Source organism: Oryzias latipes, chromosome 13 (assembly GCF_002234675.1).
Source record: "Oryzias latipes chromosome 13, ASM223467v1".
NCBI lineage: Eukaryota > Metazoa > Chordata > Actinopteri > Beloniformes > Adrianichthyidae > Oryzias > Oryzias latipes.
The window spans coordinates 28,035,296-28,162,611 of NC_019871.2; the positions used below are offsets into that span (position 1 = coordinate 28,035,296).

General features: G+C 41.6%; 8 protein-coding genes and 1 long non-coding RNA gene across 14 annotated transcripts; all 9 read right to left on the reverse strand.

Annotated features, from left to right (window-relative positions):
• Nucleotides 1-10,227: 10,227 nt before the first annotated feature.
• On the reverse strand, nucleotides 10,228-20,150 carry LOC105355511 (zinc finger protein 121-like). Its single transcript, XM_011482935.3, has 2 exons — nucleotides 19,725-20,150; nucleotides 10,228-12,608 (listed from the first exon to the last, which is right to left on the reverse strand). The coding sequence occupies exons 1-2, from the start codon at nucleotides 19,894-19,896 to the stop codon at nucleotides 11,128-11,130; spliced, it is 1,653 nt and encodes a 550-aa protein (XP_011481237.2). The 5' UTR covers nucleotides 19,897-20,150; the 3' UTR covers nucleotides 10,228-11,127.
• Nucleotides 20,151-27,888: 7,738 nt separating this feature from the next.
• LOC111948512 (oocyte zinc finger protein XlCOF22-like) lies at nucleotides 27,889-33,422 on the reverse strand. The gene is made up of 2 exons (XM_023962080.1): nucleotides 32,998-33,422; nucleotides 27,889-29,853 (listed from the first exon to the last, which is right to left on the reverse strand). The coding sequence occupies exons 1-2, from the start codon at nucleotides 33,167-33,169 to the stop codon at nucleotides 28,448-28,450; spliced, it is 1,578 nt and encodes a 525-aa protein (XP_023817848.1). The 5' UTR covers nucleotides 33,170-33,422; the 3' UTR covers nucleotides 27,889-28,447.
• A 9,216-nt stretch (nucleotides 33,423-42,638) lies between these two features.
• On the reverse strand, nucleotides 42,639-61,763 carry LOC105355516 (von Willebrand factor A domain-containing protein 5A-like). Its single transcript, XM_023962081.1, has 17 exons — nucleotides 61,709-61,763; nucleotides 58,180-58,382; nucleotides 57,875-58,097; nucleotides 56,962-57,128; nucleotides 56,347-56,461; nucleotides 56,078-56,253; nucleotides 55,905-55,993; nucleotides 55,578-55,722; nucleotides 55,247-55,326; nucleotides 55,049-55,163; nucleotides 54,804-54,962; nucleotides 54,617-54,717; nucleotides 53,733-53,953; nucleotides 44,952-45,017; nucleotides 43,964-44,112; nucleotides 43,692-43,815; nucleotides 42,639-43,564 (listed from the first exon to the last, which is right to left on the reverse strand). The coding sequence occupies exons 1-17, from the start codon at nucleotides 61,746-61,748 to the stop codon at nucleotides 43,485-43,487; spliced, it is 2,253 nt and encodes a 750-aa protein (XP_023817849.1). The 5' UTR covers nucleotides 61,749-61,763; the 3' UTR covers nucleotides 42,639-43,484.
• A 4,659-nt stretch (nucleotides 61,764-66,422) lies between these two features.
• LOC110016260 lies at nucleotides 66,423-67,234 on the reverse strand. Its single transcript, XR_002291577.2, has 2 exons — nucleotides 66,777-67,234; nucleotides 66,423-66,679 (listed from the first exon to the last, which is right to left on the reverse strand). It is a non-coding gene; the product is annotated as an uncharacterized LOC110016260 (long non-coding RNA).
• An 11,456-nt stretch (nucleotides 67,235-78,690) lies between these two features.
• LOC101162061 (G2/mitotic-specific cyclin-B2) lies at nucleotides 78,691-84,374 on the reverse strand. 2 transcript variants are annotated; one of them, XM_020708472.2, is made up of 9 exons: nucleotides 84,165-84,374; nucleotides 83,685-83,810; nucleotides 83,419-83,506; nucleotides 82,164-82,333; nucleotides 80,149-80,241; nucleotides 79,853-80,008; nucleotides 79,588-79,746; nucleotides 79,336-79,514; nucleotides 78,691-79,232 (listed from the first exon to the last, which is right to left on the reverse strand). In XM_020708472.2, the coding sequence occupies exons 1-9, from the start codon at nucleotides 84,216-84,218 to the stop codon at nucleotides 79,028-79,030; spliced, it is 1,230 nt and encodes a 409-aa protein (XP_020564131.1). In that variant the 5' UTR covers nucleotides 84,219-84,374; the 3' UTR covers nucleotides 78,691-79,027. The 2 variants fall into 2 exon arrangements, with proteins under 2 accessions (XP_020564131.1, XP_004075918.1); XM_004075870.4 differs by having other exon boundaries at nucleotides 80,143-80,241; nucleotides 84,165-84,370.
• A 1,974-nt stretch (nucleotides 84,375-86,348) lies between these two features.
• On the reverse strand, nucleotides 86,349-100,741 carry LOC101155451 (RAC-beta serine/threonine-protein kinase). Of its 2 annotated transcripts, none has more exons than XM_011482936.2 (14): nucleotides 100,236-100,741; nucleotides 98,705-98,795; nucleotides 98,401-98,532; nucleotides 98,171-98,282; nucleotides 97,030-97,183; nucleotides 95,297-95,428; nucleotides 95,156-95,221; nucleotides 94,989-95,057; nucleotides 94,617-94,739; nucleotides 92,531-92,659; nucleotides 91,298-91,512; nucleotides 88,361-88,448; nucleotides 88,180-88,282; nucleotides 86,349-88,096 (listed from the first exon to the last, which is right to left on the reverse strand). In XM_011482936.2, the coding sequence occupies exons 2-14, from the start codon at nucleotides 98,748-98,750 to the stop codon at nucleotides 88,017-88,019; spliced, it is 1,449 nt and encodes a 482-aa protein (XP_011481238.1). In that variant the 5' UTR covers nucleotides 98,751-98,795; nucleotides 100,236-100,741; the 3' UTR covers nucleotides 86,349-88,016. The 2 variants fall into 2 exon arrangements, with proteins under 2 accessions (XP_011481238.1, XP_023817052.1); XM_023961284.1 differs by having other exon boundaries at nucleotides 98,705-98,898.
• Nucleotides 100,742-100,846: 105 nt separating this feature from the next.
• On the reverse strand, nucleotides 100,847-109,201 carry dhx40 (DEAH-box helicase 40). 2 transcript variants are annotated; one of them, XM_023961283.1, is made up of 17 exons: nucleotides 108,766-109,187; nucleotides 106,622-106,767; nucleotides 106,414-106,533; nucleotides 106,097-106,333; nucleotides 105,895-105,961; nucleotides 105,679-105,810; nucleotides 104,462-104,561; nucleotides 104,269-104,355; nucleotides 103,768-103,950; nucleotides 103,598-103,678; nucleotides 103,357-103,514; nucleotides 103,124-103,238; nucleotides 102,932-103,040; nucleotides 102,718-102,812; nucleotides 102,558-102,627; nucleotides 102,249-102,477; nucleotides 100,847-101,042 (listed from the first exon to the last, which is right to left on the reverse strand). In XM_023961283.1, exons 1-17 carry the CDS (start codon nucleotides 108,902-108,904, stop codon nucleotides 100,921-100,923), a joined length of 2,190 nt encoding a protein of 729 aa, XP_023817051.1. In that variant the 5' UTR covers nucleotides 108,905-109,187; the 3' UTR covers nucleotides 100,847-100,920. The 2 variants fall into 2 exon arrangements, 1 of the variants encoding a protein (XP_023817051.1); XR_002874400.1 differs by having other exon boundaries at nucleotides 101,004-101,042; nucleotides 102,936-103,040; nucleotides 108,766-109,201.
• A 100-nt stretch (nucleotides 109,202-109,301) lies between these two features.
• On the reverse strand, nucleotides 109,302-112,648 carry LOC101157350 (zona pellucida sperm-binding protein 4). Of its 3 annotated transcripts, XM_023961285.1 has the most exons (13): nucleotides 112,530-112,648; nucleotides 112,401-112,457; nucleotides 112,099-112,222; nucleotides 111,465-111,997; nucleotides 111,273-111,394; nucleotides 111,072-111,174; nucleotides 110,754-110,962; nucleotides 110,603-110,691; nucleotides 110,389-110,522; nucleotides 110,084-110,270; nucleotides 109,868-110,003; nucleotides 109,729-109,792; nucleotides 109,302-109,597 (listed from the first exon to the last, which is right to left on the reverse strand). In XM_023961285.1, exons 4-13 carry the CDS (start codon nucleotides 111,676-111,678, stop codon nucleotides 109,506-109,508), a joined length of 1,350 nt encoding a protein of 449 aa, XP_023817053.1. In that variant the 5' UTR covers nucleotides 111,679-111,997; nucleotides 112,099-112,222; nucleotides 112,401-112,457; nucleotides 112,530-112,648; the 3' UTR covers nucleotides 109,302-109,505. The 3 variants fall into 3 exon arrangements, with proteins under 3 accessions (XP_023817053.1, XP_023817054.1, XP_023817055.1); XM_023961286.1 differs by lacking the exons at nucleotides 112,099-112,222; nucleotides 112,401-112,457; nucleotides 112,530-112,648 and having other exon boundaries at nucleotides 111,471-111,970; XM_023961287.1 differs by lacking the exons at nucleotides 109,302-109,597; nucleotides 109,729-109,792; nucleotides 109,868-110,003; ... (1 more) ...; nucleotides 112,401-112,457; nucleotides 112,530-112,648 and having other exon boundaries at nucleotides 110,010-110,270; nucleotides 110,400-110,522; nucleotides 111,465-111,977.
• A 7,763-nt stretch (nucleotides 112,649-120,411) lies between these two features.
• On the reverse strand, nucleotides 120,412-124,919 carry LOC105357314. The gene is made up of 9 exons (XM_011492230.3): nucleotides 124,633-124,919; nucleotides 122,751-123,092; nucleotides 122,514-122,609; nucleotides 122,335-122,394; nucleotides 122,033-122,059; nucleotides 121,090-121,272; nucleotides 120,963-121,010; nucleotides 120,831-120,890; nucleotides 120,412-120,654 (listed from the first exon to the last, which is right to left on the reverse strand). The coding sequence occupies exons 1-9, from the start codon at nucleotides 124,724-124,726 to the stop codon at nucleotides 120,596-120,598; spliced, it is 969 nt and encodes a 322-aa protein (XP_011490532.2). The 5' UTR covers nucleotides 124,727-124,919; the 3' UTR covers nucleotides 120,412-120,595.
• Between the last annotated feature and the right edge of the window lie 2,397 nt (nucleotides 124,920-127,316).

Below are 127,316 nucleotides of genomic sequence, written 5' to 3' on the forward strand. Positions count from 1 at the left end.
TGGCTATGCGTGCATGGCAATCACACATGTGTATTTACACTTTAGGCTTCACATGGCTAGTAACTGGTATCAACCAAAAATTTCTATCAGTTGTGGCAAAATTATGAGTGTTAAATAACAAAGCTTGATGTGTTTCTGTCAAAAAATATTCCATGTTGGTTCTAGATCAGATAAGCATTGTTCATCGCATCAAATATTTACATATTTATTGCATTATACTATATTCATATATGTATTACTTTTATTATCTAAATGATCCTTTTTGATTTATGAAAATATTAAAATGACACACTGAAAAATAGGGTTTACATGCTTACATGCCAACTGTGGCCGAGCCTGGTCGGGCCATATTTACAACACCCCTTGTGGGCCCTCTTTTTTCCCCGGGGTTCCCCCCTTCTGGGCGGGGGCGGCGGGCCCCTGCCTCGCTCCTCCCTGGACCAACCGTGGGCCGGGCGGATGGCTGCCTGGAGTGCGAAGTGGGTCTCCCTTGGGGGGTCCTGGCTTGTACCTGGGGTTGGGGCGGGGGGATGCCCGGAACTCCTGGGTGGTGGTGGGGTGCTCGTCTGGGGCTGTGGGCGTCCTTCTCCGGTGGGGCCCTGCGTTGGGTTCTCCCGGCGCGGCGGGGGGGCTGCTCTCCTGGTTGGGCTGGCGCCCTCTTTCCCTCCGTGCCTCCCTGCTCTCTGGCTCTGGGGGCCTTGCGGCGGCCCTGCTGGCCCTGGCCTGGGTGGCGGGCTTGGTCGCCCGGGCGGCGGTTGTTCCCTGCCGGTTCCCGTGTGGCGTTGGGGGGATTCCGGCTGCCGCTGCTGGTGCGGTGGGGGTCTTGGGGTGGGGATGGCTGGGCACTCTCCCTCCTTCTTTTCACATTCCACCATTCATTTTAGAAGAACATAAACACTCACCTGAGCACAGGTGTTAGCTCAACAGACTGAATGACTGAAATATTTCACACTAGTTGGTTTTAAGGCATAAGTATGCGTGTGAACACTATCTGTTTTGTGTACATGTCGACAGGTGGACATTTTTGCAACTAACAGGTGTGTTTATAACATTTGAGTGTGTGTGTGGACAGGCTCCGCCCTTTTTTTGTTTTTGTTTTTTTTTACATTTGAACCTTACCATAATGATTAACAACCAGTAAACTTGTTGCTTTATGCTGGTTCATGGTCTTATCCCCCTTCCCCTCCTATTATCACCCCCTACCCCCCCTCTCTCTAACGTCCCTCTCTCTTCTTCCCCTCTTTCCTTTTCCGTCCGGTCCAACACCAAAGATTTTCAGACATGTTTGAAATTAATAAAGTTTGGCCTCAATTACAAAAGGGGTTTATTCAGACATACCTTTGGTTTGTCTGAAGATTAATAACCCCTCTTGTTAAAGTAAAATATGTCCAACCCAAGAGGCCCTCAGCTCTCATCTGTCTGCCTAGCTGTTGGACAGGACAATCTGAATAAAAAAAATAAATAAATAATAAAAAATAAAAAAATAAAATAAATAAATAAATAAATAATTTAAAACAAAATCAGTTCAAAGAAGCTCCTTTATTTTCTTATTTTATGTTTTCTTTTGCCTTTCCATTTAATCCTATCATAAGATGATCACACAATTCATATAAAAACAATCAGATGTGCGCCCTCGCACGTGTCTGCGCAAGAGAGAACTCCAGCACGTTCGATTGGGTTCTCTGTACAAGACCTGAGGGAGGGAGGAGCGGCTGCAGCGCCCAATCAGTTACGATGTGCTTCTGTTACTGATTGTGGCGACCCGGGGGTTAGCCCCGCCTTCGGTCCCTAGGGCTCATGGGAAGTGGCAAGTTTTAGGGTGAAACCTTGAGTCAGAGGGATGTGAACTGAGGTGACTTTATTGCTCAAAAGGAGACATTGCCTTTCTTCTTGATTATACCTTCCTGAGACTGTCTGGGTTAAGTGGTGTATGGGGCACAGACAGCTCTCCTATGAAGCCTCTACATGAACAGTTTCGCTTTTGCTACCCTTTTAAAGTGACGTTCCGGTTGGGTCGCTACAATATTGTGTAAATATGTGCACAAACAGTTGTGACAAAAAAAAAATATGGACTATAAATAATTTTCACAACTCTGGTTTGGCGGCCCCTTTGGCCGGCGCCACTATGCAACGCATAAACTGCATACCTACTTTTTGCGCCACTGCTTGGAGTGTTTTTCTGTCTCTTCTTTCTAAACTGGATGCTGATGTTTCCTTTGATCTTTTGTCCATTTCCCACAACCTTGAATAGACTTTTCTGTCCATTAGAAACAGAGTTAAGATGAGTGAGATGATGGAAACAAATTCAAATATGGAGAACAAATTTCACACATCTGGATAAGTAACAGCTGGTGAGACTTTAAACTTATGTTCTCTTCTCTTCTGGTTCTTCTCTCCTCCTGGACAGTGATCTAGATCAGTGAGAAGGGTTTTCTTCAACATCAACTGGTCCTCCCAGTGACTGTATCAGAAACCTGGACTGAGTAACTCATTTCCCTCTGCGTTCCAAACAGAAAGTACCTGCTCAAATCAAATCCAATCAAATCAAATTTTATTTATAAAGCACTTTCCATATAAAAATATAACACAAGGAACACAACAAAATATAAAAACAAGCACTGACGATTTAAAAATAAATAAATAGGGCTCCCCTCCCCGTACCTAGCCCCCCACTCTTTTCACACCTCCCACCCCCTAACTGATGGCAAAGGACACTGAGAGATAGGCTGAGCACAAAAACAGGATGCAGGAAACGCTGATAATTGGAACCTCCCCCTCCGTGAACAGCCGCATAGACAGCCAAATGCAGCATCACAGGCGGGGACCGCTCCACCACAGCGAAGTAGTAATGCACTGATGGTTAGATGGTCCCCATCTAGAGCTGCAGTGGCTGAACAGCAGCCGACCCAGAGGGAGAGGATCCAGCCTAGGAAGCACCGGAAATAAAAATGAGAATAAAAAAGTAAACGTATTGATAAAAACAATAAAACATTAAAATAAGGTTAATTAAAATAACGCGTTAAAAATTAGGTTCAAGTTCATAAAACAAGATAAAATGGATAGATAAATAAATTTAAAAAAAAAAGTACATATAAATAAATAACTGAATAAATAAAAAAATAAAAGTATTAAAAAATTAGCTAAAAGCCAGGTTAAAAAGATGGGTCTTGAGCCTTTTCTTAAAAGCGTTACTGCTCTCTCAGCTCTCAGGTCCTCTGGCAGACTGTTCCATAAACGGGGGCCATAGTGTTAAAACGCAGCTTCTCCATAGGTTTTGGTTTTTACAAACTGAATGGTTAACAGACCAGTGCCAGAGGATCTCAGGGTCCGCGAGGGTTCATACTTTACTAAAAGATCTGATAAATAAGAAGGCGAAAGACCGTTAAGACATTTAAAAACGAGTAAAAGTATCTTAAAATCAATCCTGAAGCATATGGGGATCCAATGCAGGGATTTTAAAATTAGGGTGATATGAGCCCGCCTCCTGGTCTTTGTAAGAACTCGTGCAGCAGAGTTCTGGAGAAGCTGAAGGTTCTTAATGTTGGTTTTTGGAAGACCAGCAAGCAGGGCGTTACAATAATCAACTTTACTCATGATGAAAGCATGCATTAGCATCTCCATATTAGCAAGAGAGAGTAGTGGGCGTAGTAGTGGGAAATCTAGCCAGATTTCTAAGATGATAAAAAACAGTTTTAACCACCTGTTTTATATGTGGGATAAAAGTTAGCTTAGAGTCGAAAATAACACCCAGGTTTCTGATTGTTTCTGAATGACTTAATGAAAGTTCCTGTAGCTTCAGAAACTGTTTCTCTCTCTTGGCTTCAGGACCGATAACTAAAATTTCTGTTTTTTCCTGGTTGAGCTGCAGAAAATTATTTGCCATCCATAATTTCACATCTAAAATACACTTAAAAAGTGCTTCTATTGGCTTTGTGTCATCAGGAGACATAGCTATGTACAGCTGGGTATCATCAGCATAGCTATGAAAACTGATGTTGTGGCTCCTGATGACATTCCCCAGAGGAAGCATGTTAATGTTAAAAAGCAAGGGGCCAAGGACGGAACATTGTGGGACACCACAATTAATTTCATGGACCCCAGAAAAGTGTGTGTCCATGCTTACCATAGAGTTTCTCTCCATGAGATAAGATTCGAACCACTTGAGAACAGTCCCTGAAAGGCCAAGACTTTTAAGTCTGTTTACAAGGATCAGGTGATCAACAAAATCAAAAGCTGCACTTAGATATAGTAGAACTAGTACTGAGATCTGACCTGAATCCAAGGCACATCTGACATCATTAACGATTTTTAACAAGGCTGTCTCAGTACTGTGGTTCGTTCTAAAACCAGACTGGTTTATCTCAAAAATGTGGTTTTGAGAGAGAAACTCATTCAGCTGAATAAAAACAAGTTTTTCTAAAACCTTACTTAAAAATGGCAAGTTGGACACAGGTCTGTAGTTATTAAAAACTGAAGGGTCTGAATTAGTTTTCTTGAGTAACGGTTTCACCACTGCTGTTTTAAAGGCAGCAGGAAAAATACCCGTCTGTAGAGAGGAGTTCATGATATTTAAAATCTCACTCTCAAAAGACCCGTAAAATGATTTAAAAAGTGATGTAGGGATGGGGTCCAAAAAACAAGTTGTTGGATTAACTTGAGAGAAAACTCGACCAAGTGTTGCAGCTTCAACCAGGTCAAAACTGTCCAGTGCTTCCTCAGGTAAAATCAATACATCATTACCAATAGAGACGCTTTTCTGTCCTTTTATGATGTTAGATCTGACAGAATCAATCTTGCTCCTGAAGTGGTCTGCAAAGTCCTCACACAATGTGGCGGAGGCTGGCATTGTGTTTTTGTTCGCATTTGAGTTGATCAAGGACTCAATTGTGGTGAAGAGGACTCTGGGGTTATTTTTATTTATGGAAATGATGTTAGCAAAATATGAATTTCTGGTCTGTTTTACGGTTTGATTATATAGTTTTAGTTGATTTTGGTATAGTTGATAGTTTATTTCAAGTTTGTGTTTTCTCCAAAGTCTTTCGTCTCTTCAATTGTTTAATTTCCTCAGTTCTCCAAGGGGGTGTGGCTTTGGTTCTTATCTTTTTAGATTTTAGAGGAGCAACTGAGTCGAGACTGGATTTTAATTTACTGTTAAAATTTTCAATGAGTAGATCACAGGGGGCCGGCAAGACAGGTGGAGAGTGGGAGCGAACAGATGTAATAAATTTTCCGACCACTTCAGGAGTCAAGTAGCGTTTCTTCACCGTTCTCACAGAGGTCTCTTGCTTTATAAAACCAGTGATGTTAAAAAGCACACAGTCTTCTTTCTCTTTCGGCTTTTCCCATCAGGGGTCGCCACAGCGAATCATCCTTTTCCACCTCACTCTATCATGGACATCTTCTACCCTAACATTAGCCAACTTCATGTCCTCTGTTAAGACATCCATGTATCTCCTCTTTGGCCGTCCTCTTGCCCTCCTGCCAGGCAGCTCCATCTCCAACATCCTTCTACCAATATATCCACTATCCCTCCTCTGAACATGTCCAAACCATCTCAGTCTGGCTTCTCTGACTTTGTCGCTAACACAGGCAACATGAGCCGTCCCTCTGATGTACTCGTTCCTTATCCTGTCTAACCTGGTCACTCCTAAGGAGAACCTCAACATCTTCATCTCCGCTACCTCCAAATCAGCCTCTTGTCTCTGTCTCACTGCTACCGTCTCTAACCCATAGAGCAGAGCTGGTCTCACCACTGTCTTGTACACCTTTCCTTTGAGTCTTGCTGGCACTCTTCTGTCACACAACACTCCTGACACTTTCCTCCAACCGCTCCAACCTGCCTGCACTCGCCTCTTCACCTCTTTTCCACACTCCCCATCACACTGAACTGTTGACCCCAAGTACTTAAACTCCTGCACCTTCTTCACCTCAGTCCCCTGTAACCTACCGCTTCTACCTTGATCCCTCTCGTTCAGACACAAGTATTCTGTCTTACTACGACTGACCTTCATGCCTCTTCTTTCCAGAGCAAACCTCCACCTCTCTAGCTGTTCCTCCACCTGCTCTCTACTCTCACTGCAAATTACAATGTCATCCGCGAACATCATTGTCCAGGGAGATTCCTGTCTTACCTCGTCTGTCAGCCTGTCCATCAGCATAGCAAACAAAAAAGGACTCAAAGCTGATCCTTGGTGTAGTCCCACCTCCACCTTGAACTCCTCTGTATGACCTACAGCACATCTCACCACCGTCATACTTCTTTCATACATGTCCTGAACTACTCTGACATACTTCTCTGCCACTCCAGACGACCTCATACAGTACCACAGCTCCTCCCTCGGCACCCTGTCATACGCCTTCTCTAAATCTACGAACACACAATGCAGCTCCTTCTGACCTTCTCTGTACTTTTCCATCAACATTCTCAAAGCAAAAATGGCTTCAGTGGTGCTCTTACGGGGCATGAAACCATACTGCTGCTCACAAATCTCCACCTTCTTCCTAAGCCTGGCTTCCACTACTCTTTCCCACAGCTTCATTGTGTGGCTCATCAACTTTATTCCTCTATAGTTGCTGCAGTTCTGCGTGTCACCCTTGTTCTTAAAGATCGGAACCAGAACGCTTCTCCTCCATTCCTCAGGCATCTTCTCACTCTCTAAAATCCTATTGAACAACCTCGTTAGAAATTCCTCTGCTGTCTCTCCTAAGCACTTCCATACCTCCACAGGTAGGTCATCAGGACCAACGGCCTTTCCGCTCTTCATCCTTTTCAGAGCCTTCCTAACCTCATCCTTTCCAATCTCTGCTACTTCCTGCTCCACAACAACCACATCTTCCTCCCTTCTTTCCCTGTCATTCTCCACGTTCATCAGCTCCTCAAAATACTCTTTCCATCTTTTCTGTACACTCTCCTGAGTTGTTAGCACCTTTCCATCTCTGTCCTTAATCACCCTTATCTGTTGCACGTCCTTCCCATCTCTGTCTCTCTGTCTGGCTAGCCTGTACAAGTCCTTCTCTCCTTCCTTTGTGTCTAACCTGTCATATAGCTCATCGTAAGCTTTCTGTTTGGCCTTTGCCACCTCTCTTTTCACTCTACGCTGCGCTTCCTTGTACTCCTGTCTACCTTCCTCAGTCCTTTCTACATCCCACTTCCTTTTAGCCAACCTCTTCCTCTGGACGCAGTCCTGTACTTCCTCATTCCACCACCAAGTGTCTTTACCGTATTTCCTCTTTCCAGATGACACACCTAGCACCTTCCTACCTGTTTCCCTGATAGTTTCTGCTGTAGTTTCCCAGTCATCTGGAAGCTCATCCTGACCACCCAGGACCTGTCTCAACTTCTGCCTAAATTCCTCACAAGTTTCTTCATTCTGTAGCTTCCACCACTTGGTCTTCTTTTCTGTTTTCCCTCTCTTCTTCTTCCTGACCTCCAGAGTCATCTTACACACCACCATGCGGTGCTGTCTGGCTACACTCTCTCCTACCACCACTTTGCAGTCAATAACCTCTCTCAAATGACCTCGTCTGCATAGGAAGTAGTCCACCTGAGTACTCCTACCTCCACTTCTGTATGTCACTCTATGTTCCTCTCTCTTCTGGAAGTAAGTGTTGACTACAGCCATTTCCATCCTCTTCGCAAAGTCCACCACCATCTGTCCCTCCAGATTCCTTTCCTTCACACCAAACCTGCCCATCACCTCCTCATCACCTCTGTTGCCCTCACCAACATGTCCATTAAAGTCTGCTCCAATAACAACTCTCTCTCCTCTGGGGATACTCTCTATGACCTCATCCAACTCATTCCAGAATCTCTCCTTCACTTCTAACTCACAGCCAACCTGTGGCGCATACCCACTGACTACATTCACCATCACCCCTTCGATTTCTAACTTTAGGCTCATCATCCTGTCTGAGACTCTTTTCACCTCTAGAACACTGTTTACAAACTCCCCCTTCAGAATCACACCTACCCCGTTTCTCTTCCTATCAACACCATGATAGAACAGTTTGTATCCTCCTCCAATACTACGTGCCTTGCTGCCCTTCCACCTTGTCTCCTGCACACACAGTACATCTACCTTCCTTCTCTCCATCATGTCTGCCAGCTCTCTGCCTTTCCCTGTCATTGTGCCAACGTTAAGAGTCCCTATTCTCAAACCTATGTTCCTGCCTTTTCCCTTCTCTCTCTGGCCACGGACCCTTCTGCCTCCCCTCTTTCTTCGACCAACAGTAGTCAAATTTCCACCGACACCCTGTAGGTTAACAGCATCGGTGGCGGTCGTTGTTAACCCGGGCCTCGACCGATCCGGTATGTCTAAAGTGTTGTGGATGATTCGCATGGTTATTTTGGCAATTTTTACGCCGGATGCCCTTCCTGACGCAACCCTCTCTATTTATCCGGGCTTGGGACCGGCACAGAGGCAACTTTATAAAACCAGTGATGTTAAAAAGCACACAGTAATGGTCAGATACAGCCAGATCCACAACAGTGGACACACTGGTAGGTAAGACCATGACTGATGACGAGGTCAAGAGTGTGCCCCCTGTTGTGAGTCGGCTGCATGACGTGTTGTTTAAAATCAAGAGAGGAGAGCAAGTCCAAGAACTGAGAGGTGCAATAGTCTGACTTCCTGTCTATATGCAGGTTAAAATCACCTGTTATTAAAATCATGTTAAAGGAAGTGTGGACAGATGCTAAAAACTCAGAAAACTCCTCAATAAAAACAGAGCTTGGTTTGGGTGGTCTGTATACTGTGATGCATAAAATTGGAGGGCTGTTAAAAACAAAGGCATGATGTTCAAAGCTGGGGTACTCATCTAATGACATCTGCTTTACTGCAAAGGAGTTGGACATTATAGATGCAGTACCCCCACCCTTTTTGCCCTCCCTGGTTGAAAAAACAAAGCTAAAATTTGGTGGAGAGGCCTCTGTGAGAACAGTAGATGCATCCGTGCTCAGCCATGTTTCAGTTAAAAAGAGTCCATCAATTTTATAATCATGGATAAAATCATTTATGATAAATGTTTTCTTGGACAACGACCGAATATTCAAAAGTGCCATATTAAAAGAGGGGGGTGAAGTGGTTGTGGATGCTGCTTCCTCAGGTTTTGGTGCTTCCTTTAGTGGACGAAGCCAGTTAGTGTTTGCTTTTCTCCCAGCACTTCCCCTCATGGAAGACCTGTCTGTAATAATGGTCTTAATGGGATAGACTGGGGGGGCAGCAGGTTGTGGCAACGAATCACTATCGATTGAAGCAGTTTCTTGGGGAATGTGGGGGGGTGATACCACATCCAGTCAGTCACTTCCACAGACTGATGTCTGCACAGATGACGAGGAGGTCTGGACTGGTGTGGGCATGATGGGGACCGGTGATGTCTGGACAGAGTGTCTGATGTTTGCAGCTAAAATATTGCTGCCCAGTGGACTGGGGTGAATCCCATCAGTTTTATAAAATGATGTTCTGTTCCAGAAAAGATTAAAATTGTCAATAAAAACAAATCTGTTAGGCTGGCAACAGACTGGAGCCAGGTGCTCAGACTCAGCAGCCTGCTGAAACGGCCCTGGCCGCGGGAGAGGGAGGGTCCTAAAAGCCAAAATTACATAGACATGACTTGGATTAAACATTAACTGTCTCGTCTGGCTTCATAACTATCCTTCAGAGAAATGGCGACTGAATTGACATTAAGACATTTCTAATGGTGAGGTCACACTGGGTCAGTCCAATTCTATTATGCAGTCAATGGGTTCTCCTTTGGGGGTCTCTTTGACTGCATCTGAGCAAACTTCCTCTAGAGGTCTGAACTAGACGAAAACAAGTGATGGCAGAACATAAACACTATAAAACAACAAACCAATCTCTCAGCAGAAAAGAAAAAATTGTGGTTTAAGTGAGTGGACAACATCATCACACTAATGCTTCCATTGGTTTTAGTTTCTTTGGAACAGTTGGACGTTGCTTCATGAAGATCTACAAGAAAAACTTCTCTGCTGCAGAAACTGGTGTTTGGTAGAGTTGGAGATACTTCAGAGCTGAAACAGGCAGATTTAAGAAAGACAAAACAGTCAATATGACCTATAAACCAATCAAATGATTGGATGGAGCTCTGTGATCTCACATCAGTCCTGAGTTCAGCAGTCAGAACTGGACCTGAGGAGTCCAGCTTTAGAACCAGCAAACAACAAACAGACAGCAGAAACCCACACAGTGGGAAAGACACCCCACTTCTGACTGATGTTCAAGTCCACTTTATTCTTCGCATTAAAAATTGGAACAGAACACTGAGAACCAAACAGAACAGAAGAACAGTTCTAATGTCTACTAGAAAACATGAATCACAAGAACACCAGACACAAATACCAGTCTGGTTCTTTATCCGCCTCTTCCTGCATACATTTTTACTAAATCCTTTTTCTCACTAAACTGTGATTGACATGACTCAACAAAGTATAAACTGCAATTATTTTATTTTTAAAACTATTTTGGTATGTTCACAAATCACATTTAAAGTGTTAGATTAAGATATGTTTAAAAATAATTATAGTGTTGGCATGGTAATACACAAACTTAGACAACATTGTTTAGCTTATACCATGGTCAGAGTGAATACTACAAAATCATAAAAGTACAAAAATCTACTGAGAAAAATCAACCAACAAAAATTGAACATTATCAAAATCAAAACATACCCTCATAATTCAAAACAACACATTTCTATTTAAAAGTACATCTAAAAGAATGAATTTGATAAAGTTAAACAGCTTAAAAAGTGAAACTCATGATGTTTAAAATTATTACACAATCCCTGAAGAATTTTTTCAGGACTCATATCAGATTTCAGAAATCTGTTCACTTCAATGCATTCAATAATCACTTCTGTCTCATCAGTACTGAATAACTGCATCAATGTGGTATGGAGGCCATCAGCCTGTGTACATTTAATTAAAGATCAGGCTGCTTTGATAGCTGACCTCAGGTCAGTTTCCCTTCTGTGTGAGTTCTCATACGTGTTTTATGAAAACTTGCGTTTAAATGTCAAATACATCACTAAAACTTTTATCGCATTTATATCACACACAAAAAAGGGCTTTTGAGACTAGATAAATCACTAAAACTTGTTTTATATTCTTTACAAGCAAGGTTTCCCTTCTGTATGAGTTCTCAAGTGTCTTCTGAGATTATATAAATCCTTGAAACTTTTATCACATTCTTTACACAAAAAAGGCTTCTCTCCTGTGTGAGTTCTCAAGTGTCTTTTGAGATGAGATGAACAACTAAAACTTTTATCACATTCTTTACAAGAAAAAGGCTTCTTTCCTGTGTGAGTTCTCAAGTGTCTTTTGAAATGAGATGAACAACTAAAACTTTTATCACATTCTTTACAAGAATAAGGCCTCTCTCCTGTGTGAGTTCTAATGTGTCTTTTGAGATCAGTTAAACATCTAAAACTTTTATCACACCCTTTACACAAAAAAGGCTTCTCTCCTGTATGAGTTCTAATGTGTCTTTTGAGATGATATGAACTACTAAAACTTTTATCACACCCTTTACACAAAAAAGGCTTCTCTCCTGTATGAGTTCTAATGTGCGTTTTGAGATTAGATAAACATTTAAAACTTTTATCACATTCTTTACAAGAAAAAGGCTTTTCTCCTCCATGAGTTCTCATGTGTCTCTTGAGATTAGATACACTTCTAAAACTTTTATCACATTCCTTACACAAAAAAGGCTTCTCTCCTGTATGAATTCTAATGTGCGTTTTGAGATGGGATACACAAGTAAAACTTTTATCACATTCTTTACACAAAAAAGGCTTCTCTCCTGTATGAGTTCTAATGTGCGTTTTGAGATGGGATACACAAGTAAAACTTTTACCACATTCTTTACAAGAATGTGGCTTCACTCCTGAGTGGGTTCTCGTGTATGTTCTAAACTTAAAACCAAAACTTTTACCACTTTCTGAACAGATATGATGTCTGTCTTTTTGTGTGGAGCCAAATACATTATTAACAATTCTTGAGCTTTCAACAGACGTTACAGAAGAAAGTCTCTTTTCGCTTGGTGTTTGTTTACGTTTCTTAACCAAAGTTGAGTTTGTGAAGTTTATTCTAACATCAGAGTGGCACAGACTTTCTGACATGTGAGAAGTGTCCACACTTTGGACATGACTTCTGTGTCGTCTCTTCCTCTGATCTGTGTTCTGTGGGTCAGTCTCTTCATCTGTAGTTGACGTTGATTCTTCAAGTTGGTTTCTTTCTTCATCCCGACTGTCAGTTACATTAAAGCTCTGCTGATTGTTAAGATCTGCTTCACTGTTCTCATCTTCCTCATAAATAGGAATCTCCATCAAGGTATCAGTCTCCTGCTTCAGATCAAGCTGCCCTTCAAACTGACTGATGTAGAGTTCCTCTTGCTCCACTTTTATCAATAGAGATTCTGGTTCTAGTTTCTGTATAATCAGTGTAGGTTCTTGTTCCTCTTTAATGTGTTGAGGCTCTGGTTCTTCATGTTCCTCTTTAATTTGTGGAGAATCTGGTTCCTCTTGTTTCATTCTCAAATTCCTCTGTTGGTTGCAAAAATCCTCTTCACTCACATAATGCTGAGGGAGGACTGCAGGGACAAAAAGACAAAAAAAGAGACCTTTTATACCTTTAAAGGTCTTTGTGTATTATCAAGAAAAATCTAAATCCCCTTTTTTCAGTAGCACTGGACTTAAATAAACAACAGAATGTAACACAGCTATGACAGTTAGAGTTGATGTCAGTCTTTCAGTCTTCATTAGGTCAAACACCAAATTAAAACTCGTAAGTTTTTCAAAAAAGGTTAGACACTATTAGTAATAAGGTTGTGGTCATTGATGATGTATCTAGTCAGGATTATCAGCTGCACTGGTGTACCTGTTTTCCCCAGGTGCACCACCACGAAACTTTGGTGCATATCCTTAGACATGTAGGGCCCTTGGTAGGGGGGGGGGGGGGGTGCTTGGACATCACTGCCAGCAAGCAGCAGATGCCCTCCTAGCACCCTACCCGCCAATTTTAACTGCACCTTAGACATTTAGGGCCCCTTGATGGGGAGGGTGATGGGACATCACTGTGAGTAATCAGGAGATGTCTCCTCAGTGCCCTACCCGCCAATTTTAACTGCACCCCCTTTGTACATACCCCTTCCCCCTAAAAAAACATTCCAACATTAGGACACACACGTGAACATACACACCCTCACTAACACACACGCACGTAGTCATTTCGCAAGGAAGGTGGGACCTTGGACCATCTGTCCCCTACCCCATCCCTGGTGGGGCATGCGGGGCCCTTGGCAATGGCGGCTGTGTCCCCCGGGTGCCGGTTTCCTGGGGTGCTCTCCCCACGCAGGGAGAGGGATCCCTGAGCTTTCTGGCAAGGCCAGAAGCCTGGGATCATATCACACCTGAGCCGGGGGTGTCTGTGTCCCTGTGGGGTGGGTTCTGGTCCCTGCCGCCGGGTGCTGGGCCTCGCCAATTTCCATCTGTGGCTGAGCCTGGTCGGGCCATGTCTACAAAAGCCCTTGTGGGCCCCCTTCTCCCTGGGGTGCCCCCCTCCTGGGCGGGGGCGGCTGGCCCCCGTCTTGCACCTTTCTTGACCAACCGTGGGCCTGGTGGGTGGCTATCTGGAGTGCGGAGCGGGTCTCCCTTGAGGGGTCTTGGCTCGTACCTGGGGTTGGGGCGGGGGGATGCCCAGACCCCCTGGGTGGTGATTGTCTGGGGCTGTGGGCACCCCTCTCGGTTGGGGCCCGGCGTTGGGCCCTCCTAGCGCTGCTGGGGGCTGCTCTCCTGGTTGGGCTGGGGCGGCACTCTCTTTCCCCCCATGCATCCCTGCTGTCTGGCTCTGGGGGCCTCGTGGCGGTCCTGCTGGCACTGGCCTGGGTGGTGGACGTGGTCACCTGGGGGGCGGTTGTTCTCTGCCTGCTGCTGCGTGGCGTTGGGGGTTTCTGGCTACCGCGGCTGATGCGGCGGGGGTCTTGGTGTGGGGGTGGCTGGTCACTCCCCCTACTTCTTTTCATTTTCCATCATCCATTTTAGAAGAACATAAACACTCAACTGAGCACAGGTGTTAGCTCACCTTTGCACTAATAATTTGCGTGATCGAATGAAATATCTCACACTAGTTGGCTTGAAGGCATAAGTATGCATGTGCGAACAATATCGGTATTGTGTATATGTTGACGTTTGGACATTTTTGCAGTTAACAGGTGTGTTTATAACATTTGAGTGTGTGTGTGGACAGGCCCGCCCCTTTGAGATTTGTATTCTATCTGAACCTTACCGTAATGATAAACATCCAGTAGCTTGTTGCTTTATGCTACTTCATGGTTTTACCCCCCTCCTATGATCACCCTCCTATCCCCCCCCCAACATCCCTCTCTCTTCTTCCCTTCTTTCCATTTCCGTCCGGTCCAACAAAAGGTTTTTCAAATATGATTAAAATGAATAAAGTTTGGCCTTGATTACAAAAGGGGTTTATTCAGACATACCTCTGGTATGTCAGAAGATTCATAACCCCTGTTGTAAAAGTAAAATATGTCCAACACAAGAGGCCTTTAGCTGTCATCTGTCTGTCCAGCTGTTGGACAGGACAAGTTTAAAAAAAAACTTTGGTGCACAGACCTTCTCAACCACATTGCATTTGTAAAAACGTCAACCAAAGTCTCCCTACTCTATTCCATTCTGATGCATCCACTGACAAATAGATCCATGTACGCCCTTGTTTTCCTCGTTTGAGCTGGGTTGGTAGGGACTTGCGGGAGAGAGTGTAAACCAATGTTTTATGAGATTTTTAACGGGTTACTTCCATGCCAACAGTCCCTCCACAACTCAGATGAGCAATTCTAATAAATTCCTTCTGCTTTGCATAGACCAGGGGTCGGCAACCCAAAATGTTGAAAGAGCCAAATTGGACGAAAAAAACAAATAACAAATATGTCTGGAGCCGCAAAATATTAAAAGCCCTATTTAAGCCTTATAATGATGGCAACACATGCAATATGTATCTATATTAGCTATATTAACCTATTATCAAAATGACTGAGTTGCTACAAATACAAAATGAGCATTAACGATTAAATGTTCAGTGACGTGCAGTCAGGAGAGGCAGGTGAGGCTGTGCCTCACCTGTCATATGGGAAGAAAAGAGAAAAAATAAATTCAATTATTATATTTAATCAGTAATTTGTGCTTTGCAGTAATTTTCCATTTAAATGTACCATTTTTGGGTGTTTTTTCTTTTCAAAATCGCTGAATTTGCCGTTCAGATACTAAGAAGTGACGTGCGATGAGGCACCAGCCCGCTGAGCCTCACCTTGGATTGCTGAAAGAAACAGGAAACGGGATTGATAAGGCGCATTTAAAAGTCATACATTTTCTTCCGCCAGCAGGGGGCGGCCTATGAGCCGGTGCCTCAAATGTGTAGTTGTGGGTCATAGAAGAAGATGGAGTGAGGGAGGGAGAGAGACGTGAAGGCCAAGTGGAACTTAACTATGAGGGGCCGTATAAGACATTATTTATTCTGAACCATTCACATTCATACATTCTTGCTCTCACATTCATATATACTCTCTTACGCATACATATATTCTCACTTGCACATCCATATATTCTCACTTGAACCTACATGTATTCTCACTTGCGCATCCATAAATTCTCATGTGAATGGTTCAGAATAAATAATGTCTTATACGGCCCCTCATACTTAACTGCATTGCAAGTATCTACATTTTAAAACCTTCTATGCTCCTTCTACCTCTTCATTCATTCATCTTCTTGACCGTTTATTCCCTTTCGGGGTCACGGGGTTGCCGGAGCCTATCCCGGCCACTTGGGCGCAGGCAAGGGATACCCTGGACTGGTCGCCAGTCTGGTAGAATGTCTTCAATCACACATCCATTCACTCTCACACTCACACCTATGGACATTTTAGAGTTGCCAATTAACCTATGTAGCATGTTTTTGGACAGTGGGAGGAAGCCGGAGATCCCGGAGAAAACATGCACGGATGCATGCACGGGGAGAACATGCAAACTCCACACAGAAAGGTCCCGCGTTGATGTAGTTTATCATGTCCCCCAGCCGGGACTTGAACCAGGGCCTTCTTGCTGTGAGGCAAGAGCGCTAACCACTGCGCCACCGTGCAGTCCTTCTACCTCATAACCCTCAAACATTTCAGTATGGGAGGAGTAAGCAGAAAAGCAGCTTGCCCACTGCTTTAAACTGGTGTTTTCACATAGGAGGAGAAATGCAGAGACAGTCTGGCGCAAGCCTGTGTGTGTATGTATGTGCTGAAAGCAGCAGCATTTTTCTAGGGCATATGTAGAAAGGAAGAAAGGAGATGGCACACCTATGGAAGCGATTCTGTAGCATAAATAAAAAGCAAAGTCAGAACCAGAAAATGCTTTTTCATTTTCAAAATGCAGCTGCATTTTTTGACTCAAAATTAAAATGAAAAAGCAATACTTCAAAATGCTTTTTCATTTCCTTCCTCAACACAGCTTATTCTGTCACTTAATTAAAATGCTAATGAAAATGGTATTTGACATTTCATTTTCAAGATGTTCTCTGGTAAATGTGTAGCATGATTCATTTAGAAATGTCTAATTTGACAATTAAAATGGATTAACAGAAATGCTTTTTAATTTTCAAAATGAAGCTGCACCAAATGACTCAAAATTCAAATGAAAAAGCAATATTTCAAAATGCTTTTTCATTTTATACTTAAAAACCTCTTTTTCCGTGTCATAATTAAAACGAAAATGCAAAGAGGGGATTGCATTTGCATTTTCACACCCACCCTGTGAAATTTGTAGCAAAATTCTTTCTCAGTGAGCATTAGCAGAGGGGAGGCGGGGCGATTACGTCACTGCTTAATCCGTGTGTCCTGCAGCTGAAGTTGGCTTGCGATTCACAGCTTCTGATTCGCGAGGCCACTAAAGGAGCATTCAACTGCATTTCTCGCATTAAGATCCAGGAATCCAGGTTTGAGCAGTCCAGGTCTAGCAGTTTGTGAACAGGACCCGGTTTTAGGTGATCTTAATGCGAAAAATGCAGTGGAATGTTCCTGTTCACAACCAACACAAAGCCGTCTTCTCTGCCCAGAAAGCTCCACTGCTCCTAGTCTGTCTCGGTCTGTCAGCGGCCGGACACACGGAGAAAGCAGTGACGTCATCGCCCTGCCTCTCCTCTACTAATGCTCACTGAGAAAGTGAGTCAAATACCATTTTCATTAGCATCTTAATTAAGTGACAGAAATATAAAGTATATAAAGAAGTATAAAATGAAAAAGCATTTTGGTTGCTTTTTCATTTTAATTTTGAGTCAAAAAATGCAGCTTCAATTTGAAAGTGAAAAAGCATTTCTATTAATCCATTTTAAATGTCAAATTATACATTTCTAAATGAATTTTGCTACACATTTACCAGAGAACGTCTTGAAAATGAAATCTCAAATACCATCTTAATTTTAATTAAGTGAAGGAATAAGCTGTGTTGAGGAAAGAAATGAAAAAGCATTTTGGTGGATTGCTTTTTCATTTTAAGTTTGAGTCAAAAAATGCAGCTTCATTTTGAAAATGAAAAAGCATTTCTGGTTTTGACTTTTTATTTATGCCACAGAATCGCTTCCATACACCTCTGTGTGTCTGCTGTGTGTCTTTAGCGCTTGTGTAGGATAAAGGAGGAAGGGAGACAAGAGCGCTCAAGTAAGTGACTATTCAGTTTGTGTTATTCAGTTAGGGAGAACAGTGAAAAAAAAGTTTATTCTAAAGAACAGAGACTGGATGTTTTATTAACCCTCTCTAGAAGCGCTGAGGGTCTGAACAGGGCGTTATCGTGCCTGCGCCTTAACACCTTTTATACTGTAAAAACGTTTACATTTTTTCAATTATATTTATAACAGTTTTTAGGACGCGTGGGATGTTAGAGAGAGAGGGGGGTATTAGTATAAAAGAAATGGGGGAAAGGTGGGTTTAAAAATAGATGATTCTGCATGTTAACCTGAATAGTCCAATGAGCTCAGTCGTTTTATAATCACAGAACTCAAAAGTAACAAGCAAGTCGAGTCAGCTTAAAACCTATAAGCCGATTCAACTTTGACTACAGTTATATCTTTATTGGACTAAAACAATTTGAGTAAATGAAACCTTGGTGTCAAAACTTATCAGTAAAGAGACCTAATTACGTCATAACGTACGCCCATAAACGTAAACTCAGCAACATACTCAGAAGTCTTCAAGGTGGCGGAGGTCTGAAGCGAGTCGCAGTGAGCCCAAGTTAGGTACGTCTAGGTAAGTCGTATTAAGTTATTTTTTATTTTTTGACTTTCGCCTCTGTATTATATATGTGTTGCTTCTTTTGATGTTCCTTTTAGCATATCCTTTGTATTCATGGCGTCTTCCACGAGTTTCTACCTTCGAATATTGTTCTGAATTAAACAATGATGTATGTAAAGTCTTTCATCTTAATTTGTTGAGCTGTTTTGCAGGATCATGTCATCGGAGAATTAATGCGTGTGGTAAAAAGAAGTTGTTGTAGCAAAGTTTTAAGTCTTACGTTTAGTTGCCGCACATTTTAAATCAGCTAACCGTTACTACTATTTAACCGCTAGCTCATTATTACTTTTCACCACGGGCTCTGTGATTTGGTAATGGTAATGTTTTCGCGTAGCTTGTATTTCATGTAGTAACCTTATAAATGCAAATGTGGGCTAAGTTAGCTTCCCTAAGCTAACGTGTTCTGGTATCTTATTTTAGTAAAACGATGCGTTTGAAAAATAAGAATTTTCGCAAAGAGCTGATGTAAGTTTTAATTGTAATTAACAACACGGTTGCAATATTTAAGACACGTGAGCAGCTCCCAGACCAATGAATCTTTCGGCTATGGAGAAATTTTGATCTTATTGACACAGTGCAACGTCAAGCCCAGCCAGATGCACTAATGACTTGTAGTCATCAGTAAAGCATTAAAGCATCTCCATCCCCTCCGGAGACTCAGGAAGGCTGGAATTCAGACACCTCACCTTATCACCTTCTACAAGGGCACCACTGATAACATCCTGACACAGAGCTTCACATCCTGGTCTGGCAGCTGCAAACAAGCTCACCAGGATTGTCAGGACCTCTCCTGATCCTGGAGGAGTTATACGAGCACCGCTGCCTACGCAGAGCAACCTCCGTCATCAGGGACCCCAGCACCCCTCTCATGGACTGTTCTCCCTCATGCCAACTGAGAGGAGGTTCAGGAGCATCAGCTGCAGATCGAGCAGGATGTTTAAAAGCTTCTTCTCACAGGCTGTGAGGCTGCTGAACGGACTGTCCTCCTGCAGTCATGCTCTCACAAACTCCACTCTGGAATAAGACCCAAATGATGACCCCCCTCAAAAGACACAATACATGGATATAGACTCTAACACCCTCCCTCCCCATACAAAAAGGCTTCTGCACATAGTCACTTAAATGAAACAAGACTGTTTATACTGAAAGCTGGTCTCTATTTCATTTTATTTCATTGTTATTTTTATTGTTCTTACTTGATGCTATTTTATTGCTTGCTCTTTTGCACTGTTGTTATTGTCGTTAATAGTGAGAAACAACATCTGGTCTGTCCTGTATTTCTGTGCAAATCCTGTGTGAAATGGCAATAAAACCGATGTTGAATCTTGAATGAAAGGGCTTCTCTCTTCCTTTGATGAAGGTAACATACCTATTTGGTGGATCTGAAGCTGTGGTTTCCAGAGGACATCCAGCAGTCTGCGCTGACGACAGAGCTCCTGCTCGTACTGGACGATGGTTCCTTCACAGAGTCTGCAGATTTCTTCAGTAGCAGCAGCTAGTCGCTCGCTGATCAACTCTCTCAGAGACTGAAGGGAAGACATGGTTCCTGCTCCGATCTTCAGCTCCAACTGCCACAAACACCGCCGTCCTCTTCACTACAGCTTTGATCCTCTGCCAGTCTCACAATCACAGGAAACTTTTCTCCTGTTTGGAGATTTTCCTGAAAGTCCCTGTGATTCTGCAGCAGTCAGTTCTGCTCAGCCTGCAGAGCAAACAGAAAAGACTCTGGAAGCTTCCACATGTGAAACTTCAAGACAAAGAATCCAAACAACAACATCTGATTGGTTCACTTTTGGAGGGAAAGCTGCAACAGTCTTCTGTGATTGGTTCAGCCGTCCCTGCTCCCACTAGTCCACTGCACAGGGGTCAACATTCCAGGGGGGGTTGGTAATCCCATCCTCAGAGTCACCTTCTATTTTTTCTACCCCACTGGCTCTTTCAGAATAAAGGCTTGTTGTAGCAGAAACCTGAATGGAACATCAGAATGGACTCAAACTGCTGCTGATTTCAAAGCCTCGTTCTCAACTTCCCGCTGAACTCTTCATGAGTTTGAGCGTCTGTGACAAACTCTACAGTTGAACAACAGCAGTGAAAATCTCCATGGATGTCAACTGTTAGAGAATCAACATGAGAATTCCAAGAGTTTCTGCAGGAACTAATCACAAAGTCAGGAGCTGCAAGGCCTGATGGGAGATCTGTGATCCTATTTGGACACGAAGGAAACTCCTTCAAACAGGAAAGATTTCATCCGACACAATCACTTTGATGTTGACATGAAGATGGATCCCAGTGATTCAGGTGAAAAACATCCCATAATACTGTTCTAGAGGGTTCTAGAGTGGTGTGGAGATTTCTAGTCTTTTCTGCGGTGAGAAAGCCAGATGTTTTTTAGATTCAAAGCCGTTCCTGCTTCCAGAAACTCCCAGCTGTCAGGGAGAAAACAGGGATTTGGTTTATCCAGAGATGCTTCCCAGCCCAGAACCTGAACCTGGTTCTGAACATGAAGCCGGTCTTCAGGGACAGCGGGACTGATGAGTTAGTTTATCTTCTCAGATGGAGTTCAGACCCCTTAGAGCTGAAACAGTCACTTTTCTCTAGGAATCAGGTTCTTGTTGTCTACATACTGCTGCAGTCAGGGGAACAAACAAGAAACACACACACAAAGACACACAAAGAGGGAGGAGCTTAGCTGAGGCATTGAAGTCATGGTTGAACTCTTCTAGGACTGATTTTAGACACAGATACCACTCGTGTTGTAATCAATAACATGCTTGGTCAGCTTTACCATAAATGTAAACATCACATGGTCTTTCATTAAAGCCCATACCTACAGAAATAAGAACTGACCAGAAGAAATGAATCAATGGATATTAATAAACATTTAGATTATTTCACTAGTCTGATTGTAATCACTCTATTCAATAAGAAACCAGCAAGAAAATATAGATTTGCCCTCATGACCCTCATTATTCATGTGAATTTATAAGATGTAACCAATAATTCAGAAAAATTTACCCAGTAATTCCAAAATTATCCTCACAGAGATGTTGTGTAAGGACCCCGTTTTCCTTTAGATGATCCAGCTCTTGGTCCACTGAACCTCCAGCTCTTGGTCCACTGAACCTACAACCTTCTTCCATTTGTTCAGCTGCTGGACAGAACAAATCAAAACAAACAGATGTTTTTGCTGAGTCAGTAAAATGCCTGTTGGAGCATTATTGTTGACGGTGTTCCTCCTCTGTCTGCTCTGCTGACGTCGTCATTTTCAGTTTCCTGATCATACAAACTAAACTCTTTTACAGGTTTGAATCATCAGAAAAAGAAAAAAACTTCAACCTTTGTGCCACATGCTCAGAGAATCCACTTCCAGAACAGCAGAGATTCCCGCCACATGTGACAGAGCATCCAACTCCCACACAGAGTAAAGCTGTAACATCATCAGGCAACAAAAAAAAAGCAAGAACGATTTCCTCAAATTAAAAAACAAAACATATGATTGACTCTAATCAACTGGCTCTCCATCCAATTGATCAGAATTGCATCCCCTATTAGGGTGAGGGGGGTCGGGCTGAAATCCACCTTTGGGGGAGGAGGTACTTGGCAGTGGCCCCCCTTCCCTTCTGTTGCCGCATGGAACGTGCCCCCTCCCCTCTCTGTTTTAATTTCACTTTAGACATCTAAGACCTCTAGGGGGTGCTTGGACATCACTGTTTGCAAGCAGAAGATGTCCTCTCAGTGCCTTACCTGCCAATTTTAACCACACCCTTTAGTACACACACTCCCTTTACATCACAAAATACACACTCCAACACACACACCCATACACGCACACACACACGCTCACTAACACACATACATCACACATATTTTCCATTTTGGGGACCCTCGCTCCTCTTGGGTGCCCCCCACGCCTTGCTCTCTCCTGGACTAACTATGTCCTGGGGGGGCTGCCTGGAGCATGGGGGCGGGTCTTCCCTGGGGGGTCCTGATTCGTGCCTGGGGCTGGAGGATGCTCAGAACTCCTGGGTGATGGTGGGCCGCCTGTCTGGGGTTTGGGGTGCCCCCCTGGGGCGGGGCCCCTCTTTGGGCCCCCTGGGCGCGGTGGGGAGGCTGCTCTTCGGGTCGAGCTGGGGCTTGCACTCTCTACCCACTGCGCCCCCTGATCTCTGGCTTTGGGGGCCGCTGTGGCAGTCACGCTGGCCCTGCCCGGAGTGGCAGATTTGGTTGCCCGGCGGGCGGTCTTTCTTTCTCTATCTGTTGTACTGTGCGGGTGTTGGGGGGGGGGGTCATGGCTGCCGCTGCTGTGGGGGCCTTGGTGGGGGTGGGGTGGGGGGGGGGGCAGCTGGGTTCTGTCCCTCTTTTTACATTCCATCATTCACCCCAGAAGAACATAAACACTCACTCGAGCACAGGTGCTATCTCATCTTTGCACAAGCGGTTTGTGTGACTGAATGCATAAGTAGCCGTGTGTGAATCTTATTTGTAGTATTTCCATGGAGACTTGTTTGTGTTGAACAGATCTGGAGCCAACAGGTGTGTTTGTAACGTTTGAGTGTGTGTGTGGGCCCCGCTCATATTACATTTTTCATGCATCTTAACCTGTCAGTTGTGATTATAAAGCTCCAGCAACTTGTTGCTTTCTGACGCTTCATGGTCTTACCCTCGCTACCATAATCACCCCCCCTTATCTGTCATCCCTCTCTCTTCTTTCCTCCTTTTCTTTCTTTCTTTCTTTTAAAAAAAGGGTTTATTTAACTATAAATCTGGTGTATCATAAGATACACAACCCCTGTTGTAAAAGTAAAAATGTCCAACACAAAAGGATTTCAGCTCTCATTACTTTGCTTAGCTGTTGGACAGTTCAAGTTAAAAAAGAAAGAAAGAACTGCATCCCATTCAGGTCCATCAAAGATGTCGATTTGATCCAGAAAGAGAACATTGGTCCATAGTTTTTAAATCCCATATAAGCTCCGCCTCCAGTTCACACATGTAGGTGGTTCTTTCAGAGGAGCTGATGTTGGATGGAAGAACAAGTCTCTCAGGTGATGGAAGCAGCAGATATTGGAGAAGATTTCATCTGAGAATACGGTCAACTCCAAGACCAAAGCTGCTCCTGTTTCCAACAGTCTGGAACGGTTTTTCCTGCAGCCTAAAGGCCCGTACACACCGGGACGAATTTCACGCGTGATATTCGCCGACGTTTAACGCCTCGTGACTAAACAAAGGGCACCAAATTCAAAAACTGTACGACCAATGAGAATGGCGCTTTTGCACACGTGTCTGGAGCTTCTGAAGTTACAGTAAAGCATAACTTGGGGGCGCTCAAACACAAAACTGTCTTGCTGAGCACACATACCAGCGAAGAAGATAGACGCCAAGTAGCGTCTACACTGCCGTGAAGAAATAAGACGAAGAAGATGCACTCACTGACGGACATTCTAAAATATCCCCGAAAAAGCTCATGATACATTTTCAGCTCTTGTACCAGTCGATAAAACTCCCCATGTTCTTCTCTTCTCGTAACTATGGGATGTACCCAAAATCGGCGTCTTTTCCGGCGTCTTTCATCATTCAACAGAACAATAATTTCCTCATCGCTGGAACTGGAGCTAGAGCTACTGGTGCTGGAAATATTCATGTTTTCTTTGTTTGATTCTGACAAGTGCGTGAATACTTGTGACTTTAAGAAGCGTAACGTTGCGCAGCGCCACCTTGTGTACAGGAGTATTTCTGTTTTACATTAAGCGCCATTTAATGTCAGGGAATGAAATTGCATGTTCGCTCGGCTCATCGTCAGCGAAAATTGCCTGGGTGTGAACGCAAAAACGTGTTGAAAAACGCTGGCAAATATTCGTCCCGGTGTGTACGGGCCTTAAGAATGAACCCGTTCATCTTCTAGATACTTTTGGTCCTTCTAAGTCAGAAAGGCTTTGAACCCAAAACTTTCCCACATCTGCACCACCTGCAGCCTTTAAAGGACGAAAGATTTAACTTTCATCTGCGTAAAATGTGCAAAATTTGGTAAAAAATGGCTGGATATCGATATGTTCTTAGATCGAGTAGTTGTTCTAGTGAAACAATAAAAGCAGCGTCTTCCCCATTAAAGTTTTTTACATTGAATTCTGGGCCATCAAAATCTTAGGGTTAAAAAACATTCAGAATGAAAATTCAAAGGTTAATATTCAGAATGAAAATTCAAGGGTTAAAAATATTCAGAATCTGATGGAACAGAAAAACTTCCATATTTAGCTTGCATGTCTGTCTATTCCATAATAAACTACTAGAAAATAACGTGTTTTGTCTAAAATATTATCAATCAGATAGATTCTAAAAGTGAGCGTTAACATTGACAAGAGTGTTTTGCGTGTTGTTGAGCATGACATGGAATGGTATCAAACAGAAATGAAGATACTCCATGCAAAAGGGCACATCTGGTCATGTTATGTTACAAACACAGCTGTTGGCTCCAATGTCATGTTCGTTTTACAATTAAATTAAGGTAGCAATTACTGAGGTCCAGTTTTCCACGCACGTCAAACTGTTTTGTGAAAATGTGCAGGTTATAAGTTCTGAATTTTAAAAAGAAAAGTTATGAAAAAGGTCTGGGAAGACTTGGTTTTGAGCTGAAGGTGTCTTTCCTCTTATCCAAGATGATTTCTGGAAAAAACTGGTAAGAAAGCAGTTTGACTGGATCAGAGAAATGGTTTGAGCGAGTGTGACGTCACCCCTTTACTTCCGGATCCATCAAAACAAAGTCAATTCTGTCGTTGTTTTTCTGTGATACAGACGTCACCACGTTGGAGCCAGTCGACATTGATTGGTCTGAGTCAACATTTCTATGGCAACTACTGTCGCCAATCAGGAGTAACCTTGTTGGGAGTCCACACTGCTTCCACTGAAGGCGGGCTGGTGGAATTTGTCAAACAAACATTCAAGGTGGGGGCCAGCAGGCCCAACATGCGTTTACTGAGGCATCTGTTGGTCAGTCTATAACTTGAATAACTTGTGATAAAGAAATACTTTTGTAAAACAAATAACTGGGATTAGCAAAAACATGTTTTAAAAGGTATCACAGCAAGAATGGTTAATCTGACCCATTGAATGACTGAGTAACAACTGTTTCTCTGTAGAAGTCAATAGGATTTTGGCTACCTGGAGCCAGCAGGTACTTCCTGTTTGGAACGTGAGGGGGAGGAGTTACTCAGTTCAGGTCTTTGATACAGAGAATGTTTTCTGGAGACTGTAGTAAAATATACAAAACCAAGTCCAGATGATCGTTTTTACAAGATTTTTTAATTTAAATTTCGAGAAAAACCCTAAATGGTCAATCATAACTCTTTAACATATCAGTAAATTACTGTTCCTTTTTTGCCGGGAAACCGGCGGTGGCGCGAGCGTTGCCATTACCTAAACGCGATTCACACAAACCTCCCTTCCTCTGCTCCACCAAAACAGCTATACAGTCGAAACAAATAATTAATACATTTTTCTGTAGTAATCTCCAGTCGTGTTACTTTCAGTATGTCGATGGAGGCTGTACTTCAGCACCGCTCTCCCGTCACAATATTTACAATAAAAAACCAACAGCTGCATTCATCTGCAAGTATTTTCATTACTCTCTCGTCATCCACCATAAGGCCAGCCTGTTTCTTTCCTCTAACTGTCCTGATTCTTTCTCTCCATCTTCACAGCTGCTTGTTGTAATAGAATAGATTTCTTCATTGTTGCAAACATCTCCAAATCTAAATTAAAATCCAAAGTGTTCTTCAGCCAAAGTGATATCAAAAGCAAAAGGCTGTGAACTAAATAGTCACTCACATAAAATAATTATCCAAACTTTCACCAATATAAAAAGACACAAAAACACCATCTAACCCACCATCACACATTCTTCTCCCTTCTGCTCATAGGAGCAGCTTTTATCATTATTTAGTGCTGTTTCATCAAAGAATAAAAACTTTTTCAGTGTTACAGCAAAATCAGTTCAAAGAAGCTCCTTTATTTTCTTATTTTATTTTTTCTTTTGCCTTTCCATTTAATCATGCCATCAGATGATCACACAATTCATATAAAAACAATCTGAGGTGCGCCCTCGCACGTGTCTGCGCGACAGAGAACTCCATCACGTTCGATTGGGTTCTCTGTAAGACCTGAGGGAGGGAGGAGCGGCTGCGGTGCTCAATCAGTCATGATGTGCTTCTGTTACTGATCATTTTATGTAAATATATGTGCACAAAAAGTTCACATATATTATCGTTATAAATACGGACTATAAATAATTTTCACAACTTTGGTTTGGCGGTCCCTTTGGCCGGCGCCACTATGCGACGCATAAACTGCATACGTACTTTTTGCGCCACTGCTTGGAATGTTTTTCGGTCTCTTCTTCTTCTAAACTGGACGCTGATGTTTCCATTGATCTTTTGTCCATTTTCCACAACCTTGAATAGACTTTTCTGTCCATCAAAAATGCAGAGTTAAGATGAGTGAGATGATGGAAACAAATTCACTTATGGAAACTTGTTTCTTTTTTTTCTTTAACTTTCCATAAAATCCAGTAAACCCCATTAAATTACATTAATTTTATGGATGACAACTATTTTTTCTTATGAAGCAGCTGGTAGTCCTCCTCCTGCCCGCTCACACTACCCAACAATGTTGAAGGCACCACGACAATTGTAGAACATGATAGTTATTTTACAAAACCATAGAGTGCCACAGCACAAGGATGAAAGAGCCACATGTGGCTTCGGAGCCGTGGGTTGCCAACCCCTGGTCAAGTCAAACCAAAGACTTGAAAAATGGGACCAAAGCCTCCCTGCTGGGTTCTCAACTTAAAGGAGTTGCATTCAAACCCCCCCTGAGGGCGGGTGTGTCTGCAGCTCACCGCTCCCACAAGGGATGGATCAAATGTGGAAAACAAATTTAACACATCTGGATAAGTAACAGCTGGTGAGACTTTAAACATATGTTCTCTTCTCCTCTGGTTATTCTCTCCTCCTGGACAGTGATCTAGATCAGTGAGAAGGTAAGGGTTTTTTTCACCATCAGCAGGTCCTCCCAGTGACTGTATCAGACACCTGGACTGAGTAACTCATTTCCCTCTGCGTTCCAAACAGAAAGTGCCTGCTGGGTCCTAAAAGCCAAAATTACATAGATAATTACTTCTATAGAGGAAAAAAACTTGGACTTGGATCAAACATTAACTGTCTCGTCTGACTTTATTCTTCGCATTAAAAATGGAATGGAATCCATGGACACCAGTGAGGTTCAAAAATCATTGAAGAAAAAGGGTTCAGCGTACTGTGTAGTGGGTCTAGATGACCCACCTCCCAATGTATCCTGTGCCTAGGATAGCACAGAGATTATCTTATTGTGACAATCAGCATATTTATTGCTTTCCTTTGCCACTAGAGTCAAAGTCAGTGCTGGCTCCGCCGTTGAGATATGTTACTGTGACACGTGACAAATAGTCCGCTTTTTGTGAAAAACGTGATTTAGATCCCAAAAATAACAAACATTAAAGTACTAAAAACTGATTGAATATTTATTTCTTTTGTAAGTGACCATGGTATAAGTGGGTTATTGGCCTTCAAAGGGTGAATCATCAGAAATTAACGCACTTCGCAGAAGCAAGAGATCAAACATCCACGGCATAGAATAATGTACACTTCATCTGCCAGTGTCCCTTATACAGACAACAACAGTTAACCCAAAAACTTTAAACAAAATCATAGAAGTACAAAAATCTAAGAAAAATCAACCAACAAAAATTGAACATTATCAAATTTAAAACATACCCTCATAATTCAAAACAACACATTTCTATTTAGAAGTACATCTGATATAATGAATTTAATAAAGTTAAATTGTTTAAAAAGTGAAACTCATGATGTTTAAAATTATTATACAATCCCTTATTTGGGATGAAAAAAAATTTGAGGACTCATATCAAATTTCAAAATCTGTTCACTTCAATGCATTCAATAGTCACTTCTGTCTCATCATTACTGAATAACTGCTTCAATGTGGTATGGAGGACATCAGCCTGTGTACATTTAATTAAAGATCAGGCTGCTTTGATAGCTGACCTCAGGTCAGTTTCCCTTCTGTATGAGTTCTCAAGTGTCTTCTGAGATGAGATAAATACATAAAACTTTTATCACATTCTTTACACAAAAAAGGCTTTTCACCTGTGTGAGTTCTCATATGTCTTTTGAGATCAAATACACGACTAAAACATTTACTACATTCTTTACAAGAAAAAGGCCTCTCTCCTGTGTGAGTTCCCAAGTGTCTTTTGAGATGAGATATACAACTAAAACTTTTATCACATTCTTTACAAGAAAAAGGCCTCTCTCCTGTGTGCGTTCTCATGTGTCTTTTGAGATTAGATAGACAATTAAAACCTTTATCACATTCTTTACAAGAAAAAGGCTTTTCTCCTCCATGAGTTCCCACGTGTCTTTTGAGATGAGATAAACAACTAAAACTTTTATCACAGCCTTGACACGAAAAAGGCTTCTCTCCTGTATGAGTTCTAATGTGCGTTTTGAGATTGGATAAACATTTAAAACTTTTATTACATTCTTTACAAGAAAAAGGCTTTTCTCCTCCATGAGTTCTAATGTGTCTTTTGAGATTAGATACACAACTAAAACTTTTATCACATTCTTTACACAAAAAAGGCTTCTCTCCTGTATGAGTTCTAATGTGCGTTTTAAGATGGGATACACAACTAAAACTTTTATCACATTCTTTACAAGAATGAGGCTTCACTCCTGAGTGGGTTCTCGTGTATGTTCTAAACTTAAAACCAAAACTTTTCCCACTTTCTGAACAGATATGATGTCTGTCATCAGACTCTTTTTTTGTGGAGCCCAAGAGATTTCTAACAATTCTTGAGCTTTTAACAGACTTTACAGAAGAAAGTCTCTTTTCGCTTGAATATTGTTTACGTTTCTTAACCAAAGTTGAGTTTGTGAAGTTTATTCTAACATCAGAGTGGCACAGACTTTCTGACATGTGCGAAGTGTCCACACTTTGGACATGACTTCTGTGTCGTCTCTTCCTCTGATCTGTGTTCTGTGGGTCAGTCTCTTCATCTGTAGTTGACGTTGATTCTTCAAGTTGGTTTCTTTCTTCATCCTGACTGTCAGTTACATTAAAGCTCTGCTGATTGTTTAGATCTGCTTCACTGTTCTCATCTTCCTCATAAGTAGGAATCTCCATCAAGGTATCAGTCTCCTCCTTCAGATCAAGCTGCCCTTCAAACTGACTGATGTAGAGTTCCTCTTGCTCCACTTTTCTCAATGGAAATTCTGGTTCTTCTAATTTCTCTTTAATCTGTGTCGGTTCTTGTTCCTCTTTAATGTGTCGAGGCTCTGGTTCTTCTTGTTCCTCTTTAATTTGTGGAGAATCTGGTTCCTCTTGTTCCACTCTCAAATTCCTCTGTTGGTTGCAAAAATCCTCTTCACTCACATAATGCTGAGGGAGGACTGCAGGGACAAAAAGACAAAAAAGGAGACCTTTTATACCTTTAAAGGTCTTTGTGTATTGTCAAGAAAGATCTAAATCCCCTTTTTTCAGTAGCACTGGACTTTATATAAACAACACAATGTAACGTCTTATTTCTGTTTCACAGTCATGACCGTTAGGGTTATGTGATGTTAGGTGATGTCAGTCTTTCAGTTTTCATTAGGTCAAACACCAAATAAAAAAACTCATAAGTTTTCAAAAAAGTTTCAAAAAAGGTTAGACACTATTAGTAATAAGGTGGTGGTCATTGATGATGTATCTAGTCAGGGTTATCAGCTGCACTGGGGGGTATTCCAGAAAGCAGGTTATGCTAGCTCCCACGGTAAGTTTGAGGCTAAGGAAGTTGATAACCTCAACTTTCGGTTCCAGAAATGGAGGTATGTTTCAGGGTATGTCAAGTTGCCATGTCAACTCATGCTCTGAACATAACCTGGTCTGGAGCAGGTTTAGTTGAATGTTAGTTTGTTTTCAGACCATTTGAATATAATTTAGTGGATGAAGAACCTCAAATACTTTTTCCACCGTCAGAGGATGATAAGACCACATATGGATGTTGGAAAAATAATTTTTTTTACTTTGATCTAACTTAATTATTTGCTTCAGTTAAGATAAATCTTTTTTTTTGTTAAGTCAGTTTAAAAATAACACGTAGTTTTCAGACATTTATTTTGCTTTCATTCAAATTAATTCAATTAAGTAGTTGTAACTTTGGTGCTGCTGTTAGATCGGCTCCGCAAGGGATTGTGGGATACCATTCCCTTTGCCTGTCTGGATTTGGGTTAAGGTGTGGGTTTTTGACCAAATGTGTTTAGTTGTTTAGCTGTTTTACTGTGTTTTGCCAAGTTAATTTGTCCTGCTTTACATAAGTCTCTACACCATGAATGAGAGGGAGGGAGAGGATGATGATTTTATATAGCACCACTACGGTATGAAAGTGTAATGACAATGCTGGGAAATTCCTAAATGAACGTATAAACCTGTTGCATATTGTTTCGCCATTTTTATAGTTATAAAAATGAGAATATCTGCTGGCTCAAACTTAGACATATGAGAGTTCAAGAATTATAATTCATTAAGATAGAAAAAAAAAATTAATGAAATTGGAGTAATATGACATTTAGTTAAATAAATATGTAAATTTGAGTTGTATAAACAATTATTGAGTTTTATAGACGTAAGAAATTAGGTTGAATAAATTTAACTCAATTACTTGTTACCAAAAGTAGTAATCAATTTAAAGTGGCAAAATTGGATAAGTTATATATATATAAAACTTATCCAATTTATATATATATATATATATATATATATATATGTATATATGCGTCACAAGGAAAATGGAAATAAGATCATAAACTTGTGCGTTTACTTTTTCTGTTCTTCTATTACAAGCAGAAACTCTTTCTTTTGCTGATGACGCAGCCGTGTTACTTTTTTGATGGTCTTATAATCTTCATACGCCGTCATTAATCTCCGACTCCGTCTCACTGAAGTGTAGCGCTCTCTTTTTTTCACTATGCGTTTCCATGGTGACTCCGGAAATAGGCGATCCATTGAGAATGTCTATATGTACTTGACGTGCACGTGCATTAACCCAGGGTTACCAAGTCGAGCGTAATTTCGCTAACTCATATCCGGTCTTTTGGAACCCACATGCCCAGAGTAAGCAAGTTCAGGAGAAAAAAAGAGAGCGCTATACTTCAGTGAGATGGAGTCTGAGATTTTAATGACGGCGTATGAAGATTATACGCGCAACAAAAAAGTAATACGGCTGCATCATCAGCAAAAGAAATAGTTTTTGCTTGGAGAAAAAGAACGGACAAAATAAACGCACAATTTTCTGATCTTATTTCCATTTTCCTTGTGACGCATATATATACATATACATATATATAACTTATCCAATTTTGCCAACTTAAATGAATTACTTCTATTGGTAACAAGTAATTGAGTTAAATTTATTCAACCTAATTTCTTACGTCTATAAAACTCAATAATTGTTTATACAACTCAAATTTACATATTTATCGTACTAAATGTCATAGTACTCTAATTGAAGTAATCTTTTTTCCATCGTAATAAATTATAATTCTTGAACTCTCATATGTCTAAGTTTGAGCCGGCAGATATTCTCATTTTTATAACAATAAAAAGAAAGAAACAATGTTCACTGTAGATTCACATTCATTTACCAGTTTTCCAACATTAACACTACAACAGTAGATAGTAGTGGTGCTACATAAACTCATCATCCTCTCCCTCCCTCTCACTCATGGTGCAGACACTTATGCAAAGCAGGACAAAATAACTCGGTAAAACACAGTAAAACCGCTAAACAACTAAACACATTTGGTCTAAAAACAAAGATTTATCTTAACTGAAGCAAATAATTAAGTTAGTTCAAAGTAAAAAAGTTTATCCTTAAACATCAATACGTGGTATTATCACCCTCTCGTGGTGGAAAACAAACTAACCTTCAACTAAACCTGCTCCACACCAGGTTCAGAGCATGAGTTGCTTTGGCAACTTGACATACCCTGAAACATACCTCTGTTTCTGGAACCGAAAGCTGAGGTTATCAACTTCCTTAGCCTCAAACTTACTGTGGGAGCTAGCATAACCTGCTTTCTGGAATACCCCCCAGGAATACCAGCTGCAGATCGAGCAGGATGTTTAAAAGCTTCTTCTCACAGGCTGTGAGGCTGCTGAACGGACTGTCCTGCAGTCATGCTCTCACAAACTCCACTCTGGAATAAGACTCAAAGGATGACCCCCCCCCAACCCCCCAAACGACACAATACATGGACATAGACTCTACCACCCTCCCTCCCCATACAAAAAGGCTTCTGCACATAGTCACTTAAATGAAACAAGACTGTTTATACTGAAAGCTGGTCTCTATTTCATTTAATTTTATTGGTATTTTTCTATTCTATTTACTTGATGCTATATTATTGCTTGCTCTTTTGCACTGTTGTTAATAGTGAGAAACAACATCTGGTCTGTCCTGTATTTCTGTGCAAATCCTGTGTGAAATGGCAATAAAACCGATGTTGAATCTTGAATCAAAGGGCTTCTCTCTTCCTTTGATGAAGGTAACATACCTATTTGGTGGATCTGAAGCTGTGGTTTCCAGAGGACATCCAGCAGTCTGCGCTGACGACAGAGCTCCTGCTCGTACTGGACGATGGTTCCTTCACAGAGTCTGCAGATTTCTTCAGTAGCAGCAGCTAGTCGCTCGCTGATCAACTCTCTCAGAGACTGAAGGGAAGACATGGTTCCTGCTCCGATCTTCAGCTCCAACTGCCACAAACACCGCCGTCCTCTTCACTACAGCTTTGATCCTCTGCCAGTCTCACAATCACAGGAAACTTTTCTCCTGTTTGGAGATTTTCCTGAAAGTCCCTGTGATTCTGCAGCAGTCAGTTCTGCTCAGCCTGCAGAGCAAACAGAAAAGACTCTGGAAGCTTCCACATGTGAAACTTCAAGACAAAGAATCCAAACAACAACATCTGATTGGTTCAATTTTGGAGGGAAAGCTGCAGCAGTCTTCTGTGATTGGTTCAGCCGTCCCTGCTCCCACTAGTCCACTGCACAGGGGTCAACATTCCAGGGGGGGTTGGTAATCCCATCCTCAGAGTCACCTTCTATTTTTTCTACCCCACTGGCTCTTTCAAAATAAAGGCTTGTTGTAGCAGAAACCTGAATGGAACATCAGAATGGACTCAAACTGCTGCTGATTTCAAAGCCTCGTACTCAACTTCCCGCTGAACTCTTCATGAGTTTGAGCGTCTGTGACAAACTCTACAGTTGAACAACCTATTTGGACATGAAGGAAACTCCTACAAATAGGAAAGATTTCATCTGACACAATCACTTTGGTGTTAACATGAAGATGGATCCTAGTGATTCAGCTGAAAAACATCCCATAAAACTGTTCTAGATGGTTCTAGAGTGGTGTGGAGATTTCTAGTCTTTTCTGCGCTGAGAAGGCCAGATGTTTTTTAGATGCAAAGCCGTTCCTGCTTCCAGAAACTCCTCCCAGCTGTCAGGGAGAAAACAGGGATTTGTTTTATCCAGAGATGCTTCACATCAGAAACTAGAAGTCTAATCTGAGAGCAGAAGCTGCAAACTGAGTATGTGAGGCAGACCTTCCACCAGCACATCCTCCTCATCTGCTGCTGAGATGGAATGATGAAGCTCAGCTGAGGAACAGCAGGTTTCCTCTCCCGGAGGAAACCTGCTGTTCCTCCGGGAGTGGGGGGGGATCTACTGCTTGGCAGCGGTGGGGCACGCCACACTGGAGACCTCCTATTTTACCTGCAGCACACACACAGCACACCAACACCACCATACATTGGTGGGGTCGGGGAGGGGCGGTCGGTCTTCACCAGCCTGGTCCTCTCAGGGCGGACAGGCTTGTGGGTCTCCTGTCAACTGCAGTGGTGGTCGGGCGTGCGGCGCTGGAGGTTTTGGATCGGCCGGAAGGGGTGACTATGTGATCTGTGTGATCCCATCGCGGAGTGGGGAGGGAACTAGGGAGGGTATGGGAGGTGGGGTAGGATAATGTGGCAGGTGAGGAGGGTTGCAGAGGGTAGAGTAGTGGGGGGTGTTGAGCTGTGGGTGCGCGGTGATTTCTGGGCTGCTTGGGTCGGGTGACGGGGCTGGCTTGCAGATGGGGCCCCGGCTGGGCGGTGGGCGGTTCATGGGTTCTCCGGGCCCTGGCTTCTGCCTTGGGCCGTGTCTCGTTGTCCGGTGCCCGGTGGCCCCATGGCTGATGCCTGTCCTGTGGCCTGGGGCCTCCGATGCAGGGTTTGCCTATGCCTCTCGGCGCTGGGGGGGCCCCTGTCCCCTCCCCTCCTGGGCTGCTTGGGTCCTGTTGCCAGGGGTACTCCTGGCCTGGGGTCTCTCCCCCCCTCTCCTGGTCTGGCTGGTCGGGCTGGGTAGGATCTGGTTCCCCTCATGAACACATGGTTCACTCTGGCAGCATGCATGTATCTCCACCCTCACATGCACGTGCACACTGCCACACTGCTCCCTGTCTGCTTCATCTCTCCTCCTAACCCACAGTGTATTGATGGACAGATATCTTCCGCTCATCTTCGTGTCAGAATTTCACCTTTGATGTAATATTTGTCTTTCCAGCAGATCTGGGATAATTGTTACAGCTTAAAATAATAACTTATTCAAATCAGCGCTTGTATCACCCAACTTTCTCCAACTCACACAAACACACATGCAAAGACACACAAAGAGGGAGGAGCTTAGCTCAGGCATTGAGTCATGGTTGAACTCTTCTGGGACTGATTTTAGACACAGAAACCGCTCGTGTTGTAATCAATAACATGATTAGTCTGCTTTACCATAAATGTAAACATCACATGGTCTTTCATTAAAGTCCATAGTTACAGAAATAAGAACTGATTAGAAGAAATGAATCAATGGATATTAATAAACGCAAGAATTAGCTCGTTTTTTAATCCACTTTCTTTATAAATTTGGGTTCTCTGATTCACCACCAGAGGGCGACAGAGAACTTTTGATATTATGAAGAGACCAATAAAATAAATCAACATTTAGCACATAGTAACAAACTGAAGTCACGTTGCTAACGTTCTAATTTTGTGGTAAAAGCCTTTTTTTTTATTTTTCAGAATTTTGGCTCAAAAGACCAATGACAAAATAAACTCCCATAAAGTGGCTTCATAATGAGGAAATGAAATGTTATTTTTTATTGAATTATCAAATGCATTTTTAACGACTGAATTCCATCTTAACTTTACAGTTTTAAAATGCTTTGTCATTTGAATTATGGAACCAATTTGATTTTGTTTTGATTTAAAACACCACTCCTTGTTCACTTTTCTTCCTCTCATCTGGGCCGGGTCGTGAAGACAGCAGTCTAAGCAAAGATGACCAGAACTTCCCTCTCCCTGCCCACTTAATCCAGCTCCTCTGGGGAAACTTTGATGCATTCCCAGGCCGGAGGGGAGACAGTAGCTGCGTTTACTTTGAAAAAAGTAATTAAAAAAAAGTGTCATGAACACGTCGTTTTGAACGCTCTGCCCAGATCAGTATGGAAGCGATTCTGTAGCATAAATAAAAAGAAAAGTCAAAACCAGTAATGCTTTTTCATTTTCAAAATGAAGCTGCATTTTTTGACTCAAAAATAAAATTAAAAAGCAATCCACCAAAATGCTTTTTCATTTCCTTCCTCAACACAGCTTATTCTGTCACTTAATTAAAATTAAAATGAAAATGGTATTTGACATTTCATTTTCAAAAAGTTTTCTGGTAAATGTGTAGCAAAATTCATTTAGAAATGTCTAATTTGACATTTAAAATGGATTAATAGAAATGCTTTTTAATTTTCAAATTGAAGCTGCATCAAATGACTCAAAATTAAAATGAAAAAGCAATATTTCAAAATGCTTTTTCATTTTATACTTAAAACCGCTTATTGTGTGTCATAATTAAAACCAAAATGCAAAGAGGGGATTGCATTTGCATTTTCAAGTCCACCCTGTGAATCTTGTCTCAATATTCATTTAGAAAAAGCATTTACAGCGAGGAGGCGGGGCGATGATGTCACTGCTTTCTCCATGTGTCCGACCGCTGAAGTTGGCTTGCGATTCACAGCTTCTGATTCGCGAGGGCACTAAAGGAACATTCTACTGCATTTGTCGCATTAAGATCCAGGAATCCAGGTTTGAGCAGTCCAGGTCCAGCGGTTTGTGAACAGGACTGAGTGCTTGTTCGTCCAACCACCAAACGTTTAGCATGGTGAAATCTGCTATCTGTTGATGGGGCTCAAGCTGTCTTCAAACAGCAAATTCAGCACGAAGCTGCAAATAAATTTGTAAATATGTGGGAATTACATCAGTCTTTATTTTTGTTCTGGACACCACTGGAAACACAAATTCATATGATGGTTTCTCAGATCGTAGCAGCATTTCCACCTTCAGCGATCATCGGGAGCTTCGCGCTCCGCCATGCGAAGGCAGCTGCCGGTCCGAAGAACAAAAGCTTGTCCGCGATGCGTCAGGAGGAGGACCGCAGAAGGCGGACATGCTGCTATGTAGTCCTGAGAAGCTGTGTAAACTCATCAGAAGTTCACAACCAACTCAAAGCTGTCTTCTCTGCCGCTAACACAGTCTGCTCCTGGTGTGTCTGTGTCTGTCAGCGGCCGGACACACGGAGAAAGCAGTGACGTCATCGCCCTGCCTCCTCGCTGGAAATGCTTTTTCTAAATGAATATTAAGACAAGGTTCCCAGGGTGGATGTGAAAATGCAAATGCAATCCCCTCTTTGCATTTTCCTTTTTAATTATGACACAGAATATGCGGTTTTAAGTATAAAATGAAAAAGCATTTTGAAGTATTGCTTTTTCAATGCTTTTCAAAGCATTTCTGTTAATCCATTTTAATTGTCAAATTAGACATTTCTAAATGATTTTTGCTAGACATTTACCAGGGACCTTTTTAAAATGAAATGTCAAATACCATTTTCTTTATAATTTTAATTAAGTGACAGAATAAGCAGTGTTGAGGAAGGAAATGAAAAGCATTTTGGTGGATTGCTTTTTCAATTTAATTTTGAGTCAAAAAATGCTTTTTCATTTTGAAAATGGAAAAGCATTTCTGGTTTTGACTTTTCTTTTTATTTATGCTACACAATCGCTTCCATAGAACAGACTCGTTCGGATCCAAATTTCTTTCCGATTGAGATAGGTGGGTTATGCCGATTGTTCAGCCCAAAATTTCAACTGAAAATGTAATGTCACTCATTAGGACCGGTCCCACCTGACTGCACTTACCAAGTTCCCAGAGCTACGGCTGCCACCACTTCTTCTGAACACACTTTTCTTTCTGCTTTCAGGTTGAAAAGATGCAGTTTGTCAGACATCAGCTGTGAAGCTCTGGGCTCAGCTCTGAAGAAAAACCCGTCCAATCTGACAGAACTGCACCAGAATGAGAACAACCTGCAAGATTCAGGAGTTCTTCATCTGTGTGGTTTTCTGGAGAGTCCAGACTGCAGACTCTGTTGTTAGATACCACTTTTCCATTGTGTTCAGATCAATGTGATGATGACCAAGTTGTGTTGACACTAAACTGCAGACATGAGGTGCATGGTGACAATCTTAATGTTCTGAAGGCTGTTTTGCTCTTCTAAACTTTAGTCCATTCACTGTGGCAGAAAATCTCTTGTTTGAATGTTTCTTACAATCATCTTCATTTCATTTTCATGTCAGCTTCCTTCAGGACTGATCTTTTCTTTGCAGACATTTCCGTTTCTTCATCCTTTTCCCTGCAGATCTGAAGAAAGCTCCTTGCTGATTAAACTATAAAACTTGCCTGTTCAACAATGATCTGGTAAATCAGTGATTCAAACCCAATTTTGGGCCAGAAATATAATTGTCCATATCAGACAGTGTTTTTAAGGACTGGTCTACTCAGGCTTGAAGTTGGCGTCTGATGACATTTAGGATCCTAATATGTAAAATCTATTTTCACCCTACAATGGTTCTGATCATTCTTTAGGGCCAAACTTGTAAACACAGTTTTTTTTTTTTTTATCTTGGCCAATATGCACTTCTGCCATGAATTTTGAAAGTGCATTTTGTAATTATTAATGATGATAAATGACATTTCAGGTGCCCTTCATCTTAAAGTCATCTCAGATCTATTGCGTTTTAATTTGCAATCATGCTTTTGTGTTAAAATCCAAAGGGAATTGCTATACAGTGCCATGCCCCCTGCCAAAAAAAGCTCATCACATTTTTGTTTAAATAAAAAATGCAATCTGTCTCTCATCAGGGCAGGTCTTACCTGACTGTATTTACCAAGTTTCTGGACATCTAGCTGTCATCAATGGTTCTGAACACACTTTTCTGTCTGATTGCAGGCTGATGAGCTGCAGTTTGTCAGAGATGAGCTGTGAAGCTCTGGTCTCAGCTCTGAAGAAAAACCCATCCAATCTGACAGAACTGGACCTGAGCGTGAACCAGAACCTGCAGGATTCAGGAATTCTTCATCTGTGTGGTTTTCTGGAGAGTCCAAACTGCAGACTGCAGACTATGAGGTCAGACTCCATGTTTCAGTTGTGTTTAGCTCAATATTCAGCACAACTCAGAGTCATGTAGAAATTCTCTGATGAGTCTGTGGTTGTGGGGTGTATAAACAGTGGATGGGAGGAAGAATACAGGAGGCTGGTGGACGGATTTGTGGAGTGGGCTGGAGAGAATAACCTGCCGCTCAACGTGGACAAGACCAGGGAGATGGTGATCAACTTCCGGAGGAAAGGGACAGTCTTACAGTCTCTCTGCATCCCGGGCAAGGACGTGGAAGTGGTGGAGGAGTGCGGCTGAGTAGCTCAGTTGGTAAGGTGAGAGGCTACCATGCAGGAATCCAGGGTTAGATTCCTGCATGAGAAGAAACAATGGTACTGGGGACAATTACCATATCAATGGCGAGCAGTTAACATCACTCATTGAGGGTCCTTAGGCAAGACGCTACCGCCTCCCAAGCGCAGTTCAGCTGCAGCTCACTGCTCCCCCAGGGGAAGGGTCAAATGCGGAGAAGAATTTCCCCATTGTGGGATCAATAAAGTGTATTAAATACCTGGGTGTGACTATCAATAGCAGACTGAGCTGGAGGAGCCACAGTACCGCTGTGTAGAAGAAGGCCTGCAGCAGACTACTTCCTAAGGAAGCTGAGGTCCTTCAATGTGTCAGCACCTTGCTCTCCTCTGTGGTCTGTTGGGGAAGCAGCATTGCAGTCAGTGACACCAAGAGACCGAACAAGGTGATCAGGAAGGTGTATTCTGTCATTGGCTGCAAACAGGAAACATTTGAAGCAGTGATGGAGAGGAGGTCACTGAACAGACTCCTTTCAATCATGGACAACACAGACCATCCTCTCCTCCCTGTTCTGGACAAACAGCGGAGCTACTTCTCTAAGAGGCTCAGACAGTTCCACTCCAAAACTGCCCGGTACCAGAAATCCTTCATACCCAATACAATAACCCTGTACAACAACTCACAATGCAACAGATAACCTTTGCACATTTTTTTTTCTATTTTGCACATTTCTTTTGCACATCTTTTTACCTGCACTGTTCTGTAAATATCTGCACTTCCTCTTCTCATTCTAAAGGGCCTTACACACCGGGACAAATATTGGCGCACGTTATTCGCCAGGGTTATTCACCACGTTTTTTGTGTTCACACCCAGGCGATTTTCGCTGACGATGAGCCGAGTGAACATGCAAATTCATTCCCTGACATTAGATGGCGCTTAATGTAAAACAGAAATACCCCTGTACACACGGTGGCGCTGCGCAACTTTACGCTTCTTAAAGTCGCTTTTCACTTAGAAGAAGAGAGCAAGTATTTACGCGCTTGTCATAATCATACAAAGAAAACATGAATATTTCAAGCACCAGTAGCTCTAGCTCCAGTTCCAGCGATGAAGAAATTATTGTTCTGTTGAATAAAGAAAGACGACGGCAGTGTAGACGCTACTTGGCGTCTATCTTCTTCGCTGGTATGTGTGCTCAGCAAGACAGTTTTGTGTTTGAACGCCCCCAAGTTGTGTTTTACTGTAACTTCAGAAGCTCCAGACACGTGTCCAAAAGCGCCATTTTCATTGGTCGTACAGTTTTTGACGCGGTGCGTCAAACCAAAAAAACGAACCCGAGGCGTTTTTTAAAAAGTGACGCTTTTACGCGTGGCGTTTTTCGCGTCGGTGTGCACACTCACATTGGTGCCCTTTGTTTAGTCACGAGGTGTTAAACGTCGGCAAATATCACACGCGAAATTCGTCCCGGTGTGAATGGGCCTTAACTTGGAGTGTTGATCTGAAACATGGTGTGGTGGTTTAACTTTGAAGTCATCCACATCCCTGGCAAAGAAAACATCGTTGCTGACTATCTTTCCCGCTGCCATCGGGAAAGTCCGGAGGAGGGGGAGTGTGTGGTGGTTGAACCTCAAACCACCTGATAGGTGTTAGTATTTCTTTATTTTTCTTTAAATTAAAACATTCATTTTTACTTTTTTTACTTAGATTAACAATGGGTGCACACATTTGATTGATTTGTTTTAAGTGACAAAAAGTAGTTTATTCACTTTTGTTTGTCTTCTGAGTTTCCATCCCAGGTGAGCCATCCATAGAAATCAGCAGAGGAGATTGGGAAATTCCACTGGGGAACTCCAGGGGTTGCTAACTCTCCTCATGGACTTTATTTTGGTCATTTAAAGGAAATGATTTAGTCTACTTTTTGTTGAAGACTACTTTTGTATTATATGAATTTTGTTTGGTTTCTGTTTCTCTGTTTTGTAATCAGATTAATTAGTTTGAATGTTTGATTAGTTAGTTTCCTCTCCCTCATGTGTCCAGTATGGGTTTTCCCTGTCTATAAAGCTTTCCCAGTGTGTCAGTGTAATGGCTAAGTCTGGTCAGGCCTGTTCAGTTTAGTCCCACTTGTTTTGTTTCATTTAGTTATTTTTTCAGTTGGGCCCAAATTACTCTAGTTTTGAAACTATTCTGTTAACTATAACTTTTTATTTTATATTCTTTCATAATTATCCGGTTCTTAACTTCTGATCAGTTATTTATATTTATATTAATAAAATCAAAATGACAAACAATAAGTACATACCATGTAAAAAGGCATAACATTAATTCAGAAATCATTACATATTACGGATTAAGTAATAAAATTGTGTACATGATGTTCAAGAATTATTGCATTATTTGAGAAATTATAACTTGTATAAATTGTAATAATCCATCTCATTATTGAGTATTTAAATAAAATGGTTTGACTTACTAAAAAGTGAGCATCTGTGGAAGTGCGGTCTCGCTAGCCGTCACTAACTTTTTGCATGCACGTTTACATTATAGTTTACGGTACATGCCCAACACCAGGATCATGGCGTGCCTTTAGATGACTCAGCTCATGCTAATAATGTCATTCTTTATTAACTATTGTAGACATTTTGATGACGTGTCTTTATTTTCCATTAATGTATTCTTTGTTTGTCTGTTGTTTAGTTGGTGTCAGTATTTGATATAAAGACAGCAGGTAATGCAGGAAAACAGCTGCTCTTTATGAGATCATAAATAAACAATCCATCATGTAGGAAAAAATCTGCACAATGTTTTTTACCTATTTTTTCAGGATAAAAACGTTAAATATTTTGGTGCTGCTGTGCTAATTTTTCAGATCAATTTACATTTAATATTATTTATTGATTGAATTATTATTCTCAGCATCAAATGGTTCAGTTGGTCATAAGGTTTCTAGTTTAAATAAGGAATGACATATTTTTTTTATTTTAGGCACTTTCAGCTTCTTTTCTGTTTTAGACTAGAACAGAGTTTCTGTGGCTAAATAAAGTTATTATTTATTGAAAGTGGATTTATATTGCTTTTTTTCTTTTGTTAATGTTAAAAGATACAACTTTAGGTATACTTCCACAATTTTTATAGATAACCTAATATATTGTCACTGCGTGTGTGTGTGTGGGGGGGGGGGGGGGGGGGGGCACGAAACATTTTTTTCTTTCTAGGGGGGGCCTGGCAAAAAATAATTAAGAAGCACTGCTTTAAAGCAAAGCTTTTTTAACTTTTTAAAAGAAACATGCTCACGTCCCCCTTATCTTGACCATAATCTGGTTATCGCCAGTAAACAGATTCAATTTGAAACTGTAAATCAGCCCAAAAAAAGAGAGATGTATAACAGATGGTATTTCTCTGCTTTGATTTATTTCAGTCTTTATTCACTTAACGGTTACAGACTTACATTCTCAAATCCCAATAACTGCTTTGTGATAGAAAAACATTCAATTTCAACAGACTTCACCCAAAGTATCCACCCTGTTTTCCCCCAAAAAACATAACATTGATTTTAACTTCAATTTAGAATGTCATTAATAACCATATTAGTTAGTATGATAAATAAAACACCTCAGAAAAATCTTTTGACATTACAAAAAAAAAATCTGTCATAATATCTGGAAAAGCACAAGTATTAAATGCTACTTTAGCTATTATGGTGTTGCCATGTGATCGCTCAAGTGGATCAATTTTCTCTTGGAACAAAAAAAAATCAAAAAACAAACCTCCACATCTTAAGCCTCTTTTAAAGCATCAAACTTTCTAACCAGTACTTTCAGTATAACATATTACCCATATATAGTTTTAATGCTACACCTTCTGTTTAACAATAAAAGAAAGAAAGAAAGAAAGAAAGAAAGAAAGAAAGAAAGAAAGAAAGAAAGAAAGAAAGAAAGAAAGAAAGAAAGAAAGAAAGAAAGAAAGAAACGGGCTTTCCTCCCTTGAAAGAGAGCCTCCAAAGGTCTCATTGAGCAGCCCTGCCCTCTAATGGCCGCTATAGTAACTACATCCTTCAAACATTAAATTGTGCAATACAATGCCCCCCCCCCCCCCCCCAGACATTGTGTCAAAACAAAGGCTATATAATGATATGAGAAAGCTATACGAGGTTATAAACTGTTGCATAAACATTACTATTGCAGATGTTGCAAAACATAACATGAGTTTAAAATATAAAATCTTCAGTTTCTACTTCAGAGCCCCAGGGCTTCTTTGTGCACTCTGCAACCCAGCAGTGCATTTGAAGCATCAACACAGTCCTTCACACATGGAGCTGAAAGAGAAGAAAAGTAAAAAAAAAACAATGTGATTCCTAAACAGTAAATTATGTTTATCATTATACACCTAAAAATCAGTCCAGATATTCAACTAAAAGTACTTTGACATTCTAGACATATTACCATTCTGAGCTTGGACCCATGAAGCAGCCTTCACAGCCAGAAGCTCCCATTCATCCTTTGCATCCATCTTGAATCCATGAAGCCAGATCAGAGCCAGAATGGTGGCCCACACCTCACTGCTGACCTTTTCAACCAAATCAAGTCAAATGTGAAACACAAAGAAAACATGAGAAAAAACACTCTAGCTAACATTTTAAAGTGTTAAGACTTTCAATGATTTCAGTTCTTTTATTCTCCTAAAACAGCTTGATTTTTTTCTAACAGTGACCCACCTCTGCAGGCTTTGACTTCTCCACCTCCTCACTTGTTTTTCCCAGAACTGAGGCCAGAGCTGTATCAAGCAGCCAGCAGCCGGACGCCTTCTGGAGGGAAACCAGCTGCAGCAGAGGGTCTCTGCGGGGCTGCTCAGGCACAGCGGCTTCTAAAAATTATATCAAATAACATTATGTAGGATAGTGCACTTTTGTGGTTCTGTTAAAACATTAAAACCTTTCTAATTGTTAACAACCTCAGTGTATTTAAGCATTTAATTAATTAATTATATTGTATGCTACCGCCCTCCTTCGGCTATAATATGGAGGTATGAGGAAACACCGACAAAACAACTTTACAGCCACCGTGGATATTTCAAGAACAAACCATAAGATTATTTTATAAAGTGGGATTGGATCAAGCCTGCAATTTATTCTATGAATCAAAATTAATAAAAGTTACAGATATAATAGGACATAATACAATGCAAACAATTTATAAAAAACAAATTCCACAGAACATACAAAAACAGCTTAAGGAGAAAAAAAGGAGAATATTTACTAAGAAAAAAAAAACACGCAACAACTTGTGAAAGAACCACCCAAAAAAATGTGCGCATTTTTGTATGTGGGGTGAGGTTGTGGTATAACATGAAAGTAACTATAAAAATGTGTCAGAATGTCCCATTATAAAGAAAAAGAGAAACAAATTTTCTTGGAAAGGTATAAATGAGAAAATAAGAGGCCTAATGTGAAAATGTATGGACAATCATGACTATTACATTTAATAACTATTAAATTTTCAACATGTAAAAATGTATGTATGAAATATCATAAGACTGGATTGTAATTAATGTAACTTTTTTTTTACCCGCTCCTTTTTCAAGCACTTTATCACTTTTTGATTAAATCTTGTTCATCGTATTTAATAATGGTTTTAATTGCAGACCAAACCCTTTGAAGAGTTTATCTGTTTGATTCAAACCTGCTTCTTCATTATTTTACTTACCTAGATAAAACACTCTAGCAGGAGAGCGCCGAGGCATACAACACATCCTCCTGGAACTGGATTTACCTGCAGAAGAAAAAGTAATCACACAAAATGAAAGCAAATGAAAGCAAATCAGCAAAACACAAAAGTATAAAGTTTGGACCAAACTTTGTGCCCTTTTTTTCATTCCTTTCAGCCACCCATAAAGGGAGGGCATACGCAAAAACTCACTCCCAATTTTTTTATTAGAAAGGATTTGAGCAGTAGAAACAAATGTTGGGGAGCATGTGACATTTTGGAAAATGAATTCCCTTCAACAATTAAGATAAAAACAAATAAACAAACAAAATCTGGTCCAGAGAGCTCCAAACACATTTCCTGAGCAATCCAAAAAAGAATAAACACCAACTTCTATACAAATACTATAATTCATATGGTGACATATGATACGTTTTCCACAGTTTATAACAACAAGACAGTAGAAAAGACATAAGTGATGTTTTAGTTTCATTTAACGTGAATACAAATTTGATCATTTTGAAGACTGGGATGCAGCAGAGGAGAAATCGAGAAGAGAACTATACAAGAAGGAAATGAGACATGAGAAGGTAAAACCGCGGAGGAATCTAACTATTTAGATTTTAGCTTTTGTTTCTTTAAAACAAACTTTTGCTTCATCATCTGGACAACACAAGTGCTGAGGTAAACCTTTCCTCTGAAATGATGCTTTTACTTCTCATAACTGTAGATGCGTGATGTCTGTCACTGTGGACCGGGGTGCTCATTACGTTGATCGCGATCGACCGGTAGATCTTCAAGGACATGAGGGGGGATCACAGGCCAGCAAAGATAAATGCCCCAAAATATAAAAAAAAAGTACTTCTATAAAATCCGTCAGCGAATTAAAATCCTCACTTAGAAGTACGCGACTTGATTGACATGCAGAACGGCCAATCGGAAATCCTCTGATACATATGTCACTGAACATGCCTGTTTAAATTCACTGAGCGAAAATTCTGTCTATCATTAGAAAGTCTGTTTCTGCTCCGCGGCACGTCAAGTCCCCGGCAGAAAACCACTCCGGCCACTGGAGTGCTTATCAAGGCCCCGGCCCACGTTCCTCTTCCTGCAACCGGCTTTGGAGTTTCCGACCGCTAAATACGACCTCACTAAGGAAGCGGTGTATTCCATGATACGGGCTTCGTACGGAGCCAGCAGCGCCTTTGAAATGCCATGGTCCCTGCATTGCACGGTTTACAGCAGAGCATGACATACGATAGTCGCTGGTTTCAGTTTTTGCAACAAAACACCTAATCTGTTAATCTAAAAGAATCCTTGCATAATCATACTGTGTAGTTTTTAATTATCAGTAAATAAACAACAATGTACAAATAAACATATAACTAACAAACATGTACTAATAGTCGATCTATCTATCTATCTATCTATCTATCTATCTATCTATCTATCTATCTATCTATCTATCTATCTATCTATCTATGCACACACACAGGTAGATCTTCAAGACATTGTTGTCTCAAAAGTAGCTCACATGCCAAAAAAGTGTGAGCACCCCTATTGTAGACAGTCTTTGTATGAATGTGTTTGATTACGTTATTCAAGTTCAGAGTAACATGTCTTCTGTCTCTATTATTTGAGAGCTGAGCAGCTAACTCGGTTGTGTGTAACAGGGATGTCTTTAACGGCTGACGCGATGGGAGAGACAACCGCTGCAAGAGAACCGACAATAACGATTACTTTTCTCAGAGAGGAAAAGTGATCATACGCACTCCATCCTGTTGCAAAAGTCGCTTTATGCCGCTACTTCTGTGTCTCTGTGAACCACATTCGTTCAAGAGGGGAAAAAGAAAAAACAAGAATGATCGATTTATTATTGTTTCGATAAAAATAACAAAAATATCGTAAGATTTAGGATGCCCAAGGTTGCTGCTTCGCCATACTGGACATAGCTCCTAGGAGCTCCGGCCCGCCGCAGAGCTCTTTTGCTTGTCATGCCGGCATTCAAGGAGCTGGCTGGCCGGTAGACTGACAGCCAGCAGAAATTGTAGTATAGGGTCGAATAGGAATAATTATATTCTGGATTTGTATATTATTAACATTCTCTTTAGCAGTCACTTTACATCCGAAAGCTAGTAGGCTACAAGCTATGTAGCCTATCATTTATCCTGCTGTATTTGAATAGACCACAGTTGCAGGGAAATGGTGATTGGTGGAGATGCATTATGGGATATGTGTGATGCATGATGGGATACGTAGCATGTAGGCTACTAGCCTTTGGATGTAAAATGACTGCTTACGAGTATCATGCTTTTGTGGAGTTTTTTTAATAACAGAGTTTTTTTAAATAAATAAATCTGCTCTTTAAAAATCATCAGTGTCTTCCATTCAATGTAATGAGACACACAGACAGAAATGAGAAGTTATCTGCTGTAAATCCAAATATTGCTCAAAGCCATGTCTATGAATGACTTATGACGTGAATAATTATTTCGTTTGCACAAATTAATTAATGCGAGGGAACGGAATATTATTTTGTGTGAAAAAGATATTATTTTGTTCGCACAATTTAATTATTGTGGGGGAATGAAATATTAATTTGTGAGAACAAAATAACAATTTGTGGGAACGAGATATTTATTATTTTACCCATGTAAGGTCACGGGCTCCGTAAGAACACAGTTTTTATTAGTATGAGTTATTTTCACAGCTCATTTTCCTACTCGATAGTGAGACGACTCGATTTCTTAGGCTCCGGCTTTCCCTCCCTGTGGGTGCCGCCCATTTCATGACGTCACACTAGAGTCAAACTCAAAGGGTGTCTGTATTTCGCTCACAAAAACCAACAACATCCAAACTTTTGCAAAGATGGATATGCATAATGTGCATATGAAACAAAAGCGTTTCTCCACAAAGAAAGTGGGTGAGTGTGTTAGACTGGGGACGGTGCTAGCAGCTCAAGCTCTTCCTGGAAGGGGCTGTTGTCACTTTATGATGTCACAATGTGAGACCCAACTTGTTGTCGTGGATTGGGTTTTTAGAGGAATGATCATTGCATAATGGATCAAACTACTGCTTTAAGGTTGTTTTTGTGAGGAATTAACATTAAAATACACTTAAAAGCACAAAAAAATGGTTTTGCATGAATTTGGCCCTTTAATATCTTTTTTGTAAGTGACCATGTTATAAGCATGATAACGTCCTTTCAGGTTGATTATTATCAGACATAAAAGGACTTAAACTGAAGTGTGCGCCACGAAAATGAGAGTAACACAATAAAAAAAATAACATGCTTAAAGTCTCAAATTAATTAATTACAATTAACGAGATCATTTACACCCCTTGTTTTGATGATTGTCAGTACATGTTAAGGGAGGTCAAATAATAGTGTTAGAAACACAAAACAACAAAAACATAAAAACCTTTTACATTATAAAATCGACATTTTTTTCTCCCTTCTGCGAACCAACACATTAACATGTTGAAGGAGTTTGAGAGCTCAAGTTATCCCAGGAGCTAAGGTGTCTACGGCTTTTGCCACTGCTATTGTCTCCCATGTCACACAGGTCCTGGGTGACAAGCCAGACAAAGAGTGTTTCAGAACCCCCTTGATGAGAAATACAAAGAAAGATTCCACTACATTGCCCGAATTGGTGTCACCGGGGCACCACTTTGGAGCCAGGCCTGGGATTGGCTCCTCCCACAGGCCCTGATTAGGTCCAGCCCAAAGGAACATTGTGGGATCACTTTCTCATGGGGCCACCACCTGTAGGGGCAGGTGCAATGTGATTTACGTGGCACTTAAAGGCTGGTGCCTCTGTACCCCAATTACCAGTCATAGAACTTGGAATGTTAACTCTCGTTGAAGGAAGGACCCTGACCTTGAGCTGGAGGGTGAGAGGTACCTGCTAGATATGGTTGGGCTCACCTCCACCTCCATCCACAGCCTGGACTCTGAAACTCTGTCCATCAGGAGGCAATGAACTCTCTACCATTTTAGAGTTGCACATGGTGCCCACCCTGACATGAGCACAAGTGGTGTTTCGTTGTTAGACTTCTGTGTTTATTACAGTTTGTCCATAACAAACACCATAAGAGTGTCCATCAATACACGTGGCAACAGGACACCCTAAGCAAAAGATCAATGATCGACTTTTTTTCAGGCAACCTTAAACCGTGTGTATTGGACACTCAGGTATAGAGAGGGGCAGAGCTGTCCACTGATCACAACCTGGTGATGGATTGGAATTGGTGGTAGGGAGGGAGGCTGGAAAGACTTGACAGACCCAAACGTAAGACGAGGATCTGCTGGGAACATCTGGCTCTGGGAGGTCTTTAACTCCCACTGCGGGGATATGTACCTGCTTCAATCAGGCACCGATGGAGGCTTGGGAGAGTGATTCCACGTGGCCCTTGTTTTCCACCTCTATTGTCTCTGCTGGTGTTCGAAGCTGTGGTAGCAAGGTCTCTGTTGCCTGTCCGGGTGGCAATCCCCAAACCTGGTGGTGGACACTTGACGTAAATGATGCTGTCAAGCTGAAGAAGGAGTCCTACTTTGACTTGTTGGATAGAGGAAAGCAGTTTTCTGCAGACACCGTTTTTAGGTGCACGTGGGGGAACTGTTGACTTTGACTGGGGACATTGTCAGGAGGTAAAAGGAATGCTTCAAGGATCTCCTTAATCCTTCTGACATGCCTCCTCTTGAGGAAACAGAGGCTGAGGACTTTGGTGTTGGGCTGTCCATCACCCAATCTGAAGTCACTGAGGTACTCAATGAGCCCCTTGGTAGCAAGCGCCAGGAGTTGATGAAGTCTGCCCAGAGTACCTTAAGTCTCTGTATGCTGTGGCAGTGTCTTAGCTGATACGTCTCTGCAGCATCCCGTACCACTGAACATACTCCTCAGCCTCCCTGGGCAAGTCTTTCCCAGGATACTGGAGAGAAAAGCTTGTTGTATAGTCGAACCTCAGATTCAGGAACAATATGGCGGTTTCTGGCCTGATTGTGGATCAGTGGACTAGCTCTACCTCCTCCTTAGGGTGCTGGTTGGCTTGTGGGAGTTTGCTCATCCTGTGTGTTCTTTGAATTTGGAGAGTGCCTTCGGCAGTGTTCTTTGTGGTGTCATCTGGAGGGTGTTCTAAGAGTATGGGCTTTGGGGAGCCTTACTGAGGACTGTTCAGTCTCTATGTAACAGGAGGAGGAGCATTGGGGCAGTTTACAGACAAGTGTGAAGCAGCTGGGATGAGGCCATGGTTCTTGACCGGGGAAAAGTAGTTTGCCCTCTCTGGGTGGGTGGGGTGCTCCTGCCCCAGAAGGAGGATTTAAATTATCTTTAATTATCTTGTTTACAGAGCATGAGATTGACAGGTTTTTGGCACGGCGTCCACTGTTAAGTGATTGCTGTACTGGTCCATTGTGGTAAAGAGAGATAGAGGAGCGAGAAAGCAAAGCTCTCAATTTACCGGTCGATCTTCGTTCCAACACTCACCTATGGTCATGAGCTCTGGATCATGATCGATAGAATGAGGTCCTGAATACAAGCGGGTGAAATGAGCTTCCTCCGTAGGGTGGCTTGGCACTCCCTTAGCGATAGGATGAGAAGTTGGTCACCCAGAGAGCTAGGAATTGAGCCGCTGCTCCCCCACATCGAGAGGAACCAGTTGAGGTGGTTTGGGCATCTAGTCTGGACGACTCCTAGATGCCTTCATGGGGAGGTGTTCCGGGTATGTTGAACTGGACAGAGCCCCCGAGGAAGACACAGGACACGATGGAGAGACTACATCTCTCAGCTGGCCCAGGAATGCCTCAGTCTCCCCCATAGCTGGGGAGATGGAAGTCTGGGCATACTAGCTCAGACTGCATCCCCCACGACCCGGGTCCCGAATTGATTAATGAAAGGATGGATGGATAGATATAGATCATTCCAATTTTAACATTTTCTATGCTCATAAAATATTATATTTAAAATGTATACCTGCATAAGTACAAGTACAAATGTATAAAATGTAACCACTGAATCAAAGTAAGCAACATTGTGTACAAAAATAAGGTTTTTGTCACACCAAAGACTAGCATTTTTAGATTTGAATTATTAATAAAACGTAGTTTTGATATTTTTTCAATGAAATAAATATAAAATAAACCCAAAACTTGGGAAATATTCCATCATTATTTTACTAACATGAAAGACTTGCTCCTGATGGCTGAAGAAGGAGCCTTACAAGAAGACATAATCACACAACATGGAACAAAATCAACAAATACAAAAATTATACAAAGTTTTGTCTAAATCATTTAGTCTTTTAAGCCCTGCTGCCCCCCACCGTCACCTCACTGGGTCAAGCGGAGCTGTCTCATGGCCTGTAAACCCTCGATCTTGTGTTTTTCTCATTCATTTCTTACAGCCACCCAAAAGGGGAGGGCCAACACAATAACTCCCTCCCATTTTTTCCAATATTAAATAAAGTTTGAAGCAGCAGAACCAAATGTTGATGGCAGATGTGACATTTTTAAAATACGACAGAGTTTTAGGGCCAGTTTACAAACGTGATAACTGTTAAATCACGAGAATAAAGTCATAAATTTACGACTTTGAAACTTAAAAAAATTTAAGAAAAAAAGTAATATACATCTACGAGAAAAAATACCAAAGTTGTGTGTTTACTTGAACCTAGCTTGAAGATAAAAGATGCAGAGCATTTTGTGAAGCTTTATTTCCAGACAAGTTTTAAGAAACAAAGATATTCTAAACCTAATTGTTGGTGTAGCCTGCTTTCCGGGGTTCAGTGTTGTTAATGTGCTTTCATATTATTTGTCGTACAAAGGATGATGTCGCATTACTTTTTCCTGCCTTTAACCTGTCTGATTCTGAGCTTGCTGTCTGTCACAAAGTCATATATCTTGGTCATATCGTCAACGATAAGCTTACAGATGACGATGATATCCAACGGTTTTATATGCTCAGGAAAACACGCTTGCATGCAGGTTTTATTCATACAATTTTAAAATTCTATTTTTCAAAACTTACTGCACACCTTTGTATACTGACAAATTATAGGGCATCCAGCATCAGGAAGCTACAGATTGCCTATAATGATGCCCTAAGGATTTTATTGAAACAGCCTCGGTGGTGCAGTGGAAGCAGTTTGTTTGTTGGTGCTAGAGTTAATACTCTCCAAGCTTTATTAGGACAATTTATCTATGGTTTTATCTATCGTCTTAATGCTTCAAATAATGAAATAATTTTGACTCTCACCAATGTAAAGCACAGCACTTTTAGATACCAATCCCCTATTTGGAGGTTTTGGTACAGTCGCCTTTTTTAAACTTTCAAGTTTTTTATTTTTTTCCCCAGCAGTTTTAGTCTTTTAATTAAGTTCATAATACTTGGTTATTTTACAGTTCTAATACTTTTTATGTCATTGTTCTGATACTTGTTTGAGTGTTTTCTTTTTTATCCTTAAGTCTTTTATATGTTTTGTAGCAAATGGACCTTGAGTCTGTAATCAAGCTTATGATTATGATTATTATTATTATTACATGTAAAATAAGGAGCTCAGAGACACATTTGGGTATAAAGGACCGATTCTTTATTCTGCCTTTTTGAATTCGCAAAACCAGACGTTCTTTTGTAATCTTACTTTATGTAACTGTAAAGAAAACTAAAGAGGAACAAAAATAGTGTTGCACACTGTAAGGATTCTGTGGTTTAGTTTGGTTTTATTGTTCTTTTTGCTCATGTTTTTGGTTTCCTTTTTTAAGTCAGACCAGTTTCGGGTTCATGATCCACAGCTGCCTTCAGTTCAGTTAATTGCCCTCAGCCTTTTTAAGTGTCTTGGTTTTTGTTCATCCTTGTCATGTCATCTGCTCTTTTCACCTTTTTGTTTCTCCCCATAGTTACGTTATGTTTCAGTTTGTTTGAATGTTTTATTTTCTGTCACCAAGCCTGGTCTCCTGCATTTTGTGTCCTTCACCACCAGTTTCTGAGACATATGTGCCTTCCTCCAGATGAATCTGTCGTAAAATGTCTGAAATTCTGAGTGGCTGTGGCTCCTCCTGGAGGCCTCCTCCTCTCTGAGGTCTCCTGTGAGAGTCACAGCTGCATGCAATCCTCATTAGCTCCCTATTTAAGGTGTGGCTTTTCTGTGCTCTGTGCCTGAGCTTCTTTGTACCTGACCTGGTAGTTTTTGATTTGTCCTCTCGAGACATTAAACCTTGGCTATTTTGTGGATCTGCATTGGTCCTCTCTGCTCCTGGGTTTCTCGTTTCAACATAAAACAAAGAGGAATCAAAAAAGTGTTGCATACGTCCCCTTCTCCAAATGAAGCCTCTTGTTTTAACAACAAACCATAAAGGAGCTTTCAAACATTTATAATGTTATCAACAATCAGCTTACCTGTTCAATTGAGGTTGTTGGGTCTGCTTTGCTGCTTCACCGCTTTCACTCGCTGCACTGTAGGCTCATTTTGACTTTAATCTTGTAAATTTACGAGAAAAAATCGTAAATTTACAACTTTAAATCTCATAAAATTCTTCTTTTTCTGGAGGCCCTAAAACTCCATCGCAGGAAAATGACTTCACTTTAAAAGAAAAAAATTTTCCTTAGACCGAAGATGTGCGGAGGTTTTGAAAGTGTGTCAATGCATGTCGAGTGGGTCAAGTATGACCTGATAGTGTTGGAAACACGGAAAACCAAAAGATAAAAACCTTTGCAAATACAATCTTGACCTTCCCCCACCCTCTGTCCACAGGTCTGGACTACAGTTTAATGGTAAAAGACTCACCAGGGGTTGGAACATTTCTGCACACCAGGGGTCCTTGAACAGCATCACCATTGTCTTTGTTGACAGCAATGAAGGCAGTGTGATGACTGCTCACTCCTGATTGGACACTGAGCTCCACCACCTTCCTCTTCATGTCTTCATTTGACTTTCCTCTGTTCTTTCTTTCCTCAGACTCCAGAGAACGAATCAAAATACGAGCAGCTAACCTGTGGACTGTAAACCTACAAACAGAAGAGAAGGAAAAAGGGAGGTGAAGATGAAAAAATGAAACCATTTGTAGTCTTTTGTTTTTGTCTGACTGAATAGTGAGGGATGACTTTTCTGTTTTATGACGGTTTTTATGGTGTTTGTCAGAAAAGTCTAGTATGTTGTATTGTAATGTATTGTTGAAATACAGAAGTTTAACGTTTGGAAAACACTTGGAAAAAGTTGCAGGAAAAAGAGTAACCCTTGGAACAACTAAAGGAAGAAACCAAAAAGTTAACAGAAAAACTTAAAATGATTCTTCAGACCCAAACATTAGGGCTGAGATGGAAAAATCAATACTTTTCAGTTCTCCCTTTTTGTTTTTCAAATATAATAATAGACAATCTGAGTAAACTGTGTCAGTCCTGACTCATAAGAGAACGTGCCTGTAATGTTTAGGACCTAAATTATAGCTGCCAAATAAGAACTAGAGAACTAACTAGTGTTGGTTAAAAACTAGCTTTACAGTGAACATTGGTTCTGCAATCTACAATGATCTAATATGGGTTATAAAGGCAGTGTTTTCTTTATTGCTCATAAGTATATACATTATGTCTTTGGCCTTTTTCAGGAAAAATCGTAGAGAAAGAAAAACACATAAAAAAATAATGGCACTTAAGATAATGATTTTTTATTACCCAGTGTCCTTTGCAGGATTCAGGTTAAACAGTTTTTTGCTCTCATAGGGATGATCTCCCAGAGTGTAATTCACCGTCACACTGCAGTCTGTTTGGGAACTCTGACAAAACAAAATACAGTTTAGAGACCAGTGCGTGCACAAAGACACAACTTCTACACAAAACCTAAAGGAGATCTCACCAGTACCTTTCCACAGAGTTGGGCATAAACCAGTGACCTCTGACCCTGGAAAATTGTTGTGATTGGTGGAGAGAGGACAGTGGCAGACACTCCCTTTGGTAAATCCCATGTGACAGAGATGTCTTTGACAACAAGCTGTAGTGCAAATTTCAGAGACTGCATCACCTGATGGTTAGGAAACAGTGAATAACATAAATGTTTATTTTGCTCAATAAAGGTGTATTATTGAAGTTAGTTGTTTGCTATTTTACTTTTGCCTGCATCCTGTCACTTCCTGTGATGAACTGAGCGTGACCTCTGCCCTCCTGAGCCAACCCATTGATGAGAGCAGAGCTGGCTCCTTCTCCAATCCCAAAAGAGAAACACCTGCAAACAACACACTGGTGTTAAACACACATAACACACAAACACAGGACACATGCAGTGAATCTGTGTTTTAGTGCTTTCACCTGTGGGAACCTGCATTCTTCCTAACTAGATCTAGAACTTCCTTGGTGTTCCCCACCTCTCCATCAGTGAAGACAAACAACTGAGAGGAAATACAGAAGTCACACAAAAGCACACAGAAAAACCTGTTACTGTGAAACAAGTTTACAACTTGAAATGCAAGTTTTATGACAATAAACATGTACAGAGATTTCAAAACGCAAATGAGAAGGGTTACATTTGAGTTACACTTCCAGGTGAATAGAAATTGCCAAAACATTTCTGAAGAAATAAATGATTTTGTAGCATGAACTTTAGACATACAGTATTTTACCACATAGAAATAAGAAATACCTGTCTAGGCTGGTTGGAGATGCAGGGCTGACTGTAAATGTGTTGGAGGGGCTGAAGAATCTCTGTTCCTCCCAGATCAGCCTGCATCACCTCAACTTTCTTCAGAGCCTCCTCCATGCTCTTCTCACTGTATTCCACACTCTGCCTGCCATCAGAAACACACAAAGGTCAAAGGGAAGACTGCACCATGACACATCATTTACCAAGATTACACACAATTTTAACTTATTTTTAAAGCAAGCCACATTTTTAACAAGAAACCGCAGAATTCTTCATTATTTCATAGAAGATAAAACATAAATAATAATATTGAACTCAATCACTGACGGGAAAATATGATCATAACTGGATCCAAAACCATAGATATTGAAGTAGCAGCCCATTGGTAAACTCTTCAAGAGGAGCAGCAGAGTATCCTGAGAGAGAATAGAAGCTGATGAAGACCATGATCTCACACACATAGAAAGGTTTTCATGACTGACTGAACACTGGATGAATACCCTTGCACTGCTGATGCGAGTCTCTTGCTGGTTCCTGTTATTGGTCGGACACTGCATGCTTCCAGATCGATCCAACAAGAACACAAACTCTCCACATGAGGCGCGTTTGGACATCACAGACTCTGGGAACTCTGGGTACAGACTAACCATCACCACAGGATCACCCATCAGAGTGCCTGAAACACAACAGGAACCACAAAGATTTACATTTGTTGATTCTAGTTTGCACTAATCCCATAATCTAGACACAAAAACAAGTTTTCTCTCACCAGGCTGAGCAGAGTCCTGTCCTGCCTCCACCACAGCAGAGGGCTGGTGAGCATCTTTGTAATAAATCAGCAGCTCTACATCTCTGTCAAACTTGTGTCCTGCAGCCAGCTTCACCTGCACACCAACAACACAAAGATGAAGAAACCTTTGTATCTTCTTTTCAGCAACAACTACTTCTCACTAGGCCTGCACAATATACCGCAAATTTATCGTTATTGCGACATTAAGCTGTGCAATTTGCATACCGCAAAAGACGGCAAAAATCGCAATAAATGGTTACCTTAAATGTGCTAAAACAATCTCATGGCTGCTTGAAATATTGAACAAATGGAATAAATCCCTTTATGCATTTAACCAATCGGAAGGACCCGTTTACGTTGTTGATCAATCAGATGAGCCCTTTTATGTTTGATGTTTGCCTCCCATGTCGACGAGGGTCAGTTGGAGTATAACGTTTAAACCGTTGCAGTGAAATGGAAATGATGTTTTTGGTTGTTTTGCTATTTGTTTATATACCGCGAGTTATATCGTTATCGCAATATTAATCACCAATATCGCATATCGCGAGTTTTCCTCATATCTTGCAGCCCTACTTCTCACAGCTGTTTACTTACAGCAGCCTCTGTGTGATCAGTGTTCAGGTAGTGAAGAGGCTCCAGAGAACAGCTGGACTCTACTTTGGAAACTGGACGAGGAGAGGACACTCGTGCAGAAAAGGACAGACTGTAGGGAATCTCAGAGGCTGGAACTGAGCTGACCGGGACTCCAGGACCTTCACTACCTGCAAACACCACAACAAACGACCAGGAGTCACTGAAGAACACAATCATGAACAATCTGTGTTCATTTTTAAGGAAAACTAAGAACAAATATGTGTTTATCATTTTGTACACTTTACCAATTATAGAAAATATTCTTTAGTGTTTTTTTCTGTTCAAAGGTGATGTTAAATTAGGAGTCTGTGAGTAAATGGTACATTGGAATTAGTGACATTTGGTGTCAAGGGGTTACTGTTGTTTCACCCACAAAAGCATTTTTGTATGTTGTCATTCGCATGAAGGAAAGATTGTTTGTACTAAGAAACTAAACATGTATTATTTAAAAACTGAAACTGAAACAAATCAGAAAAACTATCAAATTTGTGAATACAATGCCAACTCACTTAGTATTTTTAAAAAGAAATTTCACATTGATAGAGAAAAAAAATCATATTTTGAATAAGAGCAAGGTAAAAGAAAAACAAGATAAAAGTGCATACTTTAGCATTCAAGCTAAAAAATCAACAGATTTCAAATCATGGGTCATTTGTATTTAGACACAAGGAACTTATGAAAGGTTTAAAAACATTTTCAACAGACTTAAATGATTCTGTATTAAAGAATTCAGTTTTATCTAGTTTAACTCTTTCAAAGCATCAGATATTTTCTAAAAAAAAATTAAACCATACAACCAACTAACAAAGGCTTGTTTGAAATATTAGTTAAGTTTTAGAACTTGTTAAAAAAAAAAATCTTGAGGTTTTCATACCTTGAGGGTGGTAGCGAGGGTTGAGCACAGCAGGCAGACAGAACCTCAGCGCCCCATCAGCCTCCACAGCCAGCTCAATGACATACTGCAGCATGATGGAGGCGCTCTCCCCTGGAGGCAGACTGCCCACACTCAGAGAGAAGATATCAGGACTCTGCTCACTCTCCTCCAACAGGAAGGCCTGCTGCCCTGAGCTCAGTGCATCGTCATACTCCTCACGAGCCTGCAGCAAACGTCAAACATGTCAGAGATGTTCACTGATCTGCAGCTGCTTTACAGAGACGGAAGCTTTCTGTCCACATCACCTGCTGCTTCTCCTTCAGCTCAGCTACAATGTGTGTCTGTCCAATGTCAGCACTGAAATGACACACAGCAGCATCTCCAGGCAGAGGGAAGACAAAAAGCGCCTCTATAGGTTTGTCCTCCTTGTTCTGGTAGTTCAGAGTGGAGATGACTGTAGCCACATGGTCCTTCACCTGCAGCTCCACCTCCACGCTCTTCAGAGGAACTGAGACGGCACATCAACAGACACAGACACAGAGAGAGCAGAGATATTGCACCGTTTTCTTCCATCTCTCCATCCATCCATCCATCATCTATCCATCTTCTTTCACTCATCCGGGACCGGGTCACTGGGACAGCAGTCTATGCAAAGATGCTCACACTTCCTTATCCCCGCCCACTCCTTCCAGCTCCTCTGCATGGACCCTGAAGCGTTTCCAGGCCAGACCAGAGATGGAGTATCTCCAACATGTCCTGAGTCTTCCCCGGGGCTAATCTCAAGCTACAATCTTCTCTTACTTGTGAACAAGACCCCATGATGCTAAAACTCCTCAACTGGGGGTACGATCACTCTACCCACCCAGAGAGGACAAAATGCCTTTCTCTGGTCAAGAACCATAGCCTCAGACTTAGCAGTGCTGACCCTCATCCCAGCTGCTTCCCACTCAGCTGCAAACCACCCCAATGCATGCTGGAAGTCCTGACTCGATGAAGCCAAAAGGACAACATCATCTGCAAAGAGCAGCAAGGAAATCCTGTGATCCTCAAATCAGACCCCTCCTTGCCAGAGTCAAACATGCACAGGTCTGATTTACTGACAGCTATGCAAATCAACCTCCTGCTCCAGTCATAGAGAGACCGGACAGCTGCACTGAAAATGGTGCCTGCACAAAACTGCTTTCCCCTTCTGTGTTGCTAGATGGTTTGCCAAAATCTCTTTAAGGTCAACCGATAGTCCTTCTCTGTGGCCTCACCAAACTCCTCTGAGGACCAAGCTTTTGCCTCCGCAACAGCCAGGGACGCAGCTGGCTTGGACTGTCAGTACCTGTCAGCTGCCTCTGGAGTCCCACAAGCCAACCAGGCGTGGTAGGACTCCTTTATCAGGGTGAACTCCAACAATTGGTGGTATAAGTATTTGGCCCCCCTGAACTTCTCAACCTTTTGCCCCATTTCAGGCTTCAAACATAAAGATATAAAACTGTAATTTTTTGTGAAGAATCAACATCAAGTGGGACACAATTATGGAGTGGAACGAAATTTATTGTACATTTCAAACTTGTTTAACAAATAAAAAACAGAGATATTGGGCTGGCAAAATTGTTCAGCTCATTGACTTTCAATGCACTAAACTCTCTCCAGATGTTTAGTGAGGATCTCTGAATGATTCAATGTTGACCTAAATGACTAATGATGATAAATAGAATCCATGTGTATGTAATTAAGTCTCCGCATAAATGCACATGCTCTGTGATAGTCTCAGAGGTCCGTTTAAGGCGCAGAGAGCATTATGAAGAAATAGGGACACACCAGAAAGGTCCGACATACTGTTGTGGAGACGTTTAAAGCTGGATTTGGATACAAAAAGTTTTCCCAAGCTTTAAACATCCCAAGGAACACTGTGCAAGCGATAATATTGAAATGGAGGGAGTATCAGACCACTGCAGATCTACAAAGACCCGGCCGTCCGTCTAAACTTTCAGCTCAAACAAGGAGAAGACTGATCAGAGATGAAGCCAAGAGGTCCACGATCACTCTGGATGAACTGCAGAGATCTACAGCTGAGGTGGAGAGTCTGTCCATAGGACAACAATCAGTCGTATACTGCACAAATATGGCCTTTATGGAAGATTGTATAAGGAAGAGAAGATATCCATAAAAAGTGTTGTTTAAAGTTTGCCACGAGCCACCTGGGAGACACAACAAACATGTGGAAGAAGATGCTCTGGTCAGATGAAACCAAAATAGAACTTTTTGACAACAATGCAAAATGCTATGTCCGGTGCTAAAGAGACACAGCTCATCACCCTGAACACACCATCCCCACTGTCAAACATGGTGGTGGCAGCATCAGGGTTTGGGCCTGCTTCTCTTCAGCAGGTACAGGGAGGATGGTTAGAACTGATAGGAAGATGGATGGAGCCAAATACAGAACCATTCTGGAAGAAAACCTGTTGGAGTATGAAAAAAACCTGAGACTGGGACGGAGGTTTGTCTTCCAACAAGACAATGATCCAAAACATAAAGAACATCTACAGTGGAATGCTTCACAAATAAACATAAACAAGTGTTAGAATGGCACGCGTTCACGTTCCATCTACAGACACGCGCTCATATCAGCCCACCTGTAATCTCACTGGCAACAGTTTCCAAGACAAGAATTTTTACAATGTTTTCCTTTGATAAAACTGTGTTGTATAGTGCACATTAATTTAAATTGCCCGTTCAAGAAGGCTGATGCGGAAAAGCTGCAGACCACAGCGCTGTGTGATTGGACCCTTTCCTTATGATGCTATAGTGGAAAAAAAGATCATTGTGAGGAAATATTGTCACTCAAACCCAATTTTGTTTTTTTATTGTTGTCGCACCCCCACGTGCCACTGTCTATTCCTCTGCGTGCCAACTGTGGTGCACGTACTACAGGTTGCCGACCCCCGGCCTATAACATGCTTCTCTTAAGCCTTTCAGAATAAACTATACATGTATGATAATATGTAAATTTTTGGTACACAAAATAAAGATATTTTAATGAAATATGAATTGTTTTCGCAGCTAATTTTCCTACATGGAAGTTAGATGACTCTATCTCTGAGGCACCACCTTTCACCCATTTCATGGCACCAACCTAGAGACAGCCTCGGCAGCATGTCTGCGTTTTCCCATGAAAACAAACAACAGATCTTTCGCAAAAATGTATATGCATATTGCGCATATAAGATAAAAGCGTTTTTGCTGATCAGTGCTAGCTCCACAGCTCCACAGAGAAAGTGTGGGGGGGGGGGCAATGCTGGCAGCACAGACTCTTCCTGGAAAGGGCTTTTTCTCACTTTGTAAGGACCCACTTATTTTTGTGGATTGGGAGGGGCTGGTGCTCAGAGCGCAGGGTTTTAGAGGAATACTCAGAAATGCGCGAATGGAGCAAAATACTACTTTGGGGTTGTGTTTAGGGAGGTATTAACATTACAAAACACTTAAAAGCCCAAAAAATGGATTTGTATGATATAGGCCATTTAAAGAGATAGATTCTAGCACATACATATTTTTAATTATTATTAATCTTTATTATGGAGGAATCCCAAATCAATATTTCAGGTTGTAAAGTAATAAATGAAATGTGTCTTTACTTATGTAATTTGCCACATGTCAATCTTTTCTGTAGCTCTATTTATTCTTACTTCAAATAAATAAAGGTTTTCTAAACCTTAATTTACCAGACATAAAATTGTTTTTTGTGCCTAAAAGGAGGTTTTTAATTTTTTTAATTTTAAAGAACCAAACTGCAGAAAGGTTTCAGAAAAAAATGGTAAATGAGTCTATGATCTAACAGGTCTGTACCTGGGTTCTTCTTGGCAGTAAGCAGACCACAGCCGACCATCTTTGTATTTCTTTAGAGGGACAATAGACAAAAAGGGAAAAAAAAGAAACACTTGCTTACTGTTAATAAGAGACTAATTTCAAACAAAGTAATAACATTTTACTTTGGTTTTCAATCAACTTTCTGTAATATAAACTGTTGTCTACATCTACTAAAAATAAAAATGGTAAAAACTACTCCAATGCTTATGTTTTTCACAAGGATTTTGAAAAGCTTTACTGATAGATATAAAAAGGAACAACATAAAGTGTTTACCTGTGAAATCTTCCTGCAGCCAATGATCAAACAGGAAATGTTTTCAGTCAGAGAAAAAGGCTTCCAACAGGTTTGCTTGTTTTCGTCACCACGCAGCATGGAGGGGGTGGCGTTTAGAATATCAAGAGATACACATGGATGAATGCACACAAATGTAACCTGTTCCTGTATGTTTTTCTTTCTGCCAGTCTGGAATACTCAGCATTGATGAGGAAAATCAGCTGAATAAAAATTCTTTGGAACCAGGAAGAGGCCGCTCTTCCTGATGGTTTGACATGATACTTAAACAAATGAGACCTTGTTGTTTTAAACACAACTTATTTAGAGAAGTAAATGCAAACTTTTTTTTAGTGCCTCATGCAACTTCTGTACATTGTAATGCTCTTTAGTATTCACATAAAAACACAACATTTTTAAAACATTTTCCCAAATCCTCTTTTGGATCATTCCGATTCTCGATAGCAAACGTCAATTGGGCCTGATAGTGTACTGGCTTAAGCTGGTGGACACGTCTGGCTTAAGCTGGGGGACACGTCTGGCTTAAGTTGGGGGACACGTCTGGCTTAAGCTGGTGGACACGTCTGGCTTAAGCTGGGGGACACGTCTGGCTTAAGTTGGGGGACACGTCTGGCTTAAGTTGGGGGACACGTCTGGCTTAAATTGGGGGACACGTCTGGCTCAAGCTGGGGGACACGAGTGGCTAACAGTTGACAGATGAATTTTGTAAAAAGCACTTTGAACGCATCCATTCACTTTGCAGCCATCTAAGCTCCACTAAGAGCAGCTAAGATGATGTACTTGAAACTGTAAATGTGGGACCCTGAGGCATAGTGTGTTACTGATGGTAGCCTTTGTTACCATGGTGTGGTTCTGGGATTTTTGCTCACTGTTATGGTGATCATTTTGGCCTCACCAGTGCCTTAAGTGGGCCGGTCTCTCACCGTTACTAAGAACCAGCACTCCTGGTACTCCAAAGAGCTTAAATTGCTTTTTAGAGTACAAAGGTTTTCACGGTCCTCCAAGCCTGGTGCAGGTCAACAATTTTATGTCCAGTGACCTTTACAGATCTTTGGTCTTTGCCATAGTGGAGTTTGGAGATTGACTGTTTGAGGTTGTAGACAGGTGTCTTTTATTCTGGTGACAAATGGATGGATGGATAGATGGATGGATGGGTAGCAGCTGGATGGCTCAAGTAGCTGTGTGTAGGACCGGCTCACGGGAAACCAGGCTCCATATCCCAGGAGCGAACTGAGCTTAATCCAGTGCCCCTACACGCTACTGCTTAACAATAAAGCCACAAGGGGGCTCAAGTCTGGGTTCCCCCTGTGCCGGTCCTTAGCCCAGATAAAATAAAGGGTTGTGTCAGGAAGGGCATCCCGCATAAAAATCTCTGGCAAACCACTTGTGCAAAAGCTGATTTGCTGTGATGACTCCTGACATCATATGCCAAAAAGGTGAACAAAAACAAGTTTAAACAGGTGCCATTAATACAGGCAACAAGTGGAGGAAAGAGGGGCCTCTTAAGCCTTTGTACCAGAAATGTCAATGGTGACATGAAATATAACACACACTAAAAACTGCTATAACTCTTCAATTGCAATATGTTTGTTTTTCCGTAGATTCTGAAGTTGTGTGTGCACAGTGTGCAAAACTTCACTAAAACTTTACGAGGCACATCAGAATCATGTGGTTTATGTTAATTCTGTAAGCTGTTTACTACTGTAAAGTGTTGCATAAATGAACAAAGCCGTCTTCTCTGCTGCTTCAGAATCTGCCGAGATTATGTTCATTGCATAAACATTTGAAGACTTTCAGTGATTCAAAGAACATCAACACAGGAGCAGAAGCTCTGGTGTTAAAGGGTTAGATAAGAAGTTTCAGGTCTGGGAGAGCCCAAAATCTAGCTTCTTTGTAGTTGACTACATACTGATTGTCACCTCCCCCTCCCCTCTCTGCTCTGCTCCTGAGGATTCCCAGCTATGATCACTCAACTCATCAACTCTTCAGCCTTCACAAAGAGATCCAGCCCCAGCATTCATCGCCAGTTCGTTGTTCCTCTATGGTGCTTACTTTGGTTGCTCATGTTCTTGCTCATGAAGTTTTGCCTCTAGCAAATATTTCCTTACGCCTCGCCTACAGGACAAATTCACCACGAGTGTTCAACTGGGATTCGCCTCCAGAGCTATCCGTTCAACTCAATCACACCACGACTCCTGTTCACACCAACCCTCCAGCTCAGCCACTGCAGAAAACCTCCAGTCAAGCCACGACTCCAAGTGAAGATTCCTGTTCCACATCTTACTACTCATCTGCTGCCTTCAGCCGCCATCTTTGTCATTGGATCTGCATCCTGGAAAATAAATCATCTAACTTACCTTTCACTCTCCTGTGTTTCCTTCCGGGTTCTAGCATCTGGGTCTGTCTCGGTTCTTTGAAGTCATGACACTGATTTTACTTAAGAATTTACCAATTATTATTATGTAATTTCCTGGATTCTTTCCCCCAATCGTGTCTCTCATAGATGAACCTAAACTGAAAATTAAAGGCCTCTCTACTCTTTTTAAGTGGGAGAATCTGCACAATTGGTGGCTTACTAAATACTTCTTTGCCCTTCTGGATTATTCTCCACTGACAACATTCAACTTAACATCTTAAACCTCAGGATTCAGACACACCCCTGTATCTGACACTCTCTTCATTTCCAGCACATTCTTAGCTAACTCCTCCTTCAGGATCGCTTAAATGACATAGCTTGAACCTGCTCCCAATCTATAAATCTAGCTCTTTTTTTCATCTGGTCACTCGAACACACAGGATAATTGTCGGCATTGGTTGTGGAGCAGAGGTAGAACAGTTGACCTCTGTCCAAAAGGTCACAGATTCTTTTCTTGCCTAACCTGTGCGTGTGTCAAAGAGTCCTGAATCGCACAAGCTCCTTGCATGGCATCCTTGTCACCATCAGTGTGTGAATGTGTGTGAATGGGACTTGTGACAATAAAGCACTTTGGGCCTTAATCAAGTCAGAAAAATACCATGTAGGTATTTGCCATTTACACCTTTCTTCTTCCCTTCATGTCAACCAATTCTCTGGTTTTCCCAGAGTACCTACAGTAAATTGAAAGTTTCTACTCAAAGTCCTACACTACTATCTTTCTGTGTTATTATCTCTGCATGGGTCTTGCATGTTTCTCCTCTAGTTTTTCTTTTTGACAGATGTACGTTGACAGATTGAAAACTCTGCTTGTGTTTTCGGCAGTTTAGCAGTGTTCTGCAGATGTCTCCAAGCTGATTTTTCTGTCTTATTTTAAATCATTTGATCATTTTTAACCTGTAAAATAGATGAAGCTGGAAGTAACATGCTTCCTTAACACTGGCCTTGCACTTTCGGGCGACCACTGCCAATGTAAAGTCTATATAAACGGGTTGCTACACAAGCTTTTAGGTTCATTTTCGACCTCTACGTACAAAACGCGTAGCCATTAAGCGTGCATTGAAAGTTAAACCAGGTTGAACTTTGACCAATCAGAGATTCGGGTTTGATAGTGACATAGAGATGACGTCCCCTTTAATTAATGGAAGTAACAACCGTTTCAAAATTAATCATGGAGGAGAAATTAATAATTAAATTAATAGTTTGTCAGGCCTGAATTCTATGACACCAAGTCTTTCCTACATCGGAATGAAGCTGTGAAAGAAAACGCCTGGAGTATGATTCTCCAGAATGTGTAAGGCACCAGCACTCTTCCAACAGTAGGTGGCAGACGTGCGCTGGTAAACAGTAGAAGAAGAAGAACAAGAAAAATCCCCTTCTTTGCTTATGATAAAAGCACTTAGCGTGTTCTTGAACCTGCAACACATTCTGGGAGTAAAAGTACCGTAGCATCAGTCTGATTTGACAACTGTAGCACAGAAATACTAGCAGCCTACAAAGACCATTTAACAACAAAGCAAACGCAGAATCAGCAGTTGAATTCCCTAAAGAACATTTCAGGAGTTAAAGTAAATATCAGAGAAATGTGTTTTCATTTCTACAGGGGATTGCCCATGCAGGAAGCAGAATAATGTAAGCATTGTCCGTATTCAAAATCTTCCCGAGTTAATCAACATGTTCCCAAAAAAACTAAGAGGATGTAAGTGAAAAGAATTCACAATAGGGCTGCACGACTTTAATTTTAGAGTTGCCTTCAAATAATTTAAGCGCTGCTCTGTGGCAGCAGCAATAGTACATCCTTCCAACAGAAATGTCTGCACAGAATTGTTTTCAGTATCAGACCTTGAAAAAAAACATTAATTGTGAACACAAAGAAGGGTCACAAATATCTGCAGTTTCAAACAGTCTTTATACACTGACCTTTTGTGTAACACATTTTAAATGTGCCAAAATGTATTTTTTAGCCATGAAAAAAGAGATTTGATGTGACACGTGCTCTGTCACGGTGTGAGGGCTAAATAAAGTGGATTTCTTTCTGATAGCGTCATTGGGTGTACACACTGTCCAGCTGTAAGGTTCCAACGGTTATTGCAATTCACTTCGATTGGTTTCTACTTTTTGGTTTTTCTCAGTGTTTTATTTGTTTACTTCCTGGTTTCTTAGGAGCACTTCTTGTATCCAGGAGGTCAAGTGGACGGGAGGCTAGCCAAGATGGCGTCTGCTTAGGTACTTCCCTTCTGAGCTTCTGCAAAAGTTATCAGATATAATACCCGTTTCATTCAAAAGACAAGGAAAATATCTCAAACTCATTTTGAAAGAAGAAGGATCTTTTTATTTTTTACCTTAATGTCCAGTCGCGGGAGAAAAAGCTACCGTATTGAGGACCGCCACGTGTCATGACTATGCTAAGTCGTCACCAACTTTGGACATGGAAGCCTTTCTTCCTCCTCAAAGCAAGCCCCCAGCTGCAAAAAAAGCTCTATTGGCAGCTGGACAAAGCTCATCAGATTCAAATGAAGTCAAATGAATTGTTGCCAAATCACTACAAAGAAAACAGGATGGATCGGACTGAAACATTAACCTACCGATGCCCACATGGAAAACACACAAGTCCAAATTTTATTGATATAGGCTTAGTTCAATTTTTCCTCTTTTGGAAATGTCTCGAATACCTTCAGTATTCACAAAATATTGTTGAGCTATTATGTTTAACAACACTTATCGATGTGCAGGTTAAGCTCAGAAAATACGTTTTTCATAGTCTTTGAGAGTATTTTTTCATACGGCTACAACTTGAACACAGAGAATAAACAATTGTTTTCTTAAAATTGAGAATAGGTTGAAAAAGTGGCTTTGAGAAGTATCCAAACTCTGCAATCATTATGGGGGGCGATTTTAATATTACTTGAAACTCTCAAATTGATCGGCGGGCCCCCTCACATGATAATCGCAAAAACATATTTATCAAATCTTTTATGGAAAAGTTTAAGTTGGTCGATATCTGGAGACTCAAACATCCAAATATACCATCTTTCACATGGAGTAATAAATCTAGATTTCTTGATTAGACTTTTGGTTAATTTCCAGTGATTTACAAGATAAGGATATTTCAGTGAACATCGTACCGTGTCCACTAAGTGACCATCAAGCTGTTCGTATAGATATTGTTTTATGTCCCTCACAAAATGTCAGTAAATCTCATTATTGCAAATCGAAAAACGTGTTGCTCAAAATTACATAAGTGCAAATAAAAATTAACCATCTTCTATCAAAATTCTTCAATAAAGCCAAATTGGACAATTCTTTCACCGTTAACTGGAAGATGTTCAAATACGAATCAGCCGAGTTTTTAAGAACATTTGGTGGCAATTTAGCCAAACGAAGAAAGCAACAAGAACATGATCTCATCACAGGCACCTCGATAATTTCGCAAAAACCTCTGGACAGCAAATTAGATGAAACTATAAAATGATCAAACTACAGGAAGACTTGGATCAGATTTATAAAAGAAAAGCAGAAGGAGCTTTCATTAGATACAGAAAACAATGGCTTGAGCAGGGAGAGCAAAACTCTTCATATTTCTTTAAAATGGAGAAGCATCAAGTACAAATAAACACAATTACTGAGCTAGAGATCAATTACATAAATTGTAGAAATGCTAAAATAATCTCCAACTATTGCTCATCCTTTAACAAGAATCTGGACTCTTCACAATATTCTGAAAGAGAGGCTGAAATCTTTCTTAACGCTTTAAAAAATACCTGAACAATTAAAGATTCTGAAAGAGAAATTTGTGATAATCCAGTAAATCCTGAAGAAGTCTGTGACTGCATCAAACAAAACAACTCTCCAGGAACAGATGGGTTGACATCTGAATTGTATACATTATTCTCCCAGCAGATTGCGCTGTTTTTCCTGGAAGTTTACATTGAAAGTATTTCCAATGATACCTTACCCTTGAGCATGACCCCAGGACTGATTTCTCTTATCCCAAAACCTCACAAAGATTTACTCTATATTGTTAATTGGAGACCCATCTGTCTTCGTAACCCTTGTGCTATCTTAGATGACCCCCCCCTTACATTGACATGTTCTCCCTACCATGACAAAGGTGGATAAAGGTGGAAAGATTTCATGTAATCCGTGGACACCAGTGAAGATCACAAATCATTGATGAAAAAAGGTTCAGAGCTCTGTCTAGTGGGTCTGGATCAGAGTTGCTTAACCTTTTTGACACTGGGGCCCAATTTTCCCCGTACAACGTGATTCAAGGCCCATTCAAATAACATGTTAATGTAAATTGATCTACATCTCATTCGATTTTTGTTTAATGATTACATCAAGTCATTTTATGGTTTATTAAAGTAAAATCTTGTGGGAAAAAATGCTACAATATGATCATCTCAAAGACATTTAATTTCACCCTGAACAGCTGTCATGCTTAGCACAAATTAGAATTCCAAAAACATTTATAAGGGATTTTGATAAATAAAATTGTGTGGTAATAAAGCAAGCACACTTGAAAATAATTTTGAAATTAAATAAACTGTAATTGACACTTAAATAAAGTTCCAATTAAAATATTACCTTACAAAATGCTGATGAACTTGACAAATTAGTGGTCTTAACTTTTGTACCATATGTTTCTCTCCAAATCTGTGACAAATTAACAACAGCCACAACAGTCTGTTTTTTAACATGCTATAAATCACATTTCATGTTAACCTCTTAATGCGAGACTTGGGCCTGTCTCTTAGACCTGATCAAGTCCAGTCTGGGTGGAATGGGGGAAAGGCTCACTCTAAGGGTAGCCTCCAGTGATGCTCTGAGTCTGCTGCGAGCCTTGGTCTTAGTTGTGGCTACAGTTGAGAATCCTGATTCACACAGGTATGTGGTTGTGAAAGGAAGAAGGACTTTAACAGCCCTCAGTGCTAGAAGTGGGTACTCCTTTGAGACCACAATCCAGAAGGAACCTAGGTCCAGTTTGCCCCACTGCCCTTTTAAAGTGCTGTCAGTGGAAACTTCCAGAAGCTGTGATTCCAGATGTGAGGGCAAAGCAACATCATTTTCAGTGGGATCAACTGAAAATGGGTCCACAACCCACATGTGTCCCTCCCTGGGATCCTCAGGAAAGTATTCAGCAAATTTCTCTGCCAGTTGTGAGAGATGCTGAGAGACTGAATGACTGATCTTCACCTGAGGTGAGCTTTCCAAAATGTCAGACAAAAGTGGAAACATGTCCAGTCTCTCTTCATGGGCCCTCTTACTCCACAAAGAAAGTTTTCTCTGGAAAGCTTGAACTTTGTCTGCAACAAAAAATATGTTGCTATTTCTCCCTTGAAGTGAGATGTTCAGCTGGTTCAGAAGTGAAAAAATGTCAGAGAGGTAGGCAAGTTTAGCTATGAATGTGGCGTTGGTGTAATGATGTGCAAGAGGAGATTTCTTATCAGTGAGAAAGGAGAAAACTTCCTTCCTAAGCTCAAAGATCCGTGTGAGAACAAGCCCTCTTGAGAGCCATCTCACCTCACTATGGTAGAGCAGCTTGACATGATCTGCTTCCATGCCCTCACAAAGTTGAGCAAAACATCTGGAGTTCACAGCATTACTTTTAATGAAGTTGATGGTTTTCACAGTGACATCCATCACCTCATGGAACTCCGGAGACATTTTTTTTGCTGCAAGGTTTTCACGGTGGAGAAAACAATGGGTCCATTTAGCTTCTGGCGCAAGATCAAGTATCTGCTTGATGACACCGCGATGCCTGCCAGTCATTGACGCTGCGCCATCACTGCACACTCCAACACAGTTCTGCCAGTCAAGGCCATTCTCAGTGAGGTAGTGATCCATGCAGCGGAAACATTCCTCAGCTGTAGCTCGAGTTGGAAGTTCTCCACAAAACAGAATGTCTTCTTGCAAAGAGCTATCCCACCGGTAGCGAACAAAAACCAACAGCAGCGCAGCTTTTTTGACGTCAGTTGACTCGTCCAGCTGCAAAGAGAAAAAGGGGCTCTTTCTTATTCTCCCCAGAAGCTGCTGCTCAATGTCTGAGGCCATGTCAGCAATACGGTGACTCACAATGTCATTCGACAGCGGGATGGTCTTGAGCTTCTTTGCTGCAGCCTCACCAATCATCTCACGGCACATGTCCACAGCGGCAGCAGAACCAGTTCCTCCGCTATGGTGAACGCTTTCTTACTCTGCGCCACACGTCTGGCTACGAAGTAGCAGGCCTTTAACGCACACTTAGCGTCGCCAGTCAGTGACACGATGGACCTCCTCTGCATCTGAAGCCCATCATCCTTTCTTTTGAAATAATCTACTGGCTTTCCAATGAGCTTCGGATGTTTGGTTTCCAGATGGCGCTTTAATTTTGACGGTTTTAGTGCTTCATTGGATAATGTTAGCCCACACTCAACACACTGGGCTCTGGGCTCTGCCTCACTGCCTCCGTTCACAAAGCCAAACTTTATAAAATCAGGGTTGTATTTTCGTATAAATTTCGCCTTTGAAGAGGGACTGGCATAACTTTGTACTTCATTTTTTCGTTTTAAAAACTTCTCCATGTTTTCTGCAACTGTTTTCTTTACTCTTGTAATCAGGATCTCCCGTTTATTCTATAAAAAGTAGCATCAGAGAACAATTACCACACTAGAATGTCAACGGCACTGTGCTGCGAGTCAGAGGACAGAAAATAAAAATCTTCGACAGTTTTAACACAAATAAAATGGACATTGTGCCATCAGTCTGCGGTAAGACTCCAAGACAAGTTGGAGTCCAAGAAAGAACATAGTCTTGCAGCTGTCCAAAGCAGTGACGTGCGGTGAGGTTGATGACTGGTGAGGCACTGACTCCTCTGGAGTCAGATTTACAATGAAAGAGCTAAATATTTAACCATTAATCCAACAACAGCTAAAATCTTATAAAATACACAAAATCATATTTGTCCTACAGAGAACACTTCTTTTATAGATGGATGGAACACTCTCCTTGGTTAAAATTTAGTCATATGCACTTTAAGAATAAAGATGTGTTCAGCACGCATTTGACCCTCAGTAACGATTTCTGGTATTTTTCCATCTTCAAATTCTGGAGCTTTAATAAGTTATCAAATATTGTCTGTGAAAATTATCATAAAAATAAAATAAATGATTTTACTTACATTTTTATCCACTTTTACTCCCATGTTATTTTTTTTAAAAGCAAACATTTAAAAACATATTTGTCTTCACTTTTTGCGTCTGTCTGCCGATCCTTCTTCACAAAAACTCTGTGATCTGTTGAAAAATTCTTCCTTATTTTCCTTTATTTTATGAGTTTCTCATCCTCTGTCTGTTTCTACGGAACTAGTGTAGCTACAAAGCAGCTGTCAGCTCACGTCTGCCCCCTGCTGGTGAGGCATACCTCACCTGAAGCCGTTTCTGCAGGCCTAAAGCAGCGCGTCCACGGCACGTCTCAGTATTGAGTCTGGCCGTCAGACATGAGGCACAGCGCTCCCGAGCCTCACCCGGAGATTCACATATTCAGCTCCGTCTGTGATCGCGGAACGCTCAAATTCGGCGATTTTAACCTCAGAAACCTTGGAAAATGTGTTAAGTTGACTGAAAATGTATATTTAACACAGATCAGTGGAAAATAATGTTTACTTAATTTACCTTTTTCTATTTTATCACGATTATAACAGGTGAGGCTCCGCCTCACTTGCCTCACCTGACCGCACGTCACTGGTCCAAAGGCTCTTTTTTAAACTGTGTATTAGGCCCGATCTTACCGCTAGTCCAGTATGGAAGCGATTTTGTAGCATTAATAAAAAGCAAAGTCAAAACCAGAAATGCTTTTTCATTTTCAAAATGAAGCTGCATTTTTTGACTAAAAAAGAAAATGAAAAAGCAATCCACCAAAATGCTTTTTCTTTTCCTTCCTCAACACAGCTTATTCTGTCACTTAATTAAAATTAAAATTAAAATGGTATTTGACATTTCATTTTCAAGACGTTCCATGGTAAATGTGTAGCATAATTCATTTAGAAATGTTTAATTTGACATTCAAAATGGATTAATAGAAATGCTTTTTAATTTTCAAAATGAAGCTGCATTTTTTGACTCAAAATTAAAAAGAAAAAGCAATACTTCAAAATGCTTTATCATTTCCTTCCTCAACACAGCTTTTTCTGTCACCTAATTAAAATGATAAAGAAAATGGTATTTGACATTTCATTTTAAGAAAGGTCCATGGTAAATGTGTAGCAAAATTCATTTAGAAATGTCTTATTTGACATTTAAAATGGATTAACAGAAATGCTTTTTAATTTTCACAATGAAGCTGCATCAAATGCCTCAAAATTCAAATGAAAAAGCAATATTTCAAAATGCTTTTTCATTTTATACTTAAAACCGCTTATTCTGTGTCATAATTAAAACGAAAATGCAAAGAGGGGATTGCATTTGCAATTTCAAATCCACCCTGCAAAACTTGGAGCAATATTCATTTAGAAAAAGCATTAGCAGAGGGGAGGCGGGGCGATGACGTCACTGCTTTCTCCGTGTGGACACTACTGGAAACACAAATTCATTTGATGGTTTCTCAGATCGCAGCAGCATTTCCGCCTTCAGCGATCATCGGGAGCTTCGCGCTCCGCTAGGCGAAGGCAGCTGGCGGTCCGAAGAACAAAAGCTTGTCCGCGGTGCGTCAGGAGGAGGACCGCAGAAGGCGGACATGCTGCTATGTAGTCCTGAGAAGCTGTGGAAACTCATCAGAAGTTCACAACCAACTCAAAGCTGTCTTCTCTGCCGCTAACACAGTCTGCTCCTGGTGCGTGTGTGTGTGTGTCAGCGGCCGCATTTCGTTTTAATTATGACACAGAATAAGCGGTTTTAAGTATAAAATGAAAAAGCATTTTGAAATATTGCTTTTTCATTTGAATTTTGAGGCATTTGATGCAGCTTCATTGTGAAAATTAAAAAGCATTTCTGTTAATCCATTTTAATTGTCAAATAAGACATTTCTAAATGAATTTTGCTACACATTTACCATGGACCTTTCTTAAAATGAAATGTCAAATACCATTTTCTTTATCATTTTAATTAAGTGACAGAATAAGCAGTGTTGAGGAAGGAAATGAAAAAGCATTTTGAAGTATTGCTTTTTCTTTTTAATTTTGAGTCAAAAAATGCAGCTTCATTTTGAAAATTAAAAAGCATTTCTATTAATCCATTTTAAATGTCAAATTAAACATTTCTAAATGAATTATGCTACACATTTACCATGGAACGTCTTGAAAATGAAATGTCAAATACCATTTTAATTTTAATTTTAATTAAGTGACAGAATAAGCTGTGTTGAGGAAGGAAAAGAAAAAGCATTTTGGTGGATTGCTTTTTCATTTTATTTTTGAGTCAAAAAATGCAGCTTCATTTTGAAAATGAAAAAGCATTTCTGGTTTTGACTTTGCTTTTTATTAATGCTACAGAATTGCTTCCATAGTCCAGCAACTGAAAGAACGAGAGGGACGCAGACCACCTACAGTTTTGATTTAATTCAGGGTTGTTATAATTTGTTTAAGTTACTCTTTCATTAAGTTTTGACCGAAATCGATCGTTATAAAGTTAACGTTATTAACAGAGAGAACATTAGTACGTCTTACCATCAATCGGATCTCCTAGCGTTTGCCCGGGAAACTGCAGCAGCCCTCGCGGCCCACAGGTTCAGAACAGATTTTTTTTCGCGGCCCACTAGTTGGCGCTCGCGGACCGAGATTGGGCCGCGGCCCCATGGTTAAGAATCACTGATCTAGACCCACTAGACCTTTTTCTTCAATGATTTGTGATCTTCACTGGTGTCCATGGATTACATGAAATCTTTCCACCTTTATCCACCTTTGTCATGGTAGGGAGAACACGTCAATGGAAGGGTGGGGTCATCTAAGATAGTACAAGGGTTACTGACAAAAGATCAAAGATGATGATGCGTACATGTCTGATGTCATACTGATATACTGATGTCATTTTTGGCATACTGCCACACGCCCCTACCCCTCCCCCACAGTCTCTAAGCATGTGGCATGTTTGATGTTTGAATTTCTGAATGCCTCTGAGGCTCCAGCCAGAGCTGCTGCAGAAGACTTTCTTGCTCCAAAAGTAAGTCAGCTCGTGTTGAAGGAGACTTCTAAGGACCGGCAGGTTCCTTCAACACAGATCTACACTTGCAAACCATCAGACGGCCGTACTAAGGAGGGTTTCTGGAGCCCGACAGGTCTAGATTCTTCAAAAAGGATAATTTACGCAGGCCTGTTAAAAAACTAAACAAAATAAAAAAATGTAAAAAAGTCTCCCAACTCAGGATCCCAGCTCCACAACAACAAGGGATCCTTTTCAGAAGTTCTTCTTGCAGTTGTGGACGTCACCAGTCACTTTCAGGTGATTGATTTTGGAACAGGACGAGTGACGGTGGGACCCCGCAACTCCACCTTTGGTCAGACGCTCCACAGATGATCATTCAATCTTCTGTCTCCAATGAGTTCTGTGTCTTTGTGGCTAAAAAAAAGATTTGATACAGTCATTCCCTTGGTGCCTCCTTCCCAGAGAGAGATGAATCTTTACATCATCTCCCCAGCCCGGCTGGTTTTGAAGAATGCCTCTTGGATGCTTTCTGTGCAGAGGTGTCAGTATCAAGGCCTGGATGAAGTCCACACAGAAGTTGTGGAGCAGAGTGTGGGGGAAGCATGTGCTCCTCACAGCTTCATCAGGTCCCCAGCACCACAGGAACCTGCAGTGACTGAGCCTATGGTAACTGAAGAGGGGCTGCTGCACTGCCTCAAAGCGGTTGCTGCCATGATCCACTTTCCTGCAGAGGGAGCAGATCCATGGCACAATCATGTTTCTGTCCTCCAAGGACTGACCCGCAACGGCTCTTTTCAGAGCCACCCACAAAACCTTGAAGAGCTTGATTTTCTCTTTTTGCTGTTTATAGTCCTAACTTCTAAAGGACTATATTAGTGTAGTTCTTGATAATGCTAAAGATTAAAACATACAATATACAAATAAACTAATAGTTATTATCTATACTATTTTTTAATTTAAAGTTTGTTTTTTAAAAACTCATCTTTTGCCCCTACTACAGGAGCCAAAGTACAACCCCCTCCCACAGCAGCAGAGCACTGGCAGAAGAATTGAACAGCTTCTTTGTCCGCTTTGAAACCTTGTCTCAACTACAGCCCCCACAGCACCAACACCAATGCTCTACTCATCCATCAGGAAAATGAGGTGAGAGGAACCCTGAGAGCTACGAAACCAGGAAAGCTGCAGGACCAGACGTCATCCTGGGCGCCGTTATCAAGGAGTGTGTGGATGAGCTGGCTGGTGTCCTTGGTGTCCTAAACTGTTCCACCTCTCTTTGTCCCATGTTCCAAGCTGCCTTAAATCCTCCACCATCCTCCCTGTCCCCAAAGAGTTGTCCATGAACTGCATCAATGACTACAGACCATTAACCCTTATGTCTGTAACCACAAAGTGCTTGGAGCGAATCCTGCACGGTCCCCTAACTCCCTTAGACCCCTCCAGTTCGCCTACAGTAACTTCTCTGAGACCAACTTATTCTACAAATTTATACCATGATCCAGGTAAATATTCGATTCAGATTGGCTGCTAGGTGTGGACTAAATTGTGATCTACAGTGATAATGCATGCCTAAAAAGGTACTGGTCACATAGCTTCAATGTTCCATATCCCTGCACTGGCTTCTTCAAAATTAACTTTTGCTTCATCATCTGGACGAAAACAACAGTAAGAGGTGAACCTTCTCTTTGAAATGATGCTTTTTTTAACCCATCATGACGATCAGCACACACAGTACAGACTAAAGGTTTGGACACACCTTCTCATTCAAAGAGTTTTCTTTATTTTCATGACTATGAAAATTGTAGATTCACACTGAAGGCATCAAAACTATGAATTAACACATGTGGAATTATATACACAACAAAAAAGTGTGAAACAACTGAAACTGTCATAATGTAGGTTCTTCAAAGTAGCCACCTTTTGATTTGATTACTGCTTTGTACACTCTTGGCATTCTCTTGATGAGCTTCACCTGAAATGGTCTTCCAACAGTCTTGAAGGAGTTCCCAGAATGCTTAGCACTTGTTGGCCCTTTTGCCTTCACTCTGCGGTCCAGCTCACCCCAAACCATCTCCACTTTTCAGGTCTGGTGACTGTGGAGGCCAGATCATCTGGTGCAGCCCCCCCATCCCTCTCCTTCTTGGTCAAATAGCCCTTACACAGCCTGGAGGTTTGTTTGGGGTCATTGTCCTGTTGAAAAATAATTGATGGTCCAACTAAACCCAAACTGGATGGAATAGCATGCTGCTGCAAGATGCTGTGGTAGCCATGCTGGTTCAGTATGCCTTCAGTTTGGAGTAAATCTCCAACAGTGTCACCAGCAAAGCACCCCCACACCATCACACCTCCTCCTCCATGCTTCACGGTGGGAACCAGGCATGTAGAGTCCATCCATTCACCTTTTCTGCGTCGCACAAAGACTCTGTGGTTGGAACCAAAAATCTCCAGTTTGGACTCATCAGACCAAAGCCCAGATTTCCACTGGTCTAGTGTCCATTCCTTGTGTTCTTTAGCCCAAACAAGTCTCTTCTGCCTGTTGCCTTTCTTTATCAGTGGTTTCCTAGCAGATATTCTACCATGAAGGCCTGATTCACACAGTCTCCTTTAACAGTTGTTGTAGAGATGTGTCTGCTGCTAGAACTCTGTGTGCCATTGACCTGCTCTCTAATCTGAGCTGCTGTTAACCTGCCATTTCTGAGGCTGCTGACTCGGATGAACCTATCCTCCCCAGCAGAGGTGACTCTTGGTCTTCCTTTCCTGGGGCGGTCCGCATGTGAGCCAGTTTCTTTGTAGCGCTTGATGGTCTTTGTGACTGCACTTGGGGACACTTTCAAATTTTTCCCAATTTTTCGGACTGACTGACCTTTATTTCTTCTAGTAATGATAACCACTCGTTTTTCTGTACTTATCTGCTAATTTCTTGCCATAATCCAAATTCTAACAGTCTATTCAGTAGGATCATCAGCTGTGTATCCACCTGACTTTTGCACAACACAACTGATGGTCCCAACCCCATTTATAAAGCAAGAAATCCCACTTATTTAACCTGACAGGACACACCTGTGACGTGAAAAACATTTCCGGCAACTACCTGGAGGTATCTACAGGGGGCCCCCTCTGAGCCTGGCTGGATGGGTGGGTGGTCCCCCTCCTCCCGGGTTGCTTGGGTCCTGTTGCCTGGGGCGCTCCTGGCCAGGGGGTCTCTCCCCCCCTCTCCTGGTCTGGCTGGGTAGGATCTGGTTCCCCTCATGAACACACGGTTCACTGCGGCAGCATGCATGTATCTCCACCCCCACGTGCACGTGCACACTGCTCCCTGTCTGCTTCATCCCTCGTCCTAACACAGTGTATTGATGGACAGATTTCTTCCGCTCATCTTCGTGTCAGATTTTCACCTTTGATGTAATATCTTTCCAGCAGATCTGGTATAATTGTTACAGCTTAAAATATTAACTCATTCAAATCAGCGTTTGTATCCCCACCTCTCTTCCTTTTATTCTCTTCCACCCCCCTCACATTCTTCCCCTCTCCCTCCCCACACACACTAAATGTAACAAATAAAATATAAACAAAACGGGGATTACTGTATACAAATTTACACTCTGGTTTTTCAAAGTTATATAACCTCTTTTTGTGATGGTAAAACCTGTCCAACAAAAGGACTGCAGCTCTAATCTGTTTGCTCAGTTGTTGGACAGAACAAGTTAAAAAAATAAATAAAAATGCGGTTTGTGCCCTGCTGTAATTGTATTACGCCAAGTCAGTACGACGACAGAGCGGAGAAAGAAAAAGGCTGAAGCAAGATTCACGACATTTGCACCAAGCCTCTTCCAACTGTTTGTGGTAAACATGTGCAAGTAGAAAAGCAACCCCCCCTCCCCCCGCTTGTCCAGTGTGAACTCCATGGGAACTCCATGCGTCTTCAAGAATGCGTGTTTAGTGCATTTTTAAACATACATCTCATGCCAGGTGTGACCGTGGCTTTAAGGTGGCATTTGCTGCCAACATCATGACACCAAAGATTTAGAAGAAAGGTCAACCTAAACTCCACGGATCTTTCATTTGTCGGTATTCCAAATTTCCATAAGTTTTCTGGTCAAAGAGTTTTTTCATATGAGAGTAAAGATCTCAGTGTTGCGACTCATCTCAAAACTTTGCAGCGGGCACTTTATTTTTACATTAAAACTTTCTCCAAACTTGACAGACAGGCCACATTCTCTCCACAAGTAACAAGAAAACGTCAGAAAAAAAAAATAAACATTTCTAGTATTTTCTAAATTGGCTGCGAGTTAAGATCATAAAACACAGGCTTATTCATAAGCATGCAAACGGCAAGCGTCTTGTCAACACCGGACAACAGTCATACCTTTCTTACCCAACAACAGTTACAGCTTCTTATGATCCGTAGCCAAGAATGTTCTGCTTTGACTTGAATCTTTAAGTTTTTTTGATTTTTTTTTCACTACTTACACCCTTTAAGTTCACAAGTGTAATTTGGTTCCTTTAAGAGGGGCTTGTGAAGAGCATACACCTAACAGACCAGCAGGATTCCTCAGACCTGGGTGTCTGCTAACATGCATCCTCTCTGGGGAGGAGAACTTAATAAAAGTAGCAGAGTTCTCATGGGTCTGGACCCTGGAAGCAGCAGTGGCTAGAATCTGCATGATCCTTAGAAGAATGGTTTGACTGCAAGAGAAAGTGAGAAAAAAAAAACCCACAAATCTTAAATGCTAAATGTGGAACAAGATGTGGAACAAGATGGGAAACTAAAAGGAGTGAAGCTCAGCACCTGCCAACATGGATGCTGGAGGTCAGACACCAGGCAGCCTCTCCTTCAGGGGTTGGAGACTCCTGGAGAACATGGCGAGCCAAGCAGAGGGCTGCTCCAGCCAGCTGGGCGGGTAGAAACACCACACACTGGGCCTCTTGGAGAGACAACTCCAGCAGATAGCGGGCCATCCACACCATCTGGAGGCACAGATCACCGGGTGGATGGCATTTAAAACTCACTGCAGTCCCAGTCCCGTGGCAGTGTTCCTACCATGGCGCTGCAGCGGGCAACCGCGGCGAAGAGGAGGAGGAAATGCAAAGGGGGGCTGTGAGATAGATCAAACTTCAGCGCACAAAGGAGTCGGCGCTCCATTCGCAGCAGCTGGCGTTTCGTGTAGGCATGGTCCATTAAGCTGCAGAGATCAGACACCTGGAAGCATCAGAGGATTCCTCAAACTAGGACACCTTTCATTAAGACAGAGCAGATGAGTCTCAACACTCCAGCAGCCTCATCACAGGAGCTGAAATCAACTTACCTCTGGGAGGAGGCTCTCCTCTTTTTTCGCTGCAATTAAGAGGCAAACCATTCCGAGGAGCTGCAAGTTTGCTGTGGTGACCTTGAGCTGTCGCAGGGAGTGGTTGAGGAGGTGAATGGCCAAATACAGGGTGTCTTCTTGGAAATGCAGCAGCTCCTAGCAGGACATTAGAGCGGGTTTTAATGCTTCAAAATAATGTCATTTTTCCAGTCCCTTTTAGAAAAGGCATTTGCTTTTTAGAAATATGTACAAATAACCACCATTTGTAGGAGTAAAAAGGGGAACCTCACATGAACTTGTACCATCCAGTCCACCAGGATTGCTCGGGTAGAATCAGTGAAATGACGAGGGAGGTCAGCATTTGGGAAAGAGTTCTGCGTTTGAGTTCTCTACAGGTTTAAAAGAAAAGTCCAAAAAAGGTATGTAAATAAAAGAAAGAGGCTGTGCTAAGTAGATTCCAAAAAAAATGGTTAAAGTTCCACTCTGATCATCTTTTGATCTATTGTAAAAGCATTTCCAGTGTCCTTTCATTTTGCGATAAGGCTATGCCATCTTTAGCCTAGAAAAACCAAAACAAAAAACGTTTGTTTATGTAGGACAGTTTTTGCAGGGCGGCAGGAGTTCTAAAATTCACCTCAGAGTTGTAAGCAGGGCTGTTTGTGCAGAGTTAGCCTACCCCTACTTCCCATCATCCATCTGTTTACACTCTACCACTAGCTTACAAAAATGAGGAGCAGTATTGGAGACATCCAGCTGCTCAGTTTTGAGTCAGATTCCAGCTCAGACGAGGAAACAAAAACGTACATGGATCTAGTCCACTACAAGTGGAAGCATCAGAATGGAGCAGAGCAGGGAGCTTGAGACCTGCAGATTGTAGCACCTATGACACTGCTTTTTCCAGACGCATTTTTCATCTACTTCGGATTCACAACAATCTGAAGAAAGACCGGCTTAGAAATGTAGTTTTCAGCTCAATTTTCTTGAAGTCCACTATATTCCCAAAAGTATTGGCTCACCTGCCTTGACTCATTTGAACTGAAGTGGCATTTCATTCCTAACCCGTAGAGTTCAGTATGATGTGGGCCCCCCTTTTGCTGCCGTTACAGCTTCAGCTCTTCTAGGAAGGCTGTCCACAAGGTTGAGGAGTGTTTCTAGGAGTTTCTGCCCTTTCCTCCAAAAGCGCATTTATAAGGTCACACACTGATGTTGGTGGAGAAGGTCTGGCTCTTCGTCTCCGCTCTAATTCATCCCAAAGGTGTTCTGTCGGGTTCAGATCAGGACTCTGTGCAGGCCGGTCAAGTTCATCCACACCAGACTGTCCTCCATGTCTTTATGGACCTTTGCTTTGTGTACTGGTGCACAGTCATGTTGGAAGAGGAAGGGGCCGCTCCAAACTGTTTCCACAAGGTTGGGATCATGGAATTGTCCAAAATGTTTTGGTGTCCTGAAGCATTCAGAGTTCCTTTCACTGGAACTAAGGAGCAGAGCACAAGTCCTGAAAAAGAGGCCCCATACCATAATTCCTCCTCCAGCTAATATCACACTCGGCACAATGGAGTCCCAAATGTACGGTTCTCCTGGCAAACTCCAAACCCAGACTCGTCCATCAGATTGTCAGATGGAAAAGAGTGATTCATCACTCCAGAGAAAGCGTCTCCACAGCTCTAGAGTCCAGTGGCGGCTCACTTTACACCACTGCATCCGACGATTTGCGTTGCACTTGGTGATGTGCGGCTTGGATGCAGCTGCTCGGCCATGGAGACCCATTCCATGAAGCTCTCTGCAGCTATTGACTGTGCAGAAAGTCAGCGAGCTCTTTGCACTATGTGCTTCAGCATCAGCTGACCCCTCTCCTACCACTTCATGGCTGAGCTGCTGTTTCCAAACTTCTCCATTTTCTTCTGAGAGAGATAACAGTTGACTGTGGAAAATTTAGGAGTGAGGAAATTTCAGCACTGGATTTGTTCCACAGGTGGCATCCTAGGACAGTTCCATGCTGGAATTCACTGAGCTCCTGAGAGCGGCCCATTCTTTCCCAAATGTTTGTCACAAACAGTCTTGATTTTATACACCTGTGGCCAGGCCAAGAGATTAGGACACCAGATTCTGATCATTTGGATGGATGAGCCAACACTTTTGGTAATATAGCGCATGTCCTCCATCATTAGCAAAATGCCGCAAAAACATGTTAAAAACACCAAAAATACGGTTTTCATCAGAGTGGGTCTTTAAAGACAACAGCAAATCGGGTTAAAAACTATTTTAAAAAAGGAAAAATAAAAAGATGCTTTTGTGGACCACAGCTTCTCACCATCATGTCCAAAAACAAATCCCAGGCAAAAGTCCTGTCACAAATGAGGTCCAGTTTCTCAAGCGCCATCTCCACCTCATGACGCAGTAAGCTGGGAACCAGAGCATCCAGGCTGTGAAGACCCTGCAGCCCATGAGGGTAAAGCAGCACCGGCTTCTCAACACATTCATCTGTTGGACAGGTTGCAGAAGGAAAACCAGAATGAGAGGCATCTTCCTTAAGTTTTTTTATACAATTCATAAAAGTATTCCAATTAGTTTATTTTATTCATTTCAAGCATATTTTAAAAAACAACAACTGATAAATAAACACCTTCACTGATAATCAGTCAGGCAATATTTTTTAGTTAAGGGAAAAAAAACAACTTGGTAGAAAGGTAGAATCTGTAGCTTATTAAAGCCATTTAATTAGGACGCAAAAAACTTTGACACAAGATAAAACAAAAATTATATTGCTGGAAATCTTGAGCTTGTTCAGAAAAAAAAAAAAAAAGTTTGCCCGGAGTCTCAGCAATATTCTAGGTGTTGTGACTCCAAAGACCTTGCATTCTAATAAAAATTGTTTAGAAAACATTAAATATTCAAATTTTTGAGAAACTGTGCTGTGGAAGAGTGCTTGGCGCTCTTGCCCCTGGTTCAATTCCCATCTGGGGGGCCTGAAACAGAACACCAATGGGGACCGTTCTGTGTGGAGTTTGCATGTTCTCCCAGTTTGTGCGTGGGTTCTCTCCGGGTCTCCGGCTTCCTCCCACCGTCCAAAAACATGCTTCATAGGGTTTGGTGGTTAGTCTAAATTGTCCATAGGTGTGAGTGTGAGAGTGCGCGGGTGTGTGATTGTGGCCCTGTGACAGACTGGCGACCTGTCCAGGTTGTCCCCTGCCTTCACCCGCAAGTGGCCGGGATAGGATCCAGCAGCCCGTGACCCCGAAAGGGAACAAACGGATCAGAGGATAAATGAATGAATGAATGAATGAATGAATGAATGAATGAATGAATGAATGAATGAATGAATGAATGAATGAATGAATGAATGAATGAATGAATGAATAAATGAATGAATGAATGAATGAATGAATGAGAAATTTGTTTATATCAATGTTCATCTTTTTGAAAAGAAGTGGAATTTGCAAAAAAAAAAATTTGATAAATATTAATTCATGGATGTCGTACACTTGACATTTATGCCAAAAATAATTAGTTTTAAAGCGTTAATCTGGCCATTAACGCTTTAAAAAAAGAGACAAAAAAAACCTCACCAGCCACAGTTTCAGCAGAGCTCGCCCTACTGTCCACATGGAATCCCAGGATGATGCTCTCATTCGTTTGAGCTGACAACCTCCTTTCCTGCATAGATCAGGGAAATACTGGGAATTAGAAATGTTTTAGACCTTAAAGATGCCAACTTTACCAAAATTCGAGGCGCACTGTGTCTAGAGTTCTCTTTGGAGTTTCATTGATTGGATAAATTGAGAACAAACACTGGAACAGGCCTTAAACAAAATGTAAACAACAAAAAAGGTACCCATCTGCTCTCCGTTTCCATTTTAACCGGGGCCATCCTGGACTCGTCCGTCTCTGCGGGCTGCCGCCGGTCTGTTGGCGCGCACGCGTTCGCCCGGGCCCTCAGTGGGACTCTCCTTTCATCCGCCTGAAACCGCGAAAAACACGCGTGGGGACGGCCTGCTGGGTCAGTCAGTGTCACCAGGAGGGTACACCAACCCTTCCATCGAAACCTCAGCCACACCTGATGAAGAAGCTACACTTTTCTGAGGCGTGGAGTTTTTTCCCCCCCCCCACAAACCGAGATTTGCGCAGAAAGGAGTTTAAATGGACCAACCAAAAGCTGCTTTTCTGTGGCCCACACATGAAAATGTAATTTCATGAGAAACTATGAAAACCAAACACCTAAAAATGTATAATTAGATTTTATGGCTTGTTTTATTTATGTATTTTTTTTAAGTAAGAAGAAAAGATTGGATCAGTTTGAGCGCGCACGGTTCACCTTCTTGTGTAAGTCCAACAGGGGCTTGGAGTCGCAGAACCCAGTCCTGGCCATGGTCACATCAGCCGGGGGCCAAGGTTCCGTGTCGGGCCGCTGCAGCTACTTATCCACGGTGGTCGGCGGAGGCCTGAAGCGCATAGCAGCCGCGCAGCCTGAAGCCGCGCTAATAAACGCAGCTGGCCCGCACTGATTGGAGCGGGGGACCGGTGTCAAGAAGATCCACTTCTGAAATCACCTCCCGCTCAATGCATGCAGGACAGCGGATTGGTGCTCAGCGTCTGCGTTTGGATTAGAGGATGAAGAATGCAGGCCTACAATCAAAATTGTTTGGTGTTGTTGCTTTTTTTTTTTATTTTGGAAACAATTTAAGACAATTCTACCTCCGAGTTTAGCGCCGCCAAAATAAAATAAAATGATATTACAAGAATAAAGTCTCATGATTACAGTTGTGGCTTTTTTTTCCGTCAATCTCCTAAATTACTTTTTGTAAACTGGCCCTAAAACTGCAATTCAGATTCATTAGACAAAAAATAATAATAATAAATTAATAAACTGGGAAATTCCTATATTAATCATTAAAAAAAATTGCAGGTAGGGCCCATAAAAAGGAAACTTACAGATTTAAATTTAAGATAACTCAAATAAATGCACCCCCCCCCCCCCAAATACTAGCTTCTTTTTTTTCAGAAATATGCAAATAAAATCTGATGGTAAATGAACCCATATTATATGGAAAACCATTTCAGAGATTATATTATTTCATGCTGAAGAACAAAGAAAACACAGGCTTTTATTTTGGTAAAAATGTTTACTGGCACATTATTGTGGCAAATGTTATAAGCTTCCATACTGTAGCAGGCATCACCCATTACATTACATTGGAAAGTCTTGCAGAAGAGACTGAAAACTTGTGAAGAAACAGCTTTTTTTTCTCTTCACTGCTCCCTTAGCCTCAACTATCAGCATCAATCACAAAAAAAAAAATAAAAAAGATGCAAACCAAAGAGAACTCTGTGAGCGGCATCCGGTGTGACATTCCTGACTGCTTGACACATTCAGGTTCACAGAGAAGTTTTAAGGTCATCTTAGTAAAGCTGCAAATCAAAGACTACTATAAGCTGCCGGCCTACTACCGTTCTACCATGTCTGCATTCATCAAGAGTTGTCTTTTTTTTTTGGTATTTACACAATAATGAAGAGGCACTTGTTGTGCCAGTGTATGCCTACAGGAGAGGTCATGGGGGTTCAGTTGCATGTTTGTTTTAAGCTGAGAAGCATTGGTGAAAGCGTGGCCAGCAGCGAGGTTCCGTGTATGGCTTTACAACCAGCTGGAGTCCAACAGCACCCCCTTGTGGCCCAAGATAGCAATAAAGGCAAGTCCGCAGCGAGGTCCATCATCCGGGTCCAAAGCAGGCCTCTTGGACGGAGGGCTGTGCTTGAGTCAGGGAGGAGAGTGCTGGAGTGGCGAAGGGTCAGCAAAAGCCAGAGGATTGCATTATGGTCTGCAGGAACCCCGGCCACCTCATGGTCACTGGTGAGTGGAAAAAGCTGCTTCTCGTCTGTGTTGCCACTCTCGTCTCGCAGACACTCACCCACACAAACCCAGGATAAACAGAAATCAAGACATGATGGAGGGATATCCAAGAGGATCGTTTGCGCAAAACACAACTAGTGATTCTAGCTGGGTTTAAAACAACACACTGATCACAATCAGATTGATCTTTTATCCAAAAATGCATTAAAAAAATTACAATTATTTGAGTTTTTAAGACCAATGCAGCTTTTTCTATTAAAATTCCTTCTTATATTTTGAAAAAAACTTTTTTTTTAAATCAATCAATTATTATTAGAGAAATATTAGAACTTGTCTACTTCCACTCTTATTTTGTTAAATTAAATCCGTTTGTGAACTATGGATAGGGATTGCTCAGCTGTATCAGAGGTAAAAGCATTAAATTTAAACACCATCAGATTTTAAAATCCCAAATATTCATCGCACCTGATTTTTGGAAAAAAAAAAGTATTTAATTAATTTAAAGAATTGTTTAATTTAAGGTTTGTTATGCGGAGTGAAAGCACAGGATTATTGTAGAGCACGCAAAGCAATCCTCTTATGGAATCCCTTTCAAAACAAAAGACAAAAAAAGGAGAAATAATAATTCAAAAAAAAAAAACAGAAAAATGTCTGTTTGGAAAAAAACTTTTTAATAGATATATTTAATATAACGTTTACTTAAAACAAGATGACGTATCTTGAAAAAAAAAGAGAAGTGAAAGGACAAAGAGGGATAAAACACGACAAATAATAATAAAAAAAACATAAAAAAATGGTTTATATGCTCCTTTAGTACAACTTAAAGAGCAGCCAACATGTCTTCCAGCATTATGGAATAAAAAACAAACAAACGCTTGTGTCAATTTGAGCACTCATTATACGTTCCACAGCGTCTGTCAATCATGCGCTGCCATGAATCCAATTTGTTTTAATTTCCACTTTTTGCTCATTACTGCAGGCTAAAGGCTGGTTGGACAAGTCACACAGCATTTAGTACAACAACAACCCCGTTGCTGCAGACACACAACTGCACGCATTTCAACGTTTTCGACACCACATTAAAAAACAAACAACAACGTTTTCATACAGTTTTACGCGTCCAACAAGACATCATTTTTGGCCTCTTATTACCAGTTGATTGCTTTCATTCTTTAAATACGAGGATGATTGAAAATTCATGAAATATTAAATAAAAAGGAGCTCTTATTCTTTAGCTAGGGAGTGAAATTTATTGGGTTTAATACAGTGATTAACTGCTTTAATGGTTTCTATGGGTTGGTTGGGGGGAAACCACAAATGTAGGGGGACCGATCCGGAAAGGGCATCAGGACTGCATCCTTTGAAACATGTTCAGCCACGCAGTGGACCTTTCTGTAATACTGACTCTCATCAATTTAGCCACAAAGCTGGTCGGTTTTTGTGTGTCTGCTTGCAGGAAAACGACCAAACACAACTGAGAGTTTGTTGAGTGAGCTGCGTAGTGTCCTCAACTCTTCCAGAGGTGGAGAAACGTGGAGGAAACGGACACGAATGGATGGCTGGAAAACAAAACAAAAAATGGCGGATCATCCGCTCCTTTGCACACGTTCACACACACACACACACACACACACACACACTTCTGTGTGTCCTCAGAGTCACCGTGCAGTGCAAACACAGTGACTCTTTTTGCCCCCCCCCTACCATAGGTAAAACCTACACTGATTCGTAACAGCAAGTTCCAGAAAGAGCACTTGTCCCCCCCCCCAAAAAAAGAATCACGTGAAAAAAGCTGAATTGTGTCTTTACGTTGAAAACGGGTGAAATTAAGAAAACAAGAAGAAAAATGAAGAGAAAAAAACCAAATATCTTCAAAATTCCTAAAGATCCTTTCGCACGTTTCCTTGAGTCTAAATGCGGGGGCTGTGTGAGGCATGGCTGCAGCTGGTACAGAGGTGGGTGGGAAAGAACCTGGCTTTGGACGTGTCAAGGCTTTGATGTGGTGTCCAGAGAAGTGCAGCAGAGGTCCACCCTGAGAGGACGCACACAGACAAAGCTGCCGGCCGCTCCGTCCGTCCGTCCGTCCGTCCACACCCACCCGCTGAGGTCAGTCACTGGCGCTTCGTGGGTTCCTACTTCATGGTGTGACTCTCCAGGTGTCTGCGTGTGTGTTTGTGCACTACAGACAGAATGAACCTATGCTTTGTGCCATTTGTCGTTTGTGTCGTTCTGAAGTACTCAGCAGTGCAAGTGTGCATGTGGGGTTGTGATTGTGTGCCAGCCTGCCTGCTTGTTAGTTTGTTTGTGAGTCCGAGTGATCATTCCCGAATGCTGGCGCTGTAGGAGAACTGAGGGAAGTGTGTGCGCTGATCTGAATCCTCTGGATCTATACTGTCATCTGGAGAGTACACAAAAGACAGAGACAAGTTCAACACAAAGTTGAGGGGCCTCAGCAATGGCTCAACCAAAGCTTACACTTACACTTGTCTGGAGGAGTTATTGTAATCGACTGTGCCGTGAACTCGTCGTCAAAGTAGCGGGTGTCTGTTTCTGATGTGACCTGGGGCTTGAAGGGGGGAACGAGCTGAGCGGAGAAGAAGAAGTCAATATTTTTACCCAAAAGGATGCGTTTACTTTCAACCGTCTCGCCCATCTCGCTCACCTTTTTATCAATAACATCCTGCCAGTTGATTGAGATGAAGAACTTGTGAGTCATCACTTCTTTGGCGTCGTCTGGCCCACCTCCGAGCCTGCACCCACCCCCCCCAAAGAAAAAAAGCCCCACAAAAAGCCGTTCATTAGAAATGTGCACGCACCGGCCATGTTGTTTTCCTCTTCACACTCGCTGTGAGGAGGCCGGCTCCTGGGGCTAATATTAGCAACCCCTGAGCAGCACGACGGTCAACTACGTTCCCGTTTGTGGCCGTTACCTTGAACCAAAACCACTAAGGAGAGACCACCGCTTTGTTTCTGTTTGTTTTTCCCCTGAGACCGGGTTCCTCCAAGCATGTTGTAGGATTCAGAAAACAAACCCCAAGTATAAAAATGTGTAGTATGTGATACAAACTATGGAGTCCTATACTGTTCATAATTAAATAAATTAATATTTAATTCAATAAATATGACCTCATGCAAAATATATAAAAAATATCATGAAATTGTGAAAAACCTGCACACTGATTTTAAATTGGCCATTATATTATTCAATATGTTTCATTTTGTTTTAAAAACCTGTTCATTATTTTAAAACAGCTGCATCTTCTGCAGCAGACAGATTGTCTCTATTTGATCTTCAAATGTCAGCAAAGCAGATGTCGCTGAAATGTGTCATCTCTCTGACTGGCACACCGCTGAGCGGGTCTACAGGAATATGTGTCGATTTCCAGGGATCAGCAAATGTGCGTTTAGATCCCGCCCACTTTCACTGATTGACAGACTCATTCTCCTGAAAAAGCTCTTCATGAAATAAATAAGTCATTCTGAAAAACAGCAACATGAAATAAAAACAAAGCTACTTTGGAAAATATTGATTTTGAAATACGAGGTTTTGAAAAAAGACGTAGAATTATAATAATATTCCACATGATTAAAATGAATATTTTAAAATGCTGTTTTAAAATAATGAACAGATTTTTAAAACAAAATGAAATATATTGAATAATATAATGGCTTATTTAAAATCTGTGTGCAGGTTTTTCACCATTTCATTATCTTTTTATATATTTATGAGAGATTTATTGGTTGATTTTGTTTTTGCATGATGTCATATTTATTTATTTAATTAAGTATTTATTTAATTATGAACAGTATAAGACTCCATAACAAACAAAACCATCTGGGGACTAGGGCTGAGCGATATGGCCTAAAAATAAAATATCAGATTTTATCTTTTTTTATTCGATTTACGAGTTTTCCGGAAATCCCGTGACTGACATCACGATGGAGAGACACCATCGTGATGCCACGCCCCCGCCACGCTGCGAGTCGACACCATAAGCCGCGGTTACATGAGCAAAATATCTTGATTGGATCAATGGTCGGATTAGAATCTAACCGTGTACACGGGCCCAGAAAAACTTTTTCAGATTATAAATACCGGAAGAGAATGAGTTCCGCAAAGCAGCTACTACATAGATATGTCAGCTTTGTAATATACGAGATGATCCTCTAAACCTGCTTTTATTAATGTTATGGTTATTATGGAGCGCCTGTTCTCTCATCATTTTATTTTTAATCCGTGTGGTCAGTGCTCTTACTGTTGAAGAACGGAGCCGCAAAGAAGCCAGGGCTAAGAGAAGGCTAACACAGGCTAACAACATTTAGCCTTTGATGAACATAAATCCATGCAGGAAACGCTACAATCTGCATCCTGGCTGCACGTAAACATGTGGGAATAACATCAGCCTTTATTTTGTCGGGACACTACTGGAAACACAAATCCGTGTGATTGTTTGAATGGTTTCTAAGGACTGAGCGACATTTCTGCTTTGAGCTAACACACTGCCCCAAAGCCGCTGTGTGAGCTGACGGTCCAAGCTCTGCCCGGACACACACTTTTACCGGAAGACCCGGTTCTTCTGAGTTCGGTAGCTTGTTCACGTAGAGCTGTGGGACAGATCCCAGTCCTAAGTCCTAACAACACGCAACAAAGCATCCTCCCTTCCCTGTAAGTCCCCCTGCTCTGCTCAGAGACACAGTCACTCGCTCCACTTCCCTCAGTTTATACCGGATCATCGTGGATGAGTCATTACTTGGGAAATAAGATAAATAAAGTAATAAAGTAAAATAACGAATAATAATTATATAATAACGAAAATTAGTAGTAGTAGTGCCTTTGCAACATTACAGAGCTGATGTTGAGCTGAAAAAAGACCCCCCCCCCCCATGAGAGTCCTATATCTTTACTGCCATGAAAAGAATCCAAAACACGATCATGTTTTCAGGCTGTTTTTGGTTAAGATTTCATGTAAAAATGCATCAACCGGAGGTATAATTAGGGAAAAAAGTGTTTTTCTGTCAATCTGCTGCCCTTTACAGCTGGTTGAGACTACAGGTGACTGACTGAAAGCCCTCTTCTCATGGGCCGTTTTTCAGGAAGAAGACAGAAACGACGGATTTGTGATTGAAAATTAAACATTTCATAGACGGCCTGAAACAATGCAATCACTCGGTTGGTAGATTTTTTTTTTATCAACCAGTCTATTTGTCCGGTCAGTCAAAAATGAGATTTTGGTCTCTGGCATCAAACCACAAACAGCAAAATCTGTTTCAAAGCTGCTTCTAGCAAAAAACTCTGCCCAGTGCGTTCTAGTATTTTACTTTATGAGATGATCAAGCTAGCGGTAGCTCCAAAACATCAGATGCATTGATCTGCAAACATTTTTACAGCTTCTATTTAAATGAACTTTAAATTAGAGGCAATTTCCAAAGGAGATGTTAGAATAAAATAGTTCTTGTTGAATATATATTAGTCATTTGTAATCTTTGGTAAAGAAAGTAAAACCAGGGAGAGAAAAAAAAAATCGTTTCAAACCGAAAGTCAAATTTGGAATGAAAAACTGTGAGCCTTAATGCTTTGGCCATATCGACCAGCGCGTACCTTTGTTTGGGATCCTTTTTCAGCAGGCCTGCCAGCAGGGCCTTGGCCTCTGGGGCCAGGTTCTTGGGGAAGCGGATCTCCTCCATGAGGATAAGCTCAAACAGGCGCTCGTGATCCTGGTTGTAGAATGGCAACCGACCGCACATCATCTCGTACATCACTACCCCCAGGCCCCACCAGTCCACCGCTCTGCCATAGTCATTGTCCTCCAGCACCTGACACCAGAACAGGAGAGCCACAGCAGAACTATTACTGACTGTATTGAAAAACTATGTACGCAATATTCATGCTGTATGTGGAATACCCACTCATTTGTGCAATATTCACCCCACTATACTGTACAGTATTTATGTCTTATTTAGCTCCTTATCCTTATTTTAATTAATTCTTCCTTTTTATATTGTTGGTAGAGAGTTGCTGGAAAAAATGTCATTGTGCACTGCAGAATGATAATAAATGATTCTGATTCTGATTACTATAATCCAAAAAAGCAACAAGATTACACAGATGACAAAAGGACAATCCAGATTAAATCAAAGAAGAAAAAAGTTGAATTTCTTTCATTTAAGGAAAATAAAAACAAACTTGCGCTGTGCTTTTTCTATCCAGTACCTGACCATCAGCTGAAGAGTTAAAAGTTCCTTTGTTGATGCAAAACTAGCTGAATTGTTGTCTTTTAAAGTTGAAGTGATCCCAGAGAACCTGCTGCTCTTCTAACAAAATCCTACCCATTTTTCTCAGTTTACTTTCTTTTCTGCATGACCTCGCCACTTTCAGTTTCATTGATACAGTTGCTTAGAAACAAAGAGGCCAACCAAACAGAACTTGTAAGACTGAATTAAAAAGGGAAATGACTTACTTTGGTTTATCGTAATTCTTTTATTATCCACAAATGTGTATCTCAGAAAACTTTCACTTTCTGATCCCTTTCATTTCTGAGATTTGGGTTGTTCTTTCTAATCAAACAGTGTCCCCTCTGCAACACCCCAGCACTGAAGTTGATTACATTTCAGTGTTTTTGCTCTTAAAAACCAGCAACAAAAGGCTGCAGACACACACAGTGCCATACACGACAATGTAATTCAGCTCAACAGAAGGTAACGTCACCCTGTTCTCTTTGAGCATCAGATCAATGGATCCCTTGTCAAGAAAGACTTCTATGTAATCAACAAAACAGCTTCAAAAAGTTTCAAGTCTGAATGTGATGTTGTTCATAAAACAACGATCCTCTACCTCTGGTGCCAGGTACTCGGGGGTTCCACAGAAGGTTTTCATGGTGGCTCCGTCAGTGACCCCCTCTTTACACAGCCCAAAGTCGGTGATCTTTATGTGGCCGTCTTTGTCTAACATGAGATTCTCAAGCTGTGGGGAGACCAAAACAAAAGAAAAAAAGTCAAATCTGCAAAGCCCAACAACTGGAAAATACATGAAAAACAGAAATCAATCAAAGACACTAGAAGCTGCTAGGTACAAATATAAATACTGTATTTTTCAGATTAGAAGTTGTGTTATTTTGAATGGTTTGGCTAAGCGTGCGTTTTATGGGATTTTTACAAAAAAAGACCACTAGAGGGCACTGTAGGTGCGTGTATCAGTGTTTGCTGCTGACAGCAACGCAGAAGAAGAAAAGTCTCCTGCCGGGACTCATAGTGACTCAGAGGATAGAGAATTTAATGGATTTAGTGATTTCAAGTGATATAAAATGTTTAGTTGAATTGCTAGCATGTTCCAAATGCTATGAATATGTTATGTTCATATGTTGCTAGATTATACTATTATACTAGATTCCTCCTAGTTTTCCTGAAGCTAAATAACCATCAATGTGTTCCGGTAGGGAAGCATGCAGATTTTCAGTCTGTGTTTCTTATTGATTGAATGCATAAAGCATTTTACCCATTGGTTTTCCCGTTTCTCTTTCTTTCTTTCTTTATTATGGTATCTTCTGTCTTCTGTCAAATGTTTTTGCAGGGCCATTCACATTTCCAATTAAATGAGAACTTTTGTGATCTCCTTTTTGACATGTGGCGTGACACCAAGTGAAATGACCCAGAAGTGACCCGCATGCGCAGAATAGTACTCAACGGTGTACGACGTCAGTCGTTGTTTGCAGAAGTAGCTAACGTTAACAATGGATGTCAACAACAGTGTTGTCAACAGCGGAGCTCTTTTTGCATTATTACATTTATTTTCACAAAGGAGCAGCACAATTACAATCTTGTCATTTTAAGAAGTCAATGGAGACAGGATCGTCTTTACCCACTGTAGTGGAATAGGGTATGTGTATGTGCTGGGGCCGCGCGTGTGTGTGTGTGTGTGTGTGTAAGAGAGAGGAGAGAGCGCGTGCAGCGCAGGAGGGAGTGAGAGGGGGCAGCGGAAGTGTGTTGGGGGCGCGCATTCATGTTGTGTGTTACGGAGGAAGGACTACGGTAATAAAAGAAGGCTCCCCCCAGAATAAAAGCTGTTGACTCTTTATTAACCCGTTCTGGAGAATCTGAGGGTCCGAACGCGGAAGTGAACCCCGAAGGAGGATCCGCCTTCGGCCCTGGAGAAGGTCTCCCCCGTGCTTCTGACCACGGTCAGAAAGGAAAAAAAAGTCACAGCGGGAAAGATTCAACGCCACGCTCTGCCGTTTCGCTGGAATTTTTTTCAAAAAACGCCCAGTTGCGTTAAGAGCCCTTGAGTTTGTCCTGAATGGAGCTGTCACCCCAAATATTAATCCAATCGGTGACCTTGCTTCCCTTCCACTGAATGGTCTCAGCAGCGTTCTCCGCCATGGTTGATGTTTATGTTCTCATTCCCGCCTAATTCAACGCAGAATGATGACGTTTGTAGCGTATCAAAGACGTACGGGTCGGATACGCGTGGCCTGGCCGTTTAGACGGAGGTTGCATTTCAAAAGATCGGATACGTATCAGATTCAGGACCACATACCCAAGTGGCCTGGGTCGCATTTGAAATGATTGGATCTGTGTTGTTCAGACTGTCATGAAATGATCAGATACAGGTCGCGACCAGGGGCAAAATAATCAGAATTGGGTCGTTTCAGCCTGCAGTGTGAACGTAGCCTTAGATTAAACGCCCGTTTTTGTTCTCATAATTTGTTTTTTTAAACAAATTAAGTCCCAAAAGTGAGACTTATACTCCAGATCGACTTATAGTCCCAAAAACTAGTGTAATTTAATCAAATACTGTTTTTATTGATTTGTTTCTCTTCTCAGGAAACCAGCATTGCTTGCACATAATTTGAAACTGTTCCCTTCAGTTATTGTTCCTAAATAAAGAAGATTTGAAACAAAATAAATAAAACTCAACATTTTACCTTTAAGTCCCTGTAAACAACATCACGGGAATGTAGGTACTCGAGCGCTGAAACGATTTCTGCCCCGTAAAACCGCGCCCTGTCTTCTGTGAAGACTCTGTCCCGGGATAAATGAAAGAATAGCTGCAGAGGAATCAAGAGAAAACATTACAGTCATACAAAAGCAATGATCTAAATAAATACGCTTTCTTTTTATTATTTTTGAACTTGTGTTTGACAAAACTGAAGTTAAATGACTAAGATGTAAGAGTGTAATAAGCAGACAAGTGGTTTCAAGCATCCAATAGGTGTGGCCACAGTTTACTGTTGATCTTGAAGCTCTTCTACAATCGCACAAGTTCCAAGTGTTACAGATGTTTTTAGGAGACGCACCTCTCCTCCATTTGCGTATTCCATCACAAAGCATAGCCGGTCATGTGTTTGAAATGCATATTTTAGTGTCTAAGAAAGAGAGAGAAAAAAACAATTAGAATTTTATTACAAAAGTTTAAAAATCTTCTGATTTGTTTAAACATAAATATGAAGAAAGTGTAATCCACCGTTAAAAAGGGGTGCCTTGTATTTTGGAGGACCCTGCTTTCTGTCACTGTGTGTGCCACCTCGTCCTGCAAACACCAACACATTCATTTTTTAGGAATAAAGTGCTGCTACAAGGTCTGAAAACATGTCGGATGGCTGACTTTAGCGATGATGACTTCTTTGCGGAGGATTTTCATGGCGTAGTACATCCCTGTGGCCTTCTCCTTCACCAGGATCACTTTCCCAAAAGTCCCTTTGCCCAGAAGCTTTAGATAATCAAAATCACTCATTGTCTAGAGGAGACACAGGTCATGTTGAAAAGTTAGCTATGAGCCAAAAAATACAAGAAAACGTATCCAAACAAAACAGATCTTACTCTAAACTACTGTTTTTAAAGAAAAATAAAAACCTTTTCTTTTTTTTTACAGTGTTTCTTTGTATTATAAGTAAAAACAACCAATCTGAATATCCAGAACATCAATAATGGTGGTACCAAAAATCTGCTGGATCCTTTAACCTCAATCCTACATAAGAAACAGTTAACTTTTTTTATTTATGAGTTCTATTAAATATTTCAAAAATATCAATTTAGTTGAAACTAAATCATAATAAATTAGTGGATATTTTTATGGGGCCAAAAACATTATGTAAATAATTGTAGTTCAATATGCCAGAAAAAATGTAAAAAAAAATAAACCCACAAGCATTACTCGTATTGAACATTAGGACAGTTCCATCAAAAAGGCTTCAAGAAAGAGGCTTAAGGTTTAAACAACTTGCTGGATAAAGATGAGTTTAGTTAGACCAGGGGTCCCCAAATCCAGGCCTCGAGGGCCGATATCCTGCTGGTTTTCCAGAAAACCTGCCTTATTTGCTGCCGATTACCTTGATCAGGTGTGTTTAGCCAATAAGGAGCTTCAATGGCAGGGGGTTGGAAAACATGTAGGGCACCGGCCGTCGATGCCTGGATTTGGGGACCCCTGAGTTAGACAAACCGGGCCTCTGCTCCCCTACCAGATTGTAAAAACAGTGATTCCTGACTATATCGCGGTTCACCTTTCGCTGTCTTGTCTGTTTGTTTGTTTTCTCTGCAACTTTTAATGCTATACTTTATTAATTTTTTACAGTGCATTGAGTTCTGTGACTTGATTGGATGTAGACCTTGTCAATCAATCTCACATGGAATGTGTCCTGTACAGAATGCGTTCAGCTTACCAAATCTACATAAACTGTTTTCATTCTAAAATACTGGACTTACTTTTCTATCAAAGTTTGAACTTTGAGGGTTTAAATGAGAGAAAAGTGTGAAAATGTTTGTCTGTCTAGGAAAAGTGTATAAAGTGCAAAGTGAGAGGTTTTACGGCCTAAAATCCTCCTGGATCACAGTGTTCCCTCGTTTATCGCAGGGGTTCTGCTCTAAAAATAACCTGCCATAGCTGAACATGCAAAGAAGGATTACAGATGTTTTCAGGGTGGAAAACTCCTCACTAAACACTTTTCTCGGACAGACATCAACGTTTTCACACTTTTCTCTCGTTTATATCCTTAAAGTTCAAACTTTCATAGAAAAATAAGTCCAATATTATAGAACACAAACAGATCTGAGATGAAAGAGTCACAGGTTTGGTGAACACATTCATGACAAGAGACAGGCACAGAGAAAAATTGACTGACAAGGTCAACAGCCAATCCAAATGAAGAACAAAGTGCACTGTAAAAAAAAACATGCAAAAAGAAAGAATCTGTGAAACAGCGAGACCGCAAAAGGGGAACTAAAATGTAGCGAGGGACTACTATATCTTAAAAAAATAGAGACGACTACCTGGCACATTTTATGTATCGTAAGCTATTTTTAGAGCATAACTCTCGCTGTAAACAAGGGAAAACTACTCACCACTTTTGTGCAAGACTTGGACACAGCGATCTCCATCTCCTCTGTGCCGCTGCTGTCGCTCGGTGAGCCAAATTTGATCTCCATGGGTTCCTCATCCTGCTGTTGACTCTTGAGGCTGTTTGTCACCGCCTGGATCGCCCGCATCCACTCCTCCCTAAACCAGAGGAGAGGCCGCGTTCACCTCAGCAAATCTCTAACGCCGTCTTACAAAAGCGACTAATGCATTCTGGAGTAAACTTTAACTTTTGTTCATCTGTTACTACAGGAAATTTAAACGCTTGAGAAGGAAAAAAAAAAAAAAGAGTGCGCTGACTAATGAAGTTTAGATTTTTATGTGTGCTATTCGGCAGAGAGTTATGGGGATTTAGTCCTTGGCAGAGATGAGGTAAACAAAACTCGATGGCAATTGCAGCGGTTTGATGTGCCTAATCAGGTCTTATCTGGCACTGAATCCTACTTGGAGCATGCTGGCTGTTCCTTTTCTCACAAATTAAATGGCTTTCACTGAACATTGCGAACAATGGTCCCTTTGGGCTTTCTGCATTGCAGTTCATGACCTTTGTTGTCCTGTCTTTTCTGATCAACTTAACGTTTCTGACAGAAGCCCAAACAGGTTGAGAGGAAATTAAGAGCCCTGTTTTTCATTTGTGCTTCGTCTGTGTCAACAGTTAGGTTACCACACACGGAAATTTGTCGGTGTTGTTCAATGTAAGAGAAACCTGATTTTCAAAATACGTACAAACTTTGTCCTTGAAAACCAAACGTACACATCCAGATAATGAATCTGCCAGGCTGAAATAGGATCTTTGTGCATAATCCACAGGTCTAGCCCTCTATTTTGGCTTGGGAGATAACAGATGATAACATCACGCATCTCCGTTTTTCTGTTTTCCAAAGCCAGTAGTCTAATGTCAGACATCTGCCAGTTTTTTTGACATAAAGGGAAAGCTCAGCATCGATAGAAAAAGTAGAAATCGGTAAGTGTATTTTTTGCTGTGATGTTCAATCAGAAAAGATGTGGGGTTTAACTTAATTATGGTGCAGAGGTGAAGTAACTGCATCGCCATCAGCTGCATGCAAACATCTCGACTCAGGCGTCCTGAAACACCTGAAGGATGTCCACGCTGATTTCGTTGGTTACCTCTCCTCGTTGCTATCTACGTGGAACGTTCGTTCGATAACCGAGGTCCACTGCAGGCATCGGATGACAAACGTATTGGGCCTGGGTCGCTCCGTCTTCATCAGCTGACATTCTGCAAAGTGCACACACTTCAGCTTCCCCTAGAGCACTAAAGCAACTTGTGGCAGAGCATGAAAACAGGCCGGGATCTGGCACTTGGTAAAAGCAGCCACCTTGAAGGAACTACTGACCTGCGACAGAGAAGTTGTTGAGAGGCGGGAGGCTGTGGTCACCAGACACTTCAGGCTTTTCCTTGTACCCGATAAAGGAGCCATCAGTCTTTAAGATGAAGTAACGTGGACGCCACGTCTTAATGTATTCACCTGGAAACAAGAGACATTACTGTTAGACACCCTGTTAGGACCCTTTACACAATCATGCCAGCCTGCACCAAAAGATTATATTACAGTTGTTGCCGTCAACAAAAAAAAAAAGGCTTTTTTCAAATAATCACTAGATTCACGTGTTGGGTGATGAATACAAAGGGCCCCTTACCTCTCTTGTGGAGCCATCCTTTTTTAACAACACTAACTTCATTCATGCTGGGGCAGAAGACAGTCTGGGTATGCAGGGGGCTGCAGACGAGCTGAAGGAAATTGTGGAAACCGTTCTTGTTGGTCCAATGCCTGACAGTTGCTCAGATGTTGAAAATTGTTGTATATAAATGAAATTTAAAAAAAAAAAAAAACCTAAAGAAAATGAGCAGATTACAAGGACATCCTCAATTAAAAACCCATTAAAAAATGATCAACAACCAGTTATTTGTGTAACATTCCACAAAATCTACACAGAATAAAATAATCCATGCGTGAGATTCCAGTGATGTTCACAGGTCTGAGTAAAACTGGATTATGCTTTGTGGAATCTGGTTTTCCCTTTAACAGAGCGTAAATGCAAAGGTCATTTTCACATAACTTACTGGGGAAGACCGAAAACTAAGTGAGAAAAGTCACAGGACCTACAGGAAGTAAAAGTACAGCCAGTAAGACTGAAATGAGCAGCTAAAGTGATGAGCATGTGTTACACAGTCTTTGTTTTCACACCTATCTCAAGCGTGTCGCCACTAAAGCATTCAATAAAACTCATCATCTTTAGCACGCTGGAGGACACATTTATTGTCAGAAAAACCACACTAGCTTACTGCCGTTACTCATTCAGACCTTTGTTGGTTTTTTTCAAAATAAAAGACTCCAGCATGTCTGACGAATGTCACACACACAAAAATAGTTCCACAATGCGACACAATTTCTGCTGAATATTTGCGGAGAGGCCTTGGTGATCCAGGGTCAGTCCTGAATCAACAGCTTACGTTAGATAATAGGTTTACCAGAATCTCACAGCATTTCAGTGAAAATGATGAGGCTGAAATTTTTCGAGCATACAGTCGGAAAGGCTGTTTGAACTGCTTTGTTTACCAAGATAAAAGACCGATAAGAGTTCACTCGACTTCAGACTTTTTATAACCATCCACGGTTATCTGTAACTCAAGTCGCCCGCGTAATAATAGGCAATTACTTTTTTATAACTTGTAAATGAGAAGAGGGGCTTGTCTTTATAGTAAAGTCTATGATAAAAATAACACAACAACGTCATAAACCAAGCTTAAACTTTCCCTTATAAATATATTTATAGAGAATAAGAAACAAAACAAAGGAATGCCAGAACAACGCGTAAAATGTAGGTGAGAGCTACTAAACAACCACGACCACACGAAGCCTGTGTGTTACAGTGCGTAAACACATCCTTAGTGTGGTAGCAAGCTGAGACAAAGTCAACAAAGGTTGCCGGCCAAGTTCAGGACTTTTCCCGTGTCACACCAGACCACCGAGACTCAAAATAATGTCCAACCTTTGGGTAGCGGGACAAATTCCTCTGTGGGACAGCAGCGAGGACTCGAACCACGAGCGCGTCTCGATTTAAACAACGCAGCTAGCTAGCTTCAATATCCTTTAAGCTAACCGCTGCTAGCTAGCTAGCACGTCAGTTAGCCACCTGCGCTAGTTTTCATTACTACACTAACGCTTACCTCAACTTTGGAGGCGAAAATAACCTCTCCCGGCGCTTGCTGAGGTACTCCCTGGTTACGATGCACACCGCTCCCGCCAGTTGTCACTTGAAGCGTGTGTGTATTGAACTCTGTCAATGATCACACAGCTCAGCGGAGAGCGAGCCGAGCTTGTTGTTTTCTTCTCCCGCAGCCAGCAGCAGTAGGGTCGGTCGGTGGCGGCGTGCTTGGTCGGTTGCTGCTGCGTAGGTTTACAGAAGCAAGCAGACCGGACAATAAATAAAGTCCACTCAAGTGAAAAATGGGCGAACGGAAAGGTTATTTACAGAAACAAACAAAAAAACTAATCCAGACTCAACTTAAAGGAAAACGTCGTATCTCCCCGTAGCGTTCACGCGATAATAGTCGCCTGCCTGTCACTACAACAACCCTGCAGACGCACACAACAGGAAGTGACGTAGAGCAGCGAGAGGGTCCATGTACCTGAGCAGACGGTGAGAAAAGAACATCAAGTACTGAACTCCCCTCAACCCGACCGTGTTTTCCCTCAACTTAAGCAAAAATGTAGGGGAAAAAACATTTATATTGAAAGATCCTACTTATATTTTCAGTCTGCGCATTCATAAACAAAATAGCAGTGGAATAAATCTTTATTAGTTTTGTCATCAAAACAACAGTCTGATCTGTCAGAAGGAAGTCCTTCATGTCAGAGGGCTTTGCTCTGTTCTCTTTGCTTCTTTCGTTCCAAATAGCGAGCTCGAGCATCGCTGACTGTGGCTTCATTATTTCTTTTTTCCAGTTTCTTCATCGCATCTTCATTTAAGACGTCTGAGAACAAAACAAGAGAAGTATCAAGTTATTAGGACAGAGTAAGCATATTTTGCACATAACTAGCATTTCATAATTACATTACAAGACAAATAGAATCATGTTGTTATGATGCCATGTTGTGTTGTAAAGAAAATTAACATTTTTATTTGAACAAATCAAGTGAATTTGCAGATCTATTAAAACTGGTTTGAAATATTGTAATTTTCCTTTATATTTATAAAGAAAAGGCCGATGTAAAGTGTTCCCTAATTAACTTCTACAATATTTCTGTCAATCCAATAACAAATTAAAATGTTCACAGAAAAGTAAAATTTTATTAATTGAACATAGAAAAATAGAATTTTACATCACCAATACTAAAAGCTAAATTGATCAAGATGACTTTTTTTTATTTCTAAAGTATGCAATTACTTTGAGACATTAAAAGGTAAAAAGGTATATTATTTTATTATAAAGAACACATGGTCAAATATATTTAATCTACCTTGCCTATTATCTATGTGATTATTTGATCTTTAGGGCAGACTTAGTTCTGGTGGTTAACAAAATAACCACATTTTTTAGGTACATGTTTATATTCCTGTCCCGAACGGACAGGAATTTTTCTCTTGAAGTAACATTTAATGGAATTTTAAAACATTTTATGTACCTGAACAATTGTTACACAGTAACTTTTAACAGTCATTAAGGTATTTAATTAACAAATAAAGGAATACGACCAACAATAAGCTGCATTTATTTAATTAGAAGGAAAAAAAAGATTTTTTTACTGGCTTTAAACACAAAAAACAAAGAATCATCAACCTCTATAATGTTTTCTCCAATGCTCATTCTGGTTGTGGTTACTCTTTTTTTTTTTTACCCCCTCTTCTATTCTTGGTACTTCTGATATTATTACTCATAAAAGATTCCATGAATTCAGAAAATTCCTCATCTATATAGAATAATGGAAGGAAGCGACTATTGGCAGGTTATTAGGTTAGATTTAAAATACGTGCGGGCACTGCAGCAATCTGCATTTCTGTGTCCAGCATGAAATTCCATCCCTTTGCATCACAGACTGACCTTTTGCTACCTTTTTTACTATCATTACAAAGTTTACTAGCAATGAAATAAAATAAATGGTCGTATTTCCCAAAATATTCCAAATTGAAATAAATACGGTACATAAAATGATAGACAAAAGGAAAGCATCAACTGAACCTTGTTGTCTTTTTGCTGCCTCTTTGGTCTCCCATTTCTTCATCTCATCATCAGTAACTTCCTGTCTTGCAACGCTGCTCAGCTCGTAGACGTCCACTTCATGAAGCTTCGGTAACAAATCCTTCACCCACTCGTATCGGATCGGACACACCGTCCGGATGTAGACCCTGGAGGTCACCATCACATCATGGAAAATGACCCAGTTCAGCTCCGCCTCCTGGTCAAACAGCTAACAATCGCAAACAGATAAGGCCAGAGTGGTTGTTGCAGACTGAAGATTTATCATGTAGAATAAACACGCATGTTTACCGACGACGATGGATGAATGTGCACCATGGATCCATGGCCATCCATGGTGCAGAACACTTTTCCAACAGACCTAAAAACAAAAAAAGGGGGGGCAAAATCTTTCACTCAAAGCCATTTTAAAAGAAAACAACATGAATTTTTAAGTTAAAACTCTCGGTACCTTCTGGCGACATTTGTAAAGTATCCTGTGCACAGACATTGCCTGAAGAGCTCACTTTTATTACCATCAAAAGTTTCCACAGGGAAATCTCTTTTCTGAAAGGCAAGCACATATATTTCCACATTTGTTACAAACTATGCATTCATGATGATAATAGCAACATAAAAACATGGATATAAAAGCTTTATAAGACAACAAAAAAAACATCCTCTACTTGCTGGAGGCGGAGCAGAATCTCTCGCAACTGAGTCTCCACACTAAAGGCCGACTTTAGCGCCCTCCAGTGGATCCAGTTGTCCTTACACCATGCCGATGGTCTGTCACTGTAGATGCCAAGAGCATGATTTGCATTTGTACGGCTAAAAGCCATGAAAACAACAACACTGTCTCAAATGGTTTTCCTAACCTGGATTTACAAGACTGGAACACTGTGAGGAGCAGAGCAAAGTCATTCATACTGCCAGTTTTAGCAGCCAACGCCTTGTGCCTGGTGTCCGCCTCCTTCTGCTTTTCAGGCTCACCTGAGGTAAACCATCAAAAATATTTACAAGAATAAGATTTGATCCAATTTACATGTTATTGTTCTACATTAACGTTTCACAAAGAGATGGAGAAATCATTCGTTAAACTTCTTCTGACCTGGCCTGATGTAGATGTTCTCCACAGACAGCATGGCGGCCACGGGGAGCAGCAGGTCCTGACAGCCGAGCGAGGCGGCTTTAAGTAGAGCCCGGGTCAGGCCGGGGTGCAGCGGGAACTCCACCATCAGCTCCCCCAACTTAGTCACTCTCCCTCTCCTGGATCACATAGACCAGCTCGGACGGGTTCCACCACCTGAACCTGCTGCATTTCTGTTTAAACTATGGATACAACGGCCCACCTGTCAATGGCATCAAACTGATAGAGCTGCTTCAGTGCCTCCAGGATAAATCTCTCCTCGGGACAGGCCAGATAAGGAAACCTAATGAAGGATCAGGGTTTCCGTTGAGCAAAGATTGTTTTAGTGGTTGACTGACTGAGACAAACAAAAAGGAGGAGAGAAAGGCAAACCTGATGACATCATGAATGCCAAGACACTTGAGAGTGAGAATCACTGCAGTCAGGCTGGTCCTCTGGATCTCAGGGACCGTGTACTCAGGCATGCACTTCTCCCAGAACTCGGCCGTGTAGATCCGAAAACATTTGCCAGCAGAAGTTCTTCCGGCCCGGCCGGCTCTTTGACACGCCTCGCTCCTGTCGGCAGAGACCCGCTTTGACGGTGAGCGCACGCCTCCCACACAGCAGCACACGTATGAACACTGCTGTTGCAGCCAAACGTGTGAATTTTATTTGATCTTTGGCTCAAAACAGTTGGATGAAATTCCAACATTTCCTTTGATCTAGAAAAACTGTTTTTACACTAGTTTGAACTTGAACCTACAAATGAAGAGCGTTTCAATTCAACTCGAAAATATTTGATTCCTGCCCAAAATAATGAGAAATGTCTTTCATAAAGATATTCATTTTAAAATGTTTTTTTTTTTAAATAACGTTTATTTTTCTGAGACTCACTTTGAAATAGGAACAACCTCCAACACATCCAAGCCCACCCTGGAGTTGTGGTTGAGTTGCTTCACAAAGCCACTGTCTACAATATACCTACATGCAAAAAACAAGAACAAATGAGATGTTTTTTGTTTTAAAGAAAGCATACTGTTGGTGAAAATCTTAATAGCACATCAGCAGTGTCTTTAGTTTGACTCACTTTATGCCATTTATAGTCAAGGACGTTGCTGCAATGTTAGTGGCTACGACACACTTCCTTATTCCTGGAGGCGGGGGCTGAAAAATCTGCTTCTGCTGATCTGAAACCAGATTTAAACCATCAAACAAAACTGGTACTGATGTGAACATGAACGTCATGCATTTGGAGCTCAGTGAAATGGTTATATCTACATTCACAAGGCGGGGCAGAACTTTAGGAAACTAAAATGTGAATGGATTTGACATTCATTCTTGTTTACTTGTTTGTTTGAACACATATTTAATTTACAATTGATTATCTTGAAGAAATCCAGAGAATGTGGAAAACTTCACCTTCACTGTTCAGTAGCAGGTATTTCTGTCTGAGTCACACTGGTGGAAGTTTGGGCTAAAGATGTTCTGGATCCATTTTAGGTCAGAGAACCGGATCGTTCAAAGTGAACTAATATCAACTATGACTAGTCAACCACAAATTATGATACGAATGGAATTGTTGTTAAAAAGAATTGTTACGCCCCTGATTATTAACCAGCAGAAAAGCTGATGCTGCTTGAAGACATACAAAAATGGACTTAAAAGGAAAATAAAGGACTTGATTTGATGAATCGATATTGTGTTTTTTAAATTACATCAATTCCATTTGATCACACAACCCCAGCTTAATGTGTAGCCCGTCTGACTGAACGGCATCAACTTAAGGTTTGTGGGGGAGAAACAACAAGCCAGAGCTATTTTTCCAAGTTTAAGGTAAGGCACCTCTCCTCTTTGGTGAAGCAGTCTTTATGCTTCCAGATGGGGAAACATGATTTCAGACTTTGTGTTAACAGTCTGGAAAATACTTTTTTCTTTTTCTTTCATCTTAATTATGTGCACAGCTCTGGGCAGAACCTATAAAGGTGAGATCGTTGCAGGATCTCAGTGTGGAACTAGACAAGGTCGCACCTACCAATGACTTCAATTCCACAAATTACTTTTGGAGAACGGGGGGGGGGGGGGGGGGGGGGGGGTGGGTGGGTGGGGGGGGGGGTGAGTCTGATCTTGGACAGGAAGATCAGACATTTACTTTATTTTGGTATTTTTAAAGTCAATCCTGACTAATATGTTCTTAAAAAAAGATTAGGTGGGCTCAGTTTACAGGTCAACATTTTCCACATTTCTCTAGAGAAGGAAAATTCATTTAAGAAATCTTTGCACATCTACAGGAATGTGAGAATATACCAGTGGGCATGGATCCATACAGCGGGAGGATGAGAAGGCCCTCCACCGTTTGGTCGTACACATCGTAGCGATAATCGATGCTCTCTGCTTTTTCAAACAGCAGGTCGCACGCGCGCTCAATCTCTACTTGGCCTGTCAAAGAAGAAAAACAATTGGAACACATTTGAGGACACATCGGGATCTTGGGAAGTCATCCAAGCATCAGCTGTCACTTACCTGTCAAAAACACCAAAATATCACCAGCCATTTCAGTGGTATGAACATTCAGAGCCACCTTCACCACCTGCAGGGCAAAATGTGCACATTTCCATAAATATGGGCATTTTCCTTTAGCACATTTAATATATCCTTTACAACATTATTATTATTATTGACAAGCTATAAATGTCAGTTTATAAACCCCAACAAACCACAGCACCTCTTTGACATAACCAGTGCTTTCTAGGTCCTTGGGTCCAACAGCTGTCCCAAACTTGCAGGTAACAGGGAACACCCTTCCAGGAATAGTGAAAACAGGACAGTCGTTGAAGAAAACTGACAGTTTGTCTGTTTCCAAGGTAGCAGACATCACCACCACCTTCAGGGGGAAAGACCTGCCTTTGGTGGCCGTAGAAGGATTGGAGAAGACCTTCTTCAATAAGCCCAGCAGAATGTCCTGCAACAAAACCAAACTCAAGGAGGCACGGACACCATATGCATTCAAGTTTATCCTTGCTGCACAAAAACCAGACTTACTGTGTTGAGGCTGCGTTCGTGGACTTCATCCAGAATGATAACGCCGTAGGCAGAGAGCCCAGGGTCTGCGAGCACCTCTCGGAGCAAACAGCCGTCTGTCATGTACTTCACCACCGTGCTCTGGGTCGAACAAGCTTCATGTCTTTACAAAAGTCCATTCAAGACACAGCAGCTTCCACAAGCGAGAAGGGATCTTTTTAGCACTTACTGGTGACGTGAAGTCATCAAAGCGTACTTGGTATCCAACTTCTTTTCCCAGAGAGCACTGCATCTCCTGAGCTACCCTCTGGGCCACTGTGATGGCAGCCACCCTGCGAGGCTGAGTGATGCCGATGTTGCCATCTTTGCAAAAACCTACAAAAGTCAAATAAATATTGGGGGAAAAACAAAAAACAAAACAAGAAAAAGACATGAGTCTCTGTAAACATAGTCACAATTAGGCAGCAGGTAATATCGCCAAGGAAGCAATGAGACGTCAAAATGACAGAGTGGGGGTTCCAACACCTCCAAAGCCATTGCTGTTTCATAAAATCCTGCTTCTTGACAGACAGACTGCTTCTACAAACACTGTGAAAGGGTTTGGCCGCTCTCAGGGAATTCCAGCATCTTACTGTGACAAGATGCCCAGCTGTGCCACGCGCCCAGTCATGATCTTTCCACACCCGCTCTTTTAAACCAGCACCACGGCGAGCTAACAGTTACCGTGTTAGCCTGTGTTTTTGACAGACATTGACTTTTAAAAAAAAAGACGTATTGAGTACGGTGCCATGCTTCCACTTCAGGGTCTAAAGCGGTCTGCGGGTGCAATGTTTACACAATCGGCAACAACAAAATGCAGCCGGAGAAGCGACCAGACCTCCCAAAAGAGGCTGAGGAACTTCATAGTTGGCAGGACTTTTAAAGAGTTTCTTCATGATGGGGGTGTTGCATCTTCCCTCGTCTACGGCGTGACGGCGTGCACTGACAGGAAAAGGATCGATGACATGATGCAGAGATCCGGCTCTGTTCTGGGATGTCCTCTAGAGTCTGTGACTGTGGTGGTTGACTAGAGGATGTTACAGAAACTGGAATCCATTGTGGACCCTCCTCTTCTTCATCATCATCCTCTGCATGGGACCATGGGGGCACAGAGGAGCTGCAGGACGGAGCGCTCTTGCATTTCTGTCATATTAAACCACGAGGCCCCGTAGACACTGGACTAAAATTACTGTAATTCATTTTTGAAGTGTATTTTTAGTGCCGTTGTCCATCTGCTGTTTTTAATAGAACTATAGTAATAAGGCAATTTCCCCTCTGTGGGATCAATAACACGCTATTCTATTCTAATCTATTGTAGTAAACATCTATTCCAGAAAATATCCCTGTGAGAACAACGAAGTCCCAAGGTGATCTACCACATACAGTGTCAGAGCAGGACCAATCATGGAGGAGATCCAAACTTCCTGTGGCCTTAACAGCAGTGCAGAGAACCTACAGGAATAGGTTTCCATCCTAAGTGCAATGAAGAAAAGTACCAGTAAGTGATGTAGATAGAGCACCTGTGGACTAATGGAGAACAGAATCGGCTTCTCCTTCATCCCAGTTGGGGGTGAATCACCCCACCATGGCCAATCACCATGAGGTTTTAATTCAATTCCACTCTATTTAATAATAATTACAATAGTCATCTCAATGGGCTTCATACTGGTAACTGTGAAATAAACCTGAATCATAAAGTCATAGAATTCAATAGGTAATGGCTAAACTAAACTGGCATCCCTGCCCTTAGACCCTCCTTCTCGGTAAGAAATAACTTTGGAAAAAAACAAAAAAACTTCAGGGGTGTCCACATGAAGGAGGGATCCTCTACCAGGACGACAGGCAATGCCAGAACTCAGAAGAATTAGTTTATTAAACTCTAAAACTAGGTATTTAAATTGTCCAGCAGATGGGCTTCATCCAGATGAGTGGGGGGTCCGCGAGACGAGCAGCAGCAGACACAATTCTCCCAACTACGTGGGAGCAGCGTGGCCTTGACCCCTTCCATGCACAGGTGCACAAAGCGATGTCCATACAGACATGATGGACGGGTGGAAAAAAAGTTGGCAGAATACAGACTTCACTTTTGAGAAATAAGATCAAATAAGCGGGAAGAAGACAGATCTTCTCGCCACATCTCACCTAGAACAGGTTGCGCACTACATGACAAACACAAACCCCATACTTTTAGAAATCAGTAAAGCCAGAATTGACGGGTTTTGAGGACAACACGTCACTTATCCAATAAATCATCCTGTGGGTTTTATTTCTGATTATCTTTAAACTAATTCAGAACATGTGAGACAAGGAATTTGAGGGTAAAAAGGAACTTACCCGCTTCATAAAGATACTGTGGAAGTTGTGTCGTCTTTCCACTTCCAGTCTCTCCACTAACTATCAAGAACGAGTTTTCCCTGACGGCCTGGACTAATTTGCTTTTCTGGTGATATATTGGCAGATTCTTTGATTCCATCTCCTGAGATGGAAGCGACGTCACGGACAAATTACCAAACCAGAACTGCAAGGGATCATTTACAGTGTAAAACAGATTTTAAAAGCCTAACCCACCGCTTTTAAATGCGCTTTAAAAACACGACAAAGCATTGACGACTTCCGCCATCAAACCCGTTCTGGCTTGCAGTTGGACGTTCTCTTGGTCACGTGACAACGGAAGCCCAAGTGCATTGCTTTTGCATTTTTTTTAAATAAAGTTCGAGCATAAAAAAAGTAAACAGCAAACTATATAACACCTTTATGTACAAACAAAACAATTGTCTCCCTTTTTTTTGGAACTGATATTGTTTTTATAACTCAAAAAATGACATGTTTTTAAAGCATCCATAGTAAAATTAAAATTAAAATAAAAAGAATAAAATAAAATATTTATTTACAAAATATAGGTCTATCCATGCATCCACACATACGTATCAAGACAGCTTTAATCAATGTTATAAAATATAAGGAATAAAAAAAAAGATGAAAAACAATGCCTACTTGAGAAATAACCTTAAACTAGAGCATTTAGCAGAACTATTTGTAATGCATCCAAGCATGGCTGCTATTTTTCCTTTTTTTCACTGCAGATAAAGAAGAGGTCCGCCCGAGACAACACTGGGAAAATTTCTCTGCCATTGTTCTGGTGAGATTCCTCTCAATTTACGGTTGTCTGAAAGGCAAAAAGTACAAATTAACACGTCCATAAGAGCATTTTTCCATAACTTCTCTATAAAGAGAAACATTTTGCTCTATCAATTCAGAGAGAAATTAAATTGTGGATCAAAACAATGAAGTTTTTACCGTTGCTGCAGGATTGAGTGCAATTTGGTCCTTTACAGATTTCTACATTACAGTGAAAATATACCTAAAAGAGAAAGGGAAGAAAATAAAAACCCTCTGGAAGGAATGTTATACTGTTGACAGAGATGAAATTACACACCAGGTTTTCAAATGTTGAAGGTTTCACAAAGGAAAACAATTTCACAACAAGCCATTTGTGAAGAGAGGGACTCTTCACCTCCTCCTTGGAAACAGGCAATAGGACCGTTCTGTGGCTGTCACCACTGAAGGGACACCTTCAATCGATAAAGAAACTCCAGAGGATGAGTTTTTGTCCCAGAATACAGACACGTTACAGATCATTTCCCGTTTTCACCCTTTAACAAGCAGGTTCCATCTATATGGGTCATGTGGGTCTTCAGTCGGTGTCGCCCAGCAGTCGTCCAATAACAAAACCAAGTCCTCGTCTTGGTGCTTGAGGAACACCTCCACAAAAACCAGTTGACCAAGCTCAGCTACTGTTGGAGGGTCACCAGAGGAATAAAAGGATCTATAGGAAGAGTCTGTACAGAGCCACACATTTAGAGGTCATCTATTTAAAAAAAAAAAATAATAATGTTTGAATATTAAATAGAAGTTCATCTTATATGATCAGTGATTTAAAAAAAAAAAGTGAAGGACCTTTGGCAAACCTCATTTCAGTGCGTAGTACTCCTTTGTTCTTCAGTACTGATGGATAATCAGCTTTACTTTGCTGAACATCAAAACCCAGTTGTGTCATTTGAGTCAGTGCAAAGCTGCACTTCACAGTAAGGCTGGAAAAAAAAAACACACAGACAAACAACCTCACAGCATGAGCTTAAGTGAATACACATGCATCGTTTCCCCTCAATACCGAAACGGTGTGTCTCGAATGATTACGCCTCTCTGCGGGTATCGTTTCACCTCGATGGTGATCCAGTACGTGATGTTTCCATTTGCAATCTGCAAGCAAAAAACCTTCAGTCTAACCTCAAGAAAACAACCTAAGCTGCCTGGTTCATTACCTTTGACTGAGTACCACAGTCAGTGAACGGAAAGCTGTAAGTGAGGGCATCAAAGGATCTTTTCAGGGGTTTACAATTGTGATTTGGGTCAGAAGGAATCCATATTGCATCCAGGTTCAGAGGTGGGTCTGTTGCATTCCTGGGAATAGTAATGCTGAAGCCATTTTTGTTGCAGAAGAACTCCTTTAACATGTCTGGAAACTTTGTCTCTGTGGAAAAAAAAAAAAACATCAGCACAGAGATTTTTTTTTCCTTTTTTTTTTTTTTAAATGAAGGTAAATTAACCAAACAGTAATTGTGCACACTTAAACTCTGCACCTGTCTTTTTTATGTCACAGACAACCTTCATGGAGTGAACGATTTCAGGTACGCCTCCATCCACAGGTGCAACAATCACCACTGTGAGACTGGTCGTGCTTTCCTATTAAACACAGAAAGAATTAATTCACTCCATCCATCAGCTCAGACAAGCTGATGGATGATGGATGATGAAGCTGATTTGGAGAAAAATTAACTCACCTGTCTTTTCACAAAACAACCATGGAAGGCAACCGTTAGGATGACAGAGGTGTGCGTTTCTCCAAAGAAGTAGTGGCAGTGACTGGCAATAGCTGCAGCTTGATAATATCCTCCACGCTCATCTGAATCACAACAACAACATGTGATCCTCAAAATTCTGCCACTTGCATCTGCTCACAGTGAGCCACTTACCGGTACCTTGGATGTAAATGGTCAAGGGGAGATTACTAAACTGCTCTTTTGATAGATGAACGGACACAAGATCATCGTAGCAAACCACTGGATTATCTTTGGCAGAGCTGTATAAAGCTGTTTGGTCAAATCTTGAATCAGTCCAGGCGTCACACTTTGGACATTTCAGTGACAGAAAATTCAAGGCCAGCAAAATAAAGTCCAAACAGTTCATTGTTGCTTGCAGATGCTGTCTGAAACAGGAGCAGCAGCTGCTTCTTGTTTGCTTTAATTGGTCGGAGCTTCAACAGAGAAGAGCAACATGACTGGGATTTTTCTTATTTTTGCCAAAAAACACAAAGTCTTTGTATATTTTTAAACACTGAAGGGACAAATTATCCTGATGATCTAAAAGGCAACAACGAATATCTTCAATCTGCAGTGTTTTATTTCATTGTATGATTTAATGCTTAGAGACCTTGTCACTGCATCCAGTAGAGGGCGATACCAACACAGAGATGCTTTTGTGAGTTTGCACAGCACAAACCTTTATTCTTGGAGCAAAAGACAAAATAACAACATTAATACAAGTTGTTTCAAACAGAAGCCATAGAATTACATGCTTTATCCAGGGAAAACAGTGAAATCTGCTTACAAAACAACAACAGTCACAGCCAGTTGTTTCCATCAGATGACAGGTCAGCTCTGTCCCTTGGTGCTCTACACTCGGCTGAGCTGCTCTGTGCTTCTGTTGTAGATGGGATTTCTGTATTCTCCATCTGACAGGGAAAAAATAAGTCAAAGGGAAGTTTTATGCATATTTCTAGACAATGTCACAAAACATCAGCACTTGATGTCTTTGTTTTATCCCCTTTCAATCCCCTCTGGAAAACATTTTCTTTTCTTTTTTTTTTACAGAACTAACATTTGTGATGTAATATAAATGCAGTGCAATACCTTGAGTCTCCACACGGGTAGCCATGGCTTGCTGCTTGCTGATCTCTTACTGGTTGGCTGTGCAAGAAAACAGGACAGTAACCCATCTGACAGAACCAGAAGGATGCAAAACAGACGTTTTTATTTTACCATAAACGTGGCGACGGAGACTCGCTTGGCGCAATTTGGTGAAGAGTTCTAGGAGGCACATAGTTCGTTGTGTTAGGTTTTTAAAAGTTACCAAATACTCAAGCAAGATGTGAAATCTGAGTCTTGTCTTTTGACCAAAAAAACCCCCCAAACAAACAAGAAACTGTGTGGGCTAAATTTAGTCACAAACTCACACATGAAGTAGATGCAGGAGCCAATGAAAGTCAGCAGAAAGACGATAGCCACACCGATGCAGATGTACACACGTAGATTCAGGTCCAGTGTTGTACCTGCACAGTAGATTATGTTTTCTAAAGTGTAGCTAGCAGGAAAGTAAATCTTACGTGTGTCCTTTGAGGTTTGCGACCACGGAAAGGAAAAGCGCTAATGCTTTTGCACCTGTAAAATGTAGAAACCAAATTTCCACTTACTTTTTTCGCTCATCAGCTCTACTTGATGACATTCAGACTCCAGCATGCAGCTGTAACACCCCAGATCAGTGTTTTCCAGCTCACTGATGCTAATAGAGAAGTTACCAAGTGAGGTCTGGAGGGGATAGACTCTCAATCTGCCATTTCTGGGGTCCCAAAGCTTGACTTGTCCATTGGAAGAAAGTAACACCAGGTCTCTTTCTCCATTGTAGATCCATCTGACTTTACTCAACGTTGTTATTTTAAAGTTGCAAGGCAGAAATGCAGAGGATCCAATCTGAGAGTTGAGTTTTGTCGTTGCACAAGATTTTCCATTAGAAGACTCTTTACAGGTTCCTGCATCTTAAACAGAAGACACATGATACAGATTTAATTTGTTTCATCATCTGTGCTTCATTTTATTTTCTTCAAAATGGTGTTTTTGATAAATGTGGCACAACCTTTTATTTTACTCCAATTTTGTTTAAACTTTTCATTAAAGTCTTCCTCTGAAAAGGAAATGTCTCTGAAATGTCTCTAGAAATTTGCAAAGATCCCTAGAAGATAAATATCTTGATTCCATGATTATAATTTGATAAAGGACGTGACTATCAGGGCAGGAGTAGGGTTACGGTTAAAATACGTCTGGCCGAAACAGTAATGTGTATTTTAGCTGCACGTGGTTTACGTGTGGCCAAAATGAATTTCAAATAATTTTTGCACTTGGTCGCAGGTAAATATGTGCTGACCACATCGACTTTTTATAAATGACATCATTTAAAAGTATTTTCCACGTGTCAGACCTAAAGTTCTCTACACTCTCTATACGCATCCTTTCTCAATATTAATGCCAAAGATGTTTGTAAGGCAAAACACTGGTTTACTGTTCATTTTAAGATGAAAAGTATTTTCCACGTGTCAGACCTAAAGTTCTCAAAAAAACGTATATTTGTCCGTAGAATTATTTTTGGTTAAAAAACTATTGCGTAATATGGAAGTTAACACAAAATTGATGTTAATGTTATTATATACAAGTAATATTTCTAAAAATATAAAGGTATTTCAGGCTAGTAAATTTATAATTGTACCGTTAAAATTCTTTTAATTTGATAAATACATGATTTGTTAATTTTATGAAAATGTTTTTACCATAATCACCTATTTGTTCACATTTTTTTAATCCTATCTTTGTTTGGCGTTTTATTTATATGTCATGTTTGTATGTGTATATATATATATATATATATATATATATATATATATATATATATATATATATACACTCAATGAAAAACCTCTGATAAAAATCGATCACGTCTGCTGTTTTTTATGGATCATATTCAAACCCAGAAATTCTATTAGATCAATTACATGAATATCTGCACCAATCAATACAAAAAATACACTAATTTATTTTAGTAAACCTGTAGAAATAGTACTTCGTCCGTCCAGGGCAGCCTTTGACCAACCCCCCCCCGGGTGCCTCTTCAGCCGTCCCGGCTTCTACCCCGCCTGCGCCTGCCCGGTGTCAGGAAATCAAGATCGCCCCCCCCCGAGCGTTACTCGGGGGAGTCGGGACTGTGCAAACACTTCCTCACGGATTGTTCAATCCAATTTGAACATTCCCCCCATGCATTTGGATCGGACAGAGCCAGGATCGCTTTTATGATCTCCCGAATTTCGGGGAGGGCTCGAGCTTGGGCCATGGCCGAGTGGGCTCGCGACTCCCCTCTCTGTTACTCTCTTCTCGCCTTCCAGGAGGCTCTTCAGAGCACGTTCGACCCTGTGTCTACCAGCCGGGATAAGGCGCGGGAGCTTACCTGCATACGCCAAGGAGGGGACTTTGTCTGTGAGTACGCCGTCCGTTTTCGCACCTTAGGGCCAGAGAGCGGATGGAACTCGGTGGCGCTGTATGACGTCTTCCTGAAGGGGTTGGCGCCGCACATCCAGGAGCAGCTCATACCCCTGGATTTGCCTCCAGGTCTGGACTCTCTCATAGCTCTCGCCGTTCGCACGGACAATCGGATCCATGGACTGGCCTTCCGGCGCAGCCGCGGTCCCACGGGGGAAGGGCCGTCTAGCGGGACAGAGACTATGGAGAGGCGGGTTTTCCGCCAGGTTCCTGCCGAACCGCCTCGCACTCCCCCTAGGTGACGGGAGGAGGAACCCATGCAGGTGAACCAAGCACGGCTCTCAGCGGAGGAACGCCAGCGACGCCAGCGGGAGGGGCGGTGTTTCTACTGTGGAGAGCTCGGTCATCTGATTCCTTCTTGTCCAATGAAGAAGTCTGCGAGGGTGAGTCACATCGCAACCGAGGACAGACGCACACGGAGCCTCACTCCCCTAGAGGTAACACACCATGGCGTCACCACGGCCCTCTCAGCTCTCATTGACTCAGGGGCTGATGTCAGCTTAATGGACTGGATGCTGGCAGAAGACCTAGGTCTGGAGCCTCGCCCCCTGGACAGTCCTGTCCAGGTTTGTGGTCTTCATGGGAGGGGTCTTTTTCATATTACTCACGCCACGGAACCGCTTCAAGTGTCCATACATGACCATTCAGAAACCATGCCATTCTACCTATTTAAGGGCTCCTCTAGGAACTTGGTCCTGGGCTATCCCTGGCTGTGTCAGCACGGACCCCAGGTGGACTGGTCATCAGGGAAAATCCTGGGATGGGGTTCGGACTGTGATGAACACCGGAGCTCTGGGTCAGCAGGTAAACGAACTCCTGTGAACAATAATCCATTTCCCGTCCGTCCTGCTTTCGTCGCCGGGGCTGGGTTTTTCTTCGTTGGGAAGAAGGACGGGACCCTCAGGCCCTGCATTGCCTACAGCGCCCTCAATGACATTACCATTAAAAACCGATACCCATTCCCACTCATGTCCTCTGTTTTTGACCAGCTCCAGCAGGCCAAAGTCTTCACAAAACTCAACCTACGAAACGCTTACCATATGGTCAGGATCAGGGAGGGGGACGAGTGGAAGACGGGGTTCAACACACCCAGCGGCCATTATGAGTATCTGGTGATGCCCTTTGGACTAACCAATGCTCCCGCTGTGTTCCAGGCCATGATCAACGATGTCCTCAGGGACTTTCTGGACCACTTTGTCTACGTGTATTTGGACGACAGTCTCATATACTCCCCTGACCTGGACACTCATGTCTCCCATGTCTCTGAGGTTCTTGAGCGCCTTCTAGACAATCACCTGTATGTCAAGGCGGAAAAAAAAGAGTTCTACGTCTCAACCGTCGCCTTTCTGGGATTTATAGTGTCCGCAGGGAGGGTTGAGATGGACCCGGCCAAGGTCAGCGCGGTGATGGACTGGCCGTCACCAGACAGCCGCAAGAAACTCCAGCAGTTTCTGGGGTTTGCTAATTTTTACAGACGCTTTATACCTTTATACGGGGCTTCAGCTCCATAGCTGCGCCTCTCCATGCACTCACCTCTCCTCGTGTGCAGTACCAGTGGACGCTTGCAGCCGAAGCCGCCTTCCGGACACTGAAACGCCGCTTCACGTCAGCTCCGCTGCTCACTCTGCCTGACCCGCGCCGCCAGTTCATTGTGGAGGTGGATGCCTCCAATGAGGGGGTCGGGGCCGTCCTGTCCCAGCGGTCGGAGCAGGATGGGAAGTTGCACTCCTGTGCGTTCCTGTCCACGCGCCTCTGCGCTGCCGAACGCAACTACGACACCGGCAACCGAGAGCTGCTGGCGGTTAAGGTGGCTCTGGAAGAGTGGAGGCACTGGTTAGAGGGGTCCGAATACCCATTTGTGGTCTGGACGGACCACAAAAACCTGGAGTACATCCGAAACGCCAAAAGACTTAATTCTCGCCAGGCCCGTTGGCGACTGTTTTTTTACCGTTTTTCTTTTGTTTTCTCTTACAGGCCGGGGTCCAAGAACATCAAGCCGGATGCCTTGTCCCGTCGATTCGACCCCGCGCCCGTTGCCAAAACACCTGAGTCTATCCTTCCACTGTCCTGTGTGGTTGGGGCGGTGTGCTGGCAAATACTATCCGAGGGAAAGCAGGCTAACAGTGGGGTGCAGACGCCCAGTGGATGCCCGAGGAACCGCCTGTTCGTTCCTCTGTCACTACGCTCAAGGGTGATTCACTGGTCCCACGCCTCACTGCTTTCCTGTCATCCGGGAGTTCGGCGGACAATGCACGCCATCTCCCGGAGGTTCTGGTGGCCAAGCATGGGGCCAGAGGTCCGGGAGTACGTTGCCGCATGTTCAGTCTGTGCCCGGAGCAATTCTTCCACTGGCCGTCGCATGGGACTCCTTCAGCCTCTAACTCATCCCTTCCAGACCATGGGCTGACATCTCGATGGACTTCGTCACTGGGCTTCCTGTCTCACGGGGCCACACCGCCGTCTTAACGGTCGTGGACAGGTTTTCTAAGATGGTCAGGTTCATCGCCCTGCCAAGACTGCCATCAGCCAAGGACACGGCTGAGATCATCATGCACCAGATTGTGCGATACCATGGGTTTCCAAGGGATATTGTGTCAGACCGGGGACCGCAGTTCATGTCCCGGTTCTGGAAGGAATACTGTCGGCTCATAGGCGCCAAGGACAGCCTGTCCTCGAGACATCACCCAGAATCCAACGGTCAGACTGAACGCCTCAATCAACAGCTGGAAACCGGCCTCCGGTGCTTGATCTCCCAGAACCCCTCGACATGGAGCAGACTCCTGGTGTGGGTAGAGTTCGCCCACAACACTCTACCTACCTCGGCCACGGGCTTTTCGCTACGAACCTCCTCTGTTCGCTGATGAGGAAGCTGAGGTCGCCGTCCCGTCTGCTCACGCCCTGGTCCGTTGGTGCCGTCACATCTGGGCGGCCGCTCGACAGGTTCTGGCTCGACAACAGGATTGGGTCAAGAAAGCGGCGGACCGCAGGAGGTGTCCCGCTCCCGTCCACCGACCCGGTCAGAAGGTTTGGCTCTCGACCAGGGATCTCAACCTGCACGTCCCATGTAGGAAACTGGCTCCCCGGTTTGTGGGACCATTTCCCATCACGAAGATCATCAACCCGGCGGCAGTTCGCCTTCGTCTGCCCCGGTCTCTCCGGACACATCCAACGTTCCATGTCAGCAAGGTGAAGCCGGTGGTGGACAGTCCTCTGGTGCCTCCCTCGGAGCCCCCGCCTCCACCAGGGATGGTGGGAGGTGGTCCGGTGTACACCGTGCGGAAGATCCTGGCCGTCAGAAAACGGGGTGGTGGTCGGCAGTTCCTGGTGGACTGGCTGGGCTACGGTCTGGAGGATCGCCAGTGGATTCCGGAGCGTTTCATTGAGGACAGGTCTCTCCTGACGGACTTCTTCAAGTCCGGGGCTCCTGGACCGTCTTGTGTCGGTCCTTAGGGAGGGGGTACTGTCATGTTTCGTCAAGTTCCTGTCTGTCATTTGTGTCCTCATGTGTCACTTCCTGTTTTGTTTTGAAAGTTCCATTCCCCTTTTCCTGTCAATGTCTGTTTTCCCCACAGCTGTGTCTACCTAATCATCCTTGATCGTTCCCACCTGTTCTTGCCCTCCTCATATGTTTTTATTGTTGGCGTTTCCCTCTGTTTGGTCCCTGTTTGTCATTTGATGTCACGTGCCAAGTTAAGCCAAACTCTGAACTCAGGATTAAATAACTCTTTGAAACTCTGCATCTGAGTCCTCTACATTGTGTGGTCTTGTCAGAAACATTTTCCACATACACAAAATAACCAGTTCTCTGAAATATTGTTCACAAATCTGTCTAAATCTGTGATAGTGAGCACTTCTCCTTTGCCAAGACAATCCATCCCACCTCGCAGATGTGCAATATCAAGATGCTGATTAGACAGCATAATTATTGCACAGGTGTGCCTTAGACCGTCCACAAGAAAAGGCCACTCTGAAATCTTCAGTTGTATCACACAGCACAATGCCACAGATGTCGCAAGTTTTGAGGGAGCGTGCAATTGGCATGCTGATAGCAGGAATGTACACCAGAGCTGTTGCTAGGGAATTGAATGTCCATTTCTCTACCATAAGCCGTCTCCAAAGGCGTTTCCGAGAATTTGGCAGCACATCCAACCGGCCTCACAATCGCAGACCACGTGTAAACACACCAGCCCAAGACCTCCACATCCAGCATGTCCACCTCCAAGATCGTCTGAGACCAGCGACACGGACAGCTGCTGAAACAATCGGTTTGCATAACCACAGAATTTCTGCACAAACTGTCAGAAACCGTCTCAAGGAAGCTCATCTGCATGCTCGTCGTCCTCATCGAGGTCTCGACCTCACTCCAGTTCATCGTCGTAACAGACTTGAGTGGGCAAATGCTCACATGCAATGGCGTCTGGCACGTTGGAGAGTTGTTCTCTTCACGGATGAATCCCGGTTTACACTGTTCAGGGCAGATGGCAGACAGCGTGTGTGGCGTCATGTGGGTGAGCAGTTTTCTGATGTCAATGTTGTGGATCGAGTAGCCCATGGTGGTGGTGGGATCATGGTATGGGCAGGCATATGTTATAGGCGAAGAACACAGTTGCATTTCATTGATGGCATTTTGAATGCACAGAGATACCGTGACGAGATCCTGGGGCCCATTGTTGTGCCGTACATCCAACAACATCATCTCATGTTGCACCATGATAATGCACGGCCCCATGCTGCAAGGATCTGAACACAATTCTTGGAAGCTGAAAACATCCCAGTTCTTGCATGGCCAGCATACTCACCGGACATGTCACCCATTGAGCATGTTTGGGATGCTCTGGATCGGCGAATACGACAGCGTGTTCCAGTTCCTGCCAATATCCAGCAACTTCGAACAGCCATTAAAGAAGAGTGGATAGAAGATAAGCTAACTTATATATATATATATATATATATATATATATATATATATATATATATATATATATATATATATATATATATAATTAACTCATTGACTTAGAGGCACTCAAAGGAAATGGATCAAATGTTTAACGAACCATATTTAATGACATCATAATTCTGCTTGTTGTTATTGTGAGTACTAGTAGCTATTCCTTTAGGTTTTTGTGTCTACCTTTTACTTGCCTTTCAGCACATAAGCTAAAGCTATAGGAACTGCTCGACTTTCCCTGCACTGGGATTGCACCAGCGCTAAAGCAGGCTCAGAGGAGACTTGTAAACTGCTGCTTTGTGCCCCGGTCCTGTCTCTGGGTTGTCAGGTTGCACGACAAAGGCTAGCAGAAATGTTCCTAGAAAGAAGAGCGGCTCCGTCCAAAGTGGGATGGATGCCAACTCTCCACATGAGACCGGGCTTTCCTCAAAACACCATCTAGCTTGCCAGCGGCTGTACATTGAAGGGACAAATTATCCGGATGATTAAAAGGCAACAACGAATATCTTCAATCTGCAGTGTTTTATTTCACTGTATGATTTAATGCTTAGAGACCTTGTCACTGCATCCAGAGGAGGGCGATACCAACACAGAGATGCTTTGCACAGCAGTTTGCACAGCACAAACTTTTATTCTTGGAGCAAAAGACAAAATAACAAAAAAGTTGTTTCAAACAGAAGCCATAGAATTTCATGCTTTATCCAGGGAAAACAGTGAAATCTGCTTACAAAACAACAACAGTCACAGCCAGTTGTTTCCATCAGATGACAGGTCAGCTCTGTCCCTTGGTGCTCTACACTCGGCTGAGCTGCTCTGTGCTTCTGTTGTAGATGGGATTTCTGTATTCTCCATCTGACAGGGAAAAAATAAGTCAAAGGGAAGTTTTATACATATTTCTAGACAATGTCACAAAAAATCGCACTTGGTGTCTTTGTTTTATCCCCTTTCAATCCCCTCTGGAAAACATTTTTTTGTTTTTTGTTTTACAGAACTAACATTTGTGATGTAATATAAATGCAGTGCAATACCTTGCTGGGTCTCCACATGGGTAGCCATGGCTTGCTGCTTGCTGATCTCATACTGGTTGGCTGTTCAAGAAAACAGGACAGTAACCCATCTGACAGAACCAGAAGGATGCAAAACAGACGTTTTTATTTTACCATAAACGTGGCGACGGAGACTCGCTTGGCGCAATTTGGTGAAGAGTTCTAGGAGGCACATAGTTTGTTGTGTTAGGATTTCAAAAGTTACCACACTGTACCAAATACTCAAGCAACTTAGAGGTACCTATGTGAAATATGTGTTTTGTCTTCTGACTTTCAGCTCTCTGAAACCTAAATTCTTCAAGGTTTGGATAGATATGGGAAGAACTTTCGGGAACTTCAGCTCCACTTGGATGCTGTAGCTCTCCTGCAGAAGTGCTGCTGTCTTTCGCTGAATCAGCACCGACTGGAGCTTGGTCGTCATTTTCTAGTGATTAAAAACAAAATGTAATTAAAACACGTTAAATAAATTGGCAGGAAACTGCTAGATCTTTTTAAAAGTCCCACTCCAATTGTCTTTTATTCAATTTTAAAAGTGTTCCCAGTGGTCCTGATTATGCCGTTTTCAGCCAAAATTGGTGTTGTTTTGTTGGACATGGTTTCTGCAGAGTGACAGGAGTTTATTAGAAATTCACCTCTAGGTTGTGGGCAGCACTGATTGCGCAGAACAACCCTGCCCCTGCTTCCCCTGCTTGTTCTTGTGCACTCTCCTGCTAGCTTGCGGCCCCTCACACCCCCGTCAGAACATTACGGGTGCAACAAAAATGGGGAGCAAAATTAGATCCATACAGCTGTACAGTTTGGGGCCAGATACAAGGTCCGATGAGGTAAACAAAGACGTACATGAATCTTTTTGTCTGCAAGTGGTTGATCAGAATGGAGCAGAGCAGGGAGCTTTTCCAGTTTATTTTCTACATCTCAAATAAGATTTTTTTCCAACTCCCTTTTTCGTCTGCCCCTGATTCACAAGGACTTGAATAACAAAATGCCCAGAAATGCAATATTGAGCTTATTTTTCCCTATAAATGTCCTCCATCATCAGAAAAATGCCACGTGAACATGTTAAACACACCAACACAAAACACTGTTTTCATGGCAGTAGGTCTTTTGAAGATAAGAATAAATTACTAAGCGCTACAATCAGAAAAACAACACAAAAAATAAAGGGGGAAGATGAATGGGCGTACCATAAACACCACTGCTACTCTCCACACCTACAAGAAAAGAAAGCACACAGAACATAATAAAAAAATGGTTTCATCAGATTTCCTGTGGTTTACACAGAATGTCTACTTTAGGACATATCAATGTACTTCAAAGGTGTCTGCTACCTTTGAGTCAATACTAAACTGTAAATGTGGTTTTATATGCATCTTTTTGTAGATGCATGTCTACAAATATGTCTGAACCATCAGCCGCTTCATCATTCTATATGTCCCAAACTAACTTAAATGAACTGGTAAGATGATGCTACGAGGAGCCAGCATACCTTCAGCCACACCAGTAGTAGAACTGATTGGTATTTTTCCACTCTTTTTCTTCCAGGCGCCTAACATAAAAATAGACAAAGTTTCACATTACTGAACCCGAAGTCTATTATAAAAAAATAATGAAATAAAAAAAAAACAAACAAGAAACTGTGTGGGCTAAATTTAGTCACAAACTCACACATGAAGTAGATGCAGGAGCCAATGAAAGTCAGCAGAAAGACGATAGCCACACCGATGCAGATGTACACAAGTAGATTCAGGTCCAGTGTTGTACCTGCACAGTAGATTATGTTTTCTAAAGTGTAGCTAGCAGGAAAGTAAATCTTACGTGTGTCCTTTGAGGTTTGCGACCACGGAAAGGAAAAGTGCTAATGCTTTTGCACCTGTAAAATGTAGAAACCAAATTTCCACTTACTTTTTTCGCTCATCAGCTCTACTTGATGACATTCAGACTCCAGCATGCAGCTGTAACACCCCAGATCAGTGTTTTCCAGCTCACTGATGCTAATAGAGAAGTTACCAAGTGAGGTCTGGATGGGATAGACTCTCAATCTGCCATTTCTGGGGTCCCAAAACTTGATTTGTCCATTGGAAGAAAGTAACACCAGGTCCCTTTCTCCATTGTAGATCCATCTGACTTTACTCAACGTTGTTATTTTAAAGTTGCAAGGCAGAAATGCAGAGGATCCAATCTGAGAGTTGAGTTTTGTCGTTGCACAAGATTTTCCATTAGAAGACTCTTTACAGGTTCCTGCATCTTAAACAGAAGACACATGATACAGATTTAATTTGTTTCATCATCTGTGCTTCATTTTATTTTCTTCAAAATGGTGTTTTTGATAAATGTGGCACAACCTTTTATTTTACTCCAATTTTGTTTAAACCTTTCATTAAATTCTTCCTCTGAAAAGGAAATGTCTCTGAAATGTCTCTAGAAATTTGCAAAGATCCCTAGAAGATAAATATCTTGATTCCATGATTATAATTTGATAAAGGACGTGACTATCAGGGCAGGAGTAGGGTTACGGTTAAAATACGTCTGGGCGATACAGTAATGTGTATTTTAGCTGCACGTGGTTTACGTGTGGCCAAAATGAATTTCAAATAGTTTTTGCACTTGGTCGCAGGTAAATATGTGCTGACCACATCGACTTTTTATAAATGACATCATTTAATTTCTAGTTTTGGCTTGTTGAAATATAGGAACGTTAATAAATAAATCTTTTCATGCATTGTACTATTTCATAGCACATGTTCACATAAGACGCTCGTTTCACAAAACATACAGGAAAAGTATTTTTGTCATCAGACTGTATTTTTTATACTTTTTTATTATTTCTATACGCATCCTTTCTCAATATTAATGCCAAAGATGTTTAAAAGGCAAAACACTGGTTTATTGTTCATTTTAAAGTGAAAAATATTTTCCACGTGTCAGACCTAAAGTTCTCAGAAAAACGTATATTTGTCCATAGATTTCTTTTTGGTTCAAACACTATTGCGTTATATGAAAGTTAATACAAACTTGATGTCAATTTTATTTTTAGTCTTTGCTAAGCACAACAGCGAGACTGTTTAATGGGACTGGAAAGGTGCCGTATAAAGAAACTAAAACTTCATGGATGTTTTTTAAGTCATTTTTGTTCCATTTTTCTTCTTTAGTTTTTTTTTTGTATTTAGTGATCACGGGAAGTGAAAGAAACTCAAATGGCGGAGCTGTGTGTCGTTCTGACGCCTAAATGGACTCTAAGGTGGAAAAGTGATTCAGGAGATAATTTCAGCTGCCATGTAAAGCTGTGAATTTTAATTCTTATCAATTTAGTTTGCAGAACCACTTTAATATCGCCTATAAAGGAATATATCTACATTTAAAAAGTTATTTCAGGCAAGTACATTTATAATTGTACCATTAAAATGCTTGAAGCGTATTGAAGCATTGAGTTTAACCTTTTAGTTTGATAAGTACATTATTTGTTAGTTTTAAATAAATATTTTCACCATAACCACGTAATTGCTCAAATTTTTTAAATTCTCTACCAGAGAAGCCTCAAGCTCCCAGGCTTCTGGCAGAGGACGCGAGCTGGGGTGATAAAACCACCCGCGGAACGTGTAAAATATAAAATTACCAATGAAAAACAATCACATTTGCTGTTTTTTATGGATTATATTCAAACCCAGAAATTCTCTTAGATCAATTACAAGAATATCTGCACCAATCAATACAAAAAATACACTAATTCATTTGAGTAAACCTGTAAAAATAGTACTTCATACGCTTCACTGATAACATGACTTACCATTTGAAGACACGCTGTAGAAGCACAAGGCTAGAAGAAAGAGAAGCGCTCTGCAATACATCGCTGGAGTCATGAAAAGTGTTAGCAGCATCATGGTGAGACCGATTTAACTTCTTGAGCATTATGGGCAAAACCACAAGACTACCGCTCTGGTTTTGTTCTTCAAATTAATCTTTTCCTTCTTCCTTATTTTGCCATTTTTGCAAAATTTCTGCTCTTTTTTATATGCAACTTGGACAGAATGCATATTACAGGGTAATTTTACATTTTTTAAATACATAGCTGTTTTGGAAGCAAGAAAGGTACACTTCAAAGACAGTAAAGCAAAAGGTAAATCACTTCCTGTTTAAGTTTGCAGACATTTCCTGAGCAGGGGTCTTTTAACACACACGGACGTCGAGTCACTTTTGTCTCAAACAAAGAAATTAAACTCTAACCTACACCTCATTGTGAATAAGACCCCTTGGTGTATTTATTCAAACCCTGTGAACTTGAAAAGTTTACAGGCCACTATTTTTGTTGACAACCAGCTGTTGACATTATTGCACACCTACTGTATCTGCACAAAGACATGATGAAAACTTTAACTGAGACACTGCAGTTTGTTTAGAAATGAATTTTATCAATAAATAACCTTCAACAGAACCTTCAAAACCATAATCATAATAGCTTTTGGATCTTATAAGTGCGCTTCCACCTACTCTTTTTCAAGCAATTAAGTAGACATTATTTGACAAATTTTTATATTTATATATATATATATATATATATATATATATAATATATGGAAATGAGGGAATTACCATAAAAATGGTGAGCACTTAACAATAGCATTGTGTCACGCAACACGTCATGACATCACCCGACCTAAAAAGGACTGCATTAGGTGTTGTGGAAAATGGGTTACCATAGCAAGACATACATGGACTAGATGTGACAGCAAGGTTCTGCTACTACTCAAGGAATCCTACTCAGAGAGGTTACATGGAGAAAATGCAAATGGAGCAAATGGATGCTTTGAAACCCATAATCAAGGCCTCACAAGCCATTGGCTCAGCTGTTTTCAGTGTTCTGACATCCACAAACGGCAACTCCCATCAACTTGAGATTGAAACAGTACAACACAATTGCTACACCTCGGGAGAGCCAGAACACCAGGTCAAAGAGGAGGCATGCCACACTCCCAAAAGTATATGGGAGAAAGAGACGGCACATAACAGCAATTACAGCACATAACAGCAATGCCCCAATAATTACAGATATGCTGAGCGAGGCAGCAAATGACCTGAAGGACAAGATCACGTCTAGAATGAACACCAGGTAACCCCGACACTACTTACAATGGTTGAATGATGCACCACTTGAAAGTAAATGGAAAAAGCCACTACATCTTATATGTCTTTAATATCATTTATCAATGGATCTCCCCTTTTTTTCATTCCCCCTTTTTATAGTCAAATCACAACTACTATGTCTGACTGACCTTTTGTTGCCATGCCTCTTCTGGACTTTTTCACTCTGCTTTCATAAATCTCTGTCGCCACACTCTGGCAGCTTTGGTGATGTTCACTCTGACTCTGCATTTACCCTCTACTTACCCTCAGTTGTCACCTTCCAGCCGCCAGCAGCTTTACACATCTCAGCAAAGTTTTCTTTTTTTTTATGTCAAGCTTAACTCATTTTTCCTGTACTTTAATCCTATTTGCACCAGAAAATTTGAAATGGTTTCATTCTGAGCTCCAATCACAGGAAGATTTACTGTTGTCTGTTTGGTCAGATTGTTTCAGTTCAACTCCTTGGAGTTTCAATTAAAACTTTTGGGTTTCCCCATCCTTCATCTGCACTGCACAGGACACCCCAACCAACAGCTATAATGCAGTCTTGTTCTTTTTGACGTTTCAGGTTTAAAAGTTATTTGTACATTTAAATGTCTTCAAGAAAAATACCTTAAAAGAAGTGCATTTTGGCACCATTGAGTGGCAAACAGGGTTAGAGACAAAGCTGCAATTTCTTTGGACTCTTCAAAAATTGAAAGTAAAAATGCAGCGTTGCTCTAGAAGGCAGATGGCAATGTTTACATGTCAAAGATTGGACAGCATCCGCTGTGAAAGGCTGGTGTAAATTCTTTAAACTGCTTAAGCCTAATAAAAACCATATTTTTAAGTAAATCAGTGTCACTAAATAAGCTGTTGAGTAACAGTATTTAAATGGTATCTGTTCTATTTGTATCTTTCTATATTTTGTCAATGTATTTAAGTAATGGTAACTTTTGGAAAACCTATCCAAAGTGGTGGTAAACAAAAGTAAAGTTAAATTATTCATCCATCCGTCTTCTTCCACTTATCTGGGTTGTGGGGGCAGCAGTCTAAGCAAAGATGTCCAGACTTCCCTCTCCCCCCACCCACTTCCTCCAGCTCCTCTGTGTGGAACCTGAGATGTTCCCTAGGAGAACGGAAAAGAGCTGCTCTCAAGCTGGTGTCGATGTTCTCCACAATATATGTCTGGCAGTCCCTGTTTATTACCTTGAAACACGTGAAATCAAGGTATCGGTCCGTTCTGACCGACACTCACGTAAAGGAACAGATCAGAGAGGCTGCAACTGAATATAAACCTGATCTGCAGAGGATTACTTGAAACAAGAGATGCCAGAAATTCCACTGAGATCATCATCCCATCACTGCAGC

Excerpts from the sequence above, each read along its gene's own strand:
- LOC101157350 (XM_023961285.1), bottom strand. The coding sequence starts at position 111,678 with ATGAACTGTTTGGACTTTATTTTGCTGGCCTTGAATTTTCTGTCACTG. Across the intron at positions 110,963-111,071 it reads CTGTGACATAAAAAAGACAG|AGACAAAGTTTCCAGACATG; the intron begins GTGCAGAGTTTA and ends TTTTTTCCACAG. Across the intron at positions 109,793-109,867 it reads CTTCAACATTTGAAAACCTG|GTATATTTTCACTGTAATGT; the intron begins GTGTGTAATTTC and ends TTTCTCTTTTAG.
- LOC105357314 (XM_011492230.3), bottom strand. The coding sequence starts at position 124,726 with ATGATGCTGCTAACACTTTTCATGACTCCAGCGATGTATTGCAGAGCG. Across the intron at positions 122,395-122,513 it reads CTCCTGCATCTACTTCATGT|GCGCCTGGAAGAAAAAGAGT; the intron begins GTGAGTTTGTGA and ends TTTTTATGTTAG. Across the intron at positions 121,273-122,032 it reads GAGTAGCAGTGGTGTTTATG|AAAATGACGACCAAGCTCCA; the intron begins GTACGCCCATTC and ends TTTAATCACTAG.
- LOC111948512 (XM_023962080.1), bottom strand. The coding sequence starts at position 33,169 with ATGTCTTCCCTTCAGTCTCTGAGAGAGTTGATCAGCGAGCGACTAGCT. Across the intron at positions 29,854-32,997 it reads GCTTCAGATCCACCAAATAG|TCCTCCCTCAGCATTATGTG; the intron begins GTATGTTACCTT and ends TTGTCCCTGCAG.
- dhx40 (XM_023961283.1), bottom strand. The coding sequence starts at position 108,904 with ATGGAATCAAAGAATCTGCCAATATATCACCAGAAAAGCAAATTAGTC. Across the intron at positions 105,811-105,894 it reads TATTTTGGTGTTTTTGACAG|GCCAAGTAGAGATTGAGCGC; the intron begins GTAAGTGACAGC and ends CTTCTTTGACAG. Across the intron at positions 103,679-103,767 it reads GGCATTCATGATGTCATCAG|GTTTCCTTATCTGGCCTGTC; the intron begins GTTTGCCTTTCT and ends ATCCTTCATTAG.
- LOC105355516 (XM_023962081.1), bottom strand. The coding sequence starts at position 61,748 with ATGGTCGGCTGTGGTCTGCTTACTGCCAAGAAGAACCCAG. Across the intron at positions 54,718-54,803 it reads ATGCCCAACTCTGTGGAAAG|AGTTCCCAAACAGACTGCAG; the intron begins GTACTGGTGAGA and ends TTGTTTTGTCAG. Across the intron at positions 45,018-53,732 it reads CAGAAATGTTCCAACCCCTG|GTAAATCCAGTTCCAGGAGG; the intron begins GTGAGTCTTTTA and ends TTTCTTCTGCAG.
- LOC101155451 (XM_011482936.2), bottom strand. The coding sequence starts at position 98,750 with ATGAATGAAGTTAGTGTTGTTAAAAAAGGATGGCTCCACAAGAGAG. Across the intron at positions 98,533-98,704 it reads AGGATGGCTCCACAAGAGAG|GTGAATACATTAAGACGTGG; the intron begins GTAAGGGGCCCT and ends TCTTGTTTCCAG. Across the intron at positions 88,449-91,297 it reads AAAAAGGATCCCAAACAAAG|GCTCGGAGGTGGGCCAGACG; the intron begins GTACGCGCTGGT and ends GGGTGGGTGCAG.
- LOC105355511 (XM_011482935.3), bottom strand. The coding sequence starts at position 19,896 with ATGTCTTCCCTTCAGTCTCTGAGAGAGTTGATCAGCGAGCGACTAGCT. Across the intron at positions 12,609-19,724 it reads GCTTCAGATCCACCAAATAG|TCCTCCCTCAGCATTATGTG; the intron begins GTATGTTACCTT and ends TTGTCCCTGCAG.
- LOC101162061 (XM_004075870.4), bottom strand. The coding sequence starts at position 84,218 with ATGGCCAGGACTGGGTTCTGCGACTCCAAGCCCCTGTTGGACTTACAC. Across the intron at positions 80,009-80,142 it reads ACTGGATGGTACAAGTTCAT|GAGCTGCTGCATTTCCAAGA; the intron begins GTGAGGTTCCCC and ends ATGTCCTGCTAG. Across the intron at positions 79,747-79,852 it reads AGGAGAGCCTCCTCCCAGAG|GTGTCTGATCTCTGCAGCTT; the intron begins GTAAGTTGATTT and ends TGATGCTTCCAG.